The following is a 144179-nucleotide window of genomic DNA, read 5'->3' as shown; positions in this document are numbered from 1 at the left end:
CTAAAGAGGATAAAGCCAATGACTTTCCTCACAAGACCTCATGACTAGTGCCACTTTGCTATCAAAATCTGTATTTCTGGTCCATTATGAGTATTGAGACATGATTCAAATATTCCCAGAGAAAGAGGCATAATGCAGGTTGTGATCACCCATTCAACAACATTGAGCCCTGCATCCAAAACTGTCTCATGCCAGGAATTAAATAAGGCCAGCCACATTCATGGGCATTTCCTCCACTGTAGTACTGTATGGAAAGTGTCCGTGTCACCAAGAATCCTCCTGTCTTCTTCAGTAACAAAGTTTTTTTTTTTGTTTTGTTTTTGTTTTTTTTTTTTTTGAGACGGAGTCTCACGCTGTTGCCCAGGCTGGAGTGCAGTGGCGCGATCTCGGCTCACTGCAAGCTCCGCCTCCCGGGTTCCCGCCATTCTCCTGCCTCAGCCTCCCGAGTAGCTGGGACTACAGGCGCCCGCCACCGCGCCCGGCTAATTTTTTGTATTTTTAGTAGAGACGGGGTTTCACTGTGGTCTCGATCTCCTGACCTTGTGATCCGCCTGCCTCGGCCTCCCAAAGTGCTGGGATTACAGGCGTGAGCCACCGCGCCCGGCCAGTAACAAAGTTTATAGCCACACCTTTCTTCCTAAATCAACCACCTCTGCCAGTTCTGCAAATGTTTTCACAATTGGTAGATGAATCATAGTTTATAACCAAAGACACTTATTGCACATCAATCCCCAAAGCCAACAAATCAGTAGTGATCAGAACATGGTCTGACCCTGATTGGAATTCCTTCATGATGACATCTCTCTCCTTCTCGTCCATGTCGCCACGCAGAGCAGAACTGTGAGGTCTGTGGCATGCATTTGCTCAGTCAGCCAGTTGACAGTGTGCTTTGTATTGAGAAAAATAACAGCCCGTGTAATGGTCAGTGTCTCATACAAGTCACAGAGTGTCTCCAACTTCCATTACTCTCTCTCAAGATTAATATAAAACGGATTCCTTCAAGGTTAAATTCTTCCTTTTTCACCAGAATTCAAATTGGATCTCTCATGAATTTTTTGGTCACTTCCACCATATCAGTTGGCACTGTGGCAGAAAGCAACACAACCTGAATACTTGTATTTAATTTTTGGAAAATCTCATTGATTTGATTCTTAAATCCTTGGTTCAACATTTCATCTGCTTCATCCAAAACACAGGTTTTGATCCATTTTGGAGAAAATATCTTCTGTTTAACAAAGCAAACACTCTCCCTGGTGTACCAACAACAGTATGTGATGCTTCAGCCTGCAGTTTCTGCCTTTCATTTCGAACATTTGTTCCACCAGTGCAAGCAAGACAGTGCAGGCTCCCACGTAGTCGGTGCCGGAATTACTTTTTGGATCTTTAATGCAGAAAATACTAGCTCTCTGTCGAATGGCTGAAGGCTTCTCAAAACCATAAGCATAGATGCCCCGAAGAAGAGACTCCTTCACGTTCATATCATCAAAGTTATCAACAATCTCATCCCACTTGCTCTAGATGCCACCGCCTGTGTCTCTTCCCTCTGGGCCGCCATGTTCTCTGTTATAATCCGAGACATGATTTGGAAAACCATTCAGCACCCAACTGAAAAGACCAATTTTCTTAAAAAACAAAACATTCTGGGTGACACAAGTACTTATGAGCAGACACAGCTCCTGAGCCAACACCACAAGGCAAATCTATGGCCACCACGGGCGGAGAGCACCGCGGCCCGGGGCAGGGGAAGAAGGCCCGGCCAGGGCGCTCCTCTGGGGGCTGCCCTGTCGCCTCCCCAACGACCCGTGGAAGGAGGAGGCAGAGCTGCCCAATGGTTGCTGTGCTCCTTGGTCTGAGCAGTCACCGGGCCGAGCGGGTCCGCAGACGGGTCGGGCTCCGCTGCCTGGTGTGGCTGCAGCGGGGCCGGGAGGGGAGGGGAGCTGGTCGCAGGGCCCCGCGTCCCCGCGTGCAGCGCAGCGCAGCGCAGCGCAGGGGTGGGAGGAGACGAGGCCTGCAGGCCCAACGCGCACGAGGCACCTCCAGGTCAGCACCGCTGTCACGGAGCTCAGACTCCCTCTGTCCCCGGCTGCGCGGGCCCACGTCGCGGGGATTCCGCCGTGTGCAGCGCCAGCTCGTGGAGCTCCGAGGCGGGCCTCGTGGCCGCAGCTCTGCCTGCACTTTTGTCTGCGCTCCCGGAAGGCCAGCCGCCCGGCGTGGACGAACACCGGGCCTCCCGCGCAGCTCGCTGCGTGGACTCCGCCGGTTTGTGAGGGATGCCGGGGTAGGGGGAGGCCTGACCGCGTGCTCTGCGCACTGACGATGTCGGGATCCTGGGAGCTGCGCTCCTCGCGGTGCCCCTGGGACTTCCAGCGCCGGCGGCGCCCGTGAACCCCGGAAGAAAGGGTGTCGGCGGAGCGCGCTGTCGCCTTGCGCTACCGGAGCTCCTCGATAGGTGGCGGGACGCGGGTCCCGGTCTGGCCAGGCCTGCCGGCTCCTCCAAGGGCTTGCCGCGGTCCCCTGGCGCGGACGGGCTGTTCTTGGAGATCAGGCACGGGGCGCGCGCGTGGGCAGGTCGGAGGGCGAGGGCTCCTCCTTGGCCAGTCCGATGGCCGCGATCCCCAGGCGCCAGAAGCCTGTCTGGGAGCCGCAGGCCGCGGCCGGCGACCTCCGACGCCCTCCAGGAGGGGCTGCAAGAGCTGCTCCAGTCGGCCTGCGCGTCTGTGGGCTGCCCCGCCACCCCGGGGTCCGCCGGCTCCGCGTCGCCCTGCTCTGAGGCAGCACGCTGGCGGCTTCGCGTCGCGGGAGTTTCTGGCGTTGGGAGTGCAGACGGCAGAGGCCCTCTGGGACCTCCCCAGGGCGGTGGCGGGCAGGTCTCCTCCGGGGGCACCGAGTTCTGCAAGTCTTGCGCGCTGCCGCCGCTCTGGCCCTCCGCGGGAAACCCACAGCGGGCGGCAGGAGCAGCGTGGACTGGGGGCTGCAGCGCAGCTGAGCGCAGGGGTCTCCTGTGGGCGTCCTCGGCCTCCTCCGGGTCCACTGCCCTAACGGCCGTCACCTCCTTGGCGCGGGGATCGGTGCCCTTGCGCCCATCCCAGAACCAGCCCGTGCCGATGCAGTGGAGCGTGGTGAAGAGCTAGTTGGGCCCCACTCGCGGCTGGCAAGTCCCCGGGGGCGAGTCACGCCGCGCCTGCAGCCTGCGGGGCGACTAGACCAGGCAGGAGCGCAGCGCGGGCCCGCTCCCGCCCCCGCCCACTCGCGGGGCCGCACCCGGCCTCCCCCAACCTGCAGCCCGTTCGCCTGGGGACGCTGGGCCTCCCCGTCCGCCAAGAAGCCGGCTCCTATGGAGGAATAATATTAATCGATGCAACTATCTATAAGGTTGTGGATTAAAATGTTAATACACTTCAAGTACTTGAAACAGTTTCTGATATAATAAGAGTCCAATTCGTATTGGCTGTTATTATTAAGAAAAATTCTGTAGAATTCATGTGAGGAGAGTTCTATAAGCCCTGCACTCTGCACAGATGATTGGAACAAATGGAAAGGAAGATTAAATACTGTAAAGGCAATTTCCCCCAAATTAATCTATATGTTTAAAAGAGTTTCGACCAATAAGATTTTGATGGACTTTTAAAATTTATTCTAAAGTACATCTAGATCAATAAAATTTGTACATATGAGCTAGAATTAAAAAATAGTATTGGCCGGGTGTGGTGGCTCTCGCCTGTAATCCCAGCACTTTGGGAAGCCGAAGCAGGCGAATCACTTGAGGTCAGGAGTTCGAGACCAGCCTGGCCAACATAGCGAAACGCCATCTCTACTAAAAATACAAAAATTAGCCAGGCGTGGTGGCGGGCGCCTGTAATCCTAGTTACTCGGGAGGCTGAGGCAGGAGAATCGCTTGAACCCGGGAGGCAGAGGTTTCAGTGAGCCAAGATTGTACCACTGCACCCCAGCCTGAGTGACAGTGGGAGACTCAGTCTCAACAAACAAACAAACAAACAAACAAAAAACCCGTAAAACAGAAGGCACTCGTGTCTGGGACTTTTTCTTTTCTTCTTCTTCTTCTTTTTTTTTTTTTTTTTTTTTTGACATGGAGTCTTGCTCTGTTGCCCAGGCTGGAGTGCAGTGGCCAGATGGCTCACTGCAACCTCTGCCTCCCAGATTCAAGCTATTCTCCTGCCTCAGCCTCCTGAGTAACTGGAACTACAGGCAGCATGCCACCACGCCTGGCTAATTTTTTGTATTTTTAGTAGAGACGAGGTTTCACCGTGTTAGCCAGGATGGTCTCGATTTCCTGACCCCGTGATCCACCTGCGACGGGGTCCCAAAGTGCTGAGATTACAGGCGTGAGCCACCGCGCCTGGCTGGATTTATGTTTGATAGTGATGTGAACAGAATGATTTCTGACAGTAGATTTACTGAAAATGAACTGGTGCTCCTCATCCTTAAAATAGCAGAGTACCTTCTAAGTCCAGATATTCACTCATCCCCACACAGTACTGCAATATAACGTGAATAAGAGTGTTAATAGCGAAGGGCTTTCTTGGCCACTAAAGTCCTGTGTCCAATTCTCTCCTTTGATGAGATCAATGAATTCTTAGAATAACAGAACTATAAAAAGACCTTTAAGGTATAACAAAATGCCATTTTATATCCAAAACATGTTGAAAATTAGGACTAGAAATATAAAGGAAGTAGCCGGGCACGGTGGCTCACACCTGTAATCCCAGCACTTTAGGAGGCCTAGGTGGGCGGATCACAAGGTCAGGAGATCCAGACCATCCTAGCTAACACAGTGAAACTCCGTCTCTACTAAAAATACAATAATTTTTTTTTTTTTTTTTTTTTTTTTTTTTTTTTTTTTGAGACGGAGTCTCGCTCTGTCACCCAGGCTGGAGTGCAGTGGCCGGATCTCAGCTCACTGCAAGCTCCTCCTCCCGGGTTCACGCCATTCTCCTGCCTCAGCCTCCCGAGTAGCTGGGACTACAGGCACCCGCCACCTCGCCCGGCTAGTTTTTTGTATTTTTAGTAGAGACGGGGTTTCACCGTATTAGCCAGGATGGTCTCGATCTCCTGACCTCATGATCCGCCCGTCTCGGCCTCCCAAAGTGCTGGGATTACAGGCTTGAGCCACCGCGCCCGGCCTAAAAATACAATAATTTAGCCAGGCGTGGTGGCAGGTCCCTGTGGTCCCAGCTACCCGGGAGGCTTGCAGTGAGCCAAGATCACGCCACTGCACTCCAGCCTGGGCGACAGAGTGAGACTCTGTCTCAAAACAACAACAACAACAACAAAGAAATAAAAAGGAATTATATACCTTTTTAAAACATCTTTCTGAGGGCAGGGAATATGCATTCCTAAAAAATGCTAACATTCTTGATTCTTCTGTATTTTTCAGTACCACCTTGCTTTTTATATGTTGCATGTGGCAAACAAACATATGAAAACCACAGCTGCATGTCTTTTCCCAGCCCTACTATAGATGACATTGGTGTCATGAGATCAGGCTCTATCATTTGAAATGAATTACCTTCTAAAAGTTTTAGTTAAAATTTCAAATCTCAAGTAAATCAAGTCTTGATTAGAACAATATAACTTATAATTTGAAATTAATGTTACTGAAAAGTGGCGTTCCTGGGGGTGGTGAGGAGTCTTTGTGAATGCAGCACAGCTCTGGCAGTCTTCCTGGCGTGGGCCGCTGACGTCAGGGCAGCGTTTAACAGGGGAAGTAAGCAGCTCGGCAGTGCGGGAATTACTTCTGTGACATCATCTATGTTATGCTGCCAGTAAATGTTCTGAAAAACTCTGCTCCAGAAAAGCTGTGTCTGAATGAGAGAAGTCAGTTTTCCAAACTAATTCTCACCAACTCCTGCCCTCAAACAACCTAGCCATGTAAAGCAGAGAGTAACATACAAGTAGTCTTGGCAAGGCGGTGTCACGGAGAATTCATGCTGAAAGCGTTGTCTGTTTGTCCTGTCCCTTAAACACAGACATAAAGTGGATATGGTTAGCTAGGGGTCTGTAATTATGAATCCAGAAGCTTATATTTTCTTTCTCTCCCTTCATCTCTTCTTCTTTACTTCCCTCCCTTCCTCCTTCCTTCCTTCCTTCCCTCCCTCCCTCCCTCCCTCCCTCCCTCCCTCCCTCCCTCCCTCCCTCCCTCCTTCCTTCCTTCCTTCCTTCCTTCCTTCCTTCCTTCCTTCCTTCCTTCCTTCCTTCCTGTCTCCTCTTTTTTCTTCCTTGGAAAAACATTAGAAAGGCAAACCTGCTTGCATAAAGTTTTCATTTGAAAGCTGATCCGGCCGGGCGCGGTGGCTCAAGCCTGTAATCCCAGCACTTTGGGAGGCCCAGACGGGCGGATCACGAGGTCAGGAGATCGAGACCGTCCCGGCTAACACGGTGAAACCCCGTCTCTACTAAAAATACAAAAACTTAGCCGGGCGAGGTGGCGGGCGCCTGTAGTCCCAGCTACTCGGGAGGCTGAGGCAGGAGAATGGCGTGAACCCGGGAGGCGGAGCTTGCAGTGAGCTGAGATCCGGCCACTGCACTCCAGCCTGGGTGACAGAGCGAGACTCCGTCTCAAAAAAAAAAAAAAAAAAGAAAGCTGATCCTATAGTCTAAAAACCCAGGATGGGTAAAGACTTAAAATTTGAGCGATTTTAAAAATCCATGTAACGAAGAAACAATTACTGTTCACTCTCATAATGTATGGAAAATTTCTTTCCCACTTGTAAAAGATTTAAAAAATTAGGTTTATTTATTTATTTTATTTTATTTTTTGAGACAGAATCTCGCTCTGTCGCCCAGGTTGGAGCACAGTGGCACGATCTCAGCTCCCTGCAACCTCCACCTCCGAGTCTCAGCCTCCTGAATATCTGGGACTACAAGCACCTGCCGCCATGCCTGGCTAATATTTGTATTTTTAGTAGAGACAGGGTTTCACCATATTGATCAGGCTGGTCTCGAACTCCTGACCTCAGGTGATCCGCCCGTCTCGGCCTCCCAAAGTGCTGGGATTACAGGCGTGAGCCACCGCGCTCAGCCGAAAAATTCGCTTTAAACAATCCCAAGCCCCCCACAAGCAGTCCCTTAAGCCACATATTTTTGTTAATTAAATCATTACTTTCATTTTAAAACATTCCCAAAAATGTTGTGGGAAGCATCAATACAGCATTTTCCACAACCCAGATTCTGAATCCTTTGTTTAAAAAAAGTCATTACATATTTCCTGGAACTGTTATTTTAAAAAGTCATCCCTATCTATTTTGGCAAACCTTGTAAAAACATTAGCCTTCCTTAGAATAGCATTTTAAAAGTTAGTGTCAGAGCTTAGCCGGAGAGAGTCAAGGATTCAAGAGCCTATGAAGCAAATCTAGAGCTAAAAGAGTATTACTAAAAAATAAGCATTCAAAGTTATTTTTAGTGGATGGGGACGGTGTGTTCCCGAACTTCCCTTTCTTTATTCTATAAGCTACTGTACATTTACTAACAGTCTGGCTAAACAGAGTGCTGGGGCACCCCTGGCTGGAAGGCACAACACTTTCTACCCTCGCTCCCTCCCCCAGCAGTGGTCATAAGAACAACCCCTCGCCAGGGTGAATGGACCGAAAAAGTCACCATTCAGCGACTGCTGCAGGTAGGACACAGCCTTTAGACGCAGGTTTGTGCCACCTTTGTAACATGTTCCAAGCCCCCACTGGGCCTGGCTGACTGGATGGGTACCCCAGGCCCAGACCAGGACTCTCGGGGTTTCTGTACCCATTTCTCCCTTCAGAGCACACTCTCACCCTCTGCTTCCCACCCTGAGTGCAGATCCACAGCCCAAAGTGCTGGCCAGGGCTGGAGGGGTGGGAAGAGGGTGGGGAAGACTCCCTGTTCCCAGAGGGCAGTGAGTCCATGCACGCTCTTACTGGCACATTGCCTCTCCCCCTGAATCTCAAGTGGCCGGGCCACCACAGTGTCGCCGACACACTGGCTGTGGTGACTCTTGATTGCCTCAGGTTCCTGGCCAGCTCAGAGCACTGAGTTACTGACAGGCATGTGTGCGGACCAGCGTGGCCCATCTGGGTGCAATGCTGCCAATGGGCCACAGCACCTGAGGGCAGTGGGGGGGGCCGCAGTGTCCTATACCCTATGCCCCTGCCTCTGGCACCCAAAGGGGTTGCTTCGGCCCCTCGGCAGGCCGCGTGCTGTGTCCTCTGAGGACGTGGTGACCTTTGCTATCCACTGCTAATGGGACCTGTGGGTGTCCTCTCTTGCCTCCAGTCAATGTGACCATCTCTCATTTTACCTGGTCAGGCTCAAGTCCTTCAAGATGAGTTTCTGGCTTGCTGGGAAGGTGTGGGCTCCTCGTTACCCCCCACTGCACTGGTGGCAGGGTGTGGACAGCAGGTTGGGCTCAACCTGGAGAGAGATCACCTTCTAAGACTGCAGTGATTATGCTAAAGAGTTCAAGGAAAGACATGGATGGAAGATTCTGTTCTACCTTCATGCTATGAAATCCCAAGTAGTGAATTTACAATGACCAGAAGAGGCACCAGCCTTTGTATTCTCCTGCATCCTACCGGTAGGACTGGCATTGGTGATCATCAAGGAAGCCCAGAAGCAGCTTTGAGAGCATCAGCAGAAGCCAGCATGCACGGCAGCAAGCGATGCTGCAGCCTCACGAGTGGGGACGCCACCAGTGGGGTCTAAGTCCCAGGCAGCTGCAGAGACAGGAAGGTCGACACTGCTCCAGCACAGACGAGTTCCTGAGAGCCACAGCATGGGCAGTGCTGATAGCTTTGCTACCTTTTCCTCCTGGAGATATGACTTTAGCCGGGAGAGGCACTTGACAAAAAAGAGCAAGAAGCGATGGTGCCTGGATACTACAGAGAACCTTCATGTGCATTGGCTGGATGGTAAAATACAGAAATCCCTCTTATCTCTCTATTATTCTAAATCCATCATAATTTATCAATAAATCTCTATATATCATGTGGGCCTATAAATGTTGCAATACATTTTAAAAACAAGTTGTGTACACATTTGTATTAGAACAAGCTGTGTGCATTTGTCCAGGATGCTGCATACCAGGAGTAGCCCTGGTGTTCAAGGCTGACTTGTATTTCCAGACTCGGTTGCCCTAGTCACACAGAGCACACTGCTGATTGGAAGGGGATGGGTCCGGTGTCTCTGTAAGGAAACTGGACAACGGGTATCCAAATGCTCTTAATTGTACTGTTATTTATTTATTTTTGAGGGGGTGGTTTTGTATATTTTTTGAGACAGAGTCTCGCCTGTCGCTCAGGCTGGAGTGCAGTGGTGCAATCTCAGCTCACTGCAACATCCACCTCATGGGTTCAAGCGATTCTCATGCCCCCACTTCCCCAGTAGCTGGGATTACAAGCCCGTGCCACCATACCTGGCTGATTTTTATATTTTTAGTAGAGACGGAGTTACCCCATCTTGGCCAGGCTGGTCTCCAAGTCCTGGTCTCAAGTGATCTGCCCACCTTGGCCTCTCAAAGTGCTGGGATTACAGGCGTGAGCACCCGGCCCTGTACTGTTATTCTAATAGTGAAAAGTTGGAAACAATCTAAATGTCCAACAACAGGGGATTGAATAAATACATTGCAGCAGGACATTTAAATGAAACTACTAAAACACAAGCCTAGGCCATGTGTGGTGGCTTATACCTATAATCCCAGCACTTTGGGAGGCTGAGGCAAGAGGATTACTTGAGGCCAAGAGTTCAACACAGCCTGGGCGATATAGGGAGACCCTGTCTCTAAAAAAAAAAAAAAAAAAAACCTAAAAAATTAGCTATGCTTGGTGGGGCATGCCTGTAGCTTCAATCACTCAGGAGGTTGAGGAGGGAGGATATCTTAAACCGGGGAGGTCAAAGCTGCAGTAAGCTGTGATTGCGCCACTGCACTCCAGCCTAAGTGCCAGAGTGAGATCATGTCTCAAAATAACAACAACAATAATAAATTAACCTTAGCTTATCACAACATCTTTTAAATTTAAATTTAAATTTTTAGATATAGAGTCTCGCCCAGGCTGGTGTACAGTGGCATGGTCATGGCTCACTGCAGACTTGACCTCCTGGGCTAAAGCAACCCTCGTGCCTCAGCCTCCCAAGTGGCTGGGACTATAGGTGCACAATCTCATGCTCGGCTTTTTTTTTTTTTTTTTTTTTTTTTTTTGAGACGGAGTCTCACTCTGTCGCCCAGGCTGGAGTGCAGTGGCCAGATCTCAGCTCACCACAAGCTCTGCCTCCCAGATTTACGGCATTCTCCTGCCTCAGCCTCCCGAGTAGCTGGGACCACAGGCATCCGCCACCTCACCTGGCTAGTTTTTTGTACTTTTTAGTAGAGACGGGGTTTCACTGTGTTAGCCAGGATGGTCTCGATCTCCCGACCTCGTGATCCACCCGTCTGGGCCTCCCAAAGTGCTGGGATTACAGGCTTGAGCCACCGTGCCCGGCCTTCTTTTCTTTTCTTTTCTCTTCTCTTCTCTTCTCTTCTCTTCTCTTCTTTTCTAAGACAGGGTCCCACTCTGTCATTCAGGATGGAGGGCAGTGGTACAATATGGCACACTGCAGCCTCCATTTGCTAGGCTCAAGGGATCCTCCTGCTTCAGCCTCCTGAGTAGTTGAGATTACATGTGTGCACCACAACACCCAACTAGATGGATTTCTTTTTTCTTTTCCTTTTCCTTTTTTAAGACAGAGTTTCACTTTTGTTGCCCAGGCTAGAGTGCAATGGCGCCATCTCAGCTCACCACAACCTCCGCCTTCCGGGTTCAAGCGATTCTCCTGCCTCAGCCTCCCAAGTAGCTGAGATTATACGCATGCACCACCACGCCTGGCTAATTTTATATTTTTAGTAGAGACGGGGTTTCTCCATGTTGGTCAGGCTGGTCGCGAACTCCTGACCTCAGGTGATCTGCCCACCTTGGCCTCCCAAAGTACTGGGATTACAGGAGTGAGCCACCGCGCCCGGCCTGGATGTCTTAATATTTACAGTGTACCTCCTACACTCTGATGCACACTTCCTACCAAGGCAGCCAGAGGACTTGCGACTTCCTGCTTACCAGGTCCAGTTAACATGACAACCTCAAACAGTGGGCTGATGTGACATTCTGCAGATTCCAAGAAGATCAAGACCTGGGTGGGCTATGTTGTGACAGAAAGTAGAGGTTCTGGGGCAAGACAGTGAGTGTGATGAATGCTGTTAATTCCAAGTAAAAACTATTTTGATCTTCTTTATCGGCGGATATTGAGAAGTATGATATTAATGGTTCAGTAGCCACGTCACACAACAAGCTTTGGAAACTATGTTGATTGTTCATACCACATACCACATTCCACAATGTTCAGTCCATACTACAGTCCATACCACCTATGATTGGGGCTTTATTTATTTATTTATTTATTTATTTATTTATTTTTTGAGATGGAGTCTCGCTCTGTTGTCCAGGCTGGAGTGCAGTGGCTTGATCTCGGCTCACCACAACCTCTGCCTCCCAGGTTCAAGTGATTCTCCTACCTCAGCCTCCTGAGCAGCTGGGACTACAGGCGTGCACCACCGTGCCCGGCTAATTTTTGTATTTTTAGTAGAGACGGGTTTTTATTATGTTGGTCAGGCTGGTCTCAAACTCCTGACCTCGTGATCCACCCGCCTTGGCCTCCCAAAGTGCTGGGGTTACAGGCATGAGCCACCGCGCCCAGCCTATTTATTCATTCATTTATTTATTTTTGAGACAGGGTCTCAGTCTGTCACCCAGGCTGGAGTGCAGTGGCGTGATCTCTGCTCACTGCAACCTCCGTCTCCCAGGTTCAAGTAATTCTCCTACCTCAAACTTCAGAGTAGCTGGGACTACAGGTGCGCACCACCACACCCAGCTAATTTTTGTATTTTTAGTAGAGACGGGGTTTCACCGTGATGGCCAGGCTGGTCTCAAACTCCTGACCTCAGGTGATCCGCCCGCCTCAACCTCCCAAAGTGCTGGGATTACAGGTGTGAGCCACCGCGCCCAGCAGGGCTCCATTTAGTTAGGGTTACAGTAGTCCACCCGTATCTGCCACAATCCATGTAATTTTTGTAAGCACCACTTAGGTAAATTGAAGGGGACCGCCACCCTCCACCTCTGAAGTTGCTTCTGGTGGTGCTAATCTCTGCAATTCCTTCTAGCATTGCTTCTGATTTTTCAGGGACTTCTCCCCTGTGTCTTCTCCCAATGTCTACACGTCAAGAAATCATTGTAAGATTTCTGTCAACTACTAGGTATCTATCTATCCTAATTATACATGTGGGAGCTGAGAAAATAATGACAGGCTATGTTCCTGGACCCAGTGAACCCACCGCAGGGTATCCTTGGGTCAGAAGTCCATGTATCATCTGCCCTTCAAAAGTCCTGAGTATAACTGGAGGAACAAAATGGGATTTCAGGTCCCACGATATCTGAAGTTTCAACTCGGATTTTCTATCCATTTCCTTGGCACCACTGGGCTGCTGGGCGGCTGTAGGTTCTATTGGTGAAGGACTAGGGTAATATTTTTCATCTGTACTTTTAGTGGTGGCGCAGAGTCTTTCATTACAGAGAACTGGCAGGCTTCCCTTCAATCAGTGTGCATTAGATCTGTGAACGGACAGATCTAGCTTTGGAAATTGAACGAAGGATTGTGATTTTCCATTGCAGTGGCTAATTTCAAACTTCAGCTTCCCAGCACCTCTTTTTTTTTTTTTTTTCAAATTGTCCAAGTCAAGTCACAACCTAATTGTTGTTCACCCATCTCAGCCCCTGGAACGGAGCCCACAGATCCTAGCAGGTCACAGCAGCTTAACTGCCATGCTGGCCTTGCTGCCCATGACAGTAACTTCATTCCCCTTCTGCTGTTGCCTCCCCTCTGTGATTTCAGAATCCCATCATGCCCATTGATACCTGGCATCCATTGGCAGCGTCTTCCACTGGCTGGCTCTGGCCTACAAAGCACACTTCCTACCAAGCTTCTCAAAGATGGTCAGGCCTCCCTCTCCAGTAGGTCTTTGCACTTTATGAAGGGAGTCTCCTCTGAGTTTTCCCCAAGGGCACAGCCAGGAAGTGGGTTCTGTGATCCCACACACTCAACCTATTCTAATGTCTAATTTCCCTGAGCTCTTCTAGTATTCTGCCAAGGAAACTAAAGCATCCTCACCTCATTCATTGTAGGGCATCATCCTGCCCAAGCTTCAGGAAACTATCCGAGCAGTGGATGAGAAGTGGGTTCAGATGCCCTCACTGGGACTCCCAAAGCAAGGAGTATATTCCTATATCAATAAATCCTCCTCTACTCATCCTTATATTTGCCTCTTTCTTGGCCCAACACCTTAAGCCTTATAATTGCCCATTTTCCTCTTCTTCCTGTTGGTCCACATTAGCCAGGTCTTACAATTCTTTAGATACATAGGATTTCTGCCTGGAGTTTGGACTGTGTTTCCTGCCCAAGCTGTGTCGGGATCAGACCCTGCTTCTCAGTATAGAGGTCACAAGTGGTGGCAGGGGGTGCTCTCGAGAAGCACAGCATTGTTTGAGACGCTTTCTCATGTGAGGGCTTCTGTGAATCTAGTAAGAATGGGGGTGCGCATCCGCTGGCCCAGGGAAGCCAAAAAACTTGGGGTTGCAAGGTTCTCAGGCTGGTCTAATTCCACCCAGGTATTTCTCAAGTCAATGATTTGAGGAGAAGACCACTTGTGACTGTGCGTTCATCTCTGTTTTCCTAATAACACAGTGCTGTGCCTGACTTTCATCCACACACTCTATGAGTAAGATGAGCGTCTCCTTGAATGTTGTTACGGAGCCCCTTTGCTTCCACACCTGCCTCAAGCTGACAGTTGCGGGCGGAAACCTGTTTCACTTTTTTTTTTCAAGACTTCCGGAGCATTTAACAAAGACCAGGAATCTCCAAAATCGTTATAGTTCCCCTCGCCCCAATACCACTTAGGTGCCAGAGCTGCCACACAGTCCAATGCTTTACCTTCCCCCTGCACCTCATCCCAAGCCACCAAGGTGAGATCCTTAGCAATCGTGATGTTGCCAGATGCCACTCACTCCAGCCTGTGTTTCTTAGCTCTGTGTTTCCCCGCTCCAAAATCCCATCCTGAGAATCTGCTTCCTAGGCCCATGTCTGTGACTAATTACCTTAGCCTGAGTTCCCTGAAAGCAGACTCTGAGAGCAAGGCTTGTATGCAAGGACTTTATTTGGGAAAGTGCTTCTAGAGCGCAGCAGTGCAGGGAAGGGGGATGAACGGGTGAGGAGGAAAAGCAAACATAAGAAAGCCTTCTCATGTCCATCGCCAGGCACAAATGATGCTTGTTCACACCGCGACTTTCCTTCTTTTTTCTTTTTTTTTTAAGACAGAGTCTCATCTGTTGCCCAGGCTGGAGTGCAATGGCATGATCTTGGCTCACTGCAACCTCCGCCTCCTGGGTTCAAGCGATTCTCCTGCCTCAGCCTCCTAAGTCGCTGGGATTACAGGTGCCCAACACCACACTCAGCTAATTTTTGTATTTTTAGTAGAGACGGGATTTCACCATGTTGGTCAAGCTGGCCTCTAACTCCTGACCTTAGCTGATCCACCCGCCTTGACCTCCCAAAGTGCTGGGATTACAGGCATGAGTCACCACACCTGGCCCCCACTGGGACTTTCTAAAGAGCCTTAAGAAATGCAGCTGAGAATCGGCCACCTGGAGGCTCGGTGCAGTGGCTCACATCTATAATCCCAGCACTTTGGGAGGCCGTGGCAGGAAGATCCCTTGAGTTCATGACTTCAAGACCAGCCTGGGCAACATAGTGAGACCTTATCTCTACAAAAAAACTTGTATTAAATTAGCTGGACATGTTGGCATGCACCTGTAGTCCCAGCTACTCAGGAGGCTGAGGCGGGAGGATCACTTGAGCCCGGAAGGTCAAGGCTGCAGTGAGCCATGATCACACCATTGCCCTCCAGCCTGGGCAACAGAGCAAGACCTTGTTTCAAAACAAAACAAAACAGGCCGGGCGCGGTGGCTCAAGCCTGTAATCCCAGCACTTTGGGAGGCCGAGACGGGCGGATCACGAGGTCGGGAGATCGAGACCATCCTGGCTAACACGGTGAAACCCTGTCTCTACTAAAAAATACAAAAAACTAGCCAGGCGAGGTGGCGGGCGCCTGTAGTTCCAGCTACTCGGGAGGCTGAGGCAGGAGAATGGCGTGAACCCGGGAGGCGGAGTTTGCAGTGAGCTGAGATCCGGCCACTGCACTCCAGCCTGGGTGACAGAGCGAGACTCCGTCTCAAAAAAGAAAACAAAAAAAAAAAAAAAAAAAAAACAAAACAAAAGCAAAACAGAACATCATCAAATAATTGCCTGCCTGGGGTATGAAAGGGGAAATCCACATCGGTGAAGAGTGAGACACCACTGGTGCTAACTCCTGTGCACATCTGAGTTAAGAATGTTTGAACGACTGGTGTGTTCGTTTAGGTGTTGCAAGTTACAGCATCAGAGAAGCCCCAGAGCAGAAAGGGAAAGGTGCTCAGAGATGATGATTCATATGGCTGTGAATTCATTAAGATTCAGAGATTTGAATGTGTCTCCTCATAACAAGAATATACAATATACTTCATGTAAATTTTTCTAGCCAAAGAAATGTTACTTAAAACTGTCTGAACTCTGTTTCACCCGGGAGAAAGTATGTTTTTGCAACAACATCAATTCTTTTGTGTTTTTTATTAACACGATAGTATTTCATTTTAGAAACAGCCTGATATGTACTTAAGCATAAAATAGTAAGAAGTGGGAAGTAGCTGTGGATAAAAAGAAACCAGGCCAAGTGCAGTGGCTCATGCCTTTAATGCCAGCACTTGGGGAGGGCAAGGTGGGAGTGTGGCTTGAGCCCAGGAATTCAAGACCAGCCTGGGCAATATAGTAGGACTCTATTACTTTTTTTTATTTTAAAAAAGAAAGCAAAAGAAAAAAACAGTGAAGTACATTTGACATTCTGTTAAGAAAATTGCAACTACCAGGGTTAATAGGGATGTGGGCAAACATATAGTTCTAAATTGCTGCCTATAGCATTACGTTGGTTCTATTCTTTCATACAGCAATTTAACAGTGGATTTCAAAAGCTATAAAAATATCTGGCTGGGCACAGTGGCTCACACCTGTAGTCCCAGCACTGTGGGAGGTCAAGGCAGGTGGATCACTTGAGTCCAGGAGTTCAAGAACAGCCTGGACAACACGGCAAGACCCCCTCTCTACAAAAAATACAAAAATTAACTGGTCATGGTGGCACACGCCTGTGGTTCCAGCTACTCAGGGGGCTGAGGTGGGAGGATTACTTGAGCCCAAGAGTGAGCTGAGACTGTACCACTGCACTCCAGCCTAGGTGACAGAGCAAGACCCTGTCTCAAAAGAAAAAAAAAAGGGCAGCAGGTGCTTTAAGCACGTTTCCCGCATACCTTCAGCACGTACTTCTACACCCAGAGGCTATTTTCTGCTTTAATTTTTTTTCTGGCCATGGAAACAAGCTCAGATTACACACAGGGCAAAGTAGGAGTGCCAGAGAGCTAACTAGCTCTAGAAACAGTCTTCAAACCATGACAGGTGGGGAGTTTGTGGCTAAAACTGAGTTTCCTTGCCCTTTGGTTTGGAAACTTTGACAATATGTTCTTTACTGCCCCCGAGAGTTTCCCAGCATGCTGGAAGCCCTCCTGTTGCCCACAGTGCTAACTGGTTGTTAATAAACATGCCATTGGCTTTCTTCTTTTCCCTGTTTCCCTTCCCCTCTCCCTTACTAGTGTTTCCTGGCATCACCTCCCATGTAGGACACGTGCTCAAATCTCCATCTCAGGGTTTGCTTCTAGACAAACTCAAATGGAGATAATAACCTTTTGGACCAATAATTACACTTCTGGGTATTTATCCAAAGGAAAAATTCTTAAAAAGAAGGGAGGTGGGCCAGGCGCAGTGGCTCACACCTGTAGTCCCAGCACTTTGGGAGGCTGAGGCGGGTGGATCACCTGAGGTCGAGAGTTCGAGACCATTCTGACCAACATGGAGAAACCCTGTCTCTACTAAAAACACAAAGTTAGCCAGGCGTGGTGGCGCATGCCTGTAACCCCAGCTACTCAGGAGGCAGAAGCAGGAGAATCGCTTGAACCTGGGAGACGAGGGTTTCAGTGAGCTGAGATCACACCATTGCACTCCAGCCTGGGCAACAAGAGCGAAACTCCATCTAAGAAAAAAAAAAAGAAGAAGGGAGGAATTATGTCTGCAAAAGATATTATGTATTTTTATGTTATAGGAAATTTGGAAACAATAGAACGTCCAACAAAGATTCACTGTTATTTTTGCAATCACATTGACTTTCCATCATCATAATCAGGCACCATACTGAGGCACCACACTGGTACCCAACGGTGGTACCTAAGGGAAGTTCGAGCATCGGGATACAGCAGGAGACAGCAAGAGGAGAAAATCTTTATTAAGGCAGCAGCAGGGGGAGACAGAGAGCAGAGCATTGATTTGAGAGATTTAGGAGGCAAGACGCAATAGAACCAGCGACCCATTAGATACAGAAGATAAAGGATAGAGAGATGTTGAAGATGACTTCCAGGTTTGTAGCTTGGTTGAATAAGTGATGCCATTAGCTGTGATAGGGAAAACAGGGAAAGAAGACAGTTTTATACAAAGGTCTTTTTTTTTTTTTTTTTTTTTTTTTTTTTTTTTTGAGACGGAGTCTCGCTCTGTCGCCCAGGCTGGAATGCAGTGGCCGGATCTCAGCTCACTGCAAGCTCCGCCTCCCGGGTTTACGCCATTCTCCTGCCTCAGCCTCCCGAGTAGCTGGGACTACAGGTGCCCGCCGCCTCGCCCGGCTAGTTTTTTGTATTTTTTAGTAGAGACAGGGTTTCACCGTGTTCGCCAGGATGGTCTCGATCTCCTGACCTTGTGATCCGCCCGTCTCGGCCTCCCAAAGTGCTGGGATTACAGGCTTGAGCCACCGCGCCCGGCCCAGGTCTTTTTTTTTTTGAGATGGAGTTTTGCTCTTGTTGCCCAGGCTGGAGTACAGTGGCATGATCTCGGCTCACTGCGACCTCCGTCTCCCGGGTTCATGCGATTCTCCTGCCTCAACCTCCCGGGTAGCTGGAATTACAGGGGCGCGTCACCAAGCCCAGCTAATTTTTGTATTTTTAGTAGGATGGGGTTTCACCATGTTGGCCAGGCTGGTCTCAAACTCCTGACCTCAGGTTATCCACTCGCCTCGGCCACCCAAAGTGTTGGGATTACAGGCGTGAGCCACTGCGCCTGGCCTATAGACAAGGTCTTGAATTCAGATGTGATAAGCTGAGCTGGAGAAGCTTTCATTGCTTCAACACTGTTGCACTTCTATGAGCCCTCATACTAGTTGAATATGAGCCAGGGCCCCTGGACTCCTTGTGGCCGTTTGTCACAGCAGCAGTAGCAAAGGAATACAGTGTGTGTTCCTGCCGAAGTCATGGGTCTGCTGTGGCTGTGCTCCTCCAAAGAAAGCCACAGTGCCCATCTGGCAGCCCTCTCCTGCCCTCTCTCTGGGTTTTGGTAACTGCCCCTGTCCCTTGCACCTTCAGACCCATGGATTGGTAGAATTTCTGCACAGTTGCTAACCCTGAGTGTTTTGTCCCGCTTTACTGATTTTTTCTAATCTTGTTCACAACTCTGTGAATCGTTCTGTCCTTAAACTCTCTAATTACCTTTTTTAGTGTGCCAACTGTTTCACAACTGTACATCCTCTGGGACAGTGACGGATGCAGACTCAAAATTATCAAAATGAATAAAAAGCCCTAGATTTCAATAACTAAGGAGACTTGAGAATCATCTAACACATACAAAGGAATATGGTTCTAACAAAGTACTCAAGAACTAATCATTTTAGGGTCTGGCATGGTGGCACGTACCTGTAATCCCAATGCTTTGGGAGGCCAAGGCAGGAGGATCACTTGAAGCCAGGAGTTTGAGACTGGCCTGGGCAACATAGTGAGACCCCGTCTCTACAAAAGAAATTTAAAAATTAGCCGGGCGTGATGCATGCCTGTAGTCCCAGTTCTGGAGGCTGAGACGGGAGGCTTTCTTGAACCCAAGAGTTGGAGTCTGCAGTAAGCTATGATCGCACCACTCTACCCCAGCCTGGGAGACAGAGTGAGATCCTTGCTCTAAAACAACAACAACAAAACACACATGAATCATTTTTAGAATCCTGATCAGAGTCACCTAGTTTTCATCTTCCTTTATCCATTATTTATTCTTCCTTCCAAGACTAATCAAGGCAAAATTGTGATATTTATCTTAACAATGTGGTAAAGTGTATATCTGTCACTCTCTGGTAACTTCCCTTCCAACAGATTTTTATGCCACCCTTTGTCCTCTGGAATGGTTTAGTGTGGCTTGATTTGCTAGGATTGTACTTCTACTGTAGAACCCCAAACTCAGACCTGTGTACCCCATGAACAGCTGGGGCCAAACACTGAGACACTGGTGCTTCTAGACGTCAGCAGCCGGTTGTGACATCCTTAATGGCATCTATTCCCTCTGCAAAAATGTTTTGTGACCTTGAAATTATCTCCTCCTCTTGACGAAGAAACAGCACATCAGCAGTTTATCATTATATTGAGGGACCAAGAGATATTGGCAGAAAGCAGGCAGTTAACATGTGCAAGTAGGCAAGGGCCTGATCAGAATGTTCATGGTTTCAGCCACGAAAAATGCAGGGTGCTGAAATCTCAAAGGGCCCAGTTACACTCCTCGCTCCCCCAGTCAACATTCATTCACCCTGCAGGTGTAAGACCCATAGCTACTCCCCGTTTCGGCCACTCTGGTGGGGTGAGGTAATATCTTATTATAGGTGTAACTGGCATATTCTCTAGTGACTAATGAGGGTAAGGTTCACGTGCTTACGGGCCATTTAGATATCCTCTTCACAAAATGCCTACTCAAAAATATCTTGCCCATTTTCCTATTAAGCTATCTTTCTCATACTGACTTGTAGGCATTCTTTGTTTTGGGTCTGAGTCTTTTTGGGATGTATTCATTGCAAAACTTCTACTCCGCAGTTCACCCTTTCTCTTAATGCTGTCATTTGCTGAACAGAAATCCTTAATTTTAAGGTACTTCAGTTCAAAAGTTTTTTCACTGAGAAGCCAAAGGATTTTTTTTCATTGAGAAGCTGAGGGATGAAGCTCTAAGGAGCCCTAGACCTCCTTAGAGAAGGCATGCCTCTAGCCCACTGCATGGAGACCCTCCCTGTGGGGATGCATTTGTGGAACTAGCTGGAAACCTTGTACAGCTGGCTGCCATAGCAAATGACCATGGACTTGGTGGATTAAAACACCATTTATCCTCAGTCAGTTCTAGAGGCCAGAAGTCCAAAACCAAGGTGTCTGCAGGGCTCTGCTCCCTCGGAAGGGTTCAGGGAGGAGCCTTCATTGCCTCTTCCAGCTGCTGGGTGCTCCAGGTGTTCCCCGTGGCTGAGTGACTAACTTCTGCCTCCATCTTCATATGGCCCTTTCCTGTCTCGAATCTCTCCCTGCCCTTCTCCTAGAAGGACAGTTGTCATTGGATTTAGGGCTCACCCTGATCATCCAGGATGATCTGATCTTAGGATCTGTAGCTCAATCTGCAAATACCCTTTTTTCATAGAAGGTCACTTTCACGGGTTCCAGGCAGACACATTTTTGGGAGGCCCCCGTTCAATCTACTCTATTGCCTCTGGGTGTAGGGGAGATGTCTGACGGCTGGTTCCCTGCCACAGACGTGCTGGGGGACGCCGCTGGTCACTGGAGTCAGCCCAGCATGTTCCCCTGTGCGCTTCCCGGGAGGCCATTCTCCTTCCGCGTCTCTCCACTCCCCGGCAGACAAAGCCTAACACGTGTCAGCTGGCAAAGGACAACTATCTAAAGGGCCCAGATCCAGTCTAGGAGAGAGGGTGAAAAAGGAAGCCTTGGGCTTAATGTCAATACACTGATAACTGACTAGTTAAGTACTGTGAGTTCATTGGAAGGCCCACCACACATCTGCGCGGCGGGGTGGGGCAGTTCTTTTTGGAAGGTTTTTGTTTGGAGACAGTCTCCCTCCGTCACCCAGGCTGGAGCGCAACGGCGCCGTCTGGGTTCACCGCAGCCTCCGCCTCCCGGGTTCAAGCAATTCTCCTGCCTCAGCCTCCCGGGTAGCTGAGATCACGGGCATGACCCACCACACCCGGCTATTTATTCTTTTTTTTTTGAGACGGAGTCTGGCTCTGTCGCCCAGGCTGGAGTGAGTGGCGCGATCTCGGCTCACTGCAAGCTCCGCCCCCCGGGTTCCCGCCATTCTCCTGCCTCAGCCTCCCGAGTAGCTGGGACCACAGGCGCCGCCCCCTCGCCCGGCTAGTTTTTTGTATTTTTAGTAGAGACGGGGTTTCTCCGTGTCGGCCAGGCTGACTCACTCCCCTTGAGTTCTGCAATTATAGGTGTGAGCCACCACACCCAGCCCGGAAGTTTATTTATTTTATTTTTATTTTTTGAGACGGAGTCTCGCTCTGTGGCCCAGGCTGGAGTGAGCGGCGCCATCTTGGCTCCCTGCAAGCTCCGCCCCCCGGGTTCCCGCCGTTCTCCTGCCTCAGCCTCCCCAGAAGCTGGGACCACAGGCGCCGCCACATTAGCTGGCTAATTTTTTTTTGTATTTTCAGTAGAGACGGGGTTTCACCGTGTTCGCCAGGATGGTCTCGATCTCCTGACCTCGTGATCCGCCCGCCTCGGCCTCCCAAAGTGCTGGGATTACAGGCGTGAGCCACCACGACCAGACCCGAAAAAAAAATTTTTTTTTTTTTAACAGTAATTTATTTGGTCTTTTACTAAAACCATTTTTGGAGGCTGTGGATGAAGCTGAATAAATATTAGGATTTTTTGTTAGATACATTAATTGCATTTGGTCCAAACCTAGGCAGCAGATACAACTTTGTGGCTCCAAAATATGCAATGAGTGAATCCCCATCTTAATCCCATGTGGCTCGTATCTATCACCTTGTAATTGCTGGCAATTTTAGAGAATCTAGGTGCACTGTGTGGCTTTGAAGCCATATACAGTCTTTTGCTATATTCACTAGGTGATGGTAGTTTTTGAAATACTGTGTAAGATAATGTGCCTGGTTTCCATTTCTAAATGAAACAGCACCATTTATTTTCATTTAAATTAAAAAATTTTTCACTCTTAGCTTGAGTGAGGATTTTTTTAGTTTTATTAAGGTTAGTATACATATAATAAAGTCCAAAATATCTTAAATGTGGAGCTCAATGACATTTTATACACACACATACAAATATGTGTATAGTATATACAACAGTGTACCACCAACCAAATCAAGATATGGAATATTTCCAGGACCCCTGAAGATTCTCTCATGCTCCTTCCCAGGCAAGACCCCCACCCTACCAGAGGCATCCCCCAGGTAACACTATTCTGTTGTCTATTTTTGAACTTCATATAAAATGGAAACATATAGTTATGTTCTTTTGGATGCTGCACCATTTATTAAAGACATTACTTTAGCCTTTGTGAAATACACAGGCACAAAGACACACCAGATGGCAATATGTACGAACCTGTTTCTGGACTTTGTTTAGTTCCACTGGTCAGCTTGCCTTTCGTGGCATCAATACCACATATCTTTAAAAGAGATCTTGATATCTGGAGGGATAATGTCTTCCAGATCTGTTCTTCTTGGCTACTTCTGGCCCTTGAGTTCATTTTTAGACTCTGTTCTGTTCCATTCTTCTATTTGTCTATCTTCACACTAAGAACACGCTGTTTTAATTATTGTAGCTTTAGAGTAAACCTTATTGTCTGGTGAGGTAAAACTTCCATTTTCTTCTTCCTTAAGATTATTTTGGCTACTTTTGGCCCCTTGCATTTTTATTTGTAAATGGTAGCATCAGTTTGTCAATTTCCACTACAAAAATATGGTGAGATTTTGATTGAGATTGCACTGAAGTCATACATTACTTTGAGAAGTATTGGCAACTTTACAATACTAAAGTTTCCAATATATTACATCATATATCCTTCCATTTATTTAGCTCTTCTTTCATTCCTCTGAGTGATATGTTGTGGTTTTCAGACTAGAGGTTTAGCTAATCTTTTGTTAAAAATTTTTCTGAATAGTTTATATTCCAATGTTTAAAAATTTTCTAGTTGCTGCTGCTATGTAGAAATACAACTGCTTTTTCTGCCGGACGCGGTGGCTCACACCTGTAATCCAAGCACTTCGGGAGGCCGAGGCGGGTGGATCACAAGGTCAGGAGATCAAGACCATCCTGGCTAACACGGTGAATCTCCGTCTCTACTAAAACCATAAAAAATTAGCTGGGCGGCCGGGCGCGGTGGCTCAAGCCTGTAATCCCAGCACTTTGGGAGGCCGAGATGGGCGGATCACGAGGTCAGGAGATCGAGAGACAATCCCGGCTAACACGGTGAAACCCCGTCTCTACTAAAAAATACAAAAAAATAGCCGGGCGAGGTGGCGGGTGCCTGTAGTCCCAGCTACTCGGGAGGCTGAGGCAGGAGAATGGCGTAAACCCGGGAGGCGGAGCTTGCAGTGAGCTGAGATCCGGCCACTGCACTCCAGCCTGGGTGACAGAGCAAGACTCCGTCTCAAAAAAAAAAAAAAAAAAATTAGCTGGGCGTGGTGGCGCCAAGATCGCTCCACTGCGCCCCAGCCTGGGAGACAGAGCAAAAGTCCGTCTCTAAATAAATAAATAAATAAATAAATAAATACAACTGCTTTTTCTTATATTGACTTTGTATTGAAAGACATTGCTAAATTCAATTTTTTTTCTAATTTTTTAATTTTTTTATTTTTAGAGATGGAGTCTCACTGTGTTACCCAGGCTGGTTTCCAACTACTGGCCTCGAGTGATCCTCCCACTTTGACTTACCAAAGTGCTAGGATTACAGGTGTGAGCCACTGCACCTAGCCTACATTCACTTACTAATCTAATAGTTTACCTGTAGATTACTTTGGATTTTCTTTTTTTTTTTTTTTTGAGACGGAGTCTCGCTCTGTCGCCCAAGCTGGAGTGCAGTGGCACGATCCTGGCTCACTGAAAGCTCCGCCTCCCGGGTTCACGCCATTCTCCTGCCTCAGCCTCCTGAGTAGCTGGGACTACAGGCGCCCGCCACCGCGCCCGGCTCATTTTTTATATTTTTAGTAGAGACGGGGTTTCACTGTGGTCTCGATCTCCTGACCTTGTGATCCGCCCGCCTCGGCCTCCCAAAGTGCTGGGATTACAGGCGTGAGCCACCGCGCCCGGCCCACTACTTTGGATTTTCTATGTGTACAATATATTGGCTATAACATCAACTTTGTTTCATCCTTTCCAATCATTATACCACTTCTTAATTTTCTTCACTTGTTGCTATGACTATACAGTGTAGAACAGAAGTGATGATAGTGGCCATCCTTGTCCTGTGTCCAAGCTCAAGAGGGGATGCAATCACTCAGAAAACTGTTCAGCAGTGTATGTTGAACATACAGATACACTGCAATCCAGCAATCCCACTCCTAGATATATGCCCACAAGAAATGAGTGTATGTCTACCAAAAGACAAGTACAAACATGTCCTTAATGGTTCTCTGCATAACGCCAAACTGGAAACAACCAAATTCAGAACAAATAAATGGTAGTAGACTCAAACAATCACATGCTATTTAGCAGCAAGAATGAACAAACTATTCCTACAACATGGACGACTCTCACTAATTTGTTGAGCAAAAGCAGTCAGACATTAAAAAGCACATATTATATAATTAAACAAAGTTCAAAAAAGGCAAAACTAATCTACAGTGTTAGAGGGCATGGGGCTGGTTACTCAAGGGGGAGGGGAGGATTTAGGATGGTGCTTCAGGGGCTTTCTGGAGGACAAGATAAATTTCCTATTCTTGGCCTGAGTATTGATGGATAGTTATGTTCACTCTGCAAACATAGCTGAGCTATACACTTGTGATCTGTGTGCATTTCTGTGTATATTTCAATTCAAAGTTTATTAAAAACTATACATACCTAAGTTCATTCTCACTGCAATCTGTACAATCTGAATTTGTATAACGAATGTCTGCCCAGCTCTATAAACGTACAGCTCTTGTAGACACTAGGCTTTTGGGCTGTATTTTGATACGTTTGTCCCTCTGAAGTTCTAGCTATAAGGGCCGTTTTAGTCTGTTTGTGCTGCTATAATGAAATCTCTGCAACTGTGTGATTTACAAACAACAGAAATTTATTTCTCACAGTTCTGGAGGCTGGGAAATCCAAGGTCAGGGCACCAGCAGGTTTGATGTCTGCTGAAGGCCCATTCCTCATGGTGCCACCCAGGGGTCTTCACACGGTGGGACAGAAGGGCAAAAAGGGCCTAAGCTAATTCCTTCCAGTCCTTTTATGAGGCACTAATCAAATTCATGAGAGCAGATCCCTCATAACTTAATCTCTTCCCAAAATGCCCACCTCTTACTATTGCCACCATGAGGATTAAGTCTCAACATGAATTTTGGAGGGGACACCATTATTCAAACCACGGGAGGGGTTGTGGGTAGTAAGTAGAGTTTTCTCTGAAAGGGTATACATTATACATCAAGGGGAGAGAGCCTCTTTAACAGGATACTAAAGTGCAGAAGGCAGGCCTTGTTCCAGTGAAGGAAGGGACTCCAAACTCTTGCTATGCTTCATTTCCTCTGGTCTAGAGCACTGGTTCCCAAACAGGGATTGAAGGGGCCAACGAGTGAGTTGAAGACATTGCTATGAATCCAAATATATAATCCACCAAGCATTATCTGTAAAATGAGTATCTCATACATATATGTACTATTATTTAAAAATACACGACTACTTAATTTCATAATTTTTTTTTTTTTTTTGGTATTTTTTAGTAGAGACGGGGTTTCACCGGATTATCCAGGATGGTCTCGATCTCCTGACATCGTGATCCGCCCATCTCGGCCTCCCAAAGTGCTGGGATTACAGGCTTGAGCCACCGCACCCGGCCAATTTCATAATTCTTTTAAATGAATTTGTAATTTTTTAAATTAACACACTTTGTTCATTATGTATTTCCTCAAACATATAAAGAGTATGCACATAAAAGTATGCCTACTATCAAAGGAATCTGAACAATTTGGGGGCACTAGGGACGCTCGACATTTTAAAATCCTGAGAACCTCTGATCTTGACTTCAAAGGGGGCAAAAGTCTAGGTTTGGGGTCCTTCAGAAACAGCAAGCTAGGAACTCGTTGGACTGGGGTCACATATGTCAGAGAGACCAAGTCATATCTTGTCAGCAGGATATCTCAAAGCAAGTTAATCTCTGTTGTTTTCTTTTTATCCCCGGGCTTCAATGCAGCCCTGTATAGGTATTCTTCTGGAGCAATCGTTCTCAAACTTCGGGGAGATAGGCATCCCCAGGAGAGCTTGTTTAGCAAGTCTCCCGGGCCCCAACACCAGAGATTCTGACTCAGTAGGTTGGGGTGAGGCCTTCAAATCTGCATTTCAAAGAAGCTCACAGCAGATGCAAATGATGGTGGTGCGAGAACCGCTGCTCTGGATTCTTGGCTGCACTCAGCAAACTAAATAGGCAAATACAGCTCCCCAACCAGAGAGGCTGACAAGTGAGTTCCAAAGAGATGCTGAATACCTGGAGATACGAACTGCTGCTTTGAGACAAAGATGCCCCTCCTTTCAGGGAAACACCCCCACCATTGCCAACCTTGATTTTAGGTGGGAGACTTGCTCTCCCTTGGTAGAACACAGTATTCTTTGGTTGGAAAGCAATCTGATGAGCAGACTAATGCGAACGGTTACAGGATATTCTGTGAGATACCACGCCTTTAATCAAAACAATCAGATTCAACGACAGAATTTCAAAACCAAGGCCCATTAGACTTTGTGGGGTCTTTCGGGAGAAGCTTTCCTGTATCCCTAAACCAACTATGTAAGTAGAAAGCTTGCTGACTGCTTAATGTTTTGTTACTACGATTTCTTCTAGTTCCGTAGCCAACTTTCTTTTTTTACCTTTTGGCTAGGGTTTTCATTCTTTTATGTGATTAAGGACATTTTTCTGCCCCAAGTATTTTAGTCCTCTTAGCCGGCTCTGTCCAAAAGAACTGTCTTTGATGATAGAAACGTTCTACATACGTACTTTGTCACGTAGCAGCCACTAGCCATACATGGTTATACCACACCTGAAATGTGGCTGGTGCCACTGAGGAACTGAATTAATATTTAAAATTTAAATCCCAATACTGGATAGCACGGCTAAACCTTTTCTAACCCTTCACGTTTCTTATGAAGATTATATAGTAGGATATTACAAGCACTAAAAAAGAACTATCTTAAATCTGGAGCAAGATGACTTCCCTAACTAGTACGTTTGTTTGGTAAAAGAGGACGTGCTCTTTTTTACAGTTCACTCTAATTCGTAAGTTGTAGAACGTTTTCTTAACAACGTGTATTCTCCCAGATTTCGGGACAGGCTGCCTTTCCTTTTGCTCCAGCGGTTTATTTGGCATAAAATCTGCAGGCTTACAGGAGCTGACACCAGGGCAGAAAAGAATGAGGAATCTGTTCCCAAGTTGGTCACAGGCCGCTAAACTGACCTAAAGATGTTTAAAATGAAATTCAAATACCGCACTTTAAAAAAATACGAAGGCTGAGAAGAAAACGAGAAATGGGAAAGCAAGAAGGCGGAGCGTGCCGGCGACTTCTCTGGGGACTTCCTCAGGGGGTCCTGTTCCAGTAACCCCGCTACCCACACCACCGCCTCCCTCGTGTCGGAAGAGGCCAGCCCAAGAGGCTGCCACCTCGTGCTGCGCGCCGCGACCACGGCCGCCGGGTGGTCCCCTGGCCCCGCCCCCTCCCACCTGGGCGCCCCGAGCCCCGCCCCCCGAGCGCCCCGCCCCGCCCCGCCGCCGACTCCGCGCGGCGCTCGGGCGCCGAGTCTGCGCGCTGACGTCCGACGCTCCAGGTACTTTCCCCAGGCCCGGCCGGGCTTGGCGTGGGGGCGGGGCGCGGCGCGCAGCGCGCATGCGCCGCAGCGCCAGCGCTCTCCCCGGATCGTGCGGGGCCTGAGCCTCTCCGCCGGCGCAGGCTCTGCTCGCGCCAGCCCGCTCGCGCCAGCTCGCTCCCGCCGCCATGCCCACCACCATCGAGCGGGAGTTCGAGGAGTTGGATACTCAGCGTCGCTGGCAGTCTCTGTACTTGGTGAGTCGCGGACCCGCGCGGCGGTCGCCGACCTCCTCCGAGACCCGGGCTCGTGCCTTGCCCGCAGGCTCCCTCCCGCCTCCCCCGCCTCTCGCCTCTCGCTCGGGGCGGAAGTGGCGGCGCGGGCCGCGTCAGGGGCGCGCCTGCGCTGACCGCTCTCTTGCTCCTTTCGGGGCAAAAAAAAAAGGCATGCCTGGGTTGAGCAGCCTCTTGGTTAGCGCAAGCGCAGTTAGTTCTGGAGGGCGGCGCCAAAGCGCCTTCTCGGGGAGCGCTTGGATACGCCACCGGCGTGGAGCGGGCGGGGGTCGGGGTCCTTGGTGACTCTGTGGGGGCGCCGGACCCCGCAGCCTCGCCGTCGCTCCCACGCCGCTGTGCGTGGTTCCTGCTCGCGGACAGCTCGTGGTTTTTCTCTGGCCGGGTGTTTTGTGGCCGGGCAGGCAGCCGGCGTCCCCGGGAGCGGCGAAGGCGGGGGCGGGCGAGCGGGGCCGCGGCGTCCGGGTCCAGCTGGCGCTCGCGCAGGACCTGTCGGAGCAGGCAGCCGTGGGCGCCGGGCCGGCCGCCGCAGCCCTCCGCGAGGCGAAGCCCGCTCTCCTGGCGGAGCCACGGTGGTTGGGGGTGGCTCGTGGCCTCGGGCGAGGGCGGCGCTCCCGGCACCCTCCGTCTTCACATTCCCCCGTAGCCCAGGGGCGCCCCGCGTGGGGTCTTCCCCCGCAGAATCTTCCCGGAACGAGAGAGGCTCTGCTTGTGTTCGTCCAGTGATAGCGTGTCCTTCTCTTTATAGTTTTCCTTACTGAGGTATGCTTTCCCTGCAGTGAAACGAAGATCTCATGTGTGCTCCCAAACGAGTGTCACAAATGAATCCCCCCTTGCAAGCCCCCTCAAATCAAAACAACCTTTTCTTGCCCTGAGATAGTGCCCTGTCCCCTTCCCAGGGGCACCCTGTTCCGACGCCTGTCTCCCTGATCGTGCTTGTTCAGCTCGCATAGATGCAATATGTAGTATAAACACCTGTGATTCGCTTTTTTATGTCAACTAGACTACCTTTTAATTCAAACAAAACTTTCTTTTAAAATGATTTAATTGCTTTCTCCTTCGTTTAATCCTCGCCGTTTAATTCCCCAGATTGAATTTGGTGACGGTTAAGTTAATGCTGCTTCTGATGTTTGCTTCTCTGTGTGTAAAGTAAAAGAAAAGACGGGCTTTCCTGTAAATGTGGATGATCCTGGGTTTTCCCCCTTTCCATTTAATTAGATGACAGTGAAAAATGTGTTCAGAAAGTAACGTTTTCTTCTTGAACACATTAGTGGGAAGTATAAATATCCTGATTCCCATGATACAGAGTTTGTTAGAATAGGGCTCCAAGTTTTAAAGAAATGCTGTTAAGGACTCTTCCAATTATAGACAATCTGAAACGCTAATTCTAGTAGGAATCTTAATGTGAAAGAGAGCCTGCCAGCTGCATCCTCTCCAGTTACATTTGTTTTAGCAGAAGCTGCTGTATCTAAGGCTTAGGTTATATATATCGAAATAGATTTGAAAAGAGAAAAGTGAATGTAACTTAATTCAGCTTAACATTTTGGTTTAAGAAATTTGATCTTCTTTAGTATCATTAATATCCTTGAAAATTCAGTAAGAATTGTGATTCCTCTTTCCAGAAAAATAAACTTACTCGCATCCACTCACATCCATTTTCAAAGAGATCAGGAAATCCTTCTATAGATTCTTACTGAGGAATCCTGTAGTTTAATTGGTTGGTCAATACTCATATTATTATTTTTTCCTAGTGGAAAACAAGACCATTCGTTTGGTCATGAAACCATGACCATGCGTACTGGTGTTACAGTAAAAGTAGGTCACAAATCAAGAAAGTTAGTAATGGAAAGCAAGTCAGGAAGTTTGGACTGTGTGTTTTCCTGTGGCCTTAGAGTTAGAACATCCATTCAGCCATTCCACAAATATGCCCGGACCCCCAGTGGAGTTGCAGCTTTTGCTCCTGGCCGTGGGGATTCAGCAGAGAATGCTCCTGACAAGGTTCCTGCCCTCGAGGTGCTCACACTCTAGGGCTTATTCTTTTGGGGCCTCATCGTAGTTCCATATTTTCGTTCATTAGTTCCTAACATGCTTGTTACGTGCTAGTGTTAGACACAGAGAATTCTAGTTAAAAGACAAGAGTCCCAGTTTTTCAGGATGCAGCCCTGTAAATAGGTGAGCAGATGAAAACGTTCAAGTGATACATGTAAAGCTAGCCTGAAGCACAGGGTGTTGTGGAGTTGTGTACCTGGGAGTCCTGTGTTTCCGAAAAAGGGGTGCACATGGGAATTCTGGGGAAGCCTCTGGGGGGGCGGGAGGATTTCACCTAAGTCTTGAAAGACATTGGCCAGGGGAAGAGGACAAGGGAGGTAAAGGGAATTAGTGTTCCAGCAAGGAGGGAGTGCACAAAGGCACTGAAGGAATGCTGAGAGAACCACCCACAGTTTAGCTTGGAAACTGGTGTGAAGTTGAGATGCTGGAGAATAAGGCAGAGCCTAGAAGGCCCTTGTAGATCAGACTAAGGAATTTGAGCAGGTTAATGGGAACTGACTGTGGAATCGTAAGCCTGGAAATACCATGATCATATTAACGGCTTTTTTTTTTTTTTTTTTTTTGACAGAGTCCCGCTCTGTCGCCCAGGCTGGTGCGATGTCAGCTCACTGCAACCTCTGCTTCTCGGGTTCAAGTGATTCACTTGCCTCAGCCTCCTGCATAGTTGAGATTACAGGCACACACCACCATGCCCGGCTGATTTTTTTGTACTTTAGTAGAGACAGGGTTTCGCCATGTTGGCCAGGCTGGTCTCGAACTCCTGACCTCAGGTGATCCCACTGCCTCGACCTCTCAAAGTGCTGGGATTACAGGTGTGAGCCACCGCTCCCGGCTGATCGTATTTACTTGTTAGCAAAATCGTTCTGACTGCTAGCAGGCTGGATGGGGAAAGTGTAGGCACGCGGCATAGGCAGTAGTCGGTTGGAGTAAACCGGAACAGAAATGATGAGCTCCTGCACTTAGGCAGTGGCAGGAGGGATGGAGGGGAGATAAGAAATTTGAAATGAAATGGTAAAGGGGTATATGTTATGTGCAAGTTTCGTTTTGAAACTGTTTAATTCAATTTGAGGTACCTGCGAGACACTGAAATTAAGCTAGTTGAATGTATAAATTTGGAGTTGGGGAGAGAGGTCTGAGTAAATGTGGTTTTGGAAATCATGAACACATGGGTGACATTTGAGGTCTTAAGACATTGATGAGATCATCCAGGGAAGATACAGAGCGTTTGGAAATACCAAAGGCCAAGGACAGAATCTTGACAACATTTAAAAGGATGGGTAGAGAAAGAGGAGCTTGCAAGAAAGACTGGCGAGGAACAGCCGCAGAGGTGGGGAGGAAGGCAGTGGAGGGAGTTGAGGGTGAGCAGGGCCGCCTGACAGGTAAGGGCCAGCCTGAGATGGCCATTACATCAAGCAGCTAGATTAACAGATACCTTAAAGGGAGTCATGTCAGCAGACTACACAAGACAGATACGAAGAGTTCAGGAGAGAGGGTAAGGAAGAAATGCAAACCACCAAGTGCACACTGCTCTTTTTAGAAACCCAACTTGAAGAAGTGGGGAGAGGCAGCTAAAATGAAGCAAAACGGTGTGACTTCTCACTTAAACGCTTTAACAGCTTCCCGTTGCTCACAGTGTAAATTCAGCCCTTCCTCCAGCTCACAAGACCTCACGGCCTGCATCTCGCTTGATTTCCCCGTTGCTTTCCTCCCTCTTTTCCACTGTGCTGTATTCTTGGAAGTGTGTGTGTCCATTCTCCCCTTAGGGCGTTTGTAAATGTCGTTCTCTCTGCCTTGGCACAGTTTTCCCCCCTTCTCTTTCCTTTCTTGCTTAAACTACCTCCTACTCATCCCTGAAGTCTCACTTCCTTGGCAGGCCTTCTTGACCTGCCCGTGCTGGGTATGAGCCCCGGTTGCATACTTCTCTAGCATCCCAAGACTTCCCCTTTCGTAGCGGGAATTGGATGTCATACAGCAGCAAATGATTTCGGGAACACAATTTGCATTAAGCAAACCACTATCTTTAAAGTAACACAGCTTGAGTAGGAAAAAAGTGTTTAAGGTGGCTTTCTGCTTTGTTTAGCACAACAGTGGGTGATGTTTCTGATGATGTTTTTGAAGAGTTGTGCTTTTTTTGGTAATGCTAATGAAGCTGGGAAAAGAAATGCTTTGCTCTTGAGCAAAAACTGGATACAACTAAAAGCCGGACTTAGTAGTAGGGGAACTTGATACCTTGCTGAAATTCTTGCAGGAGAAATGAATTTAGTATTTTGAGTCTGAAACTCTGGTCCCTTATTCCTTTTTGCTCCTGTTGAACAGTATCTTTTATTTCATGACTTTGATAATAGGAGGTTTCTTAGAAATGAATTCTTAGGTTGGAGCAGAACAGACTGTTAATCTGAGTTTATATTTTTTACTACCTCTTCAGAGCTTCGTGAAGGCAGTGCCAGTGCTTTGCACAGCACCAGATGCTTAGTAAGCACTTGAAAATATGTGCTGAATGAATGACTTTTCACAAGGAAAGGGCAACTTGATACATTTATGTGATTGCAGGGATGAACCTAAAGAGAGAGGTGGAGGTTGAAATAGAAGGGATGATTGTTGGAGCCAGAAATCTTGGAAAGCAAGTCAGTGGGACCAAGAGCAACAGGTGGAAGAATTGATCGTGAAAGAGTGCTGGCCAGGTGGTGGCTCATCCATGTAATCCCAGTGCTTTGGGAGGCTGAGGTGGGAGGATCCCTTGGGGTCAGGAGGTTAGGGCTGCAGGGAGCTGTAATTGTGCCACTGCACTACAGACTAGGTGACAGAGTGAGACCCTGTCTCTAAAACAAGAACAACAAAACAAAGGGTGCAATTGAAAAAGTTTAATTTGGTCTCATTGTATGAGGTTAATTCTGACTTTTTGATTAATGTTCATGATCCCTTTTTGGCTTTTCTTTTCGTCACTACTGATTGGTGTCTGCACCAGGCTGACCTTTGAGAAAGGCAGAGAGAAGGAATGGAGTCTATGTGCCTACTGAGGAAAAGAGTAAAACTGGGGAATCACAAAAGCTGTGTTATGGGATGTTTCTAAGAAGTGATGACTCAGAAAGAGTTTATTTATTTTTTAATTCCTTTCTTTTTTAAAGATGGGTTCTCACTCTTGCCCAGTCTGGAGTGCCAGTGCAGTGGTGCGATCATAGCTCACTGCAACCTCAAACGCCTGGGCTCAGGTGAGCCTCTCACCTCAGCCTCTTGGAATTTGGTTGATTAATCAGGGTTTATAAACAGTGGAACTCCTGACTGACTTCATTTTTCTTTTTTTGGCAACCGAGTCTCACTCTGTCACCCAGGCTGGAGTGCAGTAGCGCGATCTTGGCTCACTGCAACCTCTGCCCCCCGGGTTCAAGCAGTTCTCCTGCCTCGGCCTCGCAAGTAGCTGGGATTACAGGTGCCTGCCACCAAGCCCGGCTAATTTTTGTATTTTTAGTAGAGACGCAGTTTCACCATGTTTGTCAGGCTGGTCTTGAACTCCTGACCTCAGGTGGGCCACCCGCCTCGGCCTCCCAAAGTGCTGGGATTACATGTGTGAGCCACCATGCCCTGCCACATTTTTCTTTTTCTTTCTTCCTTTTCTTTTTGAGACTGGGTCTCACTTTGTCACCCAGTCTGTAGTGCAGTGGCATGATCTCAGCTAACTGCAGTCTCAACCTCTTGGGCTTAAGACATCCTCCTGCCTCAGCCCCCCCACATCGCTGGGCCTGGCTAATTTTTTTTTTTTTTTTTTTTTTGAAACAGAGTCTCGCTCTGTCTCCCAGGCTGGAGTGCAGTGGCCGGATCTCAGCTCACTGCAAGCTCCGCCTCCCGGGTTTACACCATTCTCCTGCCTCAGCCTCCCGAGTAGAATTTTTTTTTGTATTTTTTTGTAGAGACAGGATTTAACCATCTTGACCAGGCTGGTCTTCAGCTCCTGAGTTCAAGGAATCTGTCCACCTCAACCTTCCAAAGTCTTAGGATTACAAGCATGAGCCTCTGTGCCTGGCCATTTTTCTTTTTTCTTTCCTTTTTTTTTTTTTTTTTGGAGACAGAGTCTTGCTCTGTTGTCCAGGCTGGAGTTCAGTGGCGCCGTCTCGGCTCACTGCAAGCTCTGCCTCCCAGGTTCAAGCAATTCTCCTGCCTCAACCTCCCGAGTAGCTGGGACTACAGGTGCCCACCACCACGCCCGGCTAATTTTTTGTATTTTTAGTCGAGACGGGGTTTCACTGTGTTAGCCAGGATGGTCTCCATCTCCTGACCTTGTGATCCACCCGCCTTGGCCTCCCAAAGTGCTGGGATTACAGGCGTGAGCCACCGTGCCTGGCCGCCATTTTTCTTCATTAGAAATTTGTAGTTCAAATATTGTTAGAGAACAGTTTTTACCATTTGTGAGTCAGCTAATTTTTAGAAGTCAGATGTCAAGTGCACACTGTTCTTCTCATACTTACAGTGGGGCAGCCAGTTAGGCAGGTGAATCAAAGCTGTCTTATTCTTTTTTTTTTTTTTTTTTTTTTTTTGAGACGGAGTCTCGCTGTGTCACCCGGGCTGGAGTGCAGTGGCGCGATCTCGGCTCACTGCAAGCTCCGCCTCCCAAGTTTACGCCATTCTCCTGCCTCAGCCTCCCGAGTAGCTGGGACTACAGGCGCCCGCCACCTCGCCCGGCTAGTTTTTTGTATTTTTTTAGTAGAGACAGGGTTTCAACATGTTAGCCAGGATGGTCTCGATCTCCTGACCTCGTGATCTGCCCGCCTCGGCCTCCCAAAGTGCTGGGATTACAGGCTTGAGCCACCACGCCCGGCCAAAGCTGTCTTATTCTAAAACACTTCCCTTGCCTACTAGTTACAAATTCTCCTGCCTGCTGTCTGATCTCAGTGCTTTTACATGGTTGCACAAACTCTGAATTGCCTTGAAGATTGGCTGCTGTCTCACACCTTGGAGTCTTCATATGTTGGATATACTCCATGCCTACCGTATCTATTTGGGAAACATCATCAAGACTAGACTCTAGTCTTCTCGGGCAAGAGAAGACTTCTCCTTCTCTCGCTTCTTAGTTCACTATATTCTTTTTTTTTTTTTTTTTTTTTTTTTGAGACGGAGTCTCGCTCTGTAGCCCAGGCTAGAGTGCAGTGGCCGGATCTCAGCTCACTGCAAGCTCCGCCTCCCGGGTTCACGCCATTCTCCGGCCTCAGCCTCCCGAGTAGCTGGGACTACAGGCGCCCGCCACCTCGCCCGGCTAGTTTTTTGTATTTTTAGTAGAGATGGGGTTTCACCGTGTTAGCCAGGATGGTCTCGATCTCCTGACCTCGTGATCCACCCGTCTCGGCCTCCCAAAGTGCTAGGATTACAGGCTTGAGCCACCGCGCCCGGCCTAGTTCACTATATTCTTTTATTAGAATGTGAACCGCATTGTTTTGTAGCTGTCTACTTGTCTGTGTAGCTCCTTGAGGGTGGTCGTCGTCTTTGTTTTCCCACCACCTACCTGTGGGACCTGAAACATGTTAGATTCCTGGTAAATATTCAGTAAACACAGGAAAGCTGCTTCCTTTTAAAATGTCAGCACCTTAGTTTATTCCAAACCCCTCATTTATGGCTGAGGAAATACTGAGCTAACACTGTTGTGACTTACCTGATGTTACAATATCTGCTAGTGACATAACTGGGACTCAAATCCAGTCCTTCTGATTCTCATTTCAGCACTGTCCTAATTTACCCGTGTGACTACCTATAGTGCTTTCTTCGTATAATCTATTTGAGATCAGTGGCACAGAGGGAATCATCTTAATTTTGATGGCCAGGAGGGAGTGGATGTGTTATAATAGGTAGGGTCGTTTTGGGACTTGAGGCCTTTAAAACAGTGTCTGGGATCCAGGATCAGACTTGAAAGGTATTTGCAAATCTCCTGAAACTGCTAAATTTTATGTACGTGTGTTCACAGGTATTTCGTTTCTGGGTGATTCCTTAGCTTTTGTCAGTTTCTTAGTGGATATGTCTGTGATCCCTCAAAAGGTAAAGACCACTGCTTGAAGGGAAAGCAGCCTTGGGAAGGGTGCCCCAATGGGGAATGTATACCTGGAAATCATATTGTTTTGCCTTTGACATGTGTTTTATAGATTACCGATATCTATAATTACAGAAATCCAGATAGTTGCATTTGTCCCCTAGCTTTTCTAGTTGCCTCTTTTTTGATTTCTTGATTTTAACCAGAATCTTTTTTTTTTTTTTTTTTTTGAAAAGGGGTCTCACTCTGTCACCCAGACTGGCATGCAGTGATGAGATCATGGCTCACTGCACAGATGCACGCCACCATGCTTGGCTAATTTTTTATGTTTTGTAGAGACGGATTCTCATCATGTTGTCCAGACTGGTCTCGAACTCCTGGGCTAAAGCGATCCTCCTGCCTCACCCTCCCGTAGTGCTGGGGAGCCACAGTGCTTGGCCAACCAGAATCTTAAAAGCCCTTTTTACTTTTTCCAGATTGTTACTCTGCAGAGGATTCCTGATTCCCAGTTGGAGAACCATTATAGCTCTCTCAGTCTCCTCATGTTCTTTTAGCTGCCTTGTCTTTGTCCTCTTACCTGCCCACTCTCTTCTCCCCTTCTTTGCTTTGGTCCTCAAAATAGTCTGGGTAAACCAGAGAGATGGACAGATAAGGTCTGGGTATGCAAAGTTCAAATTAACATAAGTGTGCTCTTCACTGTCTCAAATAAACGTTATGTATGATTTGTTTCCCTTGGAAATCCTCATCTAAATTCTCTACTTTCTATTCCTTAACTTAATGCCCCATTAAGGTAGTTTTTTCTTAATGGAAAGCTGTTGAGAGTCAGAGGATATTTAAACCAACTAACAAACTGGAACTTTTAATAATACCAACCTTACTTTGGATAAGAGTGATTAGCCATATACTAAATCCTAAATCAGTTTAACATATAAACTTTAAGACATAACAGATGATAACTGAGGAAGAGATACAGTTCCACAGACTAACTTTAAAGAATATAAGCTCTGACTCTCCTGAGTAGAAGAATACTAAACTTTTCTGTTACATTCTTTTTTTTTTTTTATTGAGACACGGAGTCTTACTCTGTGACCCAGACTGGAGTGCAGTGGCACGATCTTGGCTCACTGCAACCTTCACCTCCCTGGTTCAAGCGATTCTCCTGCCTCAGCCTCCCAAGTAGCTGGGACTACAGGCATCTGCCACCACGCCCGTCTAATTTTTGTGTTTTTAGTAGAGATGGGGTTTCACTGTGTTGGCTGGGCCAATCTTGAACTCCTGACCTCAGGTAATCCACCCACCCTGGCCTCCCAGAGTGCTGGGATTACAGGCGTGAGCCATGGCATCCAGCCTGCTATATTCTTCTTCTTCTTTTTTTTTTTTTTTTTTTGAGACAGAGTCTCCCTCTGTCCCCCAGGCTGGAGTGCAGTGGCGCGATCTTGCCTCACTGCAAGCTCCGCCTCACGGGTTCCCGCCATTCTCCTGCCTCAGCCTCCTGAGTAGCTGGGACTACAGGGGCTCGCCACCACGCCCGGCTAACATTTTTGTATTTTTAGTAGAGACCGAGTTTCACCGTGTTAGCCAGGATGGTCTTAATCTCCCGACTTCGTTGTCTGCCCACCTTGGCTTCCCAAAGTACTGGGATTACAGGCGTGAGCCACCGCGCCCGGCCCAGCCTGTTATATTCTTAACTGGAATAACATTGCCTTACAGTGCCATTGTCTGAAATAGCTTTTAAAAATGAATGTAATGCCATTTTAAATGTATTTAATCGTAGTGCCGATTTAATGGTCTATATATGGTACAGTAGTACTAATGGTTCAAGAAGTTGTTTTGACTTAACAGTGAAATCCTTGCTTTTAAAGATCATAGATGCCTTTAGACACATTTAAAATGAAACATGTTCATGAGAGGAAATGTCCACACAAATACAGTCCCCCCAGACTCAGCATGTGATGTTAGTAGGTTCATAGGCCCACCTGGTGATCCCCAGGATAAGAAATTGTGGTCAAGAAACCGATTCCAGGGGCCAGGCTGGTGGGTCACACCTGTAATCCCAGCACTGTTTGTCTCAAAACAAACAAACAAACAAACAAACTGGTTCAAGGTTGGATACTTTTCTTTTCTTTTTTTTTTTTGTAGAGACAGAGTCTCGCTTTGTCGCCCAGACTGGAGTGCAGTGGCCGGATCTCAGCTCACTGCAAGCTCCGCCTCCCGGGTTCACGCCATTCTCCTGCCTCAGCCTCCCGAGTAGCTGGGACTACAGACGCCCGCCACCTCGCCCGGCTAGGTTTTTGTATTTTTTTAGTAGAGACGGGGTTTCACCGTGTTAGCCAGGATGGTCTCGATCTCCTGACCTCGTGATCCGCCCGTCTCGGCCTCCCAAAGTGCTGGGATTACAGGCTTGAGCCACCGCACCCGGCCCAGGTTGGATACTTTTCAAACGAAAGGAATGGAGGAAGGGAATGCAATGAATAACTTTTCAAATCCAGGACATCTGATTTAATATGCCATTTACTCTATCAGTTTCATTTGGTTCATGTCACTGATCATTTATAACCTTATTTCAAACTGCTTTAATTCCCCTAAGGAAAATCTGATACTGAATTATTTTATTCTTTCACTATATTTGAACAGTTTTATACTCTGAAAGCTATCAATTTCTCATTACAGTTCGCTTTATAGTACACAGGAATTGTTCCTGTGGTTTGAGCTAAGGCTACAGGATTCCTAGAGTTTGTACGCCTCTAGTCCCAGTAAAGGACCTGGTACGTCAGGGTAGCTCTAGAAATTTGGAGTGACTTCGTAACAGTGGGAACTGCTTCTTTTCTATTTTTTTTGTGTGTGGTTTTTTTGTTTGTTTGTTTTTGTTTGTTTTGAGACAGAGTCTTGCTCTGTGGCCCAGGCTGGGATGCTATGGCATGATCTTGGCTAACTGCAACCCCTGCCTCTTGAGTTCAAGCGATTCTCCTGCCTCAGCCTCCTCAGTAGTTGGGATTACAGGTGTCCACCACCACACCCAGCTAGTTGTTGTATTTTTAGTAGAGATGGGGTTTTCCCATGTTGGCCAGGCTGGTCTTGAACTCCTGACTTAAAGTGATCTGCCTGCTTCCCTCCCAAAGTGCTGGGATTATAGGTGTGAGCCAACGCGCCTGGCCTACCTCATTCTTTGTACTGTAATAAAGTCCCGGTTGGGCAATAATCTAAACATAAAATAAATGAAACCATAAAATTATATAAGAAAACAATGGAGAAATTTTTTGTAATCAACAGAATGAAAAAGGATTTTTTATGCCATGTCACAGAAACCTAGAGAAAAAAGGTTTAAGTTTGATTTCATAAAAATTTAAATTTTTGACATGAAAAAATAACATAAAGATCAAAAGATAAAAATTTTTGAATATTTGCAATATATGACAAGAACTGAACTTTCTTAATACGTAAAGAACTACATATCAAAAAGAGAGCGGAAATACAAATGGCGTTTAAAAACAAGAAAAGCTGTTCACCTTCACAATAATAACATAATTGCAAATTATAACTATAATACCATTTTTCACCTAGCAAAGATCAAAAAGTTTGTTAATGTAATTGGGTAGGTGAAGCTCAGGCACTTTCTTACATTATTGGTGACAGTATGCATTGATACAGCTTCTTTGAGAGAATATTCATAGCAACATTATTTGTAATAGCTAAAACCTAGAAATAACCTATATGTCCATTGTAGATGACTGGCTAAGTAATGAATACTATTCAGTTGTTAAAAATAACTTATCATCTATATGGAAGTATTTTGGTTTTTTCTTTTTGGAGACAGAGTCTCCCTCTGTCGCCCAGGCTGGAGTGCAGTGGCGCGATCGCAGCTCACTGCAAGCTCCGCCTCCCTTGTTCACGCCATTCTCCTGCCTCAGCCTCCCGAGTAGCTGGGACTACAGGCGCCCACCACCATGCCCAGCTAATTTTATTTTTTTTATATTTTTAGTGGAGACGGAGTTTCACCATGTTAGCCAGGATGGTCTCAATCTCCTGACTTCGTGATTCGCCCACCTCACCCTCCCAAAGTGCTGGGATTACAGGCGTGAGCCACCGTGCTCGGCATATGGAAGTATTTTTAATATATACCAAGTGAAAAAGCAAAGTGCAGAACAGTATGCTAATATCTGTTTTGCGAGGGTGGGATGGATATATGGATGGAGGAAGACAGGCAAGCAGTCTGGCTTCTATAAGGATAGAGTATCTTTCGGAAAATATAAAAGACACCGGTTACAGTTATCACCTAAGGCAAAGGATTGAGGGAAAGGAGAAAGTGACTTAACTTTTTCACTATATACCCTTTTGTACAGTTTAATTTTTGCCATGTCCATGTAATCCATATATACATAGGGAGCATATGTATATAAATACATGTAAATATAAGTAAAAAAAGTGCTAAAGTTAAGTCCTGAATTCCTATCTGTATCTACTGCCTCACTGCAGTATAGTCTTGGAAGTCTGTTTTTATATTTGTAACACCTCTTAGACAACATACAGAAAGCACAGAGCACACGCCTGACACATGGTAGGCTTCAGTGACAATGAGCTATTCTGTTCTCTAAACTCTCTTCTCAGAGAAAACAAATGTGATGAAGAAAAGAACTTATTCCACCGGAGATCTTCTCTCCCCAGCCAGTGGCAGGCAGATTTCGGGCTAGAAGTAAGTGGTTATTGTACCGTCCTGAAGTAATGGTGTTTCAAAGGATGCAAGATTCTTCACCGTGTCCTTTTCTGAGCATCATTATAGAGAGTATACGCACAAACATCTGACTAAAAAGGGAACATTTTTCATCATACAATTTAGGATTCACTCAGAGACCTAAAGAAAGAAACTTAGATATGTTATCCCATTAAGTGGAAACTCATTATCAATTTGGGATTATTTTAAGGTCCTACCTTATAAAATTATAAAATTAACAAGATTATTCTTTTCCAGTTTCTTCTTATTTGCTTCTACATTGTAGCAGTTCAACGGAGAATATGGTCTAAGAATGTAATGTTTTCTGTATGCCACACGTAGAAGAAAGCTGTGTACGAAATACTAAAAATATGATTTGACATTATTTAATAAAATATTATAACTATTTTACCCCGATAATGATGGAAATTAAGTTGCAATAATACAGATTTTATAATAAAAACTTCAAAACCAAGCGCCATGGCTCACTCCTATAATAACAGCACTTTGAAAGGCCGAGACAGGCAGATTGCTTGAGACCAGGAGTTTGAAACCAGTCTAAGCAGCATAGCAAATAAATATAAAATATTAGCCAGGCGTGGTGGTGTGCCTGCAGTCCCACCCACTTGGCAGGCTGAGGTTGGGGGATCACTTGAGCCCCTGAAGTCAAAGCTGCAGTGAGCCGTGATCACCACTGCATTCCAGCCTGAGCGACAAGGCAAAACTTTGTCTCAAAAATATAAGTAAAATAAAATTAAAACTTTACTTATTTTTTTGGCCGGGCGCGGTGGCTCAAGCCTGTAATCCCAGCACTTTGGGAGGCCGAGATGGGCGGATCACAAGGTCAGGAGATCGAGACCATCCTGGCTAACACGGTGAAACCCCGTCTCTACAAAAAAAATACAAAAATCTAGCCGGGCGAGGTGGCGGGCGCCTGTAGTCCCAGCTACTCGGGAGGCTGAGGCAGGAGAATGGCGTAAACCCGGGAGGCGGAGCTTGCAGTGAGCTGAGATCTGGCCTCTGCACTCCAGCCCGGGCAACAGAGCGAGACTCCGTCTCAAAAAAAAAAAAAAAAAAAAAAAAAAACATTTTTTTGAGACGGAGTCTCTCTGTCGCTCGGGCTGGAGTGCAGTGGTGCGTTCTCGGCTCCCCGCAACCTCTGCCCCCTGAGTTCAAGCGATTCTCCTGCCTCAGCCTCCTGAATAGCTGGGATTACAGGTATATGCCACTGCACCCAGCTGATTTTTGTACTTTTAGTAGAGATGGGTTTTGCCCTGTTGGCAAGGCTGGTCTCAAACTCCTAACTTCAAGTGATCCGCCTGGCTTGGCCTCCCAAAGTGCTGGGATTACAGGCGTGAGCCACCGCGCCCAGCCTTAAAACTGTAAAATTCAGAATATGAGCCTTTGTTTTATAGCTTCACTTGTTAAAACATAAATCAGGGGCCAGGCATGGTGGCTCACGCCTGTAATCCCCACACTTGGGGAGGCTGAAGTGGGCAGATCACCTAGTCTCAATCTCCTGATCTCGTGATCCGCCCACCTTGGCCTCCCAAAATGCTGGGATTACAAACGTGAGCCACCACGCCTGGCCTGAAGTTTGATTTTTTAAAAAGAAAGGGAGAGTTGTTAGGCATAATTGTGTAAATAGTGGTAAAATTTGACAGCAAGAAAGGCGATAGAAAACTATGACAAATGAAGATGATGGCTCACGCCTGTAATCCCAGACTTTGGGAGGCCAAGTCGGGCGGATCACCTGAGATCAGGAGTTCAAGACCAGTCTGGCTAACATGGTGAAACCCTGTCTCTACTAAAAATACAAAAATTAGCCAGGCGTGGTGGTGCGCACCTGTAATCCCAGCCACTTGGGAGGCTGAGGCAGGAGAATTCGCTTGAACCCGGGAGGCGGAGGTTGCAGTGAGCTGAGATGGCGCCACTTCACTCCAGTCTCTCCGGTCAATCTAGACAGAGCGAGACTCAATCTCAAAAAAACAAAAATGAAACAAACAAAAAAAAACTATGACAAATGAGTATAATTTTCCAGGACCATTAAGGTCTTGTAATCCCATACGCTGGAAGCTTTTGTTGTTGTTTTCTGATTTATCATTGAAGTGACCAAAGCACAGTGGTAAGAAGAAACCTTTGTGATTACTTGACACTAGAGAAGGGTCTTTCCCACATATTTGAGACTTAAGGAATTGATAGTGAACAGTGTAAGGAGCCACACAGGTGTGGGTTAGGAACTGATGTATGTATGCACTTTCTGTAAAGATGACCAAACACACGTTGTTAGACAAATGAAAAATTCACCCCAAGATCATTGAGGGCATGCAAAGTAGTGTGAGATAGAGGAAGCTGTAATTCAGGTGTCCAAATACAAGAGCAGGTGGAGAAAAGAAAATAAACTGAGAACAGTAAAGAGTGTTTTTTTTTTTTTTTTTTTTGAGACGGAGTCTGGCTCTGTTGCCCAGGCTGGAGTGCAGTGGTGCTATCTCGGCTCACTGAAAGCTCTGCCTCCCAGGTTCACGCCATTCTTCTGCCTCAGCCTCCTGAGTAGCTGGGACTACAGGCGCCAACCACCACGCCTGACTAATTTTTTTTTATTTTTAGTAGAGATGGGGTTTCACCGTGTTAACCAGGATGGTCTCGATCTCCTGACCTCGTGATCCACCCGCCTCGGCCTCCCAAAGTGCTGGGATTACAGGTGTGAGCCACTGCACCCGACCTGTAAAGAGTTTTTAAAGTTACAACACACAATTGTTAAAATGGAATGTTCCGTACCAAGCTAGCAGAGTAGATAATGCAGAATACTGAGGTGGCTTGAGAAAAATCTCTCAGAACTCCGGAAAAAGGTGTGAGAAATGAGCGTGAGGCGCGAGCACTTCCCTGAGTCTGACGGACGTTCCCAAAAGGGAGCAGAGGAGACTGAAGCGAAACTCTGTTAAGTGACAAGGAAGACTCAAATGGAGAAACCCAGTTCCGATGAAGACTTGGCACATACCTATAATGTATTTTTTTTTTTAAGTCTGCCGAAAGAAAATTTAAATTTAAGGTAAATTTAAGTCTGAAAGAGTAAGCAATACAGAAAAATCTTGACAGCAGCTGAGGACAAAAAAAAAAAAAAAAAAAAAATACCGATATTGTTGAGTGTGAGGCAAAAACCTCACTTTCAGTCTTTCTTGAAAAATATTGGCAAAATATGCCCTTGATTCAGGAGTTCCATTTTTATTTCATTTCATTTTATTATTTATGTATTTTATTTTTTGAGACAGGGTCTCACTCTGTCACCCAGGCTAGAGTGCAGTGGTGCAGTCACTGCTCACTGCAGCCCTGACCTGGGTTCGAGTGATCTTCCCAGCTTTGCCTCCCAAGTAGCTGGGACTGCAGGCATACACCACCATGCTTGGCTTTATTTGTTTTTAGTGGGTTTTTTTGTATTTTTTTAGATGTGTGGTTTCACCATGTTTCCCAGGCTGGTCTTGAACTCCTGGCCTCAAACAATCCTCCTGCCTTGGCCCAGAGTGTTTTTGTTTGTTTTTTGTTTTTTGGAGACAGTCTTGCTCTGTCACCCAGGCTGGAGTGCAGTGGCGCAATCTCGGCTCACTGCAACCTCCGCCTCCTGGGTTCAAGCATTTCTCCTGTCAGCCTCCCGAGTAGCTGGGATTACAGGTGCCCACCACCACACCTGGCTAATTTTTGTATTTTTAGTAGAGATGAGGTTTTACCGTGTTGGACAGGCTGGTCTCAAACTCCTGGCCTCAAGCAGTTCACCCGCCTCGGCCTCCCAAAATGGTAGTATGACAATCGTGAGCCACTATGCCCAGCCTCAAAATTGCTTTATTTATTTATTTAGAGACAGGGTCTAACTCTCTCATCCAGACTGGAGTGCAGTGGCAGAATCTTGGCTCATTGCAGCTGCAATCTCCCTGGGCTCCCACCTCAGCCTCCGGAGTAGCTGGGAGTACAGGTGCACACCACCATTGCCTGGCTAATTTTTATTTTTTAGCTACAGGGTTTTGCCATGTTGCTCCGACTGGTCTATAACTCCTGACCTCAAACAATCCTCCTGCTTCAGCTTCCCGAAATGCTGGGATTACAGACGTGAGCCACTGGCCCCCAGACTTCCATTTTTAAAGAGTTAACAAGAGGGAATGGATGTGGTGGCTCATGCCTTTGATCATTTCACGAGGCCAAGGTGAGAGGATCATTTGAGTTGACCAATTCGACATCAGGCTGGGCAACATGGTGATACCTCATCTCTATTTCTTAAAAAAAGAAGTGCCAGGAAGTTGAAGAAGTATGTATAATAATGTCTAAGGATATTCATCATATTGTTTCTAGTAATCGTGAAGTTTTTGAAATTTAATTGCCGATGGAATTGGGTAAAATGATAGCGTATTCTATAACAAAAGATTTTGCATTTTGTAGTTGCTATGCTCTGAATGTGTATCCCTCCAAAAATTCATATATTGGAACCTAAATTCTCAATGCAGTAGTATTAAGTGGTGGGGTCTTTGGGAGGTGGAAGGTCTTGGGTGCAGAGCCCTCATGAATGGGATTAAAGAGGCGTGAAGGGGCCTGCTTCCCTTTCTGCCATGTAAAGATATAGCAAGAAGGCACCATCTTTGAGGCAAAGAGCAAGCCCTCCCCAGACACCCAGTGTGTGGCCGGCTTGATCTTGGGCTTCTCAGCCACAGAAGTGTGAGAAATGAATTTCTGTTGTTTATAAATTACCCAGCCTAAGGTATTAATATTTTGTTACAGTAGTCCAAATGGACTAAGACAGTAGTCTTTAAAAATGATGATGAAACTGTATTGACAGGAAAAGATATCTTTATTGTTTTAAGAGATTAAAGTGGGTATATAAAAATATGCTTACATAGTCCCGTGTTTATTAAAAAAATGAAAGGTGTATTGATTCAAGCATAAAGTGAAAAATCTGGGAAGTTTAGATTATCTCTGAATCTTGTGGTAGTAGACTTGACTAGTTTTCCTTTTGGCTCATCAGTGGAGTCCTCAGTCCTAACAGTGAATATATATTAATTTATTAAAAGGTAAAGATACTGTAGAAGATCTCACACAGTTAAAAAAAAAGGTGAGGGGTGAAGGTATCAGAAATTCAGTGGGCTTCCAGGAAAACAAAGAAAAAAAAAAAGGTAAAGATCCTCCTTTCTCTCCAAGGAAGTCACACGGAAACTAAAAGCACTCTGTGGCCACATACAGATAAAGAGTTGTATTTACTTAACAATCCCCTGAGGCTGAAATTAATGTGTGATGAAAAGGTTAAATGATACTACTTCTATTTTTGTTTTAGGAGACTGATGGGTTTTAGAAATAGTTCTGTGGGCCGGGCGTGGTGGCTCAAGCCTGTAATCCCAGCACTTTGGGAGGCCCAGACGGGTGGATCACGAGGTCAGGAGATCGAGACCATCCTGGCTAACACGGTGAAACCCCGTCTCTACTAAAAAATAAAAAAACTAGCCGGGCGAGGTGGCCGGCGCCTGTAGTCCCAGCTACTCGGGAGGCTGAAGCAGGAGAATGGCATAAACCTGGGAGGCGGAGCTTGCAGTGAGCTGAGATCCGGCCACTGCACTCCAGCCTGGGCAACAGAGCCAGACTCCGTCTCAAAAAAAAAAAAAAAAAAAAGTTCTGTGAAAATGTAAATATTTTACACTTTAAAAAGTATCAGTTATTTAGAATATTTCCTTTTTTTTTTTTTTTTTTTTTTTTAAAGATAGGGTCTCACTCTGTCACCCAGACTAGAGTGCAGTGGAGTGATCACAGCTCACTGCAGCCTCAACTTCCCAGGCTCAAGTGATCCTCCTACCCCATCCTCCCAGCTAGCTAGGACTACAGGTGTACACCACCACGCCTGGTTAGTTTTTGTATTTTTTTGTAGAGGTGGGAGTTTTTCACCATGTTGGCCAGGCTGGTCTTGAAATCCTGGGCTCAAGTGATCCTCCCACCTCTGCCTCCCAAGTAGCTGGAACCACAGATGTGTACCACCATGCCTTGCTAATTTTAAATTTTTTTTTTTTTTTTTTTTTTTGAGACAGTCTCGCTCTGTCGCCCAGGCTGGAGTGCAGTGGCCGGATCTCGGCTCACTGCAAGCTCCGCCTCCCGGGTTTACGCCATTCTCCTGCCTCAGCCTCCCGAGTAGCTGGGACCACAGGCGCCCACGACCTCACCCGGCTAGTTTTTTGTATTTTTTAGTAGAGATGGAGTTTCACCGTGTTAGCCAGGATGGTCTCGATCTCCTGACCTCGTGATCCACCCGTCTCGGCCTCCCAAAGTGCTGGGATTACAGGCTTGAGCCACCGCGCCCAGCCAAAATTTTTTAATAGAGATGGGGGTCTCTTTGTGTTGCCCAGACTGGTCTCAAGTGATTCTCCTGCCTCAGCCTCCCAAAGTATTGGGATTACAGGCGTGACTCACAGTGTCTGGCCTCAGTGTCTTTAAAGACCATCCTATAACACCAAGTTAGTTTGAGGATTCTACGAATGTCTGCTTAAAGACAACCTTCTGAATTCTGTGACCCTCTTGAAAAGCTTGTTGCAACGAAAAACAAAGTCTAGTGATGACTTTATGTGAAGTAACTGTTGGAATTTCTCAAGCAGAAGCCCTGAAACTTTTGAGTCCCTGAATTTACATAGTACCACTGAGGCCCAGTTACTGCTCATGAAACGAAGAGTAGCTGGATGAATAGAGAAAGTCTTACTCTTACATTTCAACCCAGCATTATTTGAGCCCAGCAAAATTGCTTCTATAGTAGAATCAGTTTAGTTCCTTATTTTAAGCCATACATATGTATCAAGATATAGATATATAAAAATTTCAAGAGGGATTGAACGGTATTATGTGAAAATATTAGGAGGTGAAATAATAGGAGAAAGTAAACACATTGAAAGTAGGTATGTTCAGACTGGGCGCGGTGGCTCACACCCATAATCCCAGCACTTTGGGAGGCAGAGGCGGGCAGATCATGAGGTCAGGAGATCGAGACCATCCTGGCTATCACAGTGAAACCCGGTCTCTACTAAAAACACACAAAAAATTAGCCAGGTGTGGTGGCGGGCGCCTGTAGTCCCAGCTACTCGGGAGGCTGAGGTGGGAGAATCCATTTAACCCAGGAGGTGGAGGTTGCAGTGAGCTGAGATCGCACCACTGTACCCCACCTGGCAACAAAGCAACACTATCTCAAAAAAAAAAAAAAAAAAAGTAGGTGTGTTTAGAATTTAAAATCTTTGGGCCTAGAGATAAGCTGTAAGGCGATTGATTAGAATGGACCATTTCATAATGTCCCAAAAGTTAGACGAATTTGGAAAAAGAGGTCGTGGGTGGTCTTAATGTAGGCAATGCACGTGTGTATAAATGTCAGATACAGCTAAGGAGCTAAATGGATTTTTTTTTTTTTTTTTTTTTTTACCAAATAGCATGTATTAATAATAGCTCAGTTCCATTTACTGATTTGTTTTCCCTTTGTTCATGTCATGTTATCTTTCCATGAGACTGTGAGTTTATGCTACTACCAGTGTGGTATGAGGCCTGTTTTTAAAAGAGCTGCATGCTATTCAGTTGGATATACCACGATTTGTTCAACCAGTCTTTTCTTTGTCATTAGACATTTAGTTTATTTAAAGCCTTTCAACATTATAAATAATTGTGAAAGATATCTTTGTTCTGTGAGTTGCCTACGTTTTGGATCATCGCCACTAAGAAAGAAATTAACTAGTTACTCAATTCTTCCTTCTTTTTCTGAGCAGAAATCATGTTAAAAAGAATTAGATTTAAAACTTTTGGTTAAATTATACTTTAAAGCAAAGATTCCTGCCATTTAGATCTGGTTTTGGTTAAAGGTGTGGTTTGGTATTAAATGAGAACCGTGGTTTTCCGCTGCGTGTTGGTGGGGGCTATGTTCGTGATGGATTTCGCTGTGGAAGGACACTTGGCAATGTCTGGAGAGATTTTTGGTTGTTACAGATGCGGGGAGGGGTGCCGCTGACATCTAATGGGTAGAGGCGGTGGATGCTGCTTCCTAACATCCTGCAATACACAAGACAGCCCCCACTGGCTCCCCCCCAGCCAAAATTAGCCAGCCTAAAATGTCAGTAGTGCTGAGGCTTAGAAACCTTGGATTAACAGGCTTCGCTGCTGATGGGAAACATTCTCTTTTTTTTTTTTTTTGACAGGGCCTTACTTTGTTGCCCAGGTTAGAGTGCAGTGGCGGGATCCTAGCTCACTGCAGTCTTGAACTCCTGGGTTCAAGCAGTCCTCCTGCCTCCGCCTCCCGAGAAGCTGGAACTCCACACATACACCACCATCTCTGGTTAATTAACATTTTTTATTTGGCCGAGCTGCTGTCTCACTGTGTTGCCCAGGCTGGTCTCAAACTCCTACCCTCAAGTGATCCTTCCACCTGGGCCTCCCAAAACACCAGGATTACAGATGGGAGCTGCTGTGCCCGGAAGGAAACAGTCGGAATGTCTCTGTGATCGAAGGGGAAAGTTTTAGCGCCAGAAGACAAGTAGAGCTGGCTTTGCCTTACGTGATAGACCCAGCGAACAGCTCAGCTGTCTGCTTTCCCAGTGCCAGTTAGACAGACACAATATATTCTATAGCTTATGCAATGAACTTAATACATTTTTTTTTTTTTTGAAAGGGAGTCTCGCTGTGTCATCCAGGCTGGAGTGCAGAGGTGCGATCTCGGCTCACTGCAAACTCCGCCTTCCAGGTTCACACCATTCTCCTGCCTCAGCCTCCCGAGTAGCTGGGACTACAGGCGCCTGCGACAACGCCCGGCTAATTTTTTTGTATTTTTAGTAGAGACGGGGTTTCACCGTGTTAGCCAGGATGGTCTCAATCTCCCGACCTCGTGATCCGCCCACCTCGGCCTCCCAAAGTGCTGGGATTACAGGCGGGAGCCACCGCGCCCGGCCAGTGTGCTTATAAAATTATTTAGTTTTGTGTCTTGGGTATTCCTGAAAATGCCTCATCAGTGACAGATCTAGTTGTTGAGATTTGGTTTTGCTGTGTATATTAGTTATAGACCTAATTTACCTACATTGGAAAGAAAATTCATCAGTAACTGATTTAACAAATAGGAGTTAGGTTTCTCATGTGATATGAATTCTGGAGAGAGAATTCAGGGCTCTTACTGTGGCTTCTTGATGTCACCCATGACCCAATGCTGATATTTCTGCTTAGCTTTCTTAGGAATGTACATTTTACCTAGTCACAGGATGGCTCCTGCCTCTTCCCACCCCTCACCCCGTCAGCAAAACCTGTGTTCCGGGCAGGCAGCAGTGAGGACAAAGGTACCTGGAGCCAGTCCTCTTTGTCAGCGTTTTCCTGCAGCCCAGCCCAGTGGTTTCTGCTGATTCCCATTGGCCAGACTGTCACAGGACCTTAGAGGCTGGGGCAGATAGTTTTCAGCTGGGCTCATTGTGGTCCGAAAGCAAAAGCAGATACCTTTAGTAAGAAAGAAAGGATACTGGGGCTGTGCGCGGTGGCTCACACCTGTAATTTCAGCACTTTGGGAGGTTGAGGCAGCCAAATCATTTAAGGTCAAGAGTTCGAGACCAGCATGGCCAACGTAGTGAAACTCCGTCCCTACTAGAAATACAAAAATTAGCCAGGCATGGTGGCGCATGCCTGTAATCCCAGCTACTCAGGAGGCTGAGGCAGGAGAACCTCTTGAACCCGGGAAGCGGAGGTTGCAGTGAGCCAAGATTGCACCACTGCACTCCAGCCTGGGCAACCGAGTGAGACTGCCTCAAAAAAAAGAAAGAAAGAAAGAGAAAGAGCATATTGGAATAAACAGCTATTATGCATCTCTGGGAGCTGCTTTTTAAAATACTGGTTCTTCTAAGTTCACTGAAATTTTTTTATAAAGTAAGAACAAATGATTAATGTTGGAGATTTGAAAGAATGGACTCAATGCAAGAGATCTTACTAGCTGAGAAAATAAAATGTATTTATGTTATGAATATATTTCTTAACCCCAAGAACTTGGCTGTTGTGTTGTGTTTTGTAAATTTTAAATCTCCCTACCACTATACTGGGCGCCCTACCGTCTTTTGTATAGTGCACACAAAGAAGTGTGTTTCTCTGAGTTAAAAATAGAAATCTGCACCTGACAGATGGCCTTAAGTGTGGAAAATGGGTGTGTATAACAGAGGTGGAAGAAGTGGAGGGAGTCCTGTGCTGCTTGTTGTTTTAAACCTCCTTTCCCCGCAAATCAGTATCTTTCCTATACACTAGTAATGGCCAATAGGTTTTTATTTTGTTTTAATCCCATTTACAGTAGCGACAAAGCCTATCAGGTTTCTGAGAATAAACCTTTATCAGACATTTATGCTAACCTTTAGCATACCTTTATGAAGAAAACTACAAAATTAATTAAAATATCATGAACTGCAATGCAAATGGGGAGAATAAATAGGGGACAACTTGCCTACCAGATACATTGATTACAAAGCTGTAGTAACTAAAATTTGATACTGTCTCAAGGGCAAGCAAATGGTTCTGTGACGTAGAATGAGGATCCAGAAACAGACCTCTGCTGTGCTGAAACTTGGTTTATGATAGAACAGGTGTTACTGATAAATGCAGAAACCAGTAAATGGTATTAAGTCAATTAACTTTCCATTTGAAAGGGATACAATTAAATTTCTTTTCCACATTGCAGGCTAATAACGGTGTCTTGTATCTTGCAAAAGTACTGTTACCAGTCCATTCACGTCCAGAAAAATGTATATATTAGAAATTTGTGCATCATGTTCCCTAAATAAAAACTTCAGATACTTGGCTGGCAGTGATGGCTCAAACCTGTAATCCCAGCACTTTGGGAGGCTGAGGCAGGCAGCTCACTTGAACCCAGGTGTTCTAGACCAGCCTGGGCAAAAAGTGAGACCCTGTTTCTATAAAAACAAATAAACAAAATGGCACCTAACTTTTAAAAAGCTTCTTCTTACATGTGATAGTGTGAGCAAAGCACAATTTAGTTTTTGCCATTAAAGCATGCTTTTTTTTGGTTTCTGTTACACTTCTGTGTTTACTTTAATTCTTGGAATACTGTTTCCTGGAAGATCAAACCTGACCATTCTGGATACATCAGTAGTGGGAGCTTCGTGCAGATATAGCCTTACAGAATGTCTTCCACGTTGAAGTGCAGAGAACCCGAAGGCACCTAGGATGAGCCTCAGGCCTGCTGGTTGTTGCAGTGGTGCAATCTCAGCTCACTGCGATCTCCGCCTCCCGGGTTTAGTGATTCTCATGCCTCAGCCTCCTGCGTAGCTGGGATTACAGGTGCTCGCCACCATGCCTGGCTAATTTTTGTTTTGTTTTGTTTTTGCCGTCTCACTCTGTCACCCAGGCTAGAGTACAGTGATGCGACCTCGGCTCACTGCAACCTCTGCCACCCAGGTTCAAGCAATTCGCCTGCCTCAGCCTCCTAAGTAGCTGGGATTACGGGTGCCTGCCACTGTGCCTGGCTAATTTTTGTAGTTTCAGTAGAGATGAGGTTTCACCATCTTGGCCAGGCTGGTCTTGAACTCCTGACCTTGTGAACCACCCACCTTGGCCTCCCAAAGTGCTGGGATTACAGGTGTGAGCCACTGTATCCAGCCTAATTTTTGTATTTTTGTATGTTATGTTATGTTATGTTATGTTATGTTATGTTATGTTATGTTATGTTATGTTACGTTTGATAGAATCTTGCTCTGTCACCCAGGCTGGAGTGCAATGGTATGATCTCATCTCATTGCAACCTCCACCTCCCGGGTTCAAGCAATTCTCCTGCCTCAGCCCTCCGAGTGGCTGGGATTACAGGTGCCCATCACCACACCTAGCTGATTTTTTGTATATTTAGTAGAGACAGGGTTTCTCTATGTTGGCCAGGTTGGTCTCGAACACCTGAGGGTGATCCCCTGCCCTAGCCTCCTAAAGTGTTGGGATTACAGGTGTGAGCCGCCGTACCCGGGCAAATTTTTGTATTTTTCATAGAGCTGGGGTTTCACAATGTTGACCAGGCTGGTCTTGAACTCCTGATCTCAGGTGATCCGCCTACCTTGGCCTCCCAAAGTGTTAGGATTATAGGCGTGAGCCACCGTGCAAGGCCTGTTGCTGAACATTTATGGCTTTAGAAATAATTTTTTTTTTAAGGAGAAGTAATGACAAACATGATAGAAATAAAATTTGAGGATATTTCTGGGTTCAAAATAAAGTAACAGTTAAATAGCATGAAGATGAAGAAATAAATATTTTCAGGTAGAAACTCCAAAATTTAGGTAGATGGTATGAGTTTTCGTCAGAATTTGACTGTGATGTGGCTGACCATAGATACCTCCGTTGCGTTCTGCTTCATAGAGTGTTTGATGCTTGCTTGTAGGTATTGAATAGAGCCTCATTAGCAGTAAGTAAACAGATCTAGAGCACAGACTTTGGCATCTGGAGGACCTTGGTTCAGTCCTGGGGCTGACACTTATTAGCTGTGGGACCTTTGGTGGATTTTTAACCTTTGAAAACCTTTCATCCCTCAGATAAAATGGGAAAGAAATTGTTTCCATTAGTATTGTGAGGATTAACTGAGGTGATGTAGACAACGTGCTTTGCATAGTACTTGGCGTATCATAAGTGCTTAATGTTATTTTACACTGGCTGGGAAGATGATGTTTTGCTGTGGAAAATTTAAGAGGGATATTAAAATATATTTTTGTTATTTTAAGGAAATTCGAAATGAGTCCCATGACTATCCTCATAGAGTGGCCAAGTTTCCAGAAAACAGAAATCGAAACAGATACAGAGATGTAAGCCCATGTAAGTACTTGTGGGTTTGTGTGCATGTGTATTTTTTGGTTTGTTTTAGGACGCAGGATGTAGTGAAAGGAGGGCTTGGGGTCACTGTTGATAAATACAATATTTTTTTTTTCCTGTTTACATAAGACACATTTTTTTTTTTTTTTTTTTTTTTGAGACAGAGTCTCGCTCTGCCGCCCAGGCTGGAGTGCAGTGGCGCGATCTCGGCTCACTGCAAGCTCCGCCTCCCGGGTTCCCGCCATTCTCCTGCCTCAGCCTCCTGAGTAGCTGGGACTACAGGCGCTCACCACCGCGCCCGGCTAATTTTTTGTATTTTTAGTAGAGACGGGGTTCACTGTGGTCTCGATCTCCTGACCTTGTGATCCGCCCGCCTCTGCCTCCCAAAGTGCTGGGATTACAGGCTTGAGCCACCGCGCCCGGCCTTTTTTTTGTATTTTTTAGTAGAGACGGGGTTTCACTGTGTCAGCCAGGATGGTCTCGATCTCCTGACCTCGTGATCCGCCCGTCTCGGCCTCCCAAAGTGCTGGGATTACAGGCTTGAGCCACCGCGCCCGGCCCACATTCTTTAAAGAAGAATTTAAAGGCGTAGAATAGTAGAAGGAAAAATAATTACCCATAATTATTTCATCCTTCAAACATAGGCACCATTATTTTGGTGTATTTCCCACCAACCTGTTTTTCTTATACACAATTTTTCTTTCTTTAAAATAATTGTAATTATAGATGTCTATATAATATCCATATATATTTCCTTTTCATATTATTCCATGGCCTTTGTAAGTTTTACTTAAAATAGTTATTGGTGTAGTTTGGTTTCTTTCCTTGCCCAAGTTATAAGAGTAGTATGTACTCACTGTAGAAAACTTAGAAAACAGAGAAAAGTATAAGGAACAAACTTATTTAAAAATAATAACAGGTTTATATTCTTTGGAGTTTTTTTTTTTTTTTTTTTTTTTTTTTGGTTGAGACGGAGTCTCGCTCTGTCGCCCAGGCTGGAGTGCAGTGGCCAGATCTCAGCTCACTGCAAGCTCCGCCTCCCGGGTTCACGCCATTCTCCTGCCTCAGCATCCCGTGTAGCTGGGACTACAGGCGCCCGCCACCTCGCCCGGCTAGTTTTTTGTATTTTTAGTAGAGACGGGGTTTCACCGTGTTAGCCAGGATGGTCTCGATCTCCTGACCTCGTGATCCGCCCGTTTCGGCCTCCCAAAGTGCTGGGATTACAGGCTTGAGCCACCGCGCCCGGCCTTCTTTGGAGTTTTTAAAAATAAACATTTTAAATGGAAAATTAGAATCTTGCACATACTTATTTGTAGCTCTTCTTAGCAGTACATTGTAAACTTTTTAAATTATAGACACAATTTTTAATTGCTTTGACAGTGGCTTTGGAAATACCACTCTTGCATAATTTCCCCTATTGTTAGACATTTAGATTATGATGTATACACATACACACACAATTGTACTAGAGTTTTGGTGTATTCGTCATGCAGTGATTTTATTTTTTGTTCTGATTCATGCAGCTTATTCAGATATTAAATTGGGCCTCCTTCCTGCTTCAGTGTGTTTCCCTATGCTTGATTTTAGTGGGCTAAATGTAGATTTTCTCTTTAGGGCTCCTTGTTAGTAGGGACTTGAAAAACAGTATCAGATTGATCATGTTCTGGTTTTTGCTTGTTTCTGGTTGTTCCCCTGTTGACTAGGGTATGGTGCTGCCTGTTAAGATCTCCTATGTAAGTTGAACGATTTCACTCTGTTCAAGGACACAGACTGTATACTTTTATATACTTTGTAGTCATTGGTTATAGGCAAGATATTTAGGGTCTGGATGTACCACTGAAAAATCCATCAATTACTGGAAAAAAAAAGTCCTTATTTTTATTCTTACACGAATAGAATGTTCTTCTTATGTTGACCAAGTACATTTCCAAGAAGGGTGTATTGGCTGATTTTGGGCAAATCAAATGAGAAGCAGTCTCTCAAAGTAGTTCATGTTTGTTATAAATTACTATTAAATACTGTGTTTCTCTTACATGCTTTTTTTCTTTACCACCAGTTAGAACTGTTCTTAAAGATAAGTAGCTAGAAGAGTGGTTTTCCATTTTCTTTAGTTGCAGCACACTTGAAGGTATGACCCACTTCCTCTGAAACGTGGCTCATGGCAGTGGCAGTTCTGGTGTGGGTGTGTGTTCAGGGAATAGCGGGTGTGGGCAGTAATTCTAATACTTAGGTGCCCTTCCCCTGCCTCCAAATCTCTGAGAATCACTGAGCTAGAGAGAATAATTCTCTAATGTTACCATGAGTTTTGAAGACAGTATTTTCCAGTTTTACACCTTGCTTTGATGCTTTTAATTTTTTAAAAAACTTTTTATTTTGAAAATTGTAGATTTAGATGCAGTTGTAAGAAATAATACAGAAAGATCGAGTATACCCCTTACCTAGTTTCCCCCAGTGGTACCATCTTGCATAGCTACAGTCCAATATTACATCTGGAAACCTGAAACAATACAGTCCGTCCAGGTTTCACCAGTTTTACATGCACTCATTTGTGTGTGTGTAAGTTCCGTGCAGTTTTATCACGTGTAGATTCCTGGGATCACCACCACAGTCTGGATGCAGACCAGTGGAGCATTCCCGTCACAAGGTCACTTGCACTGCCTTTCTGGTGCCACCGTCTCCTTGCTTGCATCCTCCTTCCCCAACCTGGTATTGCCTTTAATTTATATATATTTGTTGTAATTGCAGTTATTGGATGTACTACACTACATTTGAGTCCTGTAATTAGTTTTATCAAATTGATCTAAATGGGATTTTTGTTTGTTTGTTTGTTTGTTTGTTTGAGAGGGCGTCTCACTCTGTTACCCAGGCTGGAGTGCAGTGGCGTGATCTTGGCTCACTGCAAACCCCTGCCTCCTGGATTCAAGTGATTCTCCTGCCTCAGCCTCCCGAGTAGCTGGGATTACAGGTGTGCACCACCACGCCCGGCTTATTTTTGTATTTTTAGTAGAGATGAGGTTTCACCATGTTGGCCAGGCTGGTCTTGAACTCCTGACCTCAAGTAATCCACCTGCTTCGGTCTCCCACAGTGCTGGGATTACAATCATGAGCCACCACGACCTGCTGATAATTTTTTTTTTTAACTGGAATGGAGACTTTTTTTTTTTTTTTTTTTTTGAGACAGAGTCTCGCTCTGTTGCCCAGGCTGGAGTGCAGTGGCCGGATCTCAGCTCACTGCAAGCTCCGCCTCCCGGGTTTACGCCATTCTCCTGCCTCAGCCTCCCGAGTAGCTGGGACTACAGGCGCCCGCCACCTCGCCCGGCTAGCTTTTTGTATTTTTTAGTAGAGACGGGGTTTCACTGTGTTAGCCAGGATGGTCTCGATCTCCTGACCTCGTGATCCGCCCGTCTCCGCCTCCCAAAGTGCTGGGATTACAGGCTTGAGCCACCGTGCCCGGCCAAGTTTTTTGTATTTTTTAGTAGAGACGGGGTTTCACTGGGTTAGCCAGGATGGTCTCGATCTCCTGACCTCATGATCCGCCCGCCTTGGCCTCCCAAAGTGCTGGGATTACAGGCTTGAGCCACCGCGCCCGACCAACATTTTATTTTAAAGTAAAAACATTTGTAACTTAAGTTATCCTCAAGTATATACATCAATAAAACTCTTATGATTTGTCTCCTTAGCTTTTAGACTCAACGTTGTATACCTGCAGTTGAAGGCTGCAGGGAGACTCTGTTTAAAATGTGCGTGTCAGGCCTCCCTCCATCATCGTTGGTACCAGGCTCTTCCTGTATGCCTTCTCATTGAAAAGCACTTAGCCTTAAGAGAACCGAGCTTCCCTCCTGTGGGCCACACAGTGGTTGTCCACTGGAGCTGTGCTCTGCTGGAAACAGCCCCCAGTGCATGTTCTCCCTAATCTTCTTCTTTGCCCCCTCCCTCCCCACACACGCCTCCCTAGTAAGCCATGTTCTCCTGAGCTCTCACATGGAGACTGCTCATTCTTGCTCCTCATGTAGCCACAGGATTTTCTAGTCTGAGCCAATACGCTTCAGCCTGCAATTGGAAATGATCTCTTCCAAGGCTTGTGGGGCCAGCACATCCCCACACCACCCTGGCGCCTCTCCTCTCCTGACTTCAGTCGTTCACTGTCTTTCTCCTTACCCTCTCCTTCCCACCTTCCTCAGTCTGGGTGACTTCATGTCTCTGGGAAAGAACTACGGCTCATTGCGCTGGAGTTCCTAGCCCTGTTCAGCTCCAGTGACACTGACCTTTAGTCATGTTCCCCTCTGAAATCTGAAACTCTGCTGCCTTGAGGGTACTTTCTGTCATTCCAGCTTTCACTTGCTTACTCCCACTGCACCTGCTCTTTGACTTCAGCAGGATCCTTAGTTGACTTTTTCATGTGTTGTGAAGTTGGAAATGTACTGAATTGAAATTTCGATTAAAAAATGTAGCGTAGCGGCCGGGCGCGGTGGCTCAAGCCTGTAATCCCAGCACTTTGGGAGGCCGAGACGGGCGGATCACGAGGTCAGGAGATCGAGACCATCCTGGCTAACACGGTGAAACCCCGTCTCTACTAAAAAAATACAAAAAACTAGCCGGGCGAGGTGGCGGGCGCCTGTAGTCCCAGCTACTCGGGAGGCTGAGGCCGGAGAATGGCGTGAACCCGGGAGGCGGAGCTTGCAGTGAGCTGCGATCCGGCCACTGCACTCCAGCCTGGGCCACAGAGCGAGACTCCGTCTCAAAAAAAAAAAAAAAAAAAAAAAAAAAAAAAAAAAAAAAAAAAAAGGCCGGGCGCGGTGGCTCAAGCCTGTAATCCCAGCACTTTGGGAGGCCGAGGCGGGTGGATCACGAGGTCAGGAGATCGAGACTATCCTGGCTAACATGGTGAAACCCCGTCTCTACTAAAAATACAAAAAACTAGCCGGGCGAGGTGGCGGGCGCCTGTAGTCTCAGCTACTTGGGAGGCTGAGGCGGGAGAATGGCGTGAACCCGGGAGGCGGAGCTTGCAGTGAGCCGAGATCACGCCACTGCACTCCAACCTGGAAGACACAGCGAGACTCCGTCTCAAAAAAAAAAAAAAAAAAAAAAAAAAAAAAAAAAAAAAAAAAAAAAAAAAAAAATGTAGCGTAGCATACTACGTCGTCCTCTAACCTAACTATTAGTAACTTTCTTGCTGTTTTTTTTTTTGTTTTTTTTTTTTGTTTGTTTGTTTGTTTGTTTGTTTTTTTTTGAGACGGAGTCTCGCTCTGTCGCCCAGGCTGGAGTGCGGTGGCCGGATCTCAGCTCACTGCAAGCTCCGCCTCCCGGGTTTACACCATTCTCCTGCCTCAGCCTTCCGAGTAGCTGGACTACAGGCGCCGCCACCTCGCCCGGCTAGTTTTTTGTATTTTTTAGTTGAGACGGGGTTTCACCGTGTTAGCCAGGATGGTCTCGATCTCCTGACCTCGTGATCCGCCCGCCTCAGCCTCCCAAAGTGCTGGGATTACAGGCTTGAGCCACCGCGCCCGGCTACTTGATGTTTTTATATTTAAAAAATAACTCTGTGGATTTTTAAATTTCACCGTTTTGTGAAGCTCCAGCTTGGGAAAAGTCAGTCGTTCGTCCTCTCTGCCCTTTGGGCAAATGAGCGTGTGCCTTGGGTGGACTCCGGTGTCAGGTGGGCTCGGGGTTGCCTTGCTGTCCTCATGCCCTCTTCAGCTCCACTGCCACTCTGCTCCAGCTCTGCACCGAGTGAATCATCTCTCCGAGCCCCTCACCACACTGAGAATATCGTCCTGCTTTCAGTTCTACAGATGAAAGTTGTAAAAATCAGGAAACACCACCTCAGCTTCATGTTCTAGCACCTGGAAACTCACTTTCTTTTGCCCCCATCCTTCCCTAAAGTCCCAGGAGAGAAGCCTCCCCTCTCTCTGTCCTAGCCGAATCCTTCGTTCCCATCCTCCTCATGGGCACTGCTCCTCCTCATCACTGCATTTTGTGTGTTTTCAGCCTCTTTCTGTCTCATGACTTCTTCCCTTTTGTATAAATGTGGTTCGCTCTCTTTTGTCTCAACCCTTATATCCCACCCCAGCCCCACGTCCTTTCTTGCCTGCATGGATGGACATTTCTTACCTGTGCACAGGCACACACAGGCTTAAAAGAATCACTGTGCCATTTGTCTCTCCACCCTCCCCACCATGCATGCTTCAGCCTGTGCTGCTTCCCCAGCGTCCCCACTGAAACTTACTCTGAAAGTACTGTAGCTCCGGTTGTCAAATGCAGCGAGAGACTTTCCACTGCTTTCCTTCTCTGTGACTTTTGACATTATTCTCCTGCCTCAGCCTCCCAAGTAGCTGGGGTTACAGGCACACGCCACCACGCCCGGCTAATTTTTTGTAATTTTAGTAGAAACAGGGTTTCACCATGTTGGCCAGGCTGGTCTCGAACTCCTACCTCGAGTGATTGGCCCACCTTGGCCTCTCAAAGTGCTAGGATTACCGGTGTGAACCACCACGCCCAGCCGACCGTGCCTTTTTTCCTAACCCCGTAATTTTTCCGATTTTCCTCTTTGGCCGTTCCCCTATTTTCAGGGTGTCTCCTCCTTACTTTGCCTTTATTTCTTCAGGAGTCTGTTTCTCTCTCCTTCTCACTGTAACACTTGGATGAGTGATCTCGTCTGCTGTGAGTCTAGTTTCCATCTCTGCTTATAACCCCAAATCTCATCTGCAGTTGTGGACTTTTCTGTCTACAGGTCTGTGTATCCAAGTCATCATCTCTGTCTGGGTGTCCTGTAGCCACCTCAGACTCAGTATGTCTGCACACTGAGTGACTGTTCCTCCCTGACACACTTCACTGGCCTTAGCCCCACAGCTGCCTTTTCTCCTTTTCCCCGTGTTCATAAGTGGTGCCGTTATTTACACGTTTTCTGAAGCCGGAAACAGATTCTTCCCTCATTCAGCTCCCACGTCACTAAGTAATACTGATTTCCATTTCCATGATGTATTCTTTTTTGTTTTCTTTTTCTTTCTTTTTTTTTTTTTTGAGACAGGGTCTGGCTCTGCACAGTCTCGGCTCACTGCAGCCTCCGCTTCCCAGGTTCAGGTGATCCTCCCGCCTCGGCCTCCTGAGTAGCTGGGACTACAGGTGCATGCCGCCATGCTGAGCTAGTTTTTTAGATATTTTGTAGAGACGGGGTTTCGTCATGTTGCCCAGGCTGGTCCCAAACTCCTGGACTAATGCATTCCGCCTGCCCCAACCTCCTGATGTGTTTGGGATTACAGGTGTGAGGCACCGCGCTCAGCCTCCATAATGAATTTTCTTTCTTTCTTTTTTTTTTGAGACGGAGACTCCCTCTGTCGCCCAGGCTGGAGTGAGTGGCGCCATCTCGGCTCACTGCAAGCTCCGCCTCCCAGGTTCACGCCATTCTCCTGCCTCAGCCTCCTGAGTACCTGGGACCACAGGCGCCGCCACTACGCCCAAATAATTTTTTGTATTTTTAGTAGAGATGGGGTTTCACTGTGTTAGCCAGGATGGTCTTGATCTCCTGACCTCATGATCTGCCCGCTCGGCCTCCCAAAGTGCTGGGATTACAGGCGTGAGCCACTGTGCCCGGCCCATAATATATTTCAAATCCGTTTTCTTCTCCGTTTACGTTGACTTGGTTCAGGCCCTGCTATGCTTTTCCTCATCATTACATTAAGCCTCCAAACCAGTCTCCTTGTTTCCCTTCTGTCCCCACTTCAGTCCATTTTCATAGTATCTGGAGTGATTTTTGTATAATGCAAGTGCGTTTTCCACTCCCCTCTCTAACAGTGCTGCACAATGTTTGTGAAGAAGTTAAACTTCTTTAGCGTTATGATGCTGGGCTTTCTGGGGATCGACCCTTTACACACCTCTCTGAATCTTTTCTAGCCATTTTCTTAGAAATTATTCATTTCAGTAAAACTGAATCACTTGGAGTTCTTCCAGTGTGACTGGTTTTCAATACCTCAGTGTCTTCAAATATATCATTCCCTTTTTGAAATATCCTTCCCCTCCTGTCTCTGACCCACCTCAATCAAAGTTCTCCTTCTGCAAATACCAGCTCAACACCCTCTTTCCCGTGAGTGGCGTTCTCATCCAGTGGAGGTGGTGGTTCTCATTCACTAAGTCCAGGGGGGCTCAGGAATGTGTATTTTTAGAAAACTGGGATGGTGTTGATGTGCCTTTTCTTTTTTTTTTTTTTTTTTTTTGAGACGGAGTCTCGCTCTGCCGCCCAGGGTGGAGTGCAGTGGCCGGATCTCAGCTCACTGCAAGCTCCGCCTCCCGGGTTCCCGCCATTCTCCTGCCTCAGCCTCCCGAGTAGCTGAGACTACAGGCGCCGCCACCTCGCCCGGCTAGTTTTTTGTATTTTTTAGTAGAGACGGGATTTCACCATGTTAGCCAGGATGGTCTCGATCTCCCAACCTCGTGATCCGCCCGTCTCGGCCTCCCAAAGTGCTGGGATTACAGGCTTGAGCCACTGCGCCCGGCCGATGTGCCTTTTCTAACTGATAGTTATTATGTCATTTAAAAATGTGTTTCTGGGCTGGGCGCGGTGGCTCATGCCTATAATCCCAGCACTTTGGGGGGCCGAGGCGGGCGGATCACAAGGTCAGGTGATCGAGACCATCCTGGCTAACAAGGTGAAACCCCGTCTCTACTAAAAAAAAATAAAAAAAAATTAGCTGGGCGTGGTGGTGGGCGCCTGTAGTCCCAGCTACTCGGGAGGCTGAGGCAGGAGAATGGCGTGAACCCAGGAGTCAGAGCTTGCAGTGAGCCGAGATCGCGCCACTGCACTCCAGCCTGGGCGACAGAGTGAGACTCCGTCTAAAAAAAAAAATGTGTTTCTGGCTGGGTGCTGTGGCTCATGCTTATAATCCCAACACTTTGGAAGGCTGAGGTAGGAATATTGCTTAAGGCCGGGAGTTTGAGACCAGCCTGGGCAACATAGATCCCATCTCTACACAAAAAAATTTTTTTAATTAGCTGGGGCGTGGTGATGCATGGCTGTAGTCCCAGCTATTCGGAAGGCTGGTGCAGGAGGATCACTCGAGATCGTTAGTTTGAAGCTGCAGTGAATTGCAATGGCACCACTGCATTCCAGCTTGGGTGACAGAGCAAGACTGTCTCTAAAAATTTTTTAAATGCGTTTCTATACATAGTACTTGACAGTTGTTGATTTGGTTCAGAAAACATTTGTTGAAAACCAGCTACATGTCTGATACTGTGCTATGTATTGAGCATGCAATGATGAATATATGTGGTCTGCCCTTGAATAATTTACGGTATACTTGAGGAGATTAACACATAAGCATGTTACAGATATTTTAAGATATGACAGTGCATCGATGGAACTGAGAAGAGGCTCTGCCCAAGGAGGCAGGGATGGCTTTTAAGAAAAAGAATGGTAGCCCCAGCTGGGTAAATAAAGGGGAATGGAAAAAGAATTTTTGAAAAATTCAGAGTCCCAGATCTTTCTTTTCTAGATGTGGATTCAGCCGGTCTGGAAATGTTTATTTTTAAACAATCTTACATGATTCTTTTACACTCACCATGGCACCATTCCTCAGACTGACATATGGAAACTACATTTGGAGTTCTGAATATGAGAAACATAAAGAAAAAAGGATATTTTAAAATAGAATTAGGCTGGGTAGCAGCACATGCTTGTAGTCCCAGCGCTTTGGGAGGCCGAGGAGAGAGGATTGCTTGAGCCCAGGAATTTGAGGCTACAGTGAGCTATGATTGTGCCACTGCCCTCCAGCCTGAGCAGTGTGAGACCCTGTCTCAAAAAATGAAGAAAACTGAAAGGATTTGAAGAGGTCCACAGTCTTCATTTAATTGCTACAACCTAGAGATGCCTTAGTTGTCTCAGTTAACTGTGAGACAGTGTAGAAGAGATGGACAAGAACTTGGTTGTTTGAAAAGAGAGTAGCTTGTGATGGTTACTTTGGGAAATGTCTTTATGCTGTTAGAGACTACCGCCAAATTTTTGAAACCTTCCTATTTGCAGTACAGGTAGAAATCCCAGTTTACTATTTGGTCTAAAAGGGAGTGCCAGCAATTGAGTCAACTGTCATGTCTTTTCACTGGCCATGAAAGTTGTGTGTGTGTGTGTGTGTGTGTGTGTGTGTGTGTGTGTGTGTGTGTTAAAAACCCATAACATAAATTTCTTGTGGGTGTGTATTAACAATATTGTTAACTGTATGAACATTGTTGTACAATAGATTTCTGGAACTTTTCCGTCTTGTGTAACTGAAACTAAATCCATTGAACAACTCCGTATTTTCCTCTTGCCCCAGCCCCTGGCAGCCAGCATTCTGCTTTCTGTTTCTATGAGTTTGATTACTTTAGACACTGAATATATGTGTAATCATGCAGTATTTGTCTTTCTGTGACTGGTTTGTTTCATTTGACATACTGTCCTCAAGGTTCATCCTTGTGAAACAGTCAGACTTTAAAGGAAATTAACAGACTCATGATTCTGGTGGTGTCAGGTTACATAGTCTATGGTTTCTTGCTGCTACAAAACAAAAAGATTCTCAAATAAACATATTTTTTAAATGAGTTACTGGAGGGGGAAGAAGGAAGGGAAAACTTCTATGCTTCCTGCCTGCTCCCCCTATGATCTTAGCAAGTGGCATAGCTACTTTGAATGCAGATGTCAGTATCAGCTCTGAGATAGCTCTGAGATTTGCATGCAGCTAGTAAAGTAGCCTCAAGATGTATTAAGCAAAAATGAATAGAGTTGTGGAGAGAAATTGACAAATCCATGTTCATGGGCTTCTTAATGAGACAAGATATTTGTAAATAAATAGATTTATGTAATATTGTTAACGTTAATATAAGAAGAAAAATACATAGAACCCTATATCCATCAATTGGAAAATGCACATTTTTCTAGGAGTTACATGGACTGTTTGTAAAAAATAGACCATTGACTAGGCTATTAAGTACATCTTAAAATTTAAGAATTCCTGGCCGGGCGCCATGGCTCATGCCTGTAATCCCAGCACTTTGGGAGGCTGAGGCGGATGGATCCCCTGAGGTCGAGAGTTTGAGACCAGCCTGACCAACATGGAGAAACCCCATCCCTACTAAAAATACAAAAATTAGCCGGGCGTAGTGGTGCATGCCTGTAATCCCAGCTACTCGGGAGGCTGAATAAGGAGAATTGCTTGAACCCGGGAGGCGGAGATTGCGGTGATCCGAGATCACGCCACTGCACTCCAGCCTGGGCAACAAGAATGAAACTCGGTCTCCAAAAAAAAAAAAAAAAAAAAAGAATTCCTATCTTATAGCTCATAATTTTTTATCTTAATGCAATTAAAATATAGGTTATTAATAAAAAGATAAACATTTTCATAAATTTGGAAATTTTAACATTTCTAAATCATGAGTCAAGACAAAATTATAATAGAAACTTAAAAATACTTAAAAATAAACAATATATAAACTACTGCTTATCAAACTTGTATAAAGCAGCTAAAACAGTACTGCAAAGAAAATATATTGTCTTAAATATTTATATTATATTGTATTTATTGTTAATTTTTAGATGGAGTCTTGCTCTGTCACCTAGGCTGGAGCGCAGTGGTGTGATCTCGGCTCACTGCTCTGCCTCTCAAGGTGCCTGCCACCGTGCCCAGCTAGTTTTTGTAGTTTCAGTAGAGACGAGGTTTCACCATCTTGGCCGGGCTGGTCTTGAACTCCTGAACTCGTGATCCACCCACCTCAGCCTCCCAGAGTTCTGGGATTACAGGCGTGAGCCACCGCACCCAGCCTCATTTTTGTATTTTTTTTTTTTATAGAGTCTCCCTCTCGCCCAGACTGGAGTGCAATGGCACGATTTCGGCTCACTGCAACCTCCACCTCCCGGGTTCAAGCAGTTCTCCTGCCTCAGCCCCTCGAGTAGCTGGGACTGCGGGTGCCTGCCACCAGGCCTGGCTAATTTTTGTATTTTTTAGCAGAGACAGGGTTTCGCTATGTTGGCCAGGCTGGTCTCAATCTCCTGACCTTAAGTGATCTGCCTGCCTTGGCCTTCCAAAGTGCTAGGATTACAAAAGATATTCTAATGTTAGCTACCCTTACATTCCTGCAATAAACTTAATGTGAACATGATGTATTATCTTTTTAATACATTGCTATATTCAGTTTGCTAAACTTTTGTTAGAATTTCTACATCTATATTCACTTGCATTCATTTGCATTATGATGAAACATGCCTGTGAAATCACGTGGTCCAGTGTTTTCTTTGTGGGTTTTGTTTATTAATGTCTTTAACTGTAAGTGGACTCTTCAGATTCTGCCTCTGCTTGAGTCAGTTTGGTAAGTTATATTTTTCTAGGAATCTCTTCGATTTTTTCTCATAATCATATTTATTGCCATAAAATGGTTGGCAGTATTCAATTCACGCTTCAATTCCTTGTATACCTGTATTTATGTGCCCACTCTTTCTCCTTATGTTGTTCATATGCAACCTCTTTCTTTCTTGTTTGATTGTTTATGCTCAATCTTGACAGAGTTGGTCAGTCTTAACTGAGGTCAACATGGTGAAACCCCGTCTCTACTGAAAATACAAAATCAGCTGGGCATGGTGGCTGACACCTGTAATCACAGCTACTCGGGAGGCTGAGGCAGGAGAATCGTTTGAACCTGGAAGGTCGAGGTGGCAGTGAGCCGAGATTGCTCCATTCCACCCCAGCCTGGGCAACAAGAGCAAAAAAAAAAAAACTTCATCTCCAAAAAAAATTTTAAAACTTCAATTTTAATCAAAGCCAAATCAAAGCTATTTATGATGTTAATAATTTATTCCTGTGAGCCATTGATGCACTGGAGTGGTTCCAAGGAAGAAGAACTAGAACTCTTAGAGAAGAAGCTAGCATTGATTAGACAGGGAAAGAGAAAACCTAAACAGAACAGCGCGATAGCTGACTTCAGATACCTGAACTTTTATATGGAAAAAGGAGTTCTTTATCCTGTGTTAAGCCCAAAATATAGAACTAGGGTTCATGAGCAAATAATAGCATTGGTGATTATCAGGTTAGCATTAGCTCTTAAAAGCTGTTTTAAACCTACGAATGAACCCTCTGAACTGGTATACTTGTTATTGGAGGTATTCATGCAGAGGGTGGATCTTCTCACTGTCAGATCTTCTAGAGAATATTTGTGAATGAATTATAGAGGGTTGTATTAGATTACTTTGATCTGTTTCTTGTGTGCTTCATTTCTTGCCCCTATTCATCTCTTTCTCACCTTCTTCCTGCATTCACCTTTTTGTCCTATTATGTTGTTAATTCCTTAACAGGTGCAGCTTTTTTTTTTGACTGATAACAAAAATTTTATACATAGTTTTGTTATAGGGTAGTAAAGGGGGTATTAAAGATATCATTAAGCTTCTCCTTCTCTCTCCCTGAATAATTAAAAGCACCTGGGGTTGGGCCCACATGTGGAAGGCATGTAAGTAAAGGTGGTAATGTCCTTGAAGATGAAGCCTGTGATGTTGGGTTGGCATTAGTGAATCCAGGTACTAATGAATGCATGGTTTCAGTGAGTATAGATACACAGATAGGTACGAACATAGGTGTATATACATGTATGTCTTATCCCTGTCCACTGAGAAATTTTGAGAGCAGTGATAGCTGATTAGCATTGGGTATGCTTAGCTTTTGATATCCAAATTTTATTCTCCACTAGGAGGAAAACAGAGCTTTGGAGAAATGACTGGTTTCAGGTCACGGACAGGGGAAGTGTAAGAATAGCCTGGAATGTCTTGTAGTGACAGAACGTAAAGACATGCTCAAAAAATGGCGACGATGTGTCAGAAGGATGTAGAAGCCAACCTGAGTCCACTGGCCAAATCTGGGATAATCTAAGCATGAAAATAAATAAGATTACAACCTATTGAATAAAATAGGAATTAATGAGCCTATACTGATGTAAAGAAACAAATGAATACATAAATGAGGGATAGGGAAAGTTCTACCTTTGTATAGGTTGCCAACTAATAAATATTGAAATGGATGCTAAACTTAAGTGGGTGAAAATTTGGTGAAGGACAAGATATTCACATAATCTTGAAGTATCCCTTTATAAAATACTTATTAAATATAAAAAGAGGAATAGTAACTCTACACTGGAGAAGTCTGGCCAACACCAGCCTTAAATATGTGATCGTGACCAGTAATGAGACCTATCACGTCAGAATCCTGAACCACCCGAGAAGATGCAGTGAGCACATAGCATCCCTCTGAGATGAACATGCCAGACAGATACAGACTGAACTCTTCTGTAGGGAGAGAGATATCTGACAACTCAAATGGAGGAACACTGTAAAACAACTTAGAGTTTTCAAAAGGTTAAAAATTCCAGGAAAGAGCAGATTGTATCCTTTTGTTTAAAGGACATTATTGGGACACTTGGTGGAACTTGAATGGTGTCTGGATTAGTAAAGTATTACTGTTAATTTTATAATTTTGATGACTGTACTGTAAGTAGGATTATGTCATTGTAGAAGATTAAAAAATGGAATAATCAGTTATGTTTGCAACTTGCGGTCATGACCTGGGAAGAAAATTCTTTGTACTTTACTTGGAATTTTTCTGTAAGTTTTAAAATCATTCAAAAATACAAATTAAAAATATATATAAACTTGGGGTACTGAATCCTAGCCAATACATGAAGTCAAGAAAAGGAAATAAAAGGCATACACATTGGAAGGGAAGAGATAAAAATGACCTTATTTGCAGATGACATGTAGAAGATCCTAAAGAATCTATCCAGCAATGTCCTGGAATTAGTGAGTGAGTTAAACCAGGTTGTGGGATACAAGGTCAGCATACATTAGCCAACTGTATTCCTGTATATTAGCAACAAACACATGGAAACCAAGACTAAAAACACATTGTTGTTTACAATTGCTCTAAGAAAATGGAATATGTTGGAATATATCTAACAAAATATGTATAGGACCTGTATGTTGGAAAGCACCAAACACACTGATAAAAGGAATCAAAAGATGTCCTAAATAAATGGAAAAGGCCTACCATGTTCATGGATTGGAAGACTTAGCATAGTGAGTCAGTCCTCCCCAGATTGTTCTGTAGATCTGTAGTGACTCATGGTGTCAAATTGTTCCTAAAGATACAACACAGTTTCTGTCAGAATTTCAGGAAGATTTTTTTGTAGATAAAAAGCTTATTCTTTTATGTGGAAAGGCAAAGGAACTAAAATAAAATGGCTAAAATGATCTTGAAAAATAAAAACTAGAAGCAGCAGTCTACCTAATTTTAAAACTTAATGCATAGCTACAGTAATCAGAACAGTGTGGTAGTGGCAGAGGGATGAATACGTAAGTCAGTGGAACAGAATCTAGAAATGGACTTGTAAAAGTATGGTGAACTGATGTTTTGACAGAGTTGCAAAGCAATTTAAAATGAAATCTCACACCTTACACAAAAGTTAACTGAAGATGGATCATAGATGGATCATAATGTAAAAGCTTTCATAAGAAAATGGGAGAAAATTCAGGATGTGAGGCTGGATGAAGAGTTCTTAGCTATGACACCTAGAGCGCAATTCATGTAAAATATCAGTAATTTATACTAAATCAAAATAAAAAACCTTTGCTCCTCAAAGCACCCTGTTAAGAGGACGAAAGATGAGTACCGACTGGGAGAAAATGTAAACCACATATCTGACAACTTAGATCTAGACTATATATAGAACTCTCAAAATGTAACAGTAAAAAGAAACAAAAACCCCAGTTAGGAAATGGGCAAAAGATATGACACAGATGGCAGATAAGCCTATGAACATATAAAAAACCTCATTAGCCATTAGGAAAATGCAAATTCAAATCATGGTGGTGGGATGTCACAGACATCTGCTAAAACAGCTAAAATAAAGAGATCACAAAACCCTAAAAATGCAGAGAAGCTGGATCTCATTTATGGCTAGTGGGAACGTAAACTGGTCCAGCCACTCTGGAAGGTAATTTGGCCGTTTCTTAAAAAGCTGAACGTATGCTTCGCCTGTATGACCCAGCGCTTGCACTCCTGGGCGTTTATCCCAGAGAAACGCAGTCGTCTGTCCGCACGGAAGTGTGTGCGTGAATATTCACAGCAGCTCTATTTGTAGTAGCCCCAGATTCGAAACAACCCACGTGTCCTTCAGTGGGTAAGTGGTTAACTATTGTGCATTCATAACACAGAATACTACTCAGCAATAAAAAGGAAGAAACTTGACGTAACAACGTAGATAGCTCTCAGAGGACTTACGCTGGGTGAAAACAATTCAGTTCCCAGTGATGACATAGCACATGATTCCATTTATGTCACATTCTTGAAATGATGAGACTTCTCGAGAGGGAGAGCAGATCGGTGCTTAGGGGTGGAATGGGGAAGAGTGTGCCTGCCAAGGAGCACACAGAACCCTTGTGCTGATGGAATAGGTATGTCTTGTGGTGGTCATGTGAATTTGTTTGTGGTAAAATGGCATGGAACTGTACACACACAAATGAGTGCCTGTAGAACTGGAGAAATCAGAATAAGGTCTGTTGATTGTAGCAGTGTATTTTCACGCTTCTGAATTTAGGAGTGGGGCTCTGTGGTGAGCCCGACGGTGTCCCTGGCTGCAAAGAGCTTAACTCTGGCAAGAAGGCTGCTGCTGGTCAGGCTTGGCTGCTCCTGCTGCCCTCCCCCAGCGGAGCTGATCAGAATCTTGCCCTAAGAGGCCCCTCTTAAAAGCCACAGCACCTTGGGTGGGCTGGCCTGCCCTAGAGCACTTAACGCTGGGCTGAGGGAGCTGCAGAAGTGTGCAGGGGGAGTGCTGGAGTCCAGGACAGTCAGCTGTACGCGGATTGGGGCGAGGGGGTGGTTGTTTCTAGATTAAAATGCAGATACATGATCAAGTAGAATTTTGAAATTCCTGTAAATTTTTAAGGTAAAATAGTAATTACCAAGGAATTTTGTTCTTTAATACCCTCTTAGGGTATTAAGGAGGGTTTGTCAGTGAAAATAATCAAGAAGGACTGGTCCAATCGGACCACTGATTTTGACAGACAAGAGAACAGACCCCAGAGTGCCCCTTATCAGAGGACTGTCAGCGACTGGGATGCTGATAATGTTTCTCAAGTAGTAGTCACCCTTTTCTGGGAAATCGTGGCTCTGTCTGAAATCATGTAGGCTGGTAGAGCCAAAGCAGAGATCAGAATCCACATCTTTAGATCCCTCGAACTCCCCTCACCCATGTTTTTCATCTGCACCGCAAAATTCCAGATTCCTGTACTAAAAAGTCCTGAAGGTTTCTGCGCTGAATTGGTTTACGCTTAAGAAGGTCAGTGAACGTCAGTTCATTTCCTGCTTATGCTTCAGAATGGGTTGATAGTGATTTGTCATTCTAACAAAATTCTAGCAGCTGTGGGAATTTGAATATGTGAAAATCTTCAGGAATTCATCATAGAAACAGTGCAAATACTTGCTGACTTAAATTGTTATGACACTCTACCAGGTAGGCACTGAGAAAATGGAAGTAGCAGCCCTTTTTCCCTGATAGTCAAATGTAGGAGGTGAGAGAAATGAATCAGTACAGGATTTCTCAACTCTCCGAACCTCACTGCGGACTGCTCCTCTCCCCTTTGTCCCCGTGGCTCAAGCCACATTCTTCATGTCCCTCTGACATGTTAGGTATGTACCACCTTAAGGCATTGGCCGTTCTCTGTGCTTGGAACACTGTTAACTAAAATATCCGTGAGACTGACCCCTTCCACATCTGTGCTTACGTGTGACCCACCTGGGTGGTCAGTCACAAGGCCGATCCTGACCACCGTATTTAGAATTGCAGTCTGCCCCTCTCCCCAGTGCTGTGAATCCCGTTACTCTACCTTTTTTTGTAGCATTTATTACTCATGTACTTTATGCTTAATGCTATATCACCGATTATAGATATTTGGTCCACATTGTTTGCATGGTGTCTCATGGGCCTTTGGATGTGATGAAAGTAAAATCCTTTCCCCTAAGTCCCTCTACCCTCAATTTGTTTAGGTTCTATCTCTCCTAGAAGCAGAGAGTCTGAGTTTCAAAGAAAATGGTGCAATACTGCTGGGCGCTGTGGCTCACTCCTGTAATCCCAACACTTTGGGAAGCCGAGGCAGGTAGATCACCTGAGGTCAGGAGTTCAAGACCAGCCTGACCAACATGGAGAAACCCCGTCTCTGCTAAAAATACAAAATTAGCCAGGCGTGGTGGCACAGAATTGTAATCCCAACTACTCGGGAGGCTGAGGCAGGAGAATCACTTGAACCTGGGAGGCGGAAGTTGCAGTGAGCCGAGATGGCGCCACCGCACTCCAGCCTGGACAAGAGCAAAACTCCGTCTCAAAAAAAAAAAAAAAAAAGAAAAGAAAAAATGGTGAGATACTTACTGATTATTTTAAAGTGAAGATTAGTATGTCTTATTTTATACAAGCTACCAAAGAGGAAAAATGTCCGTTTTCCAAGCTAATGAATTTTACCTATTTTGTAAAGACACTTCTCAGGTGTTCTTTTCATCGCAGACTCTTGGGGACAGATTAAAGAGGACTTTTTCACTTAGGAGATTTGTGGAATCAGAATTTAGTGACATTGTCCTGGCAACTTTAGGATCTTGAAATCATGATGGATTGAAAGACACTGACAATTTCAAGGACAGTAAACTATTGTTTGGAAAAGGTTGAACTTACAAATGTTTCCTAAACAACGTATACTTTATTAGCAAGGTTGTGATGGTGCTTCCTTGGAAATACTCTTTCCATTCCCACTGCCACTACCTGATTCAGGCCTCATCACCTCTTGATTAAGCTTTCAGTGTGTTGGTGTATGAAGTTGCCGTCCTCCTTGTTCAGTCCATCTTACATGCTGCTGAGAGTTATTTTCGTGAAAATCAAATGTGTTTACCCCAGTCCTTTAAAGAACTTCATTGGCTCACGCCTGTGATCCCAGCACTATGGGAGGCCGAGGCGGGCGGATCACGAGGTCAGGAGTTCAACACCAGCCTGGCTAACATGGTGAAACCCCATCTCTACTAAAAATACAAAAAGTAGCCGGGCGAGGTGGCAGGTGCCTGTAGTCCCAGCTACTCAGGAGCCTGGGGCAGGAGAATCGCTTGAACCCAGGAGGCGGAGGTTTCAGTGAGCCGAGACCACGCCACTGCACTCCAGCCTGGCAACAGAGCGAGACTCCGTCTCAAAAAAAAAAATAATAATAACTTCATTGGGGCCCTGTCCAGAGCCTGTGCCTGTAGCACAGCCCACATGCCCTTCAGGGTCTGCCCTTAATGTGTTTGGGGACCCCTCTTTCTAGCTAGCTCATCAGCCTTTCTGAATTTGCCAGTCCTGCACACTACACCGTTCCCTGTCATTCCTCTTTATGATGTGTCCTCTGCTGGAATTTCCGCTTCCTGCTGATCTCACTAGGCCTATTCAGGTAGCAGCTGCTCAAGCTGCTTCCCATGGTATTTTATGCAATAAAGTATCAGTACTCAGAGTCACCGCTTGATAGAATTTCTTTTTTCCTTTTTAAAAGCTTCAAACAAATAATGTCTTACCTTTAGATCCCTATAGGTTAAAATATATTTGTTGACTAAAAATTGTGTGTGATTACTGAAAGTGTTCAATGCGGGGAACACACCAGTTCATCATGGAGGCGTTTCATCAGAGTCTAGTTAGAGGAGATATGTCATGGACTGCGTCGTCACAGAAGTGGGGTTTATGTGAGAGAGGAGTTGGAAATCACACCTGAGTGGAGAGCAGCGTGAAAGGGGATGTCAGCAAGAATTTAGGATGTATAGAAAGGATGGTAAAGACACCAGCTGGATGGATCAGGGAGACAGGGAATGCAGAATGCAGGAAATGTGTAATCTCTTAACTTGCACAAACCTAGGTTTCATTTTTGTGTTCTAGTGTGTTACACTGGCGATGACTTCACTTCCCTGAGTGACCGTGAGATGGGTGTGGTCCATATTCACGTGCACTTCGTAGGGCTGTGAGGACTGAGAGAGGTGACCCAATGACTAGTGTCACACAAACGTGACATGTCGTAGGCACCAAATGATTCTAGACAGTGGTTCTGGTTGGTTTTGTGGTCAGTTAGAAACCTTTCATCAAGTGAAACTTTCTTTGCAGAGCAAACAATTGAAAAGTTAATATTCTACATGTACTAAGGTTTGTATTCTCCGTTAATATGGGGGAGTATATGGTAACCTGGTGTTCAGTGCTAGCTATGTTTTTGGCTCATTGCTCAGTTTATGAGAGAGAACGCATAATATTTGTTGTTCGACCATTTTACTTGCAGGATTGAAGAGAGTTGACATATCTAGAAAATGCTTTGAGTTCTTGGACATCACTATTTGAAAACGTACTGATTACCCTTAGTTGAGAATGGGAAAATCTAAAGGGGAAAAGTCACTGGTTCACGCTGTACTATTAGAATTGGTCATCTTCTTGCCTGACTTGTAAGTTAAGGACGCTTGATCTTTGCTGTGATGTAACTTGTTGAGGATGAATTGTAACCAGTTACAATGAATACAAATTCTCCTTTCTGTTTGACCTGGAAAACTTTCCAAAAGGAGATGTCTTTACAATAATGATATATTTGGTGAAACCTGTGGTTTTTTTTTTTTTAAGAGCTTCTGGTGACAGTATTGAAAGAGGAAACTAATCTGTATTGTCAGCATAGCCACAGCTAGCACTAGTCATTTCTTGAGAGGTGGAGCTGTTTCTCAGAAAACACGCTGTTTAAGGGTAGGAGGTGAAGGGACTCCTTGTCAGAAATTGGCTTAATTTTTATCCAAGTTATAAACCACAGTTCTGTTTGGGTATTGCATTTCTTCATTCACTCAGTGACAAGAATTAAGGCAGATGATGCCTGTAGAAAAAAAAGGTGTGTGTTCTTGATAGTTCTGCTACTGGTGCTAGTAGAGGTTGAGAAATAAGATTTCCTGTGAAGTGTGGTTTGGTTGTTTTTGTGGTATCTCATGCAAAAGAGTTTGAACTATGTTCATTTTTCTCTGTTTATTGGATCCTTTAAAAGATAGGAAAGGGTGAGATCACCAGACTTACAATGATGGTGGAGTACTGTGGGCTTTGGGACTCCCGTAGCCCAAAGGTTATGGGATGCTGCTGTCACAATAATCTCATTTCAGAGGTTCCTGTGGAAGAGGAGAAAGGATGTACCTTTCTGTGCGTTCTCATTCAGAAGTCAAAAGTTCTTAATGATTTTTAATGGTTTTTAATGATTCGTTTACAGATTTGGAGCTACCGACTGATGGTATCTGGGCAGGGTAAAGACCTGTGACTCAGGTTGTCAGGGAACCTGTGTGTGCGCTCACAAACTCGGAACTTTGTGTTATGATCCTTAACTGGAGAAGAGGCAGTGCCCTTCTTTGTTATCTTCACTAAAGAGTATGAATTATAAAGTCACAGTTTCTCATAAAAAGGCTTTCATAGTTTCACTTCCTGAAATGTGTATATTCACAATCTTTTGCAATAGTTATTTTAAGGTGATGTGTTTTAGTTAATTTTTGTCTCTACAGCCTCTTCTAAATCAAAAAGTTATATATGCTCTTAATTTTATATTAATCTTTTTAAATTTTTGTTTTTTGTAATTTTAATATATTTTTAATTTATTTTAAAGTTTTATTTCTCTTTTGCTTTAAGATTTTTCTTTTTAAATTGTTTTTCATTTTTCCTTCATATGTATTTTTCTTAATAGAACAGAAGAATTAAAATAATATCTAGTGATGTGTAGGTATTTGAGTTTTGTTTTTAATCAGCCTTGAGAAGAAAATGTAGGCTCAAATAACATTTGTAGTTGTAAATAGCTATAGAGTTTTCCCAAGGATTACCTTTCTTAGTATTATCTGATAACAAAATTAAAAAAAAAAATCCTGAGAAAATTCACTGTTCCTTTGCTTTTGTTGACTCTATAAATTAATGTGAAATAGGAAGCGAGGCTGCTGCCAGGGGCTGAGCCCTGTAGACCCAGTGCCCTGCAGGTAGTGCCCTCCTCCATACTGCCCCCCAGGACTGGATCTGGGCCTTTCTGGTTTGTGGTTACTGTGCTTATAGAGCATTGAGGTAACCCCTGGTGCATATTTTACAGATTGAAGGAAAGTAACAGTGGATTTTAGTTCAGAGTCCTGCGGGTGAGGTATCAAACACTCTGGCTAAAGGTCTTTCTCTAGGTTTACTTCCTCCATAGCTGGGCAAGGGTGTGGGGTGGTGCCATGTGGGGTAACCAGATTCCCAGCACCCTGTGAGGTAGACCTTCCTGGGTTTTATGGATTCCTACCGCATGTTAGCCAAATGGCTGTTTTCAGTTGTGCAATAGATATGAGTAGCCTTTGGTTTGTGTTCTTTCTGTGATTACAACATGAGGAAATACATTCCTCTGGTGTGATATTTTAGTGGAACTTTAATTTTAAAATCATGTAGCATTCTAAAACCAGGCATTATTTTTTTGATGTGTTGTCTAGGAGATACGTGGTCTTCATTTTAATTAGGTTGCTGACCTTTTTACTGTTTTACATAATATAACAGTTAAAGGGTGATTAAACTGTTAAAAAAAAAAAAAAGTGATTTTTAAAAAAGTGCTTGTTGACATCATCTTTCCGAGAACACTAGTATATGTGATTTACTATAACAAGATCTTAGTTTTTCCTGTTGGCAAATGACATGTAATATTTACAGAGGTCTTGGGTTTAGTCCAGCAGAAACATCTCAGATAAATTGATGTGTGAAACTAAAGCCATTTTACATTTCCTTTCATATGGGGATAATATAAACAGTTTTTTCGTTTAAAAGTAAAGAGAGACCGGCTATTTAGTATGGATTTCTTTGAGGGGACAACTTGTAATAGTATGCATTCTCTAGAGTTAAACATCAGACACCATGTTTTTAGTTTTATAATTCAGTGATATGCATCCGGCAGTTGTGTGTTGAGGATTCTGAGTTAATTCATGGGCTTTTTCTCCTGGTGTCATGCTTGTCTTCCTTTTCCATCTAAATGTATATGGTCACATTTTGTATTTCACATATTTAAATTAGCATAAATTCTCAATCTATGAGATTTTTACTTTTAAAAACTAGAAATATCTCTAAACTGTTAACAGAGTCTAAGTAGTGAAGTATCTTCAGTGGCCTTTTAAAAAATACAATTGGAATATTCCAAGTGTCTGTAAATATTTTCAGCATTTAACCTAAACACAGTTCAGTGCTAAAATGTATTTATAGTGGAATTCTTATCTATTGAGCAACGAAGAGGGTGAAATATAGTAACCTCGGAAATGTAGTCTCATCTTTTTGAGACCAGTTACTGTTTTGTAGGTAGATCAATCAATTCTTAGGTACCAAGAATCTGAATGATCCTTTTACTTTTAGGAAGGTAAGTACTTTATTCATTTAACTATGTTTACTTCTGTTCAATTTTTCAAGTCACAATGGCTAATGTGCTACAAACAGAAGCACTTCCCTTCCAGCACTGTAGTAACAAACAAGATTACATTTTATAGTTCTTAAACAAAAGTAGAGAATAGTTTAGGATTTGTCTCAACTCTCTTATGATGCTAATCCATTTTTCTTATTTCTTCTATCCTTTTGTAAATACCTAGAATATTAATATGAAGATAAGAAAACAGTAAGTTTGAAATGACAGTTGTGGTTTATCATTCTCTGTTTTCAGATGATCACAGCCGTGTTAAACTGCAGAATGCTGAGAATGATTATATTAATGCCAGTTTAGTTGACATAGAAGAGGCACAAAGGAGTTACATCTTAACACAGGCAAGTAGTACGATACCAAGCAAATGTCTGAAAATGATATGTTTGTGGTTGTTCTGCTTTAAATCATAGGGAAAAGTATATCTTGACTTCTTTTGGAAATGAAATGGTATTTCAGTTTTTTCTGACGATGTAATGAATTTTGGACGTTATAAAGTTTTGAAGCTTTGAGTATTTAAGATAAAAGGCAAGTTATTTTTAATATTACATGTTCTGTGAAGGAAAATTCTTATGAAATGGCTTAGGCCAGTTCTTTGGGCAGGTTGTTCCTTACATTGTATCTGACACAGAGCTCTGCAAATGCTTCTTAGCATCTTCTGTTTCTCTTCCCATACCCTGTGGCAAAACCAGAGGCCCTAGACCCCTCTTCTGTAGCTCCCCCTGCCTCGCATATATCTTCAGAGAGTGCGCCAGGCCCTGGATGGTGTATGGCCGTCTTTGAGGACCTGTGCAGGTGCTGAGACCAGGTGCTCCAGAGGCCCAGCTGCAAGGCCTTGTGCTCCCTTTGGCCTTCTGTCCAGTTGCCTCTGAGCGCATCAGCCACACCTGTGTGCAAGCATGATTTTCCTTCCATTCTGAGATAATGGGAGAGATTTTTGTGTATCCACAGCTACTCTTTATTCATCAAGTAATAAAGACTTGATTAATGGTGCTGTCACTTCCCCCTAAAGATTTTTAAATATTCAAGAGATACACCATAATATTTGATATTTTTGAAAACGTAACTCGAATCAGAATGATTTACTTGAAAGACAAAAATATTTGATAAGTAAAAAGATAGGCAGATTAATGTAACTATGAGCTATTAGACTGCATCAGTTCAAAGGAAACTAAAATGCATTATTTTACTTGAGGTAATACAGCTCCTGCAAGTCAAAAATAGAAAAACAGCCCATGGAAAAAACTGGCATAGGACATAAACTCCTAGTTCAAAGAACGAAACAAAGGTGGACACCTTGCACGTGAAGAGATGCTCCCTTCATTCAGCAACCAGGGAATGGGCCTTTCCCCTGTCAGGACAGGAGAGATTTCAAAGTGTGTGGTACTCAGTCTTCAAATACTCTGACCGACCAAGAAAGTCTACTTAGAGAAATACAGTCAGACATAAAGACATACATGATAGGCCAGGCGTGGTGGCTCACGCCTGTAATCCCAGCACTTTAGGAGGCTGAGGCACATGGATCACCTGAGATCAGGAGTTTGAGACCAGCCTAGCCAACATGGTGAAACCCCATCTTTACTAAAAATACAAAAATTAGCTGGGTGTGGTGGCGGCCACCTATAATCCCAGCTACCCAGGAGTCTGAGGCAGGAGAATCGCTTGAACCTGGGGGTTGGAGGTGGCAGTGAGGCAGGATAGCACCACTGCACTCCAGCCTGGGCGAAAGAGCAAAACTCTGTCCAAAAAAAAAAAAGACATATGTGATCATGTTCATTGCAGTCTTATTTTAACGCATCAGACTCAAGCAATCTGTAAGGGACTGGCTAAAGAAGTTAATCATACATACACCATTAGTGGTTATTTTTGGAGCTGGGGAATAGAGACTTTAATTTTCCATTTTCTTCCTTTCTGTAATATTAGAAGTTTTTTAAAATGTGCATTCGTATTTTAAACTACTGTTTAGAGTTAAAAATTTTATTTTCTGTTTGAAATAACTACAGTTGACCCTTGAACTACACAGGGTTGAACTGTACTAGTCCACTTACAGGCAAATTTTTTTCAACCAAAAACGGGTTGGAAATACGGTATTCATGAGATGTGAAATCCATGCATACAGAGGGCTGACTGTGTATCTGCAGGTTCTGCAGGGCCGCCAGTGGGGTTTGGACCTGTGTGGATTTTGGTATACTGCAGTGGGTGGGGGCGGATTGGGTCCTAGAACCAGTCCCCTGTGTATCTCCAGGAACAACTAATAACATTACAAAATAGAGAAGAATTACCACCCTAGATCCCTTATCACAACACTCTCTCCCTCTGTACCCTTTTTCTCCTTTTCTTTTTTTTGTTTTTTGTTCTCTTCTGAGTTCTTAAAAACACAGGTCTTTCTCAAGATTCTAAATTAGCCTTTTTTTTTTTTTCCTTCCCTCCAGTCTGCACTACAGCCCTTTAAGACCATGGTTTTAACCTTTGTAACCTAAGATAGGGCAGACTACTGTCATGGTACCTGTGCTTGAATCTTGGTGCCAGCATTTCATTGGGTATTCACTGACCCAGCAAAGACTTACTGAGACCTACTGTGTGGCAGGCATTGTTTCAGTAAAACAGACTTGTTACCACCCTACTGTAAAATGTTACAAATTTTACATTCCAGTGGGAAATAAAATGAATTAACAGTTAATCATTTTGTAATAGTGTTTTCACATGCTTTGTATAATTTAAACCTTAAGACAACCCACTGTGGTAAATAGTATTACCTTTACTTTATACACGAGGAATCTAAGGAGATCCAGAGATATTAAATAACTTTTTTTTTTTGAGATGGAGTCTCACTCTGTTGCCCAGCCTGGAGTGCAGTGATGTGATCTCAGCTCACCACAACCTCTGCCTCCCAGATTCAAGTGATTCTCGTGCTTCAGCCTCCCGAGTAGCTGGGATTACAGGTGCTCACCACCACTCCCAGCTACTTTCTGTATTTTTAGTAGGGACGGGGTTTCACCGTGTTGCTCAGGCTGGTCTCAAACTCCTGGCCTCAGATGATCCACCTGCCTTGGCCTCCCAAAGTGCTGGGATTACAGGTGTGAGCCACCGCGCCCAGCCTCCTAGTGATTGTTTTTGAACTTCTTGTCGCTGTGTGTGTCCTGAAGGAGCCCTGCACATTTAATGCGAGAACTCAGAAGCCTGCGTCTGGCTTTTTGTTCTCTCCTGAGTTCCTCTCTATATTTGTCAGGTCTCTGTTGGATATTTTTACTGGATTTCAAAATCTGCACGTTTTCTGTCTTTTTTACCAAGGCAGCTGCCTTCCTATTTTTCTCATTGGGATTGAAACTGTCGTCATTGTCTGCCAAGTTCTTTCTGATCTTCTGTTGCCCCTCCCTTTTTTCAGAGCTCTCTTCAATTACACCTGTCCTATTGCAGCAGCTTTTTAAGGTCTCCCCTTGCCACCATCCTTGTCACTCTACTGGTGTAATTGCCGACTGCATCCCTCCACTTCCACTTCACTGATCTATTTGTCTTTCCCAAATATGCCCTAAACTTTCATGCACTTTGCCTTATGCTTAGAGGGCCTGGAATGGACCCTAACTGCCTCCCATTCTTCTGAATTCCCTCTCTGTATTAGGACCTTTTTTGAGGCTCTTCTGTAGTTTCCTTCTCAGCCTTTCCTGCTCCCTAAAACCTGGGTTTAATTTACTCATATTCTTGTGGTACTTAACTGTGTCCATTAGTCATACAAGTATTTCTCCTTGCCACCTGTGCAAGCTCTTCAAGAGCCAAGACTGCATCTCATTCTAGCTCTTGGCCTTGCACCTAGCAGGTTGTTTAGAATGGAGGATACAGAAAACTAGAGATCCAAAATGCTTATTACCCCAGCTCTTCTGATTGTCCTTTTTAGATTATTGTTTCAGTCATCTTTTTCTTCTGAGTTTTATGAATTAGTATTTTTTTAAAAATCACCTCCTTGGTGTATTATGTCTGTTTTGCAGATGAACAAAATTGGTAGCATTGCTAGTAAATAGAAGAGCTGAGATGTGAATCTCTGTCCCTCTGATTTAAAAACCTGTGGCTGGGTGTAGTGGCTCACACCTGTAATCCCAGCACTTTGGGAGGCTGAGGCAGGCGATCATCACCTGAGGTCAGGAGTTTGAGACCAGCCTGGCCAACATGGTAAAACTCCGTCTCTACTAAAACTACAAAAATTAGCCGGGCATGGTGGTGCACGCCTGTCATCCCAGCTACTCAGGAGGCTGAGGCAGGGAGAATTGCTTGCATCCAGGAGGCAGAGGTTGCAGTGAGCTGAGATGGTGCCATTGCACTCCATCCTGGGCAACAGAGCAAGACTCCCATCTCGAAAAAAGAAAAACCAGTGTTCTTTATACTATAGCAGCTATGTTCCTGTTTATTATTTAGTCTTTAGGATCACCAGTGGAATGGCACGGGATGTGATTGTGTGTATACACCAAGGAGTGACCTCACTGGCAAATTGCTACATCCTTTTTTTTTTTTTTGAGACGGAGTCTCGCTCTGTCGCCCAGGCTGGAGTGCAGTGGCCGGATCTCAGCTCACTGCAAGCTCCGCCTCCCGGGTTCATGCCATTCTCCTGCCTCAGCCTCCCGAGTAGCTGAGACTACAGGCGTCCGCCACATCGCCCGGCTAGTTTTTTGTATTTTTTTTTTAGTAGAGACGGGGTTTCACCGTGTTAGCCAGGATGGTCTCGATCTCCTGACCTCGTGATCCGCCCGTCTCGGCCTCCCAAAGTGCTGGGATTACAGGCTTGAGCCACCGCGCCCGGCCTTTTTTTTTTTTAAATAAAGAAAAAGGCATTCATTTTACTGGGGATTTCCTCATTGCTGTTTTTACCTCTAGACTGTGTTTTGTTTTGGAAGTAGATCAAGTAATAGAAAAACAAGTTGAGTGAAGAAAACGCTATTCTCAAATATTAGGTTGTAGTTTGTCGGGATCCTCACTAGACTTCTAGCATTTTTACAACTTAACCTTGGTTTATTCATTTAAGTAATATTTATTGAGTATCTGCTACATACCAAGGAGTACACCGGGCCTCAAGATGCTTTTAGTCGGCCAGGCACCATGGCTCACACCTATAATCCCAGCACTTTGGGAGGCCGAGGCAGGTGGATCACTTGAGGTCAGGAGTTCGAGACCAAACTGGCCAACATAATGAAACCCTGTCTCTACTAAAAATACAAAATTTAGCCAGGTGTGGTGTTGGGCGCCTGTAATCCCAGCTCCATGGGAGGCTTAGGCAGGAGAATCTCTTGAACCTGGGAGGCGGAGGTTACGGCGAGCTGAGATCGCGACGCTTCTCTCTAGCCCGGGTGACAAGAGACGCCGTCTCAGAAAATAAAAAATGCTTTCAGTCTAGAACCACTTTGACCCCCTTGTTGCACGTGGGTCTGAAGCTCTGGGCAGCCCTAGCCCCCACTCCTGACTCTGCCCCTAACTCTTCCCACTCTGCTACATTCCATGTGAGTTGAACGCATGTTCAGAGTTATTTTAGGTGTAGCAAAACTACATCTCATTTTATCCTTCTCGGTTAAAACTAGTTAAAATTTGTACATAGGCTTCTCATCTCTTATTAGTCCTTTCTTTTACCCTGTGCTATCATTAAAATGTGAAGCAGTTGGAAATACATGAAATATTTTGCTTTTGTCCCCATGGCATTGTTGTAACATGGACTGTTGTCCCTTTTTGACTCTGCCCAATACTCTTCCATTGAGGCCATACATACTGTGCATTTGTAGATTAACAGTTTCATTGTGGTTCAGGTACTTGAATGATTCCTACTTTTTCTAGAAATCTTTTTGTAGTTGACTTGAGTTGATTGGCTGGCCAGTGATAGTGGACTTTTTCTCGTGGATCTTCTATGATGTGTGGGAGGCAGGTCCTGTCATTTGACTGTGGAAGATGAAGAGGACAGAAATTTCCTTTGTCTACCTTCTTTGCAGCTGGAACATGATCTGTCAGACACTCCTACTTGTGATTTTGTCTCTGGTTTGCCTATAAATTGTTTATGAATACTACAGCCACCTTCATATGGCAGTGCCAGCAAAAGCAAGGGGATAGTAGTGACAGTATCAAGAGCAGCATCCCAGGTTGACTTTCTTTGTGGCAGGACCTTGCTTGTGCCTCAACCCTTGGTTCCTCCCCAAGCTTGGCTCTCTAGTCCTCAACTCTGAAAGCCACCTGATATCTTAATTCCTTTTTTGCCTAAGAAAATAAAAGTCAATTTTGATAATTTACAACCAAAAATCCTAAGTAGCACAGACCTGGTTTTGAAATCAGGTGGATTGGAAGTCTTGGTTTACTTCTTGTAAGCCCGTCCACTGTCTGTCTTGTAACATCCCAGGAGCAGACTTGACGAGGCCTTCCTGGAGCCTTGCTCTTTCTGTCTGCTTCCCTCATCTGCTCTTTCTCCTTTCTCCTCACAGGGTCCACTTCCTAACACATGCTGCCATTTCTGGCTTATGGTTTGGCAGCAGAAGACCAAAGCCGTTGTCATGCTGAACCGCATTGTGGAGAAAGAGTCGGTGAGTAATACTTAATATTTACAGCTTAGTATACCGTATGTGATCATTAGCATATAAAGATTTTCATTTTGGGGCCAATATTCATTCCTTAGTTTTGGCCTTTAATTGCTAAAGGCTAGTGGTCAAAGTGTTTCTGTCCAGAAAAACTCATTTATCCTTTTCCTTTCTTATTTTAAGTATTTATATAACAATTGCAGACCTTTCATCTCCAAGATAGAAATATAATGGAATAAGTACTGACCAGCAGTGATATATAGATCTTTGGGATCCCTAGGAATCCTTATTGACCTGTTGTCAGTAAGCCCTCTTCCAGCTTTAAGATCTTGTACTGTTCTACTTCAGATTTCTTACTTTATTCTACATTTCATAATTGCTGGTTTTTACTGATGATGAAAATTTCCTAATCCACTTCTAATCAGATGTGGCAATGACATGCCAGAATTTCCGGCAGTGTCAGCATAGTCGTTTACAGTGATTTTTCCTGATCTTCAGTATCATTTAAAAATTAGGGATTAGGCCAGGCACAGTGACTCAAATCTGTAATCCCAGCACTTTGGGAGGCTGAGGCAGGCAGATCACTTGAGGGCAAGAGTTTGAGACCAGCCTGGCCAACATGGTGAAACCTCGTCTCTACCAAAAATACAAAAATTAGCCGGGTGTAGTCCCAGCTACTTGGGAGGCTGAGGTAGGACAACCGCTTCAACCTAGGAGGTGGAGGTTGCAGTGAGCCGAGATTGTGCCACTGCACCCCAGCCTGGATGGTCAAGTGAGACTCTTATCTCCAAACCACTGCACTTCAGCCTGGGCGGTAGAGTGAGACTCCATCTCAAAAAAAAAAAAAAAAAATTAAGGATTATGACATTGTCAGTTTGAGCAGCATTGCAGACTAAATGATTTGCAAATTTCATTTTTCTCATTTTGGAGTATAATTACTGTATTAATAAGATAACACTGCCACCAGAATTTAGAAATCATGTTTATGGTGGTCGGACCTGGATGGTTAACCAGTGTCAGGTTTAATTATTTTGGGGAAGATTACTTCAGAGGTGGTGGGTAATGTGCTGTTCATCAAGAGACCCATAATGTCTGATTATTGTTCTTTTTATTAATAGCCATTATTGGTCAGTGCTCAGCTTCTTAATTCATTATGGGTTACAGATGGTGATAATCCAGTTCTGTCATTACTACTTTTAAAAGCAGTTTTCCAAAAAAAGTGGATTCCCTGTTGAGGTCATCTGTCCTCAACAGATGACCAATTAGGAGTTTTTCTGGTGGAGAGTGGCAGGAGAGGATGAATTATTATGGGTTTAGACATATTGGGTTCATTTTACTCCTTTGCAGTTATTTTCCTTATTTTTGATCAAATTATCCTGTCATTGGCTAGCAGCAATCTCTTTAGGTTGGGTCCTGAGTCCTTTTTGTTTTTGAGATGGAGTCTCGCTCTGTTGCCCAAGCAGGAGTACAGTGGCATGATTTCAGCTCACTTCAACCTCCGCTTCCTGGGGTCAAGCGATTCTCCCGCCTGAGCCTCCCGAGTAACTGGGGTTACAAGCACCCACCACTATGTGGCTAATTTTTGTAGAGACTGTTTTACCATATTGGCCAGGCTGGTCTCAAGCTCCTGACCTCAAGTGATCTGCCCATCTCAGCCTCCCAAAGTGGTGGGATTACAAGCATGAGTCACCTCACCCAGCCCTGAGTCCTTTTTAACAAACCTTTTTAATAGTTTCCTGCCGGGCGCGGTGGCTCACGCCTGTAATCCCAGCACTTTGGGAGGCCGAGGCAGGCGGATCACAAGGTCAGGAGATCGAGACCACGGTGAAACCCCGTCTCTACTAAAAATACAAAAAAAAAATTAGCCGGGCGCGGTTGTGGGCGCCTGTAGTCCCAGCTACTCGGGAGGCTGAGGCAGGAGAATGGCATGAACCCGGGAGGCGGAGCTTGCAGTGAGCCGAGATCGCGCCACTGCACTCCAGCCTGGGTGACAGAGCGAGACTCCGTCTCAAAAAAAAAAAAAAAATAGTTTCCTTGGCTGGGTGCAGTGGCTCACACCTGTAATCCCAGCACTTTGGGGAGTTAGGTGGATTGCTTGAGCCCAGGAATTTGAGACCAGCCTGGGCAAATGGTGAAACTCTGTCTCTGCAAAAAATACAAAAATTAACTGGGCGTGGTGGCGCATGCCTGTAGTCCCAGCTACCTGGGGGACTGAAGCAGGAGGATCGCTTGAGGCCAGGAAGACGGCTGCAGTTAGCTGTGATCCTGCCACTGCACTCCAGCCTGGGTGACAGAGAGAGACCCTGTCTCAAAAAAAAAATTTTTTTTTCTTGGTATCTGTAATGACTGCATATTGCAGGCTCCTCTCGAACGCTTGCTGCCCAGACCTGGAGCCAGTCATTTCTCTGCGGAGCTTTGGTTTCTTTTAATGGGCGGTAGTATTTCAAGATCACAGCAAAAATAAGGATATGTGTTGCTACTGGACTGGTCATTGTTTTTAGGGCTTTTCAGTGGACAAAAGCTAAGGAACAATATGTATATGTTAAGATAACCTACTTTAAGAGTTCATAATATTTCCAATTTAAATTTGGAGCTATAAGGGCTGCTTAGCCCCTTCCATCTTATATCTGCTATTTCCTTTTTCATACCAATAATCCTGGTTCTCAAAGAGATGAGAGATACAAGCTATCTTGTAATGATCATTTCCTTCTTCCCATATCACATACAAAACATAGCCATAATCATCATATCATCTACTACCAAAATAATTACTGAAAATGGTTTACAATTTTTAATATTTTTTTTCTCTTCCTGATGTTTCTGAGTTGTAGTTTACAAATGTAAGTCTGTCCCTTATATCCCTTGTAGACTCTTAGTTCTATAAGCAAGCATTAGTTAATATTCATCAACAGTCTGTCTTGATGTCTCCCCAGTCACTCTGACTACAGCTCATTCTCTAGTGGATCCTACGGAGGGACTTGTGAGCATTATAGTCTCCGATTTTTTTACATGTCACTGATGGTTCATCTGCTGTCTTAATATCTGAAAGTCAGTTTGGCGGGATATAAAATCCTTGACTCACGTGCTATTCTTTGAACAGCTTAAACATTTTTCCGTTTCCTTCTGGTCTTCCACCAAAGTCTAATGGACATCTTATTTCCTTTATAAGTCTCTTGTTCTTTTTATCTACACTACCCAATAAATTCCTTTTTTCTTTTTCCTCAGGTATTATTTGTTTTACCAAAAATACGTCTTAGTGATTGGCCATTCTTGGTCAGTTTTTACAGGTACACGATGTCTTATTGAGTGTTTGACTTCAAGTACTTTTTTCTTAGTTTTTAAATACTTTTTGTTAAAGAAATTCGAGTTACAGTCCTTAGTATTTGTTCTGCTCCCTTGCTTGCTTTAATGTTCCTCTTTGGGTCTTCCTATTATACATATGTTGGATTTTCTTTGCCTATCTTTTTTGTTCGTCACATTCTCTTATCCTGTTTATCTATTTCTGTTTTACTTAAAAAAGATTTGTTTTTTTCTGGCCAGGTTTGAGGGCTCACAGCTATAATCCCAGCACTTTGGGAGGCTGAGGCAGGAGGGTCCCTTGAGCCCAGGAATTCAAAACCAGCCTCGACAACAAAGTGAGACCCTACCTCTACAAAAAATACAAAAAGTAGCCAGGTGCGGTGACATGCACCTGGAGTGCCAGCTGGGGTTGGGAGATCACTTGAGCCCAGAAGATTGAGGCTGAAGTGAGCCAGGTTCACCCCAGTGCGCTCCAACCTGGGCTACAGAGCTCTTAAGACCCTGTCTCTTAAAAAAAAAAAAAAAATTGTTTTCCTCTTAAGGCATTATTATCTATTGTGTTTAGTTCTCTCTTCCTTCCGGTTTAATCCTCATTTCTGAAATGATGTGTTCTATTATTTGAACTTTTCTTCTATCTTGTTTCTGAGTTGTTCTAATTTTTAGTCTTTTACTTCTTATATCATTTTTTGTTTGTCTTTTAACACCTTTTAAAGAATTAATTCATAGTGTTTATTGGTTTGGGAGACGTTTTTATTGTTTGTAGTTGTTATTTGGAAAAGGAGAAATGGCCATTTTTTTAAAATATTTTTTTTCTGGTATTTTTGTCCTACCGAAATGACTATTTTGCCTTGCTTCAGTCTGCTGGCTTCATACTTTGGCATTTGGGAAGATATGTTTATTGTCACGGAGTTGAATTTCATATCAGTAGTTCTGCCAAACTCTAGGTAAAAGGGGCTTATCTTCTCATTCTCTCCCCCAGTTTAATTTTAGTAAGCAAATATGCAATGTTATTTCTAAATGTCATTTTTTTGTTTGTTTGTTTTGAGACTGGGTCTCACTTTTGTCATCCAAGCCGGAGGGCAGTGGCACAGCCTCAGTGCAGCCTCGACTGCCCATGCTCAGGTCATGTTCCCACTTCATACTCCCGAGCAGCTGGGACTATAGGGGTGCGCCACCGCACCCAGCTCATTTTTTGTATTTTTTGTAGAGACAGGAATTCGCCATGTTGTCCAGGCTGAATTTCACGCTGTTGCCCAGGCCAAACTCCTGGGCTCAAGTGATCCACCCACCTCAGCTTCCCAAAGTGCTAGGATTACAGGCGTGAGTCACATGTGCCTGGCCTTAGATGGAATATTGAGTAGTAGATTCATAGGCATTTGTGGAAAATACTTGTAAAATAAAGCCTCTTCAGCAACCTATTTTTTTTTTTTTGAGACGGAGTCTTGCTGTGTTGCCCAGGCTGGAGTGCAGCGGTGCGATCTCTGCTCACTGCAAGCTCCGCCTCCCGGGTTCACGCCATTCTCCTGTCTCAGCCTCCCTAGTAGCTGGGACTACAGGCGCCCACCACCACACTTGGCTAATTTTTTGCATTTTTAGTAGAGACGGAGTTTCACCGTGTTAGCCAGGATGGTCTCAATCTCGTGACCTCATGATCTGCCTGCCTCAGCCTCCCAAAGTGCTGGGATTACAGGCATGAGCCACCATGCCCGGCCAGCAACATTTATTTTGAAGATAAAATTATTGCAAGGGTTTGATAATTTTAGAAACATAAAGTGAATGTCCTGACGTTAAAATATAGGTAATCATGCTTTAAAAATGATAATTTTTATTTTATGAATATGATATCTGTGGCTTTTTTAGTTTATACGTTACAGAAACACTTTAAAAATGCCTTATAAGACCGGACGTGGTGGCTCATGCCTGTAATCCTAGCGCTTTGGGAGGCTGAGGTGGGTGGCTCACTTGAGGTCAGTAGTTCAAGACCAGCCTGGCCAACATGGCAAAACCCTGTCTCTACTAAAAATACAAAAATTAGCTGGGTGTAGTGGCAGGTGCCTGTAATCCCAGCTGCTTAGGAGGTGAGTCTCACAACTAGCTGGGATTACAGGCGCCCGCCACAGTGCCCAGCTAATTTTTGTATTTTTAGTAGAGATGGGATTTTACCGTGTTAGCCAGGCTGGTCTTGAACTCCTGACCTCAGGTGATCCTCCCGCCTCAGCCTGCCAAAGTGTTGGGATTACAGGTGCAAGCCACACCCGGCTGTAAAATTTCAATCTTACTAAAATACATTAAGTGCAGAATATAGTAGTGGCTTCTTAGTTTTGGGTACTTGAAAAAATATAACATGTATATGTGTGGTTTGTTTTCATTTTTTAACTTTATGGTTTCATGATGTCTATAAACTAAAAAAAACATATACATATTTCTAAATTTAGGTTAAATGTGCACAGTACTGGCCAACAGATGACCAAGAGATGCTGTTTAAAGAAACAGGATTCAGTGTGAAGCTCTTGTCAGAAGATGTGAAGTCGTATTATACAGTACATCTACTACAATTAGAAAATATCAATGTAAGACCTTTCTTGACCAAAAGTCTGGACTTTATGTGGTGGTTTAAAGAATTATTCTCTATTATTAGATTTGAAGTTTGATAAGCACGTGCATTTGGATAATGCCTGTAGTATCTAGTCATCATCACTTTGCGTGCCCGCACGTAGTAGCTTTCTGAGGACTCTAAAGAAACAGCAGAAACTACGAATTTCAAAGTTCAGGTTGTTATTTGGGGATTGAAAATTGATTAATAGAAATACATGGGGATTAATAGAGAGGGCTTTAGAGTCAGGCAAACCTGGATTCAGATCCAGCTCTGCTACTTAGTAGAGGTATAATTTAGACTTGTTGCCCACCCTCCCTGAGCCCTTCCTCATCTGTAAAATGGAGATTACCGCGCCTCCCCTCCGGGGCTGTCCTGAAGGTCAGATGAAGGTGTGTATGCAGAGCACCTGACCTCAGTAGATGCCCAGGAAACAATAGCTCCCAAGACCTGTGACAGCCAAGAGTAGCAAAATCGTCAAGAAAATAACTTACAAAGCTATTGTTAAGTGATTCACAACACAAAAATTTGTCCTGAGTTGTGAAAAAATGGTGTTTTTTACATATATGTAACACACATACATATATCCATACACACATATACATGTATAAATGTAGCATGTGGTCTCAAGAACATTTACTTGGGTGTTTTTTATACATATGTAACACACATATACGTATATCCATACATACACATACATGTATAAATGTAGCATGTGGTCTCAAGAACATTTACTTGGGTGTTTGGTGGGTTGGTTGGTTGGTTTTTTGAGAGAGTCTTGCATTGCCACCCAGACTGGAGTACAGTGGCATGATCATAGCTCTCACTGCGGCCTCCAACTCCTGGCCTCAAGAAATCCTCCCACTTCAGCCTCCTGAGTATCTGGGATTACAGGCATGAGCCACCATACCTAATTTTCTTTTTTTTTTTTTTTTGTAGAGATGGGGTCTTGCCTTGTTATCCAGGCTGGTTTCAAACTCCTGGGCTCAAGCGATCCTCCCACCTTGGCCTCCCAAAGTGTTGAGATTACAGTCATGAGCCACCATGCCAGGCCTTACTTGCATTTTTCTTCCCCAGAAACATACGAAGTGTTCCTTGGGGCTTGGCTGAGATACATACACATAGTGGGTTATGAACCTGCTGTTGCCGGGGTAATGATTGGGGCATTTCTCCCCCTTTTGCCATTTACCTCTTTTGCCTTCTTTGTGTTATAATTAGAATAAACTAGAAAATAATGAAATGAGAGTAATTCTGAGATGCTAATAGAAACTGTGATAGCTTGAAAATAGGAAAATGTTTAGCCTCATATGACTTTAGGAATGTATGTAGTCTTTAAGTGAAATACTGTTTTAGTTAACCATTAAGTAAATTAAGTGATCACTAACAACACAAAGCCTTAAAGAGAAGGGAGATATATACACACACACACACACACACACACACACACACACACACACACACACGTATACACACGTGCTTTTTAGATGTGTGGCAATCCCTTTTATGGTGGATCCCTTGAAACACTTGTGTTTTTTGCTGCATTGAGTAAGCACAGGTGCATGCTGTGTGCGTGAGGCCTAGGTTCTGGTTTTCCTTCTGTCCAGCTTCCCATGACATCCATAACTAAGCTTATTATTCAGTCTCTTCAGTCACCTAAAAAGGCTCAAAATTAGGAATGATAATGCTTAGATTTATTTATAAATTCTCATTAGTATATTTATTTTGTCCCAACTCTTTCCATTTACATGTGTCTTAAACTGCATTGAGATACATCAATAACTCTTTGATACTGGACTGAGCTGTACATTATTCATTCCCAGAAACAGAACTATATTTCCACAAGGTTCTCAAAGTTCTCTGAATCATCTTCTCTTGGTATTTATCCCAGGTAATTACTCATTTGCTTATGGCATTAAAATTGATTTAGATGAAGGGCATAGATGTGTTTCCCTATTTCTGGAACAGTCCTTATTGAGAATTGATGGTAACTGAAGTAATAATAAAATGAAATGATTTTTGTGTTTTGTTTATCAGATTCCAAAAATGCTTTCACATGTATATCATTTGACCAATAGTCTTCAGTTAGTGTGGACAGTGTAAATATTCTTATTATCCCCATATTTTACATTATAAAAATGAATAGTTACATTAAAATCCATTCGGTTATAGGACTTTTTCCACTGATTACTTAGCTAATAAGTGACAGACTGAACTCATTAGTTCTCCTGGTCCCCTATTTTTTAAGACAGAATCTCGTTCTGTTGCCCAGGCTGGAGTGCAGTGGCATGATCTTGGCTCATTGCAGCCTCCACCTCCTGGGTTCAAGTGATTCTCCTGTCTCCGCCTCCCGAGTAGCTGGGACTACAGGTGTGCACCGCCATGCCTGGCTAATTTTTTGTATTTTTAGTAGAGATGGGGTTTCGCCATGTTGGCCAGACTGATCTCGAACTCCTGACTTCAGGTGATCTGCCCGCCTCAGCCTCTCAAAGTGCTGGGATTACAGGTGTGAACCACTGTGCCCGGCCATCTCCTAACTTTTGACAGGGGGATAAGTCCTTTTGAAAAGATGCTAATTGTTGTAAAGAGAGATACTGATTCTGAAGCGTCTTTCTGGAGTTGAGGCCGTCATGTGAGTTGGCCAGCCACCGTGTTTTAGTTGCTAGCAACTGTGTGGTACAATGACATGATCACTGGACTTTTTATTGGCCTGGGTTTAGAACATACCATAATATAATAGCAAGAATTTGTTTGTGTTCTACTTTATAATGTTTAATTAGAACTAGGGATTCTTTATTCTTTAGAAGGATAACGTGGCATTTCAGTATGAAAGGCAGAATTACATTTGCCTAAGTAGATAAACTGTAGAATCAGATAGCCTGACTTTAAATCCTGACTCTGCCACTCTTGCTGAGTGACTTGGGTCACATTACTTCACTATGGATGATAAACAGTACCTGCTTTATCATCTATGAAATGAGGGTGTTGATGTACCTACTACATAGGATTGCTCTAAAGATCAAGTGAGTTAATATCATGACAGCGTCTAAGACATAATGCGGGAGCCGCAATTACCTTTTTAGTTTATCAGTTTCCTTTCTGTAATAGTAATGAATTGGAAGGGACAACAGAAACGGGGAGTAGTTGAAAAGGATAAGTTTAGAGAGAAAGAAAGAACCAAGGGAGTGAGAAAAAGTGATGATGAAGTAGGGGGCTGATAGCCAACCTCAACCCGCAGATCTCTGTCTTTATTGAGGTCTCTGCGGTGCAGAGATCCCGTGTGCATCTAAGGGAGTCTGACCTATGTCTATTAACAGGTCCAAAGGTAAAGCTGTTGTCTAAGCAAGCCCTGCGCCGCCTCCAGTCTAATGGAGCAGCACAGTGACATACCAGGAGCCCTTTACAGTGACTTACTTAGAGCTGGAAGTTTGGACCCTGGCCCCTGAATGAAGAGATTGCATCTCTGCAGTGTGGCCTGTGGCTTAAGCTATGGGGATAGTTTTGAGGGGTTTTAAAAATACAAGGTCATCTAGAGTACTTGTCTTTTAGTTTTTTCTTTTTAGTTGCCCTTCACTATTTTTGTAATGTTGTTGGCCAGCTTTATGTTTAGTGAGTTCCAGGAATACTGTTATAATGCTGACTGTCTTCTATTTCCCTGTCCCTATAGATTAAGCAAGATGAGAGTCTAATTATTATGATGCTTAGCTGGGATTTGATTCAAAATCGTTTAAACAGTTTATTCTACCTAGAATGTCCTCTCTCTTCTCTGCCTTTGTATCCTACACGTCCTTAGTAACCCCTGTGGCCCACTTCTTACTTAGGTCTCTCCTGACATATATCTGTGACACATTTATCCCTAACAGCTGTGATTCTTATACTTTTTCAGTAGTTTAAATATTATCATTCTACTGCTTGTTCAGTACTTCTCTCTGTCTAAATCTTGACTCCATAATGAGGTTTTTAACTTCCAAGGGGCTGGGAGTTATCTGCTGCCTTGGCACTCCCCGGCCATTGCACGGAGTACATTTTAACCACATTGCACCTGAGTGATTGTTGTAAAACACAGATACAGTCTTTCCACCGGCCTCTAAGAATCCTTCTGTAGCTCCCGTTGGTTACTAAAAAAAGTGTCTGTCCAGTGCACAAGACCGTGACCCAGCCCAGCCTGGTCCTTGCCTCCTTGTCTAACTCCCTCTCCTTCGGGTATCCAGGATTAGTCCATGCTAACAGACAGGCTTGTCTAATAGGTTAGTTCCCTGGGGGGGGGCGGGTGTGGGTGGCATACCTTTGCATATTGCTTTCTCTCTGCTTAGAATGTGAGCCTGTCCCTAGCCGCTTCTGCCGCTCCTCCTCATCTGGTGAGTTCGATCTGTCTTTCACAATGAATTGCAGTCAGTAAATATTTATCACTGACATACTGACCCTGGCAAAAATTGATGAGAGACCCAACTAAGGCAGTGATAGTGAAGGTACAGATTGGACATCTGGTTAGGACATAGGGTTGACAAACTTTGTCACTCTTTAGGTGTAGAGGAAATACCCAATGAAGAGGTTGAAAATGTGTTGAGTTTTACAATTGACTGGAGCTTTCTAGGGGCCACAGTAAAGGCAATTGGTGAGTATAGTTGTTTTAAAAATACCCAGTATCTGTTAAGCATTTACCATGTGCAGGGATATGGCAGGCACTTCACATTAATTGTTTCATTTGTTCGTTACAACAGTTTTGTAAGGTAAGTAGTAGTATTAACCCTATTCACAGATGACAGAACTGGGGCTTAGTGAAAGTCTTTTAGAGACAGAATCTTGGTACCCTCCATATATACCTAAAGTGTGAAAGTAATTGGGCCTGGGGTCATAGAGCTGTATAGATTTTTTATAATTGGAAAATGTATAATCTTATTATGTATTTATGATGATTATTAACTTGCATTTGAAGGCTGTGAACAGGGCATACACTTAAATTGCTGTGGCCTAACAATTCCTGTTGTTATACCTGCTCAACTCACAGGTTATTATCCTGGCTTCATATATGCAAGTTTGACATCCCTATAAAAAGACTTTAAATTTAGAATTCTCTTTTAAAAATGTAAATGGGATTTTGCCTTAGAACAGCAAGCCGCTGACATTTTGTGCAGAATGTAGTATACATAATGCAAAGTTTTAGACAGAAAGTTTGGCAGGCATGTGTGGAGCAGCTGCAGACAGGGACAGCCTATAATTGTGGGTGCAGCCCGGGTGTGTGTAGGGAGTGGGGTGAAGCAGCGAGAAGCTGGGGGGCAGCGGCTGGGGATCAGAGGGGAAGTAGTATGACTTGGTGGGCTGGGGGGCAGCGGCTGGGGATCAGAGGGGAAGCAGTGTGACTTGGTGGGCTGGGGGGCAGCGGCTGGGGATCAGAGGGGAAGCAGTGTGACTTGGTGGGCTGGGGGGCAGCGGCTGGGGATCAGAGGGGAAGTAGTGTGACTTGGTGACCAAGGAGAAGAAAAGGGTGCTTCTGCAGTTTTGAAAATAAGGAGTTTGCCAAAAATTGTAAAGTCTAAATGCAGACCTTGTTTGGAATAAAGATGAGTTTTGTTTTAGCTTTGTATCCTTTGGCAACCCTTTTTTTTTCCCCTCATTTTTTTTTTTTTTTCCCTGCGTGAAAAAGAGGGAAAGGGGTCCATCCAGTCATGCATATGAATATTTCTATTACCAGAGTAGTAAATATATTAATCTTATGCCTTCATGTGGTCCTTTGTAACTGTGAATTACATGATTTTGGAAAGCTGTGTTTTTTGAATCTTGTTTCTGTAAGGATAAATTAATCAAAGTTAACCTCTCAAAAAGTCCTGGTTCTGTAGGGGGAGAAAAAACAACAACTGATTTTCAAAAATCTATTAGTGGGGAAGACTTTATTATACAAACAGTCATGAGCATTTCTGGGAACTGGCTTCTAGTATCCCAGACAGTGTGACCTGAATTTGAAAAAAATTGAGACCACTAGTCTTGAGCCAAAATCATACAAGCAAAGAGAAAGCAAGCCGTTGCCCAAGATTGTAGGGCGACCATATGTTTGAGCCAGGACATGATGAAGTAATTACACGCAGGACCCCATAGGAGCTCTGGGCCAGAGACCACAGAGCACTGCAGGCTCCTGCTCAGAGCGGACCACAGAAAGGCCCACACAGACTGAGTCTGGTCCTGCCGATGGCCACAGCAAGTAAGAAACAAAGTGGGTTATTAATGTCACTAGAATCTTAACCTCGTTTACAGGAAAACTTGACTTGGAGTTAACTGTGTCCCCCGCTGTCGAGAACCTGCCTCTAGCCCATTCCTGTCGGTGTTGCCTTGTTAACTGCCCACCTGCTGTTCTGTAAAAGGACACGAGAGTTTACCCTTCTTATTTTAGAATGTTTTGCATTCTCTTTTTTAATGCAATAAATTTACCTTTTTTTTTTTTTTAACCTACAGTAAGATTGACTCCTTTTGGTGTACAGTTATGTGACTTTTGACAGTGCATTCAGTCATGTAGCCACTGCCCACAGCAGAAACGTAGGTCGGTTCTGTCACCGCTCCCCTGCCCCAGATGTTCTGGTGTTGCTTGTGTACAGTCAGTCATGTTCTCTACCCCCAGCCTCTGGCAACCAGTGATCTGGTTTCTGTTTCTGTGTGATTCTGCCTTTTCCAGAATGTCATATAAACGGAATAGTATAGTATATAGCCTTTAGTCTGGCTTTATTCACTTACCATAATTAATTTAAAAAGAAATGTCTTAAAACGTAGAAACCGTGATCATTTTAATTCGTAATGGAGAAATTTTTTATTGCTTTTCGTATATTGAGAACTTGTGGATCACACTGTATTTGAAATTATTAATGCTGGATGTTAAAAGGTCACTAAAAGTATGTACTTTTTAAAAAATTTATTTCACTGTACTTTATTAGTATTATACCTTATATACTGAGTCTGGGATGTAGAAGTCAATTTCTACTGCAAAATAGGGGTTTTTTGTTTGTTTGTTTGTTTTTGAGATGGAGTTTTGCTCTTGTTGCCCAGGCTGGAGTGCAATGGCGCGATCTCAGCTTACCGCAACCACTGCCTCCCAGGTTCAAGCGATTCTCCTGCCTCAACCTCCCAAGTACCTGGGATTACAGACATGCCCCACCACGCCCAGATAAGTTTGTATTTTTAGTAGAGATGGGGTTTCTCTGTGTTGGTCAGGCTGGTCTCAAACTCCTGACCTCAGGTGATCCACCCACCTCGGCCTCCCAAAGTGCTGGGATTACAGATGTGAGCCACCACGCCCAGCCAAAAATTTATATTTTTAAAGTGAAAGCTAACTTCTAATTTTGGAAATTTTTATTGGGAGCAGGATATTATAATAATAGTCTTTAGTTATTACACCATTAAACATCAAGGTTTTTTACGTTGTTTCTATGCCTCCTCCCTCAAAAAAAACCTCCTACAATAAAACTGAAAAATTGCGCAAAGATGTATTAGTGGAAGACCACTGCTTAATTTACACCAATGAAGAATATAAAGCAGAGAAGTGCTCCTTGGGGCAAAAGGCAATTGGCAGAAAGCTGAAGAACATTTTCATAATGAGTTAGAAATACAGATCATCAGGAATATCCAGGAAGCGTTAGTGATTGCCAGGCAGGCCTAAGAGACAGGAAACATTTAGCATGTTGGTAAACCATTTTAGCACATCAGCAAAAGCATATAAACAGCTTTAGGACTGGAAATTATTGCCGTGGGGAAAGGCAACAATTAGAGGAACAATTCCAATTAAAAATGTAAAGATTGGTTCTTTAGATTAATTCTTGAGTTGCTCCCCTATGCCTGTGTAGCAGAATCTAACAGATAATCATGTGAAACAGGAAATTATATTTTAAAAATAAACTCTGAAATTCATAAAAAGGAAAATGTTAAAGAATGTAAAATTACACTGGTAGAATTTTTTTTTTTTTTTTTGAAAATGGAGTTTCACTCTTGGTGCCCAAGCTGGTGTGCACTGGCATGATCTCTGCTCACTGCAACTTCCACCTCCTGGATTCAAGCAGTTCTCCTGCCTCAGCCTCCCAAGTAGCTGGGATTACAGGCACGCGCCACCACGCCTGGCTAATTTTTTGTGTTTTTAGTAGAAATGGGGTTTCACCATGTTGACCAGGCTGGTCTCGAACTCCTGACCTCAGTTGATCTGCCCACCTCGGCCTCCCAAAGTGCTGGGATTACGAGCATGAGCCAATTGCGCCTGGCAGACATTTTTTAAAATAGAAAAAAGTAGTCCATTCATGATGCATGAATTAAAGAAAATATTGGTAACGTGTATGGTAACAGATTAGTAACTGAGAACCCAAAGGCTGCCCCAGGTTGCTTCGAATCCTGGTTCTGCCATGTTCCAGCTGTGTGACCTTGAGCAAACTACTTACCCTTTGTTTCAGTTTTTTCATCAGGAAAATGGGTTTTAATAGGATTGTTGTGTAGATTTAGTTAATAAGGAAAGTGTTTAGAACAGGCTTCCAAAATAGTAAGTGTTGTATGTGTTAGCTATTATTAATACATCCCAAATTTCCACTGAAGAAAATCTTCCCTAATTTGTATATGGGATTGTCAGAAAACAAATGGAAAAATCATAGTATAAACAGCCCATATGGCTGTAAAGGATTACACAAAACACATGATCTTTCTGAAGTAGTTTTTTTAAAAGAAAAAAAAATAGAACTAACTTGTCCTCCCTTGATTTTCACTTTTTAGAGTGGTGAAACCAGAACAATATCTCACTTTCATTATACTACCTGGCCAGATTTTGGAGTCCCTGAATCACCAGCTTCATTTCTCAATTTCTTGTTTAAAGTGAGAGAATCTGGCTCCTTGAACCCTGACCATGGGCCTGCGGTGATCCACTGTAGTGCAGGCATTGGGCGCTCTGGCACCTTCTCTCTGGTAGACACTTGTCTTGTTTTGGTAAGTGCTTCTTGCGATCTCATTTTAATCTCATTGATTTTTTTTTTTAATTGCTTCCCCTGGCAAGGAAGAAGCACTGATGTTGTATCATAGAACTGAGGTTTTTCAACTTTTAACTTCTACTTTTGGAAAAACCTAAAAATCTCATTTCCATGTTTGCAACTGCGTCTTATTCATGACTGGTAGAAATGTATCCAAGATGATTTTAGAGATTCCTAAGAAGATGTTTTTCTTCCTGGTAGCTTTATATTACAGAAATAATAGGTCTCTTCCCCTCATTTTTTCAAATATAAATTCATATGTAATACTGACTTCCTCCTCAGACAAATACTTTATCTCATTTTTTTAAATTTAAAAACTAGGGATAATGATAGACATATTTCACAGGGTTGCTGTGAGAATTCAATGAATTAATACATTAAGGGACACTAGAAGAGTCCCTGGTGTTTTCTGAGCATTCCATAAATGTCAGTATTACTGTTACTCGCCTGAGGTTCCTGTCTGTGCCCCCAAGGGCTAATTCTTTCTGCACCAGTCAATCCCAGTCCCAGCCTGTATACAGCCTAAATCTTTTTTTCTCTTTTTAGGACCTTTATTTTTTCCTTACTGGCCTCTTTCCCACCATCTTTAGATGGGTGCTGTGTATCCAGACATCGTGTCTGTAGTGCAGACATGAAGGAGGCGGAAGGGCAGTGAGCAGAAAGGTTGACTCCTGCCATGACTTTAAAAAAAAAAAAAAAATAGTCCTTATACTAGTCAGAACTGATTATAAATCCTTCCTTTAACCAATGACTGGCCAGAAGGAATGAGATTACTATGATTGGTTTGGAATCAATTGTGAATCAGCTGAAGAATCAAAGTCCTCCATCTACTTGAGTGGTTGAGATGTGGGGAGGGATGAGTAGGCTGGGATAGTTGCTGTGTATGTAACAGTTATAGCTGCAGGGTTAAATTATCGTTGTTCTTTCAGAGGAGAAAATGCAGAGCAAAAATCTTAGCAATGATCCTGCATTGATTCTGTTTCCTGGGTTCCAATAACAAAAGATTTGTCTGATATTTGCCTTTCTTGCAGATGGAAAAAGGAGGTGATATTAACATTAAACAAGTGTTACTGAACATGAGAAAATACCGAATGGGTCTTATTCAGACCCCAGATCAACTGAGATTCTCATACATGGCTATAATAGAAGGAGCAAAATGTATAAAGGGAGATTCTAGTATACAGGTAAACTTTATACACATTTAAAATCATATCTATTTGTTAAATACACACAGCATCAAATAACTGCACTCCACTTGAGCCCTTGTCGTCTTTGTTTCAAAAAGTATGTTTGAATTTTTGTGGTAAATCCAATTGGCTGTCTTAAAATTGTAAAATTTTAGCTAGCTTCCTCATATATACTCAGCTTCAGGTTAAATCCTGTCTGTTACTTAAAAGCCCTTGTAGAAACAAGATTTCATTAAAGAAACTGAATTTTTCATTTTGGGGGTGGTTAAGCTTTTAATTATTAAAGTAGCTGGAAACTTCAGATACTTTTGCCCTCATTACACACTAATACTTGGTTTATATAATATTTGACTTTATAACAAGCAACTTGAATATTTATGGCAGATATAATGAAATTCCAGCAAAATGTTACATTCTTCTGGTTGATGGCTTTATTCTCATGAAGCTATTTTTACTGCATATTTGTAGAACCTAAATTCAAAGACTGATCAGAAGTTTGTGTTATGCACTAAGTTAAAATGTAATAGAAACAACCACAGACTCCATTTTTTGTATGGTTTAATCACATCGTATTGGACGTAAGCAGATACTGTAAATTGATGCATAATATAAGATAGACTGACTTTTCATTCTATTTCTCGTATGTGAACATATTTACTAGCACTTTCATTTCTGTGATTACTAGCCAATACAGGAATATAACTTAGACCCTTGGTGTCAGAATAAAGGTTTATTTTAAAAGATTTTTTCCAAATCTTTAAATAGCATTAAAATATTCTTAATGAACATAAACCTTAGGGTACTCAGAGCCAAAATACTCAATGTGTGGAAAACTCAGCCCACAGAACATGTCCTGCTTCAGACACTAGACTTTGGGAACACTGGGTTTCCTGGGATTACTTTGGCAGTGACCAGTGATTTAGGTGAAGTAAAAGTTACTTCAGATGTTTAAGATTAGGAAAATTTCCCTTTCTAATCGCAGTGAGCTTTCACCAACTTAAATCTGGAGTTAAAAAAGAAAATCAAGTAGTTCAGTCAGATTTCCCCATGCCTTCACAGCCTGCATGCCGCCTTCACAGCCTGCTTCCTGGCTGTGGTGAGGTGGGTCACTGGGAGGGAAGTGTATGGTCCTTTGGATTGTGTGTTTCCTACCACTGCTTTTTTTTTAAGTTTTGTCTCTTTAGTTTTAGAATACATGCTTTATCTGAGGATGGATCCTTTTTTATCACAGAGATCAGTTTTTCTGGACACTTTTTTGTGGAGTCTTTGACAGTGCAGTTTGTGGCTAGGAAGGATTTTTTTCTGTTAATTTATCTGGTATGGTAGAGTCCTCAGACTCTCATTTCTACAGCATTTTCTGCCCCCGTTCCAGGTAGGACATTGGAGACATCTTTGTCCTTCAGGTACTCAGGATCAGAAAAGCCCGCTACCCGTTCCGAGGGGTTCATTTCTGCAGAAATGGTCTTGGCATTCTGAGAGTCTCTGTCTCTTAATTGGTGCATTTAGACCATTGGCATATGAAGTGATTACTGATAAAGTTGGATTAATACATACATACCACACGTGCTACTGTTTTTTTTTCCTTTTTTGAGACCCAGTTTCGCTCTTTTTGCCCAGACTGGAGTGCAATGGCGTAGTCTCGGCTCACTGCAGCCTCCACCTCCCAGGTTCAAGTAATTCCCCCTACTCAGTCTCCCGAGTCGCTGGGATTACGGGTGCCTGTCACCACTCCTGGACTAATTCTGCATTTTTAGTAGAGATGGGGTTTCACTGTGTTGGCCAGGCTGGTCTCCAACTCCTGACCTCAGGTGATCTGCCTGCCTTAGCTTCCCAAAGTGCTGAGATTACAGGCGTGAGCCAACGCACCCAGCCCACCAAAGTGATTGTATCTTAAGTCCGTAAATATATATAATTATAATCTTAAAGTATGTATTCATTTACAGAAAACTTTCAATGACCTTGACATTCCTGTAGATATATAGGCTATTTGTAATTGCCTTTCAGCACAAGGTCAGGCATAAATACTTAAGCTGGTTGCTGGTATTACCACATATTGATTAGCAAATTCCCAGTATTGATGACAGTAAACCTCCCAGAGTAAATATCTAGTTTGTCAATTCAGAACTAATGTTGTAAGATCTACAAAAAATTAGCTGGGCGTGGTGGCACATGCCTGTAATCCCAGTTACTTGGGAGGCTGAGGTAGAAGAATTGCTTGAGCCCGGGAGATGACGAGTGAGGGCTCAGGAAATGTAGTATCTTCTAGAGGCCGAGGTTGTAGTGAGCTGAGATTGTGCCACTATACTCTAGCCTGAGTGAAAGACGAGACTTGGTCTCATGGAGAAACCCTGTTTCTACTGAAAATACAAAATTAGCCAGGTGTGGTGGTGCCTGTAATCCCAGCTACTGATCTACTACAGGCACGCGCCACCACCCCCGGCTAATTTTTGTATTTTTGGTAGAGAAGGGGTTTCACCATGTTACCCAGACTGGTCTCAAACTCCTGATCTCAAGTGATCTGCCCACCTCGGCCTCCCAAAGTGCTGGGATTACAGGCATGAGCCAGTGTGCCAGGCGTGCTTTTTTCTTTTTAATACCTCTGGTACATGATGACAATGAGACAAATTAGAAACTAGTTTATCCATTCTATGAATGGATTTCCCAGAGATTTTTTAAAGATCTAAATACAAGCATTACTTTTAACAGTACCATATTGCACAAGAGTAACTCCAGGGAATGAATGTTCCATAAGTTCCAAAAAACTGTAAGTTGCAATATTACATCTCTGTTTAAAATCATTAAACTCCTCGGGCAATAAGTAGAGTATTCCTTATTATTTTTTTGTTGTTGTTGAGTCGGAGTCTTGCTCTGTCGCCCAGGCTGGAGTGCAGTGGTGCGATCTCGGCTCACTGCAAGCTCCTCCTCCTGGGTTCACGCCATTCTCCTGCCTCAGCCTCCCGAGTAGCTGGGACTACAGGCACCCATCACCACGCCCGGCTAATTTTTTTTTTTTGTATTTTTAGTAGAGATGGGGTTTCACCGTGTTAGCCAGGATGGTCTCGATCTCCTGACCTCGTGATCTGCCCATCTCGGCCTCCTAAAGTGCTGGGATTACAGGCGTGAGCCACCGCGCCTGGCCAAGTATTCCTTATTAATTAGATCCAAGACTCCTTGCTTCCTGGATAAGATCTTCAAAGAAGGCCATCCCTGTCCCTACGGAGTCATTTGGGCCAGTGTAGTCATAGTTAATCAAAACCATTGGCTCCTACTGCTTCAACCTGTACCACCTGCCCCTGGCAGATACGTAGATGGTGGTCATGTCCTCATCCTTTCAAGGACTCGAGAGACTAGTCGCAGTGTGTAGGTTATATATGCCTTTTTCTTCTCTGGCATGTAAGTTGTCACTGCTTTCATCTGCAGGGGCCCAGATGCACTCTTCTTCCTCTACCTTTGTCCCTAGGAATGGTGACAAGTGAGGAAACGTAGTATTTTCTAGACATGATGCTGGGCTCTTCACATCCCATCTCATTAATTACAACTGTCTCCCAGGGTAGATGATGACATCCTCTTTCATAGAAGAAACGGAAATTTCTCTTCATTTTGGTCCGAATCCTGGTTTGGGTTGCCATATACTCCTGAAGTCCATGCTAGAGGCATGCTGGAGGGTGTTTCCCTAGCCCAGTGGTGGGCTAGCCAGCTGCCTGGGGCTGCTAGTGTACCTGATATCACAACCCTGATAGTTAAAGTCCTTTAGCGTCATAAGGACCTACTTGGAAATCTCACTGTTGGTTCCGCCCTAGACTGAACAGTGGCAAGGAGCAAGAAGGTTCCAGATCACATTCAAGCACCACTGTGGTCAGTACTCCAGTGTTACATACCTGTGGATTAGAAATGGATTAAGATTCAAGCAAAATCTACCTTGGCTGAAATCTTTTTTAAAAAATTTGTGGTTTTTGTGCAGTGCCACTGTATTTTTTTATTTTTTTGTTTTTTTGTTTTGTTTGTTTTATTGAGACGGAGTCTTGCTCTCTCGCCCAGGCTGGAGTGCAACCTCCACCTCCCGGGTTCAAGTGATTCTCCTACCTCAGCCTCCCAAGTAACTGGGACTACAGGTGCCCGCCACCACACCCAGCTAATCTTTTGTATTTTTAGTAGACATGGGGTTTCACCATGTTAGCTAGGATGGTCTCGATCTCCTGACCTCTTGATCCACCTGCCTTGGCCTCCCAAAGTGTTGGGATTACAGGCGTGAGCCACCACGTGCCCCGGCCTTTGTTTTTGATTGACACTTAGTAATTGTACCTATTTATGGGGTTCAGTGAGATATTTTGATACATTTATACATTATGTAATGATCAAATTAGACTATTTAGCACATCTGTCACCTCATACATTTATCTTTGTGGTGAAAACATTCAAAATCCTCTCTTCCAGCTATTTTGAAATGTATATTTCATTATATATTATTATATGCTAATATATTTCATAGTACTTGAAATATATATGTATATGTAAGTATTTCAAAATAGCTAGAAGAGAGGATTTTATGTATATATAAAATGTGTATGTATATACATTTTTTTTGAGATAGGGTCTCATTCTCTTGTTCAGGCTGGTGTGCAGTGGCACGATCATGGCTCAGTCATTGCAGCCTCAACCACCTGGGCTCGTGGTATCCTCCTGCCCTAGTCTCTTAAGTAGTTGGGACTGCAGGCGCATGCCACCACATGTGGCTCATTTTTAAATATTTGTAGAGACTGGATCTCACCATGTTGCCCAGGTTGGTCTCAAACTCCTGGGCTCAAGTGATCTCCCGCCCCAGCCTCCCAAACTGCTAGAATTGCAGACATGAGCCACCACACCCTGTCTGAAATATTAAATATTATTAACCATAGTCATTCAACTGTGCAGTAAAACACCACAACTCATTCCCCTATTGAACTGTTGTTCAATTTCTCCCCATGCCCACTCTTCCCTACTCTCCAAAGCCTCCAGTAGGTACTGTTCTACTCTCTGCTTCTATGAGATTAACTTTTTTAGATTCCACATATGACAACGTGCAGTATTTGTCTTTCTATACTTGACCTAATGTCCTCCAGTTTCATCCATTTTGCCACAAAAGACAGGATTTCTTTTTTTTTTTTATGGCCAAACAGTATTACTATATATGTGTGTGTGTGTGTGTTTATATGTATATATTACGTATATATGTATATATAACATATGCGCATATATGTGTATAACATGTATATGTATATATGTTATATATACACGTATACGTATATACGTGTGTGTGTGTGTATATACATTCCACATTTTCCTTCTCCCTCCATTCATTGATGGACATTTAGGTTGATTCCGTATCTTGACTATTGTGAATAGTCCTACAATAAGCACAAGAGTGCCAATATGCCTTTGAAATCCTAATTTCATTTCCTTTGGATAAATACCCAGTAGTGGGATTGCTGGATCATACGATAGTTCTATTTTTAATCTTTTAAGGAATTTTTATACTGTTTTCCAAAATGGCTGTACTAATTTACATTCCACCAGCCGTGTACAGGAGTTCCCCTTTCTCCACATTCATGCCAGCATTTATTTTTTGTCTTTTTGATAATAGTCATTCTAATTGGGGTGTGGTAGTATCTCAGTGTGGTATTGATTTGCATTATTCCGATGATTAGTGATATTGACCATTTTCTCATGTAGCTATTGGCTCTTTGTATGTCTTTTAAGAAATGGCTATTCAGGTCTTTTACCTATTTTTAATTGGATTATTTGTGTTTTCTGCTCTGCTATTGAATTTTGTTTGAGTTTCTTATATATTCTGGATATTCATCCCTGTCAGATGTGTAGTTTGCAGATATTTTCTTCCATTCTGTAGATTGTCTCTTCAGTCTGTTGATTGCTGCCTTTGCTGTACAGAAACTTTTTAGTTTGATGCAATCCCATTTGTCTGTTTTTGCTTTTGGGGTCTTATACAAAAGACCCTTCCCTTGCCCAGACCAATGTCCTGAAATGTTTCCCCTATCTTTTCTTCTAGTATTTATATTTGTTGTCTTATATTAAGTCTTTAGCCCATTTTGAGTTGATTTTTTTAATATGGTGAGAGATAGGGGTCTAGTTTCATTCCTGGACATGTAGATATCCAGTGTTCACAACGCCATTTATCAAAGAGGCTGTCCTTCACCAGTGTGTATTCTTGGCATCTTTGTCAAAAATAAATTGGTTGTAAATACGTGGATTTATTTCCATGCTCTCCTGTTTTATTGGTCTTTACATCCATTTTTATGGTAGTAGCATGCTATTTTGGTTACTGTAGCTTTGTAGTATATTTTGAGGTCAGAGAGTGTGATGCCCCCAGCTTTGTTCTTTTTGCTAAAAATTGCTTTGGCTTTTGGCATCTTTTATGATTCCATACAAATTTTAGGATTATTTATTCTGTTTCTAAGAAGAATGTCATTGGTGTTTTCACTGGATTGCATTGAATCTGTAGATCACTTTGTAGCATGGACATTTTAACAGTATTAATTTTAATCCATGAACATAGGCTATCTTTCCATTTATGTCCTCTTCAACTTTTTCCATTAATGTTTTTTAATTTTCATTATAGAGATCTTTCACCTCCTTGGTTAAATTTATTCCCAGGTAATTTTTTTGAAAATGTAATTGCTTTCTTGATTTCTTTTTTTCAGGTAGTTTGCTAGTGATGTATAAAATTCTACTGATTTTTATTTGTTGATTTTGTATCCTGCAACTTTACTGAATTTGTTTATTATAACAGTTTTTTGGTAGAGTCTATAGGGTTTTCTATATATAAGTTTATGTCTTCTGCAAACAGAGACAATTCGACTTCCTCCTTTCCAGTTTGAATGCCCTTTCTCTTTCTTTTGGTTAATTGCTCTGGCTAGGGCTGACAGAATTATGCTGAATAAAAGTGTTGAAAGTAGGCATTCTAGCCTGGTGCCACACCTGGAATCCCAGCAGTTTGGGAGGCTGAGATGGGCAGATCACGAGGTCAAGAGATTGAGACCACCCTGGCCAACATGGTGAAACTCTGTCTCTACTAAAAATACAAAAATTAGCCAGGTATGGTGACACGCGCCTGTAGTCCCAGCTACTCAGGAGGCTGAAACAGGAGAATTGCTTGAACCCGAGAGGCGGAGGTTGTAGATCACACCACTGCACTCCAGCCTGGTGACAGAGCAAAACTCCATCTCAAAAAAAAAAAAAAAAAAAGAAATTGGGCATCTCTGTCTTGTTCCAGATCTTAAGAGGAAAAGCTTTCAACTTTTTCATGTTCAGTATGATACTAACTATGGGTTTGTCATACGTGGCTTTGTATTGAGGCACAGTTTCCTCCATACCTAATTTGTTGAGTTTTTATCATGAAGGTATGTTGAATTTTTTTTTTTTTTTTGAGGCAGAGTCTTGCTCCGTTGCCCAGGCTGGAGTGCAGTGGCGCAGTCTCGGCTCACTGCTGCCTTCGCCTCTTGGGTTCAAGCGATTCTTGTGCCTCAGCCACCCAAGTGGCTGGAATTACAGGCCTGTACCACCACATCCAGCTGTTTTTTGTATTTTTAGTAGAGATGGGGTTTCACCATGTTGGCCAGACTGGTCCCAAACGCCTGACCTCGAGTGATTCACCTGCCTCAGCCTCCCAAAGTGCTGGGATTACAGGTATGAACCACTGTGCCCAGCTGGTATGTTGAATTTTATCAAATGGTTTTTCTGCATCTATTGAAATGATCATATGGTTCTTGTCCTTGATTCTGTTGATTTGATAGATCATGTTTATTGATTTGCATATGTTGAACCATCCTTTCATCCCTTGGATGAATCCCACTTGGTCAAGGTAAATGATGTTTTTAATATATTGTTGAATTCAGTTTCCTATTATTTCATTCAGGATTTTTGCGTCCATGTTCATCAAGGATATTGGCCTGTAGTTTTCTTTTTTGTTGTATCCTTGTCTGGTTTTGGTATCAGGGTAATGCTGGCCTTATAGAATGATTCTGTAAGATTTCTCTCTTCAATTTTTTGAACAGTGTGAAAAGGATTAGTATTATTTAAATGTTTGGTAGAATTCAGCCATGAAGCCATCAAGTCCTGGCTTTTCTTTGATGGGAGACTTTTTATTACTGATTCAATCTCACTCTTTATTGGTCAGTTCAGGCTTTCTGTGTCTTCATGGTTCAGTTTGGATAGCTTGTGTGTCTAGGAATTTAGCCATTTCCTCTAGGCTTTCCAATTTGTTGGCATACAGTTGTTTATAATAGTCTCTTACAATACTTTGTTTATGGTATTAGTTGTAATGTCTCCTTTTTCATCTCTGATTTGAGTCTTTTTTTTTTTTAGTCTACTATAGGTTTGCTGATTTTGTTTACCTTTTCTAAAAAACAATCTTTGGTTTTGTTGATCTTTTGTATCTTTTTTAGTCACTTTATTTCCATTCTTCTGGTCTTTATTATTTTCTTTGTTCTGCTAATTTTGGGTTTAGTTTATTATTTTCTAGTTCCTTTACATCAGGTTGTTTATTTGAGATCTTTCTACTTTTTTTTTTTTTAATTGAGGCGGAGTTTCACTCTGACCCCCAGACTGGAGTGCATTGGCACGATCTTGACTCACTGCAACCTCCGCCTCCCGGGTTCAAGTGATTTTTATGCCTCAGCCTCCCAAATACCTGGGATTACAGGTGCCCACCACCATGCCCGGCTAATTTGTGGTAGAGACGGGGTTTCACTGTGTTGGCCTCACCTCCTCACCTCAGGTGATCCTCCTGCCTCCACCTCCGAAAGTTCTTGGGCGTGAGCCACCCGCCTGGCCTGAATGTGATTTTTTTCTTTTTTTAATTTGTTGAGACTTGTTTCGTGGCCTAATATATGGCCCATCATGGAGAATGTTCCATGTGCTGATGAGAAAAATGTGTATTCTGTGGCTGTTGGAGGGAATGTTCTGTAAATGTGTGTTAGGTCCATTTGGCCTAGAGTGCAGTTTAAATCCTGTGTTTCTTTGTTGATTTTCTGTGTGGATGATCTGTCCATTGCTGGAAGTGGGATGTAGCATTCTCTGCTGTTACTGTATTGCAGTCTGTGTCTCCCTTTAGGTCTGATAATATCTGCTTTATATTGTGTGCACCAGTGTTGGGTGCATAGATACCTGAAATCATTACATCCTCCTGCTGAATTGACCCCTTTGACCTTTGTTTCTTTTTACAGTTTTTGGCCTGAAGTCTACTTTATCAAAATGTAGCTACTCCTCTTCTCTTTTTGGTTTTAATTTGCATGGAATATCATTTCTCATGCCTTCACTTTCAGGCTTAGTGTGTCCTTACAGGTGAAGTGAGTGTCTTGTAGGTAACATAGAGTTGGATTTTGTTTTTTGTTTTTTCATCCATTCAGCCACTATGTCTTTTCATTGAAGTATTTAATCTATTTACATTAAAGGGTATTATTGATAGATAAGGACTTACACCTGCCATTTTGTTAATTATTTTCTGTTTGCTTTGCATATTCTTTATTCCTTTCTTTCTCTCTTATTGTTTACCTTTGTGGTTTGGTGATTTTCTATAGTGAGAAGCTTTGATTTATTTCTCTTATTTGTGTGTCTGCTGTAGTTACTTTTTTTCTTCGTGGTTACTATGAGGCTTACATTAAACATCTTATAGTTACAATAGAGTGTTTTAAGCTGATAACAACTTAACGTTTGTCTCATAAAATATTTTTGACTTTTACCCTCCCCTCAAACTTATACTTTTGTTGCTTAATTTACATCTTTTTATATTGTGTGATCCTTAACAACTTGTAGCTGTAGTTACCATTAACCATTTTTTACTTTTAACCTTCATAATGAGGATTTGAAAGATTATATTCCACGGTTATAGCAATGGAGTTTTCTGAATTTGGTAATTAATTTACCTCTGTCGGTGAGATTAGATGATCATATGTTTTCATGATAGTAATTATACTTTTGCTTCCAGTCGAAGCAACTCCCTTAAGCATTTCTTGTAAGGCTAGTCTATTGGTAGTAAATTCTTGCAGCTTTTGCTTCAAGAAATGGGAAAGACTCCGTTTTTCTTTCATTTCTGAAAGATAACTTTGCTAGTAGTTATCTTTCAGCACTTTGAATGTATTATCCCATTCTCTATAAGCCGTTCTTTCTTGGCATGAACAGGTTTTCTGAGAAATCTGTTGATAGGAACCTGCCGGATTCCCTTACACGTGACTTGATCCTTTTCTCTTGCTGCTTTTAGAACTCTCTCTGTCTAACTTCTGATGGTTTCATTATAATGTACCTTGGAGAGAGGACCCCTTTGCCTTGAATGGATTTAGCATGCTGTGAGTTTCATGGATCTGGATACCAATATTAAAATTATGTAACTATGACTAATAGTTGAGTGTGGTCCTAGTATAGTTTGCCCTCAAATAGGTAAAAGTCTATGAGATTTTATTATTATATTCAACTATATACTGATGTACATAAATATTAAATGCTTTATTGTTATAAATTTTTTTTTTTTTTTTTTTTTTTTTTTTGAGATGGAGTCTCGCTCTGTCGCCCAGGCTGGAGTGCGGTGGCTGGATCTCAGCTCACTGCAAGCTCCGCCTCCTGGGTTCACGCCATTCTCCTGCCTCAGCCTCCCGAGCAGCTGGGACTACAGGCGCCCGCCACCGCGCCCGGCTAGTTTTTTGTATTTTTTAGTAGAGACGGGGTTTCACCGTGTTAGCCAGGATGGTCTCGATCTCCTGACCTCGTGATCCGCCCATCTTGGCCTCCCAAAGTGCTGGGATTACAGGCTTGAGCCACCGCGCCCGGCCTGTTATAAAATTTTGAAATTAAAATAAGCATAGTTACAAGCTACAGGATGGCAAAACGCCTTTTTCTTTTTCACTCATCTTTTAGCATCATTGGGTTTTCTTAACTTGAATATATGATTTTAATTCATAAATTTTTTTTATTTAAGGAAAATAAATTTTTAGTGTTTTTTATTTCTCTTCCCTACCTAGAAACGATGGAAAGAACTTTCTAAGGAAGACTTATCTCCTGCCTTTGATCATTCACCAAACAAAATAATGACTGAAAAATACAATGGGAACAGAATAGGTCTAGAAGAGGAAAAACTGACAGGTGACCGATGTACAGGACTTCCCTCTAAAATGCAAGACACAATGGAGGAGAACAGTGAGAGGTAAGCTTTCTATAACTACATGCTGAAAGATGAGGCTTTTTGATTTTAGAAATAAATTTTATGGGATCAGGTGCCATAGGATTTCAGGTATGTAATTTTTATATTAGGAAAATACAATCACGCCTGTAATCCCAACATTTTGGGAGGCTGAGGCGGGAAGATCACTTGAGTCTAGGAGTTTGAGACCACCTGGGCAACATAGTGAGACCTTATCTCTACAGAAAATAAACAAAATTAGCCAGGTGTGGTGATGCGAGCCTGTGGTCCCAGCCACTCTGGAGACTGAAGTGGGAGGATTGGTTGAGCCGGGGAGGTTGAGGCTGCAGTGAGCTGAGATAACCACCACTGCACTCCCAGCTGGGTGACAAAGCAAGACCATGTCTTATAAACAATAATAAATAATTATGTGGATATGATATATGATATGAAATAATATAGGCCCTTTTTTTATTGAATTAATATAACCTTTTTTTTTTCCTCTGTCACCCAGGCTGGAGTGCAGTGGCACAACCTCAGCTCACTGCTCCACCTCCTGGGTTCAAGCGATTCTCCTGCCTAAGCCTCTTGTGTAGCTGGGATTACAGGCGCCGCCACCACGCCCAGCTAATTTTTGTATTTTTAGTAGAGAGACGGTTTCGCCATGTTAACAAGGCTGGTCTTGAACTCCTGACCTCAGGTGATCCAACCGCCTCAGCCTCCCAAGGTGCTGGGATTACAGGCGTGAGCCACTGTGCCCGGCCAAAGAGCCACTGTGCCTGGCCAAATTAATACAACCTTTGTTTCTTACCTGAGGGTATTTGATGACAAAGATGTTCTCAAGGAGCTTTCAGCCAATACTTATAAATAGAAACCAATTCAAAAATCCTTTAAAACAATCATGATTGAGTGTAAAAGTTAATATAATTAGGTGCTAAAATATATGGTATGGTACAGAAAGTAATACGAATATGTGCCATTTGTACTATAGTTATAACGTAACTGATAATATGCCTTTAATAAAACATTTAAACATGTAAGCTTAATTCCATTACTGGAGGAAGAAAAAGGCGTTTTTAAAAAAATCCGTATGACTGTGGCATCTATTCAGAATTTTAAATTACAACTACATTTCTAAGACTGTCTGTCACAGATTAGGAAGCTGGTAACCTGGTATAAGTCACATAGCAAAGTGAATGAGCTTTTTATTTGCTCTCTCCTGCATGTCTGAATACTTTTTCTTCTTCACTTTTTGCCAAACATACTTCTTATTGTGGGGATTTTATCTTGTGGTTGTATTTGTTAGATTGGAATGAAAATAGTCAAGGTCTGCCATACATTATAGCTTCACTGCTCTATTTTCCTAATATAAAAATTAAACGTGAAATTTTATCAGTGCTAATAACATATTCCAATACATAATACATGTATTATTATAGATTACAGTGGAAAAGTTTATTATGGTTTAGCAATGTTATTCCTAATTTTTGACTTCAGTAGTTTTAGACTGCAAAAGAAAGCACGATGTTTTTTGGTTCCTTTTTTCATCTTAAATAGAATACCTTTAAATCAGGAAGTAATAGTTTTAAATTACCTTAACTTTTTCAATAATAAGGCTTTCAGATTCCTAGTGTTATTGCTTTTTTCCCCCTTTTATCTAGTACTATCTGCAGAATTAAATGAAAAACAGGCTTGATGACTGAAATAGCATTCTTAGTATTTCAGAAGTGTTGAGTTTTAATCTACAAAGATTCAGACCAGCCATGTTAATCCCAGTGAGTTAAATCACTCATCCAAGGCTGCGAATACAGAGGAGACTAGAAAAACCACTCCGGAGTTACAGAGTGATTGCCAAAGGCTGTTTTATGGGATCTGTGTGTGTATGTGCCTGTACATGTTTTCACATGTGGTGGCGGTGTTTTCTTCTTTCCCTTTTTTCCTTTCGTGTCTGACAAATGAGACTGGTGCATGTTTGAAAGCAGAGAGAGAGTCCCAACAGAAAAGTAAGTGGAGAAGGCTGATTGCTAAAACAAGGTTACAGAAATAAAAAAGAGGAGGCCGGGCATGGTGGCTCACGCCTGTAATCTCAGTGCTTTGGGAGGCCAAGGCAGGCAGATCACTTGAGGTCAGGAGTTCGAGACCAGCCTGGCCAACATGGTGAAACCCCGTCTCTGCTGAAAATACAAAAATTAGCCAGGCATGCTGGCACACACCTGTTGTCCCAGCTACTTGGGAGGCTGAAGTGGAAGAATTGCTTGAACCCAGGAGGTTACAGTGAGCCAAGATCATACCACTATACTCCAGACTGGGCAACAGAGCAAGACTCTATCTCAAAAAAAGATAAAAAGAACTGTAAAAGAAGAGCATAGGATCAGGGGTGTGAAATAAAGGTTACTCTGAACAGTTTTATTTTTTAATCAGTCCCAGTAATTTTTAATACCTATAGATAGCTTTGCATTAAAGATCCTAATAAGTCTTATTGAAAGAATTTCAACTTTTTTTTTTCCCCTCCAAGATGGAGTCTCGCTCTGTCACCCAGGTTGTTGGAGTACAGTGGCGCAATCTTGGCTCACTGCAACCTCCGCCTCCTGGGTTCTAGCAATTCTCCTGCCTTAGCCTCCCAAGTAGCTGGGATTACAGGCCCCTGCCACCACACCCAGCTAAGTTTTGTATTTTTAGTAGAGACAGGGTTTCACCGTGTTGGCCAGGTGAAACCTCCTGACCTTGTGATCCTCCCACCTCAGCCGCCCAAAGTGCTGGGATTACAGACGGGAGCACCATGCCTGGCCAGAATTTCAACTTTCAAAAGAAATAGAACACAGTACTTTCTTGTATTCATTTTCATTGTTGAATATCCTCCAAAGCAGTGTTTTTCAAATTGAAGGTCAAATCACATAGTTGTGAAGTTTATTGGATTATAAACATTTTAAAAAATTATCAGCATATCAAAAATAACAACATGAATTTAACAGATGCTGGCGAAGTTGTGGAGAAAAAGGAAAGTTTAAACGCTGTTGGTGGGAGTGTCAATTAGTTCAACTATTGTGGAAGACAGTGTGGTGATTCCTCAAAGACCTAAAAACAGAAATACCATTCAACCCAGCAATCCCATTACTGGTCTACACCCAAAAGAATATAAGTCATTGTACTATAAAGACACATGCACGTGTATGTTGATTGCAGCACTGTTCACCATAGCAAAGACATGGAATCAATCTAAATGCCCATCAATGATAGACTGCATCAAGAAAATGTGGTACATATACAGCATGGAATGCTATGCAGCCATAATAAAGAACGAGATCATGTCCTTTGTAGGGGCTTGGATGGAGCTGGAGGCCATTATCCTTAGCAAACTAATGCAGGAACAGAAAACCAAATACCACATGTTCTTACAAGTGAGAGCTAAATGATGAGAACACATGGACACATAGAGGGGAACAACACACACTGGGGCCTGTCGGAGGGTGGAGGGTGGGAGGAGGGGGACAGTCAGGAAAAGTGACTAATGGGTACTAGGCTTAATACCTGGGGGATGAAATAATCTGTACAACAAACCTCCGCGACACAAGTTTCAAGCTTACATAACAAGCCTGCATGTGTATGTACCCCTGAACTTAAAAAAGAATTTTAACCTGTTTTTGTACATGTATGTGTGATGTATAAATTCCGTATATTTACATATACATTGTGTACATATGTAAGTGTGTGTGTGAGGGTACTCTGTTGTGAGGCTGTTTCTTACTGTAGGTTACAGTCTGAGTTTGAAAGCCAGTATTCTCAATTACAGTCCAACCCAGAAACCCAGTTCACTGAGAGTGAGAAACAACTTGGACATATGAAAAGTCTGGAGCAGGCAGAGTGGCTCATGCCCGTAATCCCAACACTCGGGGAGGCTGAGGCGGGTGGATCACTCGAGCCTAGCAGTTCAAGACCAGCCTGCACAACATGGCAAACCCTGTCTCTACAAAAAATACAAAAATTAGCCACATGTGGTGGTACATGCCTGTAGTCTCAAGGGAGGCTGAGGTGGGAGGATTGCTTGAGCCCAAGAGGTTGAGGCTGCAGGGAGCCATGATCACACCACATGATCTTCTGTGGGCAAGGGTCCACGGGAGGCATTCCCGTTGATTAATGGCCTAAGTTGCATAAATATAAATATATGGGAAAACCTGGGCAGGTCCCACTTGGCAAGTGATTACACAGACTAATTTCTTTAGGCCCCACTAGGAAGAAAAGATTTTATCACAAATCGAGAGTAGTCTGTCATTCTCTGGAATTGTGTTCTTAAATTAGATAAAGGCATGCCTTGGTATTTGTCTCTGGTCCATTCCTGAATCATGTAGTGCACTTTTGGAAAGCAAAAACCTCCATTCCATTCTTTTAAATGATCTCAGCCCAACCAGAAAGCATAATCAGTTCCCCCAAATATAGTACAAAACCTTTTAAACTCCTATATAGCATTTAAAGCACTAATTATGTAATCATATAACACTTAATGGACTCATTATTGGGCTTACATGGTAAATGACAAAATACTAGATAAAAATTATAATTGCCTTTTATACTGCAATGAAAATAAAAAATGAAATAATATGTTAAAGATTATATCTAAATTGGAAGCTTGTTACCGATACCCCCAGGCTCCTGGCAAAAGCTGAGAAAGGGCCCATAGGAGGCTAACCCCTCTCTGGTTTTATACATATTTTGCCTACACTTGAACACAAATGTTTTTCACTAGCAGGTACATGCGTATTTGTGATAGTGAATTTTCAATTCAGAGAGTGAATTCTGAGTAAGAATTTTTGCAAGTCATTATAGCAAATATTCAGATGGAGTTCAGACAGCCAGGGATACCTGTGTATATGATAACAAAAAGTGAAAAAGACATGAGAAAGCACCATAAGATGAACAAAAATAGCAAAACACAGTCCATCCTCAAGTTGCGGAATATGTTATGAAGATAAAACAAGTACCCAAGTTAGCACATTATTAGTAAATAATAAATTACTTCAAATTAAATGCCATAAGAATAGAAGGGCTAGAGGGGGTGGAGCGAGGATAATTGAGTATAATTGAAATGAGAGGACAGGAGAGAAGGGAAGGTTTCTATTTTAGTGGGGGAACAAATTTGGAGAACAGTAAAAAATGGCAAGAACAAAGTTCTGCATAGCAGGAGAATATTGGCAAGCACTTGTGTGGACATGTGTTCTCAGTTCTCTTGGGTACATATCTAGGAGTGGAATTGCTGGGTCATATGGTAACTCTATGTTTAACTTTTTGAGGGGCTGTCAAAAGCTGTTTTCTATGGCAGCTGAACCATTTTACATTCCCACTAACAATCTCTTGGGGAGAGAAGGTTCCAGTACACCAAAGAAGTGTAACATTGATTAAAGTATTCTAATACATAGTTCAATTCAGATTTCTCTTGTCTGAAAGGTTCACCATATAGCTTTTTTAATAAACAGATTTATGGAAAGATAATTTATATACCATAAAGTTTACTCCTTTAAAGTATACGATTCAATGAATTTTAATACATTTACCAAATTGTGTAGCTGGCACCACGATCTAATTTGAGAACATTTTCCTGATCCCAACTTCTGTAGCTGTTTAAAAAATATTTCAAGATTAATCAAAGATTCATACTGTATTTAGTTGATGTGAGTCTTTGGTCTCCTTTAATCCCTACCTTTTTCTTCCTTCCTTGACATTTGTATTTTTGAAGCTTCTAGACCAGTTATCTTTTAGAATGCCTCATGCAATGCATTTCTTTAATCTTTATTTATCATAGTTAAATTCAGGTTAAACATCTTGACCAGGAAAAAAGTAGTCTCAATGTAGGAGACATTGAAGAGGGATTTGAGATTTTTAAGCACTATTGTGCACTGGGCCCTGTAACCAAAAAAGAAAAGTTTTAAATCAAGCTGCATGTCTAGGAGTATGCTCTAGAAAAATTACCATGGCAATAATATTTAATTTGAGGGTAGGGAAGCTAGTTAGGCCTTTGCTGTAATACAGAAAAGTGAAAAGAGGGGATGGAAGAAATAGTAACCTACATGTTGCCATTGGCCGTTTTTTTTTTTGTGTGTGTGTGTGTGTGTGTGTGTGTGTGTGTGTGTGTGTGTGTGTTTTTGAGACGGAGTCTCGCTCTGTTGCCCAGGCTGGAGTGCAGTGGCCAGATCTCAGCCTCCCGAGTAGCTGGGACTACAGGCGCCTGCCACCTCGCCTGGCTAGTTTTTTGTATTTTTTTAGTAGAGACGGGGTTTCACCGTGTTAGCCAGGATGGTCTCAATCTCCTGACCTCGTGATCCGCCCGTCTCGGCCTCCCAAAGTGCTGGGATTACAGGCATGAGCCAACGCACCCGGCCTTGTGTGTGTTTTTTATAGAGAGGTAAGATCTTGCTGTATTGCACAAGCTGGACTTGAATTCCTGGGCTTAAGCCATCTTCCTGAGTAGCTGGGTGGCATTATTTTTTTTTTTTTTTTTTTTTTTGAGACGGAGTCTCGCTCTGTCGCCCAGGCTGGAGTGCAGTGGCCGGATCTCAGCTCACTGCAAGCTCCGCCTCCCGGGTTCACGCCATTCTCTGGCCTCAGCCTCCCGAGTAGCTGGGACTACAGGCGCCTGCCACCTCGCCCGGCTAGTTTTTTGTATTTTTTAGTAGAGATGGGGTTTCACCGTGTTAGCCAGGATAGTCTCGATCTCCTGACCTCATGATCCACCCGTCTCGGCCTCCCAAAGTGCTGGGATTACAGGCTTGAGCCGCCACGCCCAGCCAGCATTATTATTTATATAGAACAGGACTAAGTATCTTGGGAGTCAAGAGACTTTCCATTGAAACAAAATTTCTGAGACCAGATGCAGTGGCTCATGCCTGTAATCCCAGCACTTTGGGAGGCTGAGGTGGGCGGATCACTTGAGATCAGGAGTTCGAGACCAGCCTGGCCAACATGGTGAACCCTCATCTCTACTAAAAATACAAAAAAAATTAGCAAGGCGTGGTGGTGCACGTCTGTAATCCCAATTACTTTGGAGGCTGAGGCAGGGGAATTGCTTGAACCCGGAAGGCGGAGGTTTCAGTGAGCCAAGATCATGTCACTGCACTCCAGCCTGGGCAACAGAGCAAGACTCCTTCCCCCACCCAATCCCCCCACCCCAAAAAAAAAAAAAATTCTGTATCAACTATGAAAATGGGAGCTAGAAATGTGTATGGTCAAAGAAAAGAATAGGTGCTCCCACAACAGAACAGAACATTCATGGAAATATTAGATAGATAGCTTTTATAAGAGCCTTAACCGTCAAACATGACCAGGAAAGGGGATCAGATGCAGGCAGTACCCCCTTGTGTTCCCACTCCTGCTTCTGCTGACTAGTTAACAAAGAAGGAAAGAAAACAGTCATCATTTCACGTTTCCAGAAAGTTCCTTGCTTATTTTCAGGTCCCACTAAAAGCAGTTATCAATATAAAATTGTACCAGGAATGGTTGTCAAGGTACATCTCTGAATCATTTAAGAATATTGAGGCTTTTCTTGGCCGGGCACTGTGGCTCACTCATCTCAGCACTTTGGGAGGCCAAGGTAGCTGAATTGCTTGAGGTCAGGAGTTCGATCAGCCTGGCCAACATGGCAAAACCCTGTCTCTACTAAAAATACAAAAAATTAGCTGGGCATGGTGGTGCACGCTTGCAATCCCAGTTACTCGGGAGGCTGAGGCACGAGAATCACTTGAGCGTGGGAGGTGGAGGTTGCAGTGAACCAAGATTGCACCACTGCACTCCAGGCTGGGTGACAGAGCAAGACGCTATCTCAAAAAAAAAAAAAAATATTGAAGCTTTTCCCCTCATTATTCCTGTGTTCAAGTAGGGTGAAAACTATGTGGATACGGATGGTTTTATTTGCGCCTAGGTCCTCTGTGTTAGAGTACTCAAGTCCTGCCCTGTGTGCACTTCCTTTTACTTGTTTTTATTTCTTCATAGTGCTCTACGGAAACGTATCCGAGAGGACAGAAAGGCCACCACAGCTCAGAAGGTGCAGCAGATGAAACAGAGGCTAAATGAGAATGAACGAAAAAGAAAAAGGTGGTTATATTGGCAACCTATTCTCACTAAGATGGGGTTTGTGTCAGTCATTTTGGTTGGCGCTTTTGTTGGCTGGACACTGTTTTTTCAGCAAAATGCCCTATAAATAAACAATTAATTTTGCCCAGCAAGCTTCTGCACTAGTAGCTGACAGTGCTACATTAATCACAGGGGTTTGTCTGCAGCAAACGCCTCATATCCCAGAAACGGTGCAGTAGAATAGACATCAACCAGATAAGTGATATTTACAGTCACAAGCCCAACATCTCAGGACTCTTCACTGCAGGTCCCTCTGAAACCCAAACTGTAAATGGCTGTCTAAAATAAAGACATTCATGTTTGTTAAAAACTGGTAAATTTTGCAACTGTATTCATACATGTCAAACGCAGTATTTCACCTGACCAACATTGAGAAATCCTTTATCACAGGATTTGCTTTTGGAGGCTATCTGGATTTTAACCTGCACTTGATACAAGCAATAAATATTGTGGTTTTATCTACGTTATTAATGGAAAGAAAATGACATTTAAATAATGTGTGTGATGTATAATGTACTGTTGACATGGGCAGCAACACTTTATATTCTTAAACATTTCAGGGTAAATATATTTTATAAATATCTATTTAATCTTTTGTAGTTAACTGTACTTTTTAAGAGCTCAATTTGAAAAATGTTACATAAAAAAATAAATTGTGTGTTGATTCAATTGTACTGGATACATTTTCCATTTTTCTAAAGAGAAGTTTGATATCAGGAGTTAGAAGTCGGAATAAGCAATTTCTACTATACATTGCACTTCTTTTATGTTTTACAGTTTCCCCCATTTTAAAAAGAAAAGCAAACAAAGAAACAAAAGTTTTTCCTAAAAATATCTTTGAAGGAAAATTCTCCTTACTGGCATAGTCAGGTAACAATTGGTCAAGACTTTTGTAAAGAAATTGGTTTCTGTAAATCCCATTATTAATATGTTCATTTTTCATGAAAATTTCAATGTAGTTGGGGTAAATTATTTAGGAAGCAAAAGTAAGAAGCAGCATTTTATGATTCATGATTTCAGTTTACTAGACTGAAGTTTTGAAGTAAACATTTTTCAGGTTCTTTCTACTTCAATAAATAGTATGATGATATGCAAACCTTACATTGTCATTTTAACTTCTTAATATTTTTTTAAAGCATACTGTTTAATGAATTTAACTGCTCATTTGAGTGCTAGCTTTCTTCAGATTTCAACATTCCATTCAGTGTTTAACTTTTTTGTCTTAAACTTGAAATTGTTGTTGTAAATTTAATTGCTAGGAGGCATGGATAGCAAACATTATTATGAATAGCATACCTTATTTCAGTGGTTTTCAAACTATGCTCATTGGATGTCCAGGTGGGTCATCAAGTTACTTTCAACCACAGCTTCTCTGCCTTGTCTCTTTATGTGCCACTTAAGGTGTCTGCATAAGGCTTAAGTATTTTAAAGGGGGCAGTTATCATTTAAAAACAATTTGGTTGGGCGCGTTGGCTCATGCCTGTAATCCCAGCACTTTGGGAGGCCGAGGCGGGTGGATCACCTGAGGTCAGGAATTCGAGACCAGCCTGGCTAACATGGTGAAACGCCGTCTCTACTAAAAATGCAAAAATTAGCTGGGCGTGGTGGTGCGCGCCAGTAGTCCCAGCTACTCAGGAGGCTGAGGTATTAGAATTGCTTGAACCCAGGAGACGGAGGTTGCAGTGAGCCAAGATCGCACCACTGCACTCCAGCCTGGGCGACAGAGCGATACTCCATCTCAAAAGAAACAAACAGAAAACAGTTTGTGGCCAGGCGCGTGGCTCACGCCTGTAATCCCAGCACTTCGGGAGGCCAAGGTGGGTGGATCACGAGGTCAGGAGATTGAGACCATCCTGGCCAACATGGTGAAACCGTGTCTCTACTAAAAACAGAAAAATTAGTTGGGTGTGGTGGCACATGCCTGTAGTCCCAGCTCCTTGGGAGGTTAAGGCAGGAGAATCGCTTGAACCCGGGAGGCAGAGGTGGCAGTGAGCCGAGATTGCCACTGCACTCCAGCCTGGTGACAGAGCAAGACTTTGTCTCAAAAAAAAAAAAAAAAAAGTTTGAAAACCATTGGTGTAGATAGATATTTTGAATTGATTTGCATAGTCTCCTTGAATGTGTTAAATTATGTTGAAAGTATGAAAGCAGGATGTAGGTGGTACTATATATTAAATAAGATTTATATAACATGTGCCTGTGTCCTGATTCAGTATTACTGTGTCCTGTAACCTTGAAATGGAGAGGAGGTAAGAGGGACATTTTTTTATGTCTGTCTGCATTAAACATGTGTTGAGGCATCCAAGACCCTTCACATTTCAGGTTTTTATTGGTTTAAAACCTCTTTCCGGTTTGTATTGGTTTGTCTTTGCTAAATACAGTATGTTACTCTGCAAGTCACATATAAGTAGACCTTATGACATTTCCAGTTGAAACTAGGCTTGTTTTCGGTACACAGGTGAAGACGTGAGGAAGCCAGTGCCAGGGAGGACGTGCCTCACCCCCCTGCTGGCTGAATGCGCTTCATCCGCTTACGCTTTGCTTTGTGTATGCTTTCTGTCCTTCTGGGTGGTGTCGTGTATATTTTTAAAACCACATTCAGTGTGATGAACACTTGTTGGTACACTTCTAAGGTTAGTCATCTTTCCTTCTCCACGCAGATCCTTGAGAAGGGCATTGACAGTGGATGCGTTAAATAGTGTTCAGTTGTTACCAGTAATCATATTTTTTGGTGGATGTCGTGAAAACACATGACATCGTGTTGTGCCCATGATCATTATCCTGACTTTTTATTTGGTGAGGTGTGCTGGTCAAAGAGACAGACGTGGCTGCCTTCTCTGGTAACAGCCAGAGGAAAAAGTTAGCAATTCTAGATGGGCTCTACAGCTTTAAAAAAACTGGTTGTATCCTTAGGTCCTCATGATATTAAATATTTTCTAATTTTAACAGATTTTAAGAGTCAGATATTATACTTTGACTTGAATGAGGTGTAGTGTTGTGTTGCTTTTTGAATAGGTTAAGGAAGAAAAAATTTTAAAAAACGTTTTTTTTTTTTATTTTCAGGAGTTCGTATCTAGCTCATTTCCACTCATATCTATTTCTGCTAATAGATTGACAGCAACCTTTGGTTTAATGCCGTGTTCTCTAACTACACCAAGAAGTTATATGTTCCTTTCCAATGTTAGCCAAGTATTTATTTTATGTTAGCCTATGACTGACTTTTATCTGTGCTTGCACATACATAGAATGTAAAAATATAATTCTCCATGTTTAATGTATCCATATAAAAATGAAAATACTCATTTTCTGCATTCTTAAAGAGTTAAAAAAAGTAACATGTAATAAGTACATGGAGGACTTTAGAGCAATATAAAGGCCATTTCTTGTGTTGGAGGAGACTTTATACATTTGTCAGGTTTTCTGCCTTTTGGTCCTTTTATGTTCTTAGTCCATTTCATTGTTGTTCTAATGTTTTTACCAAGGAATGAACAAGAAAAGAGAAAGGAAGGAAAAAAAATGTGTTAATTGTTTTCTTTTAATGGTATGTCAGTGGAAGGGGTTCTGACTCTAAGCTAATGTGCACTTGTTGTGCCTGTCCTCTTTGTCTTAAACTAAAGTTGGTGGTATGAATCAAAATGTTTATTGGTTTAAAAAGCAGTTTATGATATGAAACGGTATTCCAGTTTTTATATCAACTCCTTTGCTTTCAACAGTCAGTTCAAAGCACCATTTATTGATCGTTTATTGTATTCCAGACACTGTATTTTTTTCTTTACTTATTACTCTACTTAATCCTCAACACACTTTTATGAAGTAGGTATTGTTGTTAATCGACCTGAAACTGGCATTTCTCCATCCTTTTATGGTGCTGTCATTGAAAAGTCTCAGATGTGTAACATGTACTAGAATTAGATAATTCTCAAAGAAACACTGCAACTGCAACTCATTTCCCTCTGAGAAAAAATACCACTGACTAGATTACATATCTAGTTCCAGACCAGAATCTACTGCAACTCATTTCCCTCTGAGAAAAAATACCACTGACTAGATTACATATCTAGTTCCAGACCAGAACCTGGTGGTATTAAAAGTGTTTTGGTTGACTGTTCTATACCATAATGAGTACCTACATTCCCAAATTGCCTGCCTGGTTATTGTACAGACTTAAAAATCTAGTCTGCCTTGATTTTTACTTTTCAGATACAGATGTTTAAACAGATTTTTGCTGGGCACAGTAGCTCACACCTGTATTCCCTGAACTTTGGGAGGCCAAGGTGGGAGGATTGCTTAAGCCCAGGAGTTCGATCAAGATCAGCCTGGGTCTCTACTTTTAAAAAAAAAAAAAAAAAAAAATTTTAGCTGAGTATGTTGGCATATGCCTGTAGTCCCAGCTACTCAAGAGGCTGAGGCAGGAGGATCGCATAAGCACAGAAGTTTGAGGCTGCAGTGAACTATGATGGAGCCATTGCACTCCAGCCTGGGCAATAGAGGAGACTTGTCTGTCTCTATGTATTTGTCTCTCTCTTGCGCGTGCATGCGCGCTCGCTCTCTATATACACGCACGCACATACATACAGAGAGATGTATATAAAATAGATATAAACATTTTAAAGATATATATATATATTTAAAAAATATATATTCTATTATAAGCCAAATGTCATCAGGCATGTAGTCCATTTCTTTCTGTGTTCAAGCAGGAGTTCCAGTTCTGTAAACATTGGTTTCTCTTTTTTTCTAGCAGGTGCACACATGGGTTCTCAGTGATGTGTAGCCAGGGCATAGATTCCTCTCGGTCTGTTGTACCCCGCAGGGAGAGGTGTCTGAGGCCCTCCCTCACCTGGCTGTGCTTGACGCACAGTGCATAGCAGAAATGCCTGTTCTGCATTCCCATTTATACATCAACAGCTAATAAAGTCTCTTTTACTTTTAAGAGGCCCTTATTTGACTTTGACTTATTTAGATGGTAGGGGCCTAGAATCTTATTAATGAAATTTTGAAAAATAGAAATGTATTTTTTCACGATTTAAAAGCCACCTGTGTGGTTTACTCTGGAGTTGACCTGTTCCACTCATCCTTCTCCCCAGTTCATTTGTTTGGTTTCAGTTCCACTTTCCCTTATACCTATCTTCAAAGCAGTGTCTATGGGACAGCGTTACCAAGAGCCCTGACTGGGCCTGGCTTGGAACTCACTCCTGTAATCCCACCTCCCCCTAGAAGTGCAGCTACACTAGAAATTACAGCTGTCTTTGTTCCAGTGAGTATGTATAAGGGGTAACATGCCTTGGTGGGAAGCAGCTCAGATTGTGTGGCCTCCTCAATCCCTGCTCTACCGAGAGCTCCCCAGTTCCAGTACTGGACACTCAGTGGCTCTGTTCTGTGTGCCTGGTCCTAATACAGCCATTGTGGTGTTCATCCAGAATTAAGAATTTAAGCTTTTCACTCCTCTTTGGGTAGTATTATTTAAGTAAGAACTTCTAGGAAAATAGTATGAGTTTGGTTATTTTTCCCTCAGCAGCAGGAATTTTCTGAATATTTAGCACATTCAGTTGCTCCAAGAACAGTATTGAGCAATGCTGCACATGTGCTTTCTCCTAAGGCTGTCTCCCCTGGCGCCTGGGTTCTGGAAAGACTCATTGTCCTTCAGGGAGGGGAGCGTTTTTCCTCACTGCCATTGCTGAGCCTTTTCTCCTGCTGTGTACGGTTTAGCCCAGGATAGAGCCATCGCTGACTGTAAGCAGTGATGGACAGAAGTGTTTACTTGGTTTGCGAGGCCTTGTCTCTAATGGGTAACAATCTGACAAGGAAAACATTTCAAAGAGCCCTGACCGGGCCTGGCTTGGTAACTCACTCCTGTAATCCCAGTACTTCGGGAGACGGAGGCTGGAGAATCATTTGAGCCCAGGAGTTCGAGACCAGCCTGGGCAACACGGTAAAACCCCATCTCTATTTGAGAAAAAAAAAAAAAGCCCTGACCCTCTCTGGGCATTGGGAGAATGAAAAGTTCAGACTTTTGAACTCTTCCTACTTTATTTTTTTAAATTTTGGATGGAAGGTGGGAATTATGCAATTTGGTGAGGATGTTACAGAAACTGCTTCAGGCCTTTCTGGTTTTGCGTTAGACAGTATGTTTTGAGGAGCTCCAAGAACTGCACAGGAATTTTTTTCTTTATACAGACCATTTTTTAAAGACACATCAAGTTCTTTATTGTGGCTCTAATTTGGCAGATTTTTCAGAGACAGGTTGCTCTTGATATATCAAATTTCTGCTGTTAAAAACTTCAGTTATTTTGAGTTTGGTGAATTCAGGAGTGGGAACCTAGGTAAGTCATCTGTAGGGCATCTTTGCACCTTAAGAGAAGTTTCTGATTAGCCTCAATTCAGTTTAGTAGAATGTTAGTGTGGATATCTGGTGGCACAACCTATTCTTGGTGCAGTTTGGCTTTCCGTGGCCTCAGGCGTAGAGCTGACTTGGGAGTGGACCCTCTGTCCACACCCACCCGACCCTTGCGCCTTCCAGCATAAAGCGGTGTGTGAGAGCCACCGTCTCCACAGAAAGCACCACGTTTGTTTCATTTGACTTGTTTGAACCCATTTCTCTTGCCTTTGCCTTTTTAAATAAAAATAGCAAAAATTGATTCAAGTGAATCTATAAGAATTTTTTCAAGTGGAGCCTATTTTACTTTTCAGTCTTGCAGGTAAAGTCTTTAAAACAATCAACCCTCCTAATGATTTAACTGTATTTTCTTACCCCCCTCCCTGAATAATATTTACAAATAAATAATGTGAATTTTTAAAAACACTGTCCTTCAGTTGTTATAAATGATATTTCATTCTTGGTAAGTATATCTGTAACAAAATACTGGGGAAGGACATGAGGTATGGTGAACACCTACAGTTCTGCCAACCAGCTTAAATACATAATCTATATTTTACCCACGTAACACCTCTTCTAGGTAGACAGCATTCTCCCTATTTTCAGATGAGAAAACTGAGCCAAAGAATAAGTAACTTGCCCGATTGCACAGCTAGTACATAACAGAACTGAGATTCACTCTCCAATCTGTAGACTTCCAGTAACTCCCAACCTCATACTTTTTCTATTATGTTACACTGACTGTTGTTGTTGTTGTTGTTGTTGTTGTTGTTGTTGTTTTGGAGACGGAGTTTGGCTCTGTCACCCAGGCTGGAGTGCAGTGGCGCAGTCTCACTGCAAGCTCTGTCTCCCAGGTTCACGCCATTCTCCTGCCTCAGCCTCCCAAGTAGCTGGGACCACAGGCGCCCGCCACCATGCCCGGCTCATTTTTTTGTATTTTTTTTTAGTACAGACGGGGTTTCACCGTGTTAGCCAGAATGGTCTCGATCTCCGTGATCCGCGTGCCTCGGCCTCCCAAAGTGCTGGGATTACAGGCTTGAGCCACTGTGCCCGATCGACTCTGTTTTTTTTTTTTTTTTTTTTTGAGAAGGAGTCTGGCTCTGTCGCCCAGGCTGGAGTGCAGTGGCCGGATCTCAGCTCACTGCAAGCTCCGCCTCCCGGGTTCAGGCCATTCTCCTGCCTCAGCCTCCCGAGTAGCTGGGACTACAGGCGCCGCCACCTCGCCCCGCTAGTTTTTTGTATTTTTTAGTAGAGACGGGGTTTCACCGTGTTAGCCAGGATGGTCTCGATCTCCTGACCTCGTGATCCGCCCATCTCGGCCTCCCAAAGTGCTGGGATTACAGGCTTGAGCCACCGCGCCCGGCCTCGACTCTGTTTTTAATGGAATATTTAAATGGGAAAGTAATAGACAACCACTGTTACCTGTTAAAATCCTGAGTAATTCTCTGTTTTTTAAATGGAGCACATTTAAAAAACTTTGTGCACCAGTTTGAAGTACCACTGCAACAGAGAAATACTAGAACATCAGAGTATTCTCTAAACCAGATCATTATTTCATTCACATTGATTGGTCGAATTAAGTTGTTTATTTTTAAAAAACATGGATGCATGGAAAACATATATTTTGCAGCACTTAGAATCAATAAAAAGTACCTTCAGCCATTTGGTTCAGGTTCTGAAGATTCATGTAATAAACATCCATAGTAGTTTTGAACTCACAGATATCTAATGAGAATGTTTTCTTGATGACTTGACATTTCTCTGTCAGTGTTGGATAATCAAAGAAAAAAATGACTGTTCAGAACACCACGGTGCTTGATACAATTATGCCAAATACCCTGTCTTTAAAGGGAGTAGCCTAATTCTCAGCATTTGGGAGTTCTTGACTAAATGTGTGGGTACGATTTATATTTCCTATTTGTTAATATATATGTGAAGATATAATACTGACAAGTATTTAGATTTGGAGGTTTTGTGGTACTGAGGGGAGTTGGGGGAAGAATGGAAATACCATTGACCTCCTAAAAAGTTCAGTTTCTTGCAAAGTTTGTGAAGTGACATCAAAAACTCAACTGCCCTTACAATAGCCATTCCATCTGTCTGTTGCTTATTTGAACTCTCATTTATTTTTACTTTTTGGCATTAAAATGCAATAAATCTGTCGATTATTTTATGTCTTTTATATTAATAGTAGCTTAAGATTGGGTCACTTCATTTCAGTAGATATAATTGTTAGTATTATCCTTCAGGGCAAAAAGCATCTGCTAACAACCGTGATTTAAAAATATAGGCCGACTTTATGTTCAAACATTATGTTGATAATATTTTTAGCAGTATTACACAGTGGAGGTCCAAATTGGATTAGACTTTTGCATTGAATTCCAAAGTATTGGTAAGTCTAGCACATACTATAAAGTCTTGCTAAATTCTTGTGGGTACATTATTTTTAAAACCTGTCTGTCTGTCAGTATCACATAGAGGTCACTTCTTGAGTAAAACAACATGACCTTAAAAATTCACATAATTCTTGAAAAAGAATATAAGTCACGACGCCTCCACATGAGGCCACGCCACCCCACCCCCGTGTGATATCCGACACCTCAGCCATTTTACCAAGATAACAGTGGGGCACTTAGTGTGGTTGGATGCGGCATGTGGGGATGATTTTTGGTGGCCTTTTCAGTTCACTGTTAGTCCTTTTATGTTTGTGTGCATCTGTGTTCGTTTGTGTTTGGTAAATATGAATTGAATAGATGACTTCTTATTTTATGTTTTAGGCCAAGATTGACAGACACCTAATATTCATGACTTGAGAATATTCTGCAGCTATAAATTTTGAACCATTGATGTGCAAAGCAAGACCTGAAGCCCACTCCGGAAACTGAAGTGAGGCTCGCTAACCCTATAGATTGCCTCACAGTTGTTTGTTTACAAAGTAAACTTTACATCCAGGGGATGAAGAGCACCCACCAGCAGAAGACTTTGCAGAACCTTTAATTGGATGTGTTAAGTGTTTTTAATGCGTGTATGAAATGTAGAAAGATGTACAAGAAATAAATTAGGAGAGATTACTTTGTATTGTACTGCCATTCCTACTGTATTTTTATACTTTTTGGCAGCATTAAATATTTTTGTTAAATAGTCTTATGTTGGTTTGTGTGCATTATCTTAGGACAGCTCTGCTTCTAATAATGAATATTTTCCTGTGGGTTTATAATTTCTGTAACAAGTAACTGACATATTGCTGAGGCGGGCGGATCACTTGAGATGAGGATTTGAGACCAGCCTGGCCAACATAGTGAAACCCCGTCTCTACTAAAAATAGTAAAAAAATTAGACCTGGTGGCAGGCACCTGTAATCCCAGCTACTCGGGAGGCTGAGGCAGGAGAATCACTTGAACCCAGGAGGCAGAGGTTGCAGTGAGCGAAGATCTCACCACTACATTCCAGCCTGGGCAATGAGTGAAAACTCTGTCTCAAAAAAAAAGGTTTTTTAGTTGCCCTTCAATAGTCTTTCTATTCTTAATCGTACAGGTTAGGTGAAAGCAATAATAGAAGAGTTACGATATTCCTTTGTTACTTGGGAGAATATTAATATGGATAATGGTGTTGCCTTAAGATCGACAGTAATTTCAAATCAAGTACAGCGGTTCAGTGCAGTTTTTAGAATCACAGCATCATTCCTGTGTTGGATGTTGTGCTTTCCCCAAACAATTCCCAGCACTTTGGGAGGCCGAGGCAGGCAGATCACAAGGTCAGGAGATCGAGACCATCCTGCCCAACATGGGGAAACCCCCTCTCTACCAAAATACAAAAAATTAGCCAGGCATAGTGGTGCGCGCTCGTAGTCCCAGCTACTCGGGAGGCTGAGGCAGGGGAATCGCTTGAACCCGGGAGGTGGAGATTGCAGTGAGCCAAGATTGTGCCACTGCATTCCAGCCTGGCAACAGAGCCAGACTCTGTCTCAAAAATATATATATAACAATTTTTTTTTTGCCAACTTTGAAATTCATAAAATATTCATAAATACATCTATTTCATATCTTTAAATGACTTAGGTTCCTTTTTGCCTTATATGCCAGGTTTTCTGGGTCTATTTTAGGAGTACGTAAACTATTCCTGCTAGATATTTCCCGAAGGATGCATGAAAAGTTTATTATACTACAAAGTCGTATGGGAAGATGATCTTTCCGTGGTGTCAGCAAAGCTGCTGGCAAGAATCTACACTCCGCGACCTCTGCTCTTCCTGGACACGCTACCCCACTCCCGAAATGACCCAGAAACGTCTGCTCTTCCTGCACACGCTACCCTACTCCCGAAATGACCCAGAAGCGCCATTTTAGCTTGTACTGTAGCTTAATAAAGCTACTGCTCTTCAGGTTTCCCTTCTATGACTTCTTGGCAGCATCATTAAGAACTCTGTCTTTGAAACTCTCTCCTTCGACTCCGAAAGACTTGTCTCTGGGTTTCCTTCGTCTCAGTTCTTCTGCCTGACTCTTGATTATTGGGGTTTCCGAGGACTCCATTTTTGGGCCTTTTATTTTAACACACTTAACCTTGGGTGATCTGATGTTTCCGCAAGTCTTTAATACCTGTAAGCTGATTACATGCAACTTCTTCAACTCCAGGCCAGATGTCACTTCAGAGTTATAAACCATATATCCAGTTCCCTAAGTGGTCATTGCATAAGCTCCTTACCCTCTAAAATTTAACATGATTTCCCTCCTTTCGTCTCTTCCTACTGTATTCCATTTATCTGGTGGCACCCCCTGGAAACCTGAAATTCATCTTTAGTTCCTCCACTTAGACTTCATGTCCAGTTTGGTTACAAAGTCCTGTCAGTTCTGCACAGTGACTCTTGCTCCCACTGCCCCTGCCTTGGTTTAAAGTTCCATACTTGTCCAACCCATGGCCCACGGGCTGCATGCCATCCAGGATGGCTTTAATGCGACCCAACACGAATTTGTAAACCTCCTTAAAACGTGTGGGATTTTTTTGCAATTTTTTTGTTTGTTTTGTTTTGTTTTAGCTCACCAGCTATTACTAGTGCATTTTATATGTGGCCCAAGACAATTCTTCCAGTGTGGCCCACGGAAGTCAAAAGATTGGACACCCCTGACTTAAACCTTCCTTGTGTGTGCGGGTCACAGCAGCAGGTTCCTGCCTAGACATGCCTGTTTGTGCCAATCCACTTAGCACAGCTCCCAACTAATTTAAGATCTGTTACCCTCCTTAAAATTCGCTTATGGCCGGGCGCGGTGGCTCACGCCTGTAATCCCAGCTCTCAGGGAGGCAGAGGCGGGAGGATAGCTTGAGCCCAGGAGTTTGAGACCTGCCTGGGTAATACAGCGAGACCCCGTTCTCCACAAAAAGGAAAAAAAAAATCACAAAAAAAATCGCTTATGGCACCTTAGACAATTTCATCTTCATTTTAAATCACAAAGCCTCAGCACCCGCCTGCCCTGATAAGGCACCCTAAGCTGCAGCCATCCCAAACGATTTGGAATTAGTGAAATATTGTTCATTTGCTCAGTGAATATGTAGTGAACACACTTATGTGCTTGGCACTATAGGAGACAGTGGATGTTCAGTGATGGGGGAAAACGACTGTAGTCTACTGTGGTCTTATGGGAGAGTTAAAACAACAAACCTGTAAATAAGTGAGATACTAGTAGTAGTTGGCACTGAATGTTCTTTTGGGATGGCCACGTAAGCCCTCAGTTTGGAAAGGGCAGTGGCAAGACAAGACTCGAGCTTTCCGGATCGGATGCGACTCTACCCTGTGGTCTGCAGGACAGGCAGGCATGTATGCCCAAGGCAGCTCTGGAAGCCACGAGAAGCGTCTCTGAAATAAGCCGTGTCTGCCACTGCCCTGTGCGGTCACTTATTTTTGATGAAAAACCAGTATCTTAACCAATAGAATCAGAAACTTATATTCTGCTTGGAAAATAATGGCATCTAAGTAGAAAACTAAAAATTCTTAATTCAGGCCAGACACAGTGGCTCATGCCTGTAATCCCAGCACTTTGGGAGGCAGAGGCGGGCGGGTTTACCTGAGGTCAGAAGTTTGAGACCAGCCTGGCTGACATGGTGAAACCCCATCTCTACTAAAAAATACAAAAATTAGCCGGACATAGTGGTGCACGCCTATAATCCCAGCTACTCAGGAGGCTGAGGCAGGAGAATCGCTTGAACCTGGGAGCTAGCAGTTGCAGTAAGCTGAGATTGCGCCATTGCACTCCAGCCTGGGCGACAAGAATGAGACTCCATCTAAAAAAAAAAAAAAAAAAAAATTCTTAATTCCAATGCCCCCAGGATGACTTGATTTTAAAGCCAACAAATCTGCTTCAGTCTAACTTTGTGTGGAGCAAGTGGTAGAGACATTTACTCCTTTCCAGATACAGGTGGTTCTCCGTATTCGTGGGTTCCCCATTTGACATTTGTGGGTTCAACCCACGACAGATCAAAAGAAAACATAATACCACAATAAAAAGTAATACAAACAAAAAGCATAGTATAGGCCAGACACGGTGGCTCATGCCTATAATCCCAGCACTTTGGGAGGCCGAGGTGGGCAGATCAGTTGCCGTCAGGAGTTCGAGACCAGCCTGGCCAACATGGTGAAACCCTGCAGGTCTCTACTAAAAATACAGAAGTTAACAGGGCGCGGGGGCGCCTGTAATTCCAACTACTTGGGACACTGAAGCACGAGAATCACTTGAACCTGGGAGGCGGAGGTTGCAGTGAACCGAGATCGCACCACTGCATTCCAGCCCAAGCGACAGAGCAAGACTCCATCTCAAAAAATAAAAATTAAATAAATAAATAAATAAATAAATACAGGGTTGGGGGAGTCACTCAGTATCGTTTTCGGTTCAGTGTACCAAGAAGCACAAGGAAAAGCGTCTTTTCCCACCCTGTGGAACTCGAGCAATGATCACAGATTGCAAACGCGGAAAAATGGACGAAGCAGTTTATCCATGTAAGGATCTGGATTTGTGCGCTGAGTTTTCCATGACTGTCCTGCCCTTTCTCCAACAGCGAAAAGAACGGCTCTTTTCTAGCCAGCTCTGGAGGTGGGCGCTGGTGAGCAGGCGCAAAGTGGGCGTCGTATTGCAGCCTACGGGCGTTACCGTCTCAGTGCAGTGTCTCATGAACCGATGCTCGTGGAACGCAGGCAATACGAAGAAAATTACATAAATGCAAAGAAACCACACCGCCGGAGTGTCTTTGGATGAAGTGACTAAAGCACCTGAATAATTAATATTAATTTGCTTGTGTTTCTGATAGTCTTAATGGACTTTGAGGAAGTTTGAATAAAAATGACAGGTGATGCGTATCTGTGTTTGAGCAACAATCTGCTAAGCCGGAGTTCGACATGAATAATTTTAGCCGAACATGAGTGAGGGAAGCTCAGCGGTCTCTGAGCTCTGCGAGTACCCAGCATCGCCCTCCGCGTGGGGCTGGGTCTGCAGAGCCGGCCCGAACCCGGCCGCCCCCACGGCCTGCACCTGCGCTCCCCTCAGTATTCCCTGAGGCCGGGCCGGGGCTTCGCCCGCGGCTAACGCCTAGCGGTGATTTCATGCGAGGGGAGCATCTGCGCAGGGCGATCGAGAAAGTTCTCCTGCTGGCTGTGGAGTCGTCCTGCCCGAGAGGCGCCCGCACCGGGCGGGTCTGGGCCCGCAGCCGTGTCGAGTGGGTCTCCGGTGTTTTCCGGGAAGCTCCGAGAGCCCAGTCCGCGGCCACGCATCCGCCCACGGCTCCCCTGGAGGCACAGGCCCCGGCTCACTTCCCCACTCAAAACGCCGCGGGGGCTGGTGCCGTCCGCAGCCTCCGGTCGGGAACGGCGCAGGGAAGCGGGTTACAGGAAAGGGGCCGCCTCGGAGCGGGGTGGCGCAGCCCCAGGGCACGGCCCTCAGCCCGCTCAGGGGCCCCGACGGCACCAGCACCGCGCGCACAGCACGCCGTCCACGCACAGCACGCCGCGCACGCCACGCCGCCCGCGCACACCACGCCGCCCGCGCACACCACGCCGCCCGCGCACACCACGCCGCGCCGTGGTCCCTGCTTTAGAAAAGTCCCAGGAAACGGCGAGGAGGAAGAAACCTTGGAAGTAGCGCCGTGAACGGTTCCCCACCCGAAGGAAGAGGCTCGTTCCCTTTTGGCTCCAGGACTATTCGGGGTGGGCCTGCTGCCCTGAAACCAGCTCCATCTCCCGAAGACCGAAGGCCGGGGTGTCGCTGGGACCAGGGGCGAGACGTCGAACACGTGGGGAGGATGAGAAGGCGCTGGAGACGGAGGGTGTGGTCGCGGATGGGAATGTACTGAAGCCACTGAGCTGTGCGAGTAAAAATGGTTGACAGTAAGTTTTATGTATATTTTACCACAATTTTGTGTGTGTGTGTGTGTAAAAGTTCTGTCTATCTGTACAATGGGAATAATATTGGTACCTATAGTTCGCAGGGTTGTTGAGAGGAAGAAATAAGATCTCAAGTGCTTATCACAGCATCTAGCGCCTGAATACGCAGGGATAGTAATACAATGAGCACGTGAAGAATGTGCTATTTATATTAAAACAAAAACTACATCAGGCCGTCCCTCAGCCAGGCAGCCAAACTTAGCACCCAGGCAGTGAGCCATGTGGGTGGTGTGTGCTTTCGCATGGGTGTGAAAAGAACGCCTTACCTCTATGGTCTCCCTCCCCGAACACAAAACCCCATCTAACCGTGAGAAAAACACCGGACACATCCCCGCTGAGAGGATAGCGGGCCAGGCCTCCTCAAAACTGACAGGCTCGTCAGCAACAAGGAAAGTGTGAGGAGTCTCAGCTCGGGAGGAGCCTACGGAGACGAAATACAACCACCAACTGCAACGGGCGTCCTCGGTGAACTCCAGCCCAGAAAATGACATCAGGTTAAAAACTAAGGCCTGACACGGTAGCTCACGCCTGTAATCCCAGCACTTTGGGAGGCCGAGGCGGGCGGATCACGAGGTCAGGAGATCGAAAGCATCCTGGCTAACACGGTGAAACCCCGTCTCTACTAAAAATATAAAAAATTAGCCGGGCGCGGTGGCGGCACCTGTAGTCCCAGCTACTCGGGAGGCTGAGGCAGGAGAATGGCATGAACCCGGGAGGCGGAGCTTGCAGTGAGCCGAGATCGCACCTCTGCCCTCCAGCCTGGGCGACACAGCAAGACTCCATCTCAAAAACAAAACAAACAGAAAAACTAAGGGAAGCTGAATAAATGGTGGGTTTTAGTTATACCAGTGGATCAGCATTAGTTCATTAATTGTGACAAATTTGCCATTCTAATGCAAGAGGAGAAACCGGGTGTGGGGCATAGAGGAACTCTGTTAGTTCCTCTATGTTTGCAATTGTTCTGTAAATCTATAACTAAACTAAAATTTAACAGTTACTAGAAAGAAAGAAAGGAAGACTGAAAAAACGATTCAAGAGGAAGTGATAATGTTGAAGACGGGGAAGAAACTGTGACATACAGATAATAGGAGTCCCTGAAGAAGAAATCCAAAGTGAACAGAAGACTGAAATTTGTAAATCAAGAAAAGTTTCCTGAAATAAAGTAATTTGAAACTACATGCTGAGAAACTTTATATATATTTATGTATTTTTAAGAGACAGGGTCTCGCTCTCTTGCCCAGGCTGGAGTACAGTGGCCCCTTCCAAGCTGCTCCCTGTGCCTGGCTCCCAGGCATCTCACAGGCACTTGGTGCTGGCAAAAGTAGTATTTCTTTTTTTTTCAAATGTAATTTATTTTTGTTTGTTTGTTTATTTATTATTTTATTTATTTTAGATGGAGTCTCGCTCTGTCTCCTAGGCTGGAGTGCAGTGGTGTGATCTCGGCTCACTGCAACCTTCACCTCCCAGGTTCAAGTGATTCTCCTACCTCAGCCTCCCGAGTAGCTGGGACTACAGGCACCCACCTCCACACCCAGCTAATTTTTGCATTTTTAGTAGTTACGGAGTTTTGCCATGTTGGCCGGGCTGGTCTTGAACTCCTGATCTCAGGTGATCTGCCTACTTTGGCCTCCAAAAGTGCTGGGATTACAGATGTGAGCCACTGCGCCTGGCCTCAAATGTAATTTAATTTGTTAAACTTACTGTGGAATGTTTCCAGTATACACAACGGTGTGGAGAATCGTGTCATGAACCCCGTGGGTTACCCCAGCTTCAAGTGTTTTCAACACTGCTCTTCTTGCAAACTTACCTCCAGGTATCGTGTAATGTCCTACACATTAGTCCGATAAGGGCTCTTTACAACTTTGGCCTGGTGGCAATATCATTATCCCATTCAGCAAGATCCGTATTTATGCATTAACATCTTCTAACACCGGGTCTGTCTTCAGTTTTCCACAGTTATCTAAAAAATGTGTCTTTGCTGTTGATTTGCTTGGATAGGGATCCAAGTTTTGTCCCCCTAGTACATTTTCTGGAAATGGCAGCTGAGTGTCTGATCCTCTGTAACAGTGCCCTTTCCCTTTTGGCCCCCATGCTGCTTATTCCTGAGGAAAAACATCGGTCATTTGTCCTATAAAATCTCCCACAATTTGGATGTGGTGATGGTATCTTTGTGGTGACATTTGTCGGTCCCTCTGTCATCTATTCCCGGAAACGGATCACTATGTCCAGGTGCCCATTAGATTTCAGTGTGACGTTTGTGGCAGGAACCCTCCATGACTGGTGCTGTGCACTTTGGTGTCACATCCGGAGACACTTCATGTCTAGTTGTCCCACTTTTCATAAAACTAAGATTGATTGGTGGACTCAGTTGGTGTCTGACCCAGCCTCATGAAGCGCCACTTCACCCTCTCACCTGGTGGACTTCAGTAGCCACTGGTGATCATTGCCTCAATCTTTATTTCATTAGAGAAAGCAACATAGGAACTTTCTAGTTCCATTTCCCCCTGCATTTACTAGCCATGGTTTCTCTTTCTACAAACAATCTGTCTTGAGCCAGGCATGGTAGCTCACACCTGTAATCCCAACACTTTGGGAGGTCAAAGGTGAGAGAATCACTTGAGGCCTGGAGTTTGAGACCAGCCTGGGCAACACAGAGAGACTCTTTCTCTACAAAACTAAAAAATTAGCAAGGCATGGTGGTGGCGGGCACTGTGATCCCAGCTACTTGGGAGGCTGAGGCAGGAGGATTTCTTGAGCCCAAAAGTTGAGACTGTAGTGATGATCAGACCACTGCACGCCAGCCTGGGCAACAGAGAGACCCTATGTGTAAAAATCAAAACGTACTTTCCTTCATCAACTACTAAGGTGTTCTGAAATATGGTTTATACTGTCGAAACAGATAGATAATGCTTGATTTTTTCCTTTTATTTATCAATTTTCAGACTAGTTAGGGTCCTAGAAAGCACCAGTGGCAACCAGTTATTTATTTATTTTTAATTTTTAATTTTTTTTTTTGAGATGGAGTCTCGCTCTGTCACCAGGCTGGAGTGCAATTGCACAATCTCGGCTCACCACAACCTCCACCTCTCAGGTTCAAGTGATTCTCCTGCCTCAGCCTCCTGAGTAGCTGGGATTACTAGCATGTGCCACCACACCCGGCTAATTTTGTATTTTTAGTAGAGATGGGGTTCACCACGTTGGTCAGGCTGGTCTTCAACTCCCGACCTCAAGTGATCCGCCCCCTCGGCTTCCCAAATTGCTGGGATTACAGGTGTGAGCCACCACGCCTGGCCAATTTTTCTTTTTTTTTTTTTGAGACGGAGTCTTGCTCTGTAGCCCGGGCTGGAGTGCAGTGGCCGGATCTCAGCTCACTGCAAGCTCCGCCTCCCGGGTTTACGCCATTCTCCTGCCTCAGCCTCCGGAGTAGCTGGGACTACAGGCGCCCGCCTCCTCGCCCGGCTAGTTTTTTGTATTTTTAGTGGAGACGGGGTTTCATTGTGTTAGCCAGGATGGTCTCGATCTCCTGACCTCGTGATCCGCCCGTCTCGGCCTCCCAAAGTGCTGGGATTACAGGCTTGAGCCACCGCGCCCGGCCCCAATTTTTCATTTTTTAAGATATTATTTGGACTTCACATATTTTTATGCACTTAAATGCATGTAACAATTGTTATTTTTGATTCTTTCAAATGATACATTTTTGGTACATAGCAGGTGTACCAATCCTTTTGTGACAGGCAAAAGCAAATACTAGAAAGGTGAGGAAAGAGACTCAGCAGGTGGTGCTGGCCAGGTTCAGCACAGGACATGTCAATAACGTGTGGCAGCGACAGGAGGCCCCTTCCAGGAGCTTGGGGGAAAACACTGAACACTGCCTCTCTGTGAAAATGGATAAGGTCACTTAAGGATGAGGTCAGACCTACTGAATGTCGCTTAAAAAGACAAAATGGCTCCCAAACCAAAGTCTAGCTGTCTGCAGTAACATGCCTAAAGAAATAATGTGTCTGTCAGAAGGAGTTTAGTAATGAAGGGAGCACGGAAGGAAGTCTCTATTTTACATGGCAGAATATTCCTGTCTTGGACATCTATCCAGCCAGCCAACCAGCCAGCCAGCGCAAGGACCCAAGGCAGTGAAACGTTTGAGTCCAATGATAGCCCCTCTTGCTTTGATTCCATGCCCACTAGCCAACTTCCAGATAAGCTTTCTGCCTCCTGGCATATAACATTCACGGGCCAGGTTAAGAAGAATGCAGAGTCATTTTTTTCAACAAGCAAATTGGCCCAGTTGACTACATGGCTTGGCATTTTGTGAATTTAGTTATCACATGTCAGTTACCCTGAGTTACATCAATCACAAGTCAAGGGCAAGGGGACATTTCTGGGATGGCAAAGACACAGACCTAGAGCCAAGGTGACTCCCTTAAGTGACGTTCTGTGGGGCCTTCAGCAGTCTGTGCCCAGCCTTCTCCTGCAGAAACCCTACCTCACTGTGCTTCTTAGAAGCTTCTAGGCCAGGCGAGGTGGCTCACGCCTGTAATCCCAGCACTTTGGGAGGCCAAGGCGGGCAGATCACGAGGTCAGGAGTTCGAGACCAGCCTGAGTAACATGGTGAAACCCCTGTGTCTACTAAAAATATAAAAAGCCGGGAGTGGTGATGGGCACCTGTAGTCCCAGCTACTCGGGAGGCTGAGGCAGGAGAATCACTTGAACCCGGGAGGCAGAGATTGCAGTGAGCCAGATTGCACTACTGCACTCCAGCCTGGGCGACAGAGCGAGACTCCCTCTCAAAAAATAAAAAGAAGCTTCTAGCCCAGTTTTAGTGAAACAAACCCTAGCACCCAGTCTCCAAACACTACTTAATTTATAGTCAGAGTTTGCCTAACTAATGTCTGTATTATTTGAATCAGAGCCGGATTTGCTGTTGATATTTGTGACATGACCAAAAAAAGGACTGGAATTTAATTTCCTTATTGCTCCTATTATGCCTAAAATTCTCACCATTGTTGTGGGTTAAGAGGATTAGTGTCTAGGAGTCCCCATGTGAAATCCAAATCCAAGTGGAAGCACAATTAAGTCAGGACTGTGTTGCTAGGTGTTTTAGAGGAACTCATTGCTAGCCTGAGGGGCGTGATGGAGGCTGCAGATGGAGACAGATACGGCTCCTGGACCTCCTCGCGGGAGTGCAGTAGAGTCACCTGAGAGTGCCCCAGGTGAGAGATCGACAGATCCTGTAGGACACACTAACGTCAGGGCAGGCATCAACAGACCCCAGTTTTAGAAAGCAAGACTGAAAATTAATTCCTACTACGTTAGGTGACCACCAGCCAAAGTGAGTTTAAAATATGAATGAAATTCAAGGTCATAGGGAATCCCCATAAGGCCACAGGCATGGGAGGGACAGCGAGATGGCCACGTGGTAGGAGCACGGGCCCAAGCATCTGGGCTACTTCCTCATGCAGCTTGTTCCTTCTTGACCTGCTCGAGCCCGATCCCATGTATTCCACTGAAGATGGAGTGTGGCTGTGCACATCCAGTGGATAGCTCGTGAGTCAGACAGCACCCATTCATGATGGGCAGCTCAGGCCACAGGAGGACATGGTGGCCCATGGTCGTTCAATCTCTACTAGAGCCTGGTAGCAAGGCAAAAACTGTTTCTCGAAAGGAGAGTGTTCACTGAGGATAGCATATTCTAACAATCTGAGGGTTTGCACTGTCTTCACCCGTGAAGGCCTGCCAAAGGCTCCATGCTGCTTCCTTATCATAACATCACTGGCAGTTTAAGCCCCATCAGTTCTGCAGGGTCACCCAGGCCAAATGCAAAGCAGCTGGTACAGCTGACCTATTGCACAGACATCTCTCACTCTGAGCCCTACTCAAAACTGGCGGCTGCAACGGCCGCTGGGTCGGTGGGCTGGAGTAGCAGGCCTAGATGAGTCACATATTGCCTCCAAGATCCCGTGAGGCCCACTCAGTGCTGTTACTCTTCCTTGGCAGTAGGAGGGACCAGTTGCCGAAACTTGTCCTTCACTTGGAAGAGATATATTGACATGCCCCAGACGACTGGACCCTGGAACATTTTTGGAGGGCTGATTTCTCAATGTCTGGCACAAGTAGCGGCTACTCCATGTATCAAGTAGTTGTTACGTCCTGCTCAGATTTCCCAACTGCATGTTTTGCTCGATATAATATACTAGTGGAAGGGAAAGGTGATCAGGGTTCCTGGTGACTACATTATGGCACAGGGCTAGAAAGCTGGTATAGCCAGACTTGGGGCAGTGAAGGTATATTATTGGCCTTACCAGGTGAAAGGAAACTGCTTCTGATGATATTTACTAAAGGTATAAAGAGGCATCTGTCAAATCAATAGCTCCATATAGATGCCAAGGAATATGTTAATTGCTCCAGTAATGAAACTACATCTGGAATAGCAGCTGCAAGTGGAGTCACCACCTGACTGAGGGACAATCCATTGTCATCCCCAAAGATACATCAGTCTATGTGCAGGCCAAATAAGTGACTTGGATGAGGATATGGTAGGAATCACCACGCTTGCATCTTTGACTACTTTGATGGTGGCACAATTTCTGCAGTCCTTCCAGAAATGGGATACTGCTTTTGGTTTTAAGATTTTTTTTTTTTTTTAGGTAGAGGCAGTCAGTGGCTTCCTCTGGGCCTCTCCTGCCATAATTGCCTTGTACCACAGGTCAGGGAACTAACATGTGGGTTCTCCAAGTTCCTGAGCACATCTCTTCCAGACATTATACATTCCGAAACTGGGACACCACTGTGAGAAGAACATGAGCCAAAATGCCATTGGTCACCTGCCCTCCACAAGCTCCTACTCTGGGGAACATCGGTGGTGTTTTGCATCTCCAGGAACTGGTGCCAATTCTGAGCCAGCTTCTAGTCCTTTCACATCTGATTCTTTTGCCTTCTCCAGCGCACAGTCACACTAGAAAATGGGTGCAGTCCCCTTTAGGGAAGGCAGAGATAAAGACCAACAGAGACAGGACCTCTCTCTGTTGCCCAAGCTGGAGTGCAGTGGCATGATCATGGCTCACTGCAGCCTTGGCCTCCCGGGCTAAGGTGATCCTCCACCTCAGCCTTCAGAGTAGCTAGGACTACTGGCACCCACCACCTCCAGCTAATTTTTACATTTTTTGTAGAGACGGGGTTATGCCGTGTTGCCCAGGCTGGTCTTGAACTCCTGAGCTCAATCGATCCACTCGGCTCAGCTTCCCCAAGTGCTGAGATGACAGGCGTGAGCCACGGCATCCAGCCAGAATCATTAGATTGTAAGCCTAATCAGATCAGACAACCAATTCCTGAAAACCCAGAATCAATTCAGAGAATTCATCTTTAAGATTCCGTTTCTCTAGGACCAGCCCGCTTCCAGTATCAAATTCTGCTGTCAGTCAGGAATGAATCAGAGAAGCAGAGCCCCTTGGAGGTGGGGGTATCGACTGGTGCACATGATGTTATTTGTCGCAGGGACTTGACCTTCTGCAGCTGTGGGAGCTGGGTAAGCCACCTGTCCAAGGCTGTCTCCAAGGGCAGGCAGAGGTGAGGGGGATGTAAGGTGAGGGGGCAGGGCCGCAGGGATAGACTGAGGCGGCAGCTCTCGCGGCACCACTGGGCCGAGTGTCCTGCAGGAGGAGCTAGCGCTGTTTGTCACTGAGCTGACCTTTACACCTGACCCAGGGCTTGGCTCAGGGAAGGTGGAGCCCTGCAGCTGCTGCCTTCCGGTACTCCCGAGGAGAGCCCACTGGCAGGTGGCAGTGTGTATGACACACATGACACCTCCTGCTTCACTTCTGCCCTCAGATCTCCCACAAGTTTGCCCTTATGACCACCCTAATGGAAACATACAAGAAAGCAAAGCCAGGAAATGTCATTCAGCCTTGCCTAGACCACATATTCCAAAGCCACCACCACGCCTTTATTTACATACTAGGATTAGATATCACAAAGGACTTTTGGGAGCCAGATGAACAAAACCCTAAGAAAATAGACCAGTGTCTGGAGAGAGTGGAAATGACTTATTTCCTCGGAGTCCCTCCTTGCAGGGGTATCCCTGTAAGCGAGCGTATCTGTAGCTGGTCAGGCCGCTTCACAGGTGGTGCAGACTGGGCTGTGAGCCTCCAGGACTGCCTTCAGCTGAAACTCGTCAGATTCGGGAAGGCGCAGGACTGCAGGTGCTGCGTGGTGTGTCGGGTGGCCTCCTGCTGAAACGTCCTTGCTCTGATGATCCTCTGATCTACAGGGGAAGGGAAGGACTTCAGCTTTTGATGGTCTGCTCGCTAGCCCCTTTCAGAGGAAAATAATCTATCTTGGGTTTTCCAGAATCCAATCTAAATGGTTTGTAAAGTAGAAAAACTGCAGATAGGTGGGAAGATACGTTCAGGTGTGGGCACACACACAGAGCCCCATCTGTGGTTTTATTGTCACTGCAGATTTCACAGATCACAGCTTGGGCATAGAAAATTGCTACATGGGCCGGGTGCGGTGGCTCATGCCTGTAATCCCAGCACTTTGGGAGGCTGAGGCGGGAGGATCACCTGAGCTTGGGAGTTCAAGACCAGCCTGACCAACATAGAGAAACCCCATCTATACTAAAAATACAAAAAGTTAGCCAGGTGTGGTGATGCATGCCTGTCATCCCAGCTGCTCAGGAGGCTGAGGCAGGAGAATCGCTTGAACCCGGGCGGCGGAGGTTGCGGTGAGCCAAGATCATGTCATTGCACTCCAGGATGGGCAACAAGAGTGAAACTCCATCTAAAATAAATAAATAACTGTTACATGTTTTCCAATATTGTGGTGAAATTTTGCCTTGAGCATTCGGCCTGCCTGACAAGTGGGAAACACCAGATAGCCTTTTTCTGGTAAATGTGGCTCGTCAGGGACATTTAAGGCTGAGAAGTGAAGGTTCTGCAGTGCTGGAGGATGTGAACCTCCTCCTCTCCAAAGCGGCCTCTGCATTTGCACCTGTGTCTCGGCACAGGAGGTGCTGTGGGGCGGCCTGAACTCCAGGCGACCCTCTTCTGCTGCGTCTCCCACGGGAGTCCGTGGTCCTGCCTGGTGCCCTGTTTGGCCTGCGGTGCATAGAATCAAACCCCCCGCTCTGAGGCCCCTGCAGTTCTCCCTCAGCCTCTAGGAGCCTGGGAAAAGTCAGCGTGTGGTGGGAACCCCGGGGGCTCCTTGCACCGCCCTCCTCGTGCCTGCTGTGTGCTGCCAGGGCATCTCTGGGAGGCTTAAACTCTCCCCCTCGGTAATCTAGAGAGAAGGCACGGGCCTCTTGCCCTGGTCTGTTCAGGCTGCTATAATAAAATGCCACAGATGGGATGGCTTATAACAGAAGTTTATTTCTCACAGTTCTGGAGGCTGGATGTCCAAGATGAAGGCACTGCCAAACTCCACATCTGGAGAGGGTGGTTTCCTGACTCGCAGACGACGTCTCCTCCCTGTGTCCTCACATGGCCTCTACTCTGTGCGCACCTGGAGAGAGAGGTCCCCTGTCCCCCCCTCTTCTGATGAGGTCACCAGCTCTATCAGGTAAGGGCCCTGGCCTTCGGCTTTCATTTAACTTTAATCACCTTTCTAGAGGCTCTGGCACACTGGCACACGGGGCCAGGGGCCAGCACACTCCACAATGCCTGCCCGTCCCCTTCTTGGAAGCAGGGTGCAGGGTGGGTGCAGTGTGTCTTCTGAGAGAACTTTTTTTCTCCCAGAAAAAAATTTTGTCTCCTTGAGAAACATTTTAATCTACAAATGTTGTGCTTTAATCCTTTTGGATTCTTAGCCTGTTGGAACTCAAAACATTGTTTCTTTCTCAAAAGCTTACCTTCTTTCCAGATGTCTGGAAATGTTTCATACTTTAATGTGGGTAGGGGTTATATGAATGTTCACATATGTAAACATTAATCAAGCTACAGATTGAAGATTTTTGCACTTCATTATCCCTGTATGTTACTACTCAATAACGTATAGTTTTTTGTTTGTTTGTTTGTTTTTGAGACAGAGTCTCCCTCTGTCGCCCAGGCTGGAGTGCAGTGGAGCGATCACAGCTCACTGCAACCTCCACCTCCTGGGTTCACGCCATCCTCTTGCCTCAGCCTCCTGAGTAGCTGGGACTACAGACGCCCACCACCTCGCCTGGCTAATTATTTTTAGTA

General features: G+C 44.0%; 1 protein-coding gene and 1 long non-coding RNA gene across 7 annotated transcripts; one reads left to right on the top strand and one right to left on the bottom strand.

The window, feature by feature from the left end:
* Positions 1-28073: 28073 nt before the first annotated feature.
* On the top strand, positions 28074-128735 carry LOC105478932 (protein tyrosine phosphatase non-receptor type 2). Of its 6 annotated transcripts, XM_071085733.1 has the most exons (11): positions 28074-28253; positions 53776-53866; positions 77577-77677; positions 83780-83878; positions 89608-89742; positions 98496-98705; positions 99778-99930; positions 110940-111121; positions 119075-119176; positions 119993-120085; positions 128369-128735. In XM_071085733.1, exons 1-10 carry the CDS (start codon positions 28185-28187, stop codon positions 120042-120044), a joined length of 1194 nt encoding a protein of 397 aa, XP_070941834.1. In that variant the 5' UTR covers positions 28074-28184; the 3' UTR covers positions 120045-120085; positions 128369-128735. The 6 variants fall into 6 exon arrangements, with proteins under 6 accessions (XP_070941834.1, XP_070941835.1, XP_070941833.1 ...); XM_071085734.1 differs by lacking the exon at positions 119993-120085; XM_071085732.1 differs by lacking the exons at positions 119993-120085; positions 128369-128735 and having other exon boundaries at positions 119075-119533.
* Positions 128736-131714: 2979 nt separating this feature from the next.
* On the bottom strand, positions 131715-132633 carry LOC139360085 (uncharacterized). The gene is made up of 2 exons (XR_011617174.1): positions 132508-132633; positions 131715-131861 (listed from the first exon to the last, which is right to left on the bottom strand). It is a non-coding gene; the product is annotated as an uncharacterized lncRNA (long non-coding RNA).
* Positions 132634-144179: the final 11546 nt, after the last annotated feature.

The sequence above is a fragment of the Macaca nemestrina genome, chromosome 19, assembly GCF_043159975.1.
Source record: "Macaca nemestrina isolate mMacNem1 chromosome 19, mMacNem.hap1, whole genome shotgun sequence".
Taxonomy (NCBI): domain Eukaryota; kingdom Metazoa; phylum Chordata; class Mammalia; order Primates; family Cercopithecidae; genus Macaca; species Macaca nemestrina.
This window is presented reverse-complemented; position numbering and strand designations above follow the sequence as displayed.

What these genes read in the sequence shown, in the direction of transcription:
- LOC105478932 (XM_071085732.1), top strand. Translation starts at nt 28,185, where the DNA reads ATGCCCACCACCATCGAGCGGGAGTTCGAGGAGTTGGATACTCAGCGT. An exon ending in GCTGGCAGTCTCTGTACTTG is followed by an intron (nt 28,254 to 53,775) that starts GTGAGTCGCGGA and finishes TGTTATTTTAAG; the next exon opens with GAAATTCGAAATGAGTCCCA. An exon ending in TAGACACTTGTCTTGTTTTG is followed by an intron (nt 98,706 to 99,777) that starts GTAAGTGCTTCT and finishes CCTTTCTTGCAG; the next exon opens with ATGGAAAAAGGAGGTGATAT.